Genomic DNA, 142,360 nt, shown 5'->3' with positions numbered 1-142,360 from the left:
CTTGATATTGACTAGGAATATCACTTGACATCTTTTCACTATCTGAAATGGGTGTGGCATATATAGCAATAGATGACCCCTCTTTGACTGCATGCATGAAAGCTCTTGCCTCTACTAGTAAGGACTTAGATGCACTAGACTTATGTATTTTCTCTTGATTAATAGAATTTTGAAATAAACTACTAGGAAAGTTAAGGTTACGGGAAATTCAATCTATCTGAGGGTTGTACTTTTTTAACTAGGATAGTCCTAAAATGATTGGATTCAAAGGAGATCATATCACATTAAATATTACTACACTATTATGATCTTTAATTACTACATCTAAAGGAATAGCCTCATAGATAACATCACTAGAAGACAACGAACGACCATCTATGACTTCCTCATGTACAGGTTTGATTTTCTTGACTAATGATATTTCTTGTTTTTTCACAAAGTCTTTGTCTATGAAACAAGCAGAGGCTCCTGAATCTAATAATGTAAAGACTTTATGATTTTTGGATCCTAAACACACATCTATTGTAAAACAAGGTGAGGGATCTGAGGAGAGAATAGGTCCTTGACTAGGTGTTGCATATGGTTCCAGCTGCACGGTCCCTATTGTAGCTGAAAGAACTCATTTTCTGACACATTGTCTTCTTTTGCAATTGTACTTCTCATTTTGTGATTGTGTTGCTTCTTTAGACAATGTTGTGTAGGGTGTTTAGCTTCTCCGTAATATAGACATAAGCCCTCTTAACATCATCGAGTCTTTTCTTGTTCGGTGAGGGGTTTTAAATGTACCGTATCAATTTGCATTGGCTCTGGCCTTGATGGAAAGGTTTCCAAAAACTTAGAAGGTGTTGCCATGACTTGACTTGTTCCTCTCCAGCCATATCTTTGTTCTTGACGTCTTTCAAATAAACAATTATCACATGCAATAGCTTGAGCAATGAATTATTCTAAAGAATCTATTTTTGGCATTATCAATAACAAATCTTTGAAATTATCCTTTAATCCATAGCAAAATTGATTGATAAGGGCTTTATCATTCTAGTCCACATCACAAGCAAGACTTTGGAATTCACCAGCATACGTGGTGGCTGAACGTGATCTTTCTCATAGTGATACAAGCTTGTTCTTTGCTACCCTTTCTCGATCACTTTCTCCAAATGTAGCCGTAAATACTTCCAAGAATGAGTTCAAATCATAGAATAGTCGTGAATCTTTTTCTATCGAAGATGCGAACCAAGAGAGAGCACTTCCAAATAGAAGTGCGCCTATGAATCCAACTTGAGTAAATCCATCAAGACATTGGAAAGGATACAACCTTAAGTAGAGTTTACCTTGTTGCAAAAATCCTCAAAATATTGATCTTGTTCCGTCAAACTTTTCAGGCATAGTAATCCTTGCCTCCCTCGAGCTTGTAGAAGCAAAACTCCTGGAATTTGATTGCAAGGCTAATCTACTTGTTTCCTTCAATTGCACAACTTCTTGGCGTAGACTCTGAACTTTTTCTATAGTAGTAGGAATAGTGCTTCCATGGTTGGTGTTGGTGATGCGTGAAATTTTGGTCCTAAGAGTGTTGACAAGCTCATGAAGATCTGCAATAGTTGCAAATCTATTTTCACTTCCACCAAGTGTAGCATCCATGATTTTTCCTTCTATAGACAATTCAAACGAATTCAAAAGTTAAATAAAAGGAGGGTAATCCGCAACTTCTAAAAACAAATTCCACAAAGAGTGGTAATCCACTCTTTTTAAGAAAAAGATCAATGTTAGAAAACAATACTTTTTGTTTAAAGGTGGATAGTCCGCAACCTTCAAAACAAAATAATAGAAGTGGGATAATCCACTCACTTCTAGAACAAGACAGAAACAATATGTTAGCATTCTTGTCAAACTATCAAGGACATGAACTCCAAAGAAAGATAATCTCAATACACTCTTGTGTCACTCGAAAATACTTAGAAATCACTCAAATGTGATAATATATTGAATTAGAATGGCTATTGCCAAAGACTAGAAAACATGATGACTCTTGAAACTAGACTGGAAATAAAAAAGGAGTTGACAAGAGTGAAGAAGGCTTCACTCTTGTCTTTATATATACTATCTAACTAAGGGCTACGTGGCGACATTCTAGAGGACCTCCAATATAAGTTGACTTTGTAAGACACATGCCTTGACTTACAAGGCAATTTTTTCTACGTGTGGGCCACATAGTTAGCTTGGTCTTCAAGCTAACATGTATGGCACATGGCCAACTTGTTGACCACGTTTTTAAGCCAAAAAGTCAATTAAAGACACCTATGAAGTCAAAGCAACGTCTATGAAGCTTCTAGGAAGCTTTCATATCAAATACTGTAGAATTAACTTACTTTTATCTACTTTTATTTACTTCTACTTATTTATATATGTAATTACTAGCTTACATGAGTATGTCCGTGACAATTTGTTGATATTGACCTAACTAAAAATCTACATTTGACAAAATAAACAATTACACTATATTAACATCTTTTATATATATGGTACTTAAGAATAGAACTTTTGTATTCTTACACTTTAAATAATTTTGCTTGTGAGCACTTAATGAATTGATAATTTTAGTACTAAAAAGGTCACCTATTATTGGTTTTAAGTGTAAATCAATCATCGAGGATGTATTACAATATTCATCGGCACGTAGACAAATAGTTATAAATCTACATGAGAGAAACTTGCTCTCAAGGATGTTAAGATACATGACAATATTCATTATAGTAATAATGTCAAAAATTTCACCAAGAGCTAGGAATAATAATAATAAAAAAAAAAAAAAAAAATGAAATTATTGTCTAATAAGTGTCATACAATGTAATAGTTCATCTTTTGTTTACAACCAAAAACTAAGACAAAACTCTTGATAGTAATACTACTGCAACTTCTACTCATAACTATATATTGAATACTAATAGATGAGTATTTATAAATCTATTAAATATAAAATACAAATTTTCAAAAAAAAATTGATTAGTTTGAGTTTTTTTTACGATTCTAGATTGTTTATCACTTAAGTCAAGCTCAATTTTGTATTTCTTGTCATTCAAATCAAAATTTTGGTAGACAAATTTATTTAATATGTCTATTGTAATAGAGTGAAAGTTATCTAAATGTGTGGTGTGATTAAAATCAGCAAAATAATCTTCATGTCATATAAATAAAGGTTGTTACAAACAACACATTGAGTGTTACATATCAATTACAAAGTATGTAATCTAAACCAAATACAAATACACAATCAACTTACCGTTAAGAAAAAGATTAGAAATCTACACCAAATTGGATCAAACTATTTTTTACACCGTAAAGAGGGAATTTTAGAATGCAAGTGTGAAGAAAAAAAAAAAAACCTAAAAACTTTACTAAATAACTAAATCACCATAAAAAGAAAATCCTTACAATAAGTTTTCTTTATCAAAAATCACTTACAAGACTTGACTTGATAAGAATGTTAAATCAAAAGTTTTTTTTTACTTAAATATTCAAATCCTAGTTGACATGAACAAAGTCAACTAACCAAAAAACTATCAATGGATGAATAATCACTAATCAAACTAAATTACATATATTTGACAAGATTTAGCACCTAATGCCATATTACATGACAGTTGGTATATGGCGTGCCTCTTTATTTTAATATCTAAATTCTTAAGTTTAACATGATAAGAAATTATTCTATGCCTATAAAGTATAAAAATTTAATTTAAAGATTTTTTTTCCTTTATCTTATTTAAATCTAAACCTATCATTGATTTTTTTATTATATTCTAGTTGTTTGACATATCTACTTTAATGTACTTGTTGAAATTATCCTACCTCTATTTATCTTTTATATATATTTTTTATAAATTTATTCAAATATCTAAATATTAATAATCTACAAAAACAACTTAAAAATCTAATATTTTATTAGTAATATATTAAACTATGTATTTTTAAATTTAATTAAAAAATATTATTTACTTTAAAAAATATTTTTTTGTTAAAAAATAAGCCTCATGTATTGCTTTAGATCAATTAAAAAGTTTTTTATACCCTTGCTTTTTTACTGAGTCCATGGTATGTTGAATACATGTAATCTCTAACAAATCCTCAAAAAAAAAAAAAAAAAAAAAAAAAAGACTATAATTTGTGAAAAAAAAAACAGAAAAAAATAAAAATAGTAACAATATATTCCCGAATTCTACTAGGATGCATTGCTTTTGCCTTAGAATCTTGGACTAGAGAAAATTTTGTAGGGAATGTAGCCCAATCCTTCATGGGACGAGCTTGAGTGCAGTTCTCACGAACCCAATCAGTGTTTTCGTCGTCATTCTGCATCAGTCGATAGAAAAGATTTCTCCCCCCGTGTCGCGCTTTGATGCCGATTTCGCACATGCGAGCAATCGCAGCAGTTGTTGCAAAGATTGCTTGAGCTGCTAGAGCTTCAAGATCGTGCTTCTGTGGGTGCTACGAAGTGGTTCAGGAACTCCGTGACGGCACCGGCGACCAAGGTCCGAGAGCAAGAGCCTGCTCGTCACCCACATCTAATCGTGGATTCTCGCCCCGTTTCGCTGCAACACACTTTAGATAGTGTTGTGAAGATCTTTGTGATGGAGTTGGAACCTTCGTGACGAGTTCGGATTTCATGCGAGCAGTTGATGGACGGATGAGGCCCTCGTGGCGTACCATGAAAAGTCTGCGGATTTGAGGCCAGGTAATTCGATCAAGCGCGGCGGCCCATGTTGCGTCGAGTCTGATTCAGCGTGCAGAATGGCCGACTGGGGAAGGTTGGGGGCGGTCTCGTCATGAAACGGGACGCTGGCCCCACTGTGCGTGAATTGCATCTGGACTTTGTAAACGGATATGTAGTGGCAGCACATTTGTAGCATATCTCGCCATGGCTCCTCGTGGATCGTGATTTTCTAGCTTGTTCAGGATAGAGGCTTCTTTGTAGATGCTCACCAATCGAAGTCTCTTGGGGTGGACTTGACGTTGCTAATTTTATTTTTTCAAATCATTTATTGAAAATTTAAAATAATTTATGAAATCTAGAACTTCTCATGAATTTCTTACATCTTAACAAGATTAGAATTTATTGAATAAGAAAGTAAATTTTTTTTAGATGCATTAAATTAAAAGATAAAGCTAAAACTTATATAAGATAATTATTAAAAAGAATTGCTAGATAAACACCCCATGCTACACACCTCCTATACAAACAATAAAACATATGTCAAAAATACAAAAAAAAAAAAAAAAAAAATTATATATATATATATAGAGAGAGAGAGTAAATTTATAATAAAATAATTCTTGAATAAAACTAATAAGTTTTTTGAAGTGAATAAAAGAATCATCAAATACATTTTGAGATTCCGTTAAATATATCATTTTTTTAAAAAGAAGTGCAATAAACCATTGCATACAAATGTTTGGTGTAAATGTACTTTGTAACTTTTTAGTGTAAATAAGAGATTTATTTTGTATATTCAAGTGGGCATCGGGTGTCCAGGCAATGTAAGAGAGATATCCATTAGTGATCAAATGAGTGCAAATTTTCAGATTCACCAATTCCCAGCACAAGTAACAAACCTTTGAATCAAAGACCTGAACTCTTAAGAATGTTTGAATCAATCGATTTTAACCTAAACACAGCCTTCACCAACTATGTGTTTGAAACACACTAGGGTAATTCGAACAAAAAACCTGACCTCCGATCAGTGTGCAGATGAATGCAGTTCTTTTAAAGCACAGCTCCGAACTTTCATCGGAATGATCCAAAGACCTCAGCGCCCTCTGGAGCAGCAGCAGAATGAGCTCCCATAAGTCCAAAACCCGGATCCAAAAACAAACCAAAAGCTGGATCCCCACGTCAACGGTGTCGGAGATGCGGATATACGCATTCCTGGTCACATACGTTGCCGCCGGTGTGTGTGCACTGCAGCTGAGAACCTCATTTTCTATCTCGTCAACAATCCGTAGCTAGTACTTGACCCGTAGTAGTGGCCTCCGATCTCGATGCGGAATCAGCACGACATGTCGGTAGCGTCGCTGGGAGTGAAAAAAAACATACATCTTGGAAATCCCACTGTGATCCGATCGCAGCGCGTTGATGTGACAGATGGCCTTCCCTCAACTTGCAATCCAGTTTGAGTTTCTTCCGCTGCAATTTCCTGGCGGATCGTGCTCTGTGGTGATGCGTCTAGTCTGTCACCAACGCTCATCAAGATGAGCACCAGCAAAGTTCAACGACGGGGTTTGCATTGCTGGGATAAGTTCAACTACAGGAATTGTTACAGCTGGTGGTCAATAGCTCCCACAAGGAATGTGCACTCGAATAACTGGAGTTCAAGAACACCGAACCCCTCCTCGGAAACTGTGATTAAAATAATAATCATGTTATGTTTATTTATTTTTAAAAATAAAATACTAATGAAAAAAAAAATTGTAATATAATTATTTGAGATATTGTTAATTTTACATCTTTATTTTCTAATAGACTTATTGTTAAATTCAATAAAAAATCAAGATTATATATATATATATATATATATATATATAGTGAATTTTTTGATAGTTATTGTTTTATGTTTTTAATCTTAAAATATAAGTTTATTAATAGTATTTTAATTTCACAGCTCATTTTCATTCCAATCACTTATTGAAATATTTTCTTATTCAAAACATATTTATGGTAAGAACTAACATATCAATTCTCACATTATGCAAAATCATAATTATTTTTCCATATCTTTCACTTCTATATACTTATGACCACCTTGCCCCCCTTATACCATACCCTTGATTCCAACACAAGACTTCAAACTAGAGTGTAAGCTAAAAAAAAAACATATTTCTAATCATTATCTATTGCTCCCTTAATCAAAAGGATTATTATATCCTTCTTAGCCTTTGAATCTTTATTCTATTTATATTTTTATAATCCAATAGTTGTTCCTACACTTTCACATAAAAAAAACTTTTCTAGTCCATCGACTTCCTCATCTATTATTTTTGTGTCTATTGCAATTCAAATTATCATCTTCTATCAAATTATGTTTGATCTATGTTAAAATCATAACTTCACTTTAAATTTCTTCATAATTATTCAAATGATTGTTTCAAGTTAAAATCAAACATACAATTTTATATATAACATATACATAAAACTTAGAAAGATAAAAAGAAAGAAAAAGGGAGAATAAGATGCATAATTAATCTAGCAATCAAAATTGGAAGTTTCTAAGAGAAAGTGATAACCTCCCAAGCACAAGTAGTATGCATAGATTGATTAACAAATCATTAATTGTAAAATGTTATGAGAACTTACAATAGTTTTAAAATAAAATAAAATAAAATTAATGATTATAAGAAATAAGGATAAGAATTGCAACCATTCCTATCTTTAAAGATATAAAAAATTAAGATCCAAAAATATTTATAAATATATTAAGAGTGCTTAATCCAAATTTTATCCTAATAATTTAAAGATATATTTTAATTTGAAACTCAATTATAAAATTATTATACAATTATATGTGATATATATATATAGTAATAATAAATATATTTATGATTTAGAGATTCAAAAAAAATATTTTGGTTACATAATTTTGTATACTTATATGCATATACATTTGTATATATATATATAAACCAGAATAATAAATCAATGTTTAGATGTTTTATTTGAATATATATACAATATCTCCTCTCTTCCTCCCTACCCCAATAATTAACATGATTAATTGCAAGAAAAAATATTATTTATCAAAAATTGCATATTAAAAGTAAGATGGAAATCAACCTTTCCAAGATCCTACAATCTATTGTTTATTTCTATCCTAGCAACCACATGGCCTTGACTCACCCACCCAATCATGTATAGTTATGTGGCCCCATCAACCACATGGCATCTATTAATTACCTCTTAATTAATAAAAAGCAATGAAAACCAATTAATTATTAGAAATTAAAGATTATTAATTATATACCATAGAATGAAAATAGTTCTTAAAATTTTGATTGATTATTGGAGTTATTAGCTTTTGAAGGATTAATTATTGGAAGGAACACTATCTATATATACATAATATGTAATATCTACAACAACAACAACAAACAAACAAACAAATAAATAAATAAATAAATAACATGTACACATGAAGTCTATATATATATACACATTATTAAACCATTGTGGCTGAAATAAAGTTTTAGCAAGATTGGAATCAAAACAACATTAATACAGAAACAAAGTAATCCCATGATAATCCCAATGTTCCTGATGTGTTGGGTACCTACATTTCGCTTGGTTTTCGCATACGAAGGCTCTGTTGTATTAGAAACTGATTGAAATAAACGGATAGAGCAATCGATTACCTCAAAGCTGAAACTGCAACTATAGCAATGTGTTGCACCCCTGGACAATAGCTTGAACAAGGAAATCGAACCTTTTGAACAGCAAAATAAATGAAGTAAAGCCTGGACGGTGATGATGTCTTCTCACAAGGAGACATGATGATCGGTGTAAGATATATTCCTCTAATTGTGACGATTTAACCAATTCTGTTGACTCATTGTTCAATGACCCCAAATATAACTAGGTTGGACATGTTAGTGTACGAAAATTAGTCAATTGATCGCCTCAACTCAAAAGCTGGGAAAGATGCATCATCAGCACACGAGGGCTAGAAACTCATGTCCCCTCATGGTGATTATTACTTGAAGAACGAAAATACAGAAAATGGTCACAATTCCTAAAACAGATTATAGTTGTTGCATTGATTTGCTCGATCAGCAATTCACCGTCCCTGCATTGTGTTTCAAGCTAAAGCAGGTGTGGGAATACCACCTAGATTTGTATCAGCGCTAGTGTGGTTTACCTTTTTCGAAGGAGTGGCTTTAAGTTTCTGAGATACTGATGGGAAAGGCTCGTCCAGGTTGATGCCTTTGACCTCCAAAATTCGAAGTCGCGTCAATTCCTGCAAAAATTTGCACAGAAGCCCCCAGTGAAAAAAAAACCACTTACCGTTTGATCTTTTGGCGTACAAAATCGTAAGAAGTAGCGTTTTGGTATACCCAGCAAGCCACTACACACATCTAAGACAAGCAAACACCGATAAGGTTCAGTCCCCACTTGGCGATGACCAGTAGTCCTTCGATAGTTCTTTCGTCTCTTTTTCTTGAAAATGATCACCTTCTCATCCAACGCCTGCATCAAGCCATGTGCACATGCCACATATCAACAGTCTCTCTACTTAAAATTAAAATCCATACCAGAGTAATGCAGTTATCCAGAAAATGAGTTCTAAGACTTTGAACATAAAGATTACGAGTTCTTCCTTACATGTTCTTCAACAACAGCAAAGACTGCAGCGTCGGGTACAGTAGGTCGACCAACGATGGTCTGGTCTTTTGATCCGAGCAGAAGGACCTTATTCAGCATCAACTGCAGAAAGACCGAATTGGATCAAGCCCAGCATTTATGATAAAATAATTTCATTAACGGTTGGAAAATGAATAAATACATAAAAATGTAAAATGGAATAATTATCACTACGATGATATACATACCTTGTCATTGATGTCACAGTACTTAAGTTTCTCAGTGTAAATGAGATCATTTGGAGATACCTTGAACTGATGGCTACCAACCTATACAGCACAAACATCAGAATGGAGAATGCATTGCACTAGTGATAACTACATCATCCAGCTACGCAAGAGCCGCGAAACTTGCGGAATTGAACCTTAGTTCCTAGATGTTGCATCAATGTAGAACCCCATTGCTACAATATCTTAACAGCATAACACCATTCATAAAGATGTATCCATAAAACCATGCCTTAGCCTACACTGGAGCCTAGGAGGGCTGAAAAAATAACAGGACATATTTCGAAGTTGTTAAGCCAATAATCGTAATGTCTACAACTCAGGAGGTGTACTGTTCAGTAACTCTAACTTTCAAAGATCTGCATGCTTAGAGTGTAGAAAGCATGAAATCTTTCCCAAAACTCTCCAAATAATCTGGATATTTGAACATATAAATTATTACAGACAACAATCATAGATTCAACTCAGGCTTTGTCTTCATAAATGGAGTGAGGGAAACATACTTGAACGACTGCAAATGCCTTCGGCTTTTTGTTTTTCCCAAAATTATCTTCGGTGTAGCGATCAACAACTTTGTAGCCGATCACTTCTGCCAGTTTCCGCTGCTCATTATTCAGTTTAAAGGGTCTGGGTGGAGCCACAGTTGGTGCCTTTGGGGCTTCCACAATCGTCTGTGACAAATCATCTATCTTCTCACTTGAGAACCCTTCGGTTGCATCAGTGCTGAAAACCCGACCAAATGGCACCAACTGTGTCAGGCTCCGCAGCCTCACATCCTCTTTCCCACACTGAAAACCCTTATTTGCAACAGGAGAAATGGAAAGGTATCTTGACGACACCAGCGTTTCATCGGTGGGCGACACAACAGGGGAAGATGCCAGAGAGATGCCAGAGTTTGAGAAAGAGGGGAGAACACTTCTACAAACCCTACGAGAGAGCAAACGCGCTGCCGCCATAGCCATCGTAAATAAATCCCCCACAGCAGCACTGCTAAAGTTTACATCCAACAACTCGTGGCCATGCTGTCAAATGCCAACCTCTCTCACCAGAAAGTGACTCCCATAACAATCCCAGACCGCAACACTAGACCAGGCTCGCAAACCACACCTAGCTTCAATCTGCGCAAGCCACCAAGAAGAGAAAAGGAACAGTCAGAATAAACGTCACAGCTCAAGTTAATTAAAAATCTACCCCCCAACACCAAACCCTGCAAACCCAAGAGCTTCCACACACGAGAAACCCTAAAATCCTTCGATCTCTCAGAGCTTTACCATCACATTGCACAAATTCGGCGAACCTGGGCACGGGGAATCAACCAAGAGGATGCAAGAAACCGCAAATGAGCACCGAACTGAGTGCGGCAGGTAGAAGAAATCACCAGGGTGCACACGAGGAGGGTGTCGAGGACTTACCGGAGGGTTTAGGGTTTAGTCAAGAGCTCCGCGAAGGCTTTTCCACATGGAGAGAGACGATGTTCCCATTTTGGGAACGATGCGGGAACGCAGCGGCAAATGCTTTGTGGAACGATTGGCGAGGCCACTGCCTGATGATCAGGGGGATGCCCTGTAGAATGATATGGATCCATGCAACTGCCGCGATCTCCACGCCCCTTTGCAAAGTAACGAACTCCCAACCCACTATGCCCTTCCCACACCATCTCGTACTTCGATTTCGAATTGCCCAGCTCCTCAAATTCAGGTTTTGAGCGTTACTTTCATCGTCACCCGTTTGATTTAAGGCTGATTCCATCTCGATTTCTGCTGCAGCTCTTGACGCAACGGAGCTGCTGCATGTATGTTACTCTGCACTGCTGGTGCAGAAACTCGTGTTCAACAGACGTGGGTCGATTCTGCTTGTGCCCATCTTGTTGCGCTTGGTATATCAGCTTTTAAGCAGTATGGATGTGCATGTGGTTGCGAAACGTGGAGACACGGAAGGTTGTGAAAGGATTGTCTAGGGGTTGTGGACTCGTGGTTTGTGGTGTGGGTTGACGGGATTCGGGAGCCATGTCTCAATTGCGGGTGAATGGGTGATGGCATAAGTGTCGGACTGTTTTGGATCAGCTGGTTGATGATTCATTCTGGTTCTGGTAAGAGATGCGTGCACTTGGATATGTAACTTGAATTTGTATACTTGTTCAATTTTCAGTCAACTAGGAGTAGAACTTCAAATTATGGTCTGCACCCAGGCTCATGGGATACCTAATTCTAGCAGAAGTGTGCATGGTAACCTAATTGGAAAATATGCTTGCGAGTAAAAAGTGTTTTTCAGTTTTGTTCCGAACTGTTTAGGTGGGGAACAAGAGTGTGTCACAGGAGTTATGGATTGGTCCCATGTCTGATTTCAGGTACAAAATTGTGGTGATCAAAAACGATGAAGCTGCCAGAGTTAGACTCTGTCGAACTGGAAAATCGTGTGAAGGAAAAGAGGAAATCGATGATAGAAAAATCCGAGAGTCTCAGCGCTCCCAGCAGAAGTGAGGCTTTCTAAACTACTCTTTACTTTGCACGTCCTCTTCGCAACCAGTCCTCTGGAATTAACCAAAACCCAAGGTTTACGGCCATCATCTTATACTCACTCACCGCAACTCTCTGCAAGTTTACACTCACCCTACTTTGATCTTGGTGAGTAGCTAAACCTAATTTTAGACACTTCGCGAGTTCTGTTCTCGCTTTGCTATCCAATGCTCAGAGGATCTTGATGCATAAATTATCAGACATTTGATATTACATTTATCAGAGAATTCAAGTCTGAGTGACGAATGCCAAGCAATCCTTGAGGACTATAATCTGACAAGTCCATTCTTGGACATGAGTGCAGAAAATTGTGATTACGAAGCCATGGGTCTTCAATCTCTGCGAACACCATCTCCGAAGCAACAGTCGAGGCCGATTACACCAAAGAATAGTTCTAAACAGACGAAAATCAGAAATATAAAGGGGAAAGTACAGAGAGTAGCCTATCACAAGCTGTTCTCGTTTGCAGATAAGGTAGACTACGTTCTAATGGTGGTTGGAGGAACCGCGGCAGTTCTTCACGGGGCGGCTGTCCCCGTTTTCTTCATTTACTTCTCCAGGCTCATCAATGACCTGGGTCATTCCATGGGTGATCCCATGAAGCAGACTGCAGAAGTTTCTCGGGTTCCTTATCTGAACCTAAATGCCCTTGTCTCATTTGCTTTGTGTCTATAGTGGCTCTCTGTTAGCATTCTTAAAAACCACAATGAATTCCTCTTTCATCAAACTTGAGGATGTCGTTGCTTATAGTGAGGACCCTAAACTCTCTGATTGCGATAATCATGCCCTGTCTTACCATGCACGTACCGTGGCATGTGCAGTATTCTATGAACTTTTTTTACTTGGGAATCCATTGCTTGGTAACAGCATGGTTAGGTGAACAATCCGTCATATCCAACTCGTCTTAGATCCATTAGTAGTTAACTGTTGGGGCACCATACTCTCAGTACAGCTAGTCGTTGTATTCAAGTTATGTCTGACAAGATGAACAAGCACCGATACTCATTCATATGCTTTAAGGATCGCTACCTAGGTAGAGTAGAATTGGAAATTTAATTGCAATGAAACAATCGAAGAGCAGCACCCTCAGTAGTTTGTCTCATGGTGTGCAGAGGTTTCGTGTTGGATGATTACTGGTGAGCGTCAGTCGGCTCGTATACGGACAAAATACTTGCACGCAATTCTATCTGAGGTATGAACATAAGAACTGAAAGAAGACCTTCATTAGGGCTTTCTGCAAGTCTTTGCTTATGCTGTTCATACATAAGTCCCGGACACGTCAAGGGGTTCACTGACATCTAAACCTTTTTGAAGTCACCTTTTCATATTGCATAGCTCCATCCAAATTGTTGATGTATGTCGTGGCGGTTTCTTGTTATGAAGATCGTTGCCATATCTAGGCATGTATGATTGCGATTGAGTTTTGCCATGTAATACCAACATGACTAGAAGGTGTAGGTACTGACTGGGTGGAGTATGATCTTACGGACTTGTGCATACAGGAAGTTGGCTTCTTTGACACGGATTCTTGCACTTCTGAGCTCGTTAGTCGAATTTCAAGTGACACCCTGCTAGTTCAAGAGGCTATTGGCGACAAAGTAATTTCCTCACCACAATAACATTCATTTGTGTATAAAAGATGATTCGGAGGAATCGATTATAAATCTACCCTTAAGTTAAGAAAGTCTTGCTTTACTTTGGAATTTTTTGTGGTTATATCATGCTGTACCCGTAGAATGAGATTGGGATAAGCTTTGTGCAGGCAGGGAACTTTTTGCACTATGCTGCCGTTTTTGTGTCTGGAATCTGTGTGAGTTTCGGAACCGTCTGGCAGCTGACAGCCGTGACACTGTCAGTGCTGCCTTTGCTTGCTGCAGCGGGAGGGGCATACTTAGCCATACGAGTCGGCCAAACCAAGTGGAGCCAGGAAGCTTATTCCAAAGCTGGTAGCATAGCAGAAGAGGTACTGTTATTTCCAATACTAACTGAAGCCAACTGCATTTTACTGTGAGAGTGTTGCTTTAGATTTTATAAACTTGAGAGCTTTCAGCTACTTCCTGACACATATCGCTAGAATTTCATGTCACTTCCTTCATAGTCTCGATCCCTCGAAATATATTTCAAAACACTGTTGAAGGTAGGAGAGAGATTATTTAAGATTGTGACCAGAAATACATAGCGAGGCAGTCTTTTACCAGTTATCGGAAGGGCATGTTCACTTGCCAAGTGTACAATTATTCTTTACAATTCCTTTCGAATATGTGGTTCAACACTGAGATGTTGGTTACAACATCAATCCCATCATTATCATACCTAGAACGTGGATGTGGCATGTGGATTGGACAGGCGATCGCTCAAGTGCGGACAGTGTACTCGTTTGTGGGTGAGGTGAAAACGCAAAAAGCTTACAGCAAAGCTCTCCACAGAACACTAGATATGGCCAAGCGAGCAGGGATTGCTAAGGGTTTAAGCGTTGGCTTAACTCATGGTCTCCTCATTGCTGTGTGGGGTTTATTATTTTGGTATGCCAGTCTGTTGGTGTTGCGTAAGAGCGCGAATGGTGGGCAAGCCTTTACCACTATCATCAACGCTGTTATCAGTGGCCTGTAGGAATACATCCAACTCCTCTGGACTGCACTAGAATTCCACTATGTATACACTATCATTTTAAATAATTTTAAACATGATTATGAACCGTAATTCAACTTCTCGATGTTGAACTTGCAGTTCACTTGGCCAGATAGCTCCAAATATACACATCTTTGCCAAGGGAACAGCTGCCGGGTTCAATGTTATGCAAGTCATTGAGAGGAAGCGGCTGCGAGATTGTAGACGTAGTACAGACGGAAAAATCCTACCTCAATTAGCAGGTCACATTGAGCTTCGAGATATAAGCTTCAGCTACCCGTCTCGTCCCAATGTGAAGATTTTTGACAAATTTAATATTACCATTCCAGCAGGCACGACAGTTGCCATTGTTGGTAATAGTGGGTCGGGGAAATCGACCATCATCTCTTTGATTGAACGATTTTATGATCCCACCGCAGGTACATCAACCCTGATAAGACATGTCTAAGACTTGTGTGTTTCCCACTGGGAACTAGGCTATTGAGTACCTATTCGAGTTTAATGAGAGGAAAATGATGTAGATTATTTGAAACAACTGTTGATCTAAGTCCTCATTAAATGGCCTCGTACTGTGCGTAGGTGAGGTTCTTGTCGACGGTCACGACATCAAAACTTTGCGGCTTAGCTGGCTGCGAGGGAAGATCGGGTTGGTAAATCAGGAGCCGGTTTTATTTGCGACGAGCATACTAGAAAACATCCTGTACGGCAAAGAAGGAGCGTCGGCAGCAGAAGTGACAGCTATGGCAAAAGCTTCCAACGCACATTCCTTCATCGACAAATTACCGCAAAGGTACGATACGCAAGTGGGGGAGAGAGGGGTGCAGCTCTCTGGGGGTCAGAAGCAGAGAGTTGCAATTGCCAGGGCCATGTTGAAGAATCCAACCATTCTTCTCCTGGACGAAGCCACCAGTGCCTTGGATGCGGGTTCGGAGCAGCTGGTGCAGGAAGCGTTGGATAGGTTAATGATCGGCCGAACGACTGTGGTAATCGCCCATCGTCTTTCGACTATTCGCAACGCCAACGCCATCTTTGTGGTGCAGAATGGAAGGGTGGTGGAATCAGGAACCCACAATGAGCTCCTTGGTATTAGTCTCTCTTCACATGTACATCGTCTCAGAAAGATTCTTAATTTCACCTTTTAAGCGGAGATCCATTCCGACAGCATAAAGCAAGAGTTACGTATGTTAGCGATCATTACTTTCTTCTGAAAATTAGAGAAGTCTTACGTTGTCTTTCTTATTTGCTATCTATCTCTGTGTACTTCCGCTTGTGATATCCTCTTTTCAAACTTTTTTCAAACAATTTACAGCCTGCAGCTATTAATTGACGGTAAATTCCTGATGTGCATGAATTATAATACCCTTTCCAAAGGTGAGGGGAACGAAGGGGCTTATGCGAAATTAGTGCGATTGCAACAGACGGACCCTTTCAAGGAGACTGTTAGGGAAAAGTCTCCATGGTTTGACAATTGTATCCGAAGCGGTACTCCAGGCATCACAACTAGACATTCTAGGTACATAATTCGCATCCAGTAACTGAGGTGTGATATATGATCTCTGGACGTTCTTGCCCTTAGGCAGATGTGTTCAACTCGTTTTGATGTTTGAGGCTGTCACCGTGAGGGATTTCCAACTTAGAAGGCTCAAATGTTGGAGATTCCCTGACTGTTCATCGTTCACGAAGTTGCGTCTGTACAGCCGCAGAGTTTGTTGACTTGAACTTCCATCTGCATTATACGACAGGTGCACCCGCAGGAATGTAGGAATGTGCGAATTTTGAGAACTAGGATAATGATAAATAACCACATCTATATTCTTTAATTTTGAATTATTGAACTATTGTTGCAGTCCTGGCAGCGAGAGAGGGGATCTGTATGAAGTGAGTTTGTCGCCAGAACCTCTTTTCACGTATGTGTGCTCTGCATTTTATGTAATGCCCCTTTTATCTGCTGGATGTTTGCTATGTACAATGCATACACCTCTTATCTTTTGTTTCATCTCTTTTACAAGAGTGGTTAGTAGGTTACCCTTTCGTTGCGATTGGCTGAATCGGTTCTTGAGAGGATCTATGTGCAGGCATCCTCAGGATATGCATCTGCCTGGGTCGATTTTGCCGAACGTTAGGGAAAGCAAGTCTTCTGATTGCAGCCCCACCCTGACAATGCACAACTCCAAGTATGCCTGATTCTGGGCTCTTATCGGTTTCTCACTGTCCTTCATTCCTAAGTGCTTGTGATTCATGCCAATGCAGTTCGCAAATTTGGATGGTTCCTAACAAAGTATGGAGGATTATTATGGGAGTTTTTAGGCTGGTTTTGGTCCAAAGTTGAAATTGTCTTGTCGGGAGGAATGAAAAGATCTTGTCAACACATTAATCATCCTTGATTACATATGCATGGACTCTAGTTTGAACTCCATGCATGTGTAATTAAGGATGACTGACCATGGGTGACTACCACCCTATGTACTGATGATGACGAGCATATTTATGATGCAGGCCGTCAAGATTATCATCTTTAATTGAACAGTTAAACGAACGGCACAGCGCAAGACCACATCACGACACTTCAGATTCTGATATATCTGCAGCCTCAACCTCAGGATCCACCCCGAAAACTGTGCTGATTTCTTGTGAACCATCCTTCAGACGCTTATTAATGCTTAACGCCCCTGAATGGCCTTATGCAATCCTGGGATCAATTGGTGCATCATTGGCAGGCTGGAAAACCCCCCTTGCTGCCCTTGGTATGAGTGACATCTTGGTGTCGTTTTACACTTTCGATGACTGGTATATCAAGCATCAGGTCCGTAAGATATGCTTGTTGTTCACTGGAGCTATTCCTGTCACGGTACTTGCATTTGTAATGCAGAATTACTTTTTCGAGGTAATGGGGGAGCGTCTAACAATTCGTGTCCGTGAAAAGATGCTTACATGTAAGCTTCTCTCGTGTTGTCCTACGCTGTTTCTTTTACTTTGCTTGCTTCCTCTCGTTAGAAAGCTGCTTGTCTAGTGTCTCAAATGCAGTCAGGGATAGATGGCATCATAAATTTGTTGGGAATGGATTAGTCCAGTTTGCCATCATGTCAGTAATCAAATCATGATATAAATCCGTGAGTTCCCGAAGCATCATTTTTGAGGTTTGTTAGATCCCCTAATACCAGTTGCAGGGTCTGGGATTGACAGCAATTCTTCGGCAAGAGGTGGGCTGGTTTGATCAAGACGAGAACAATAGCAGTTTGGTGGCATCCCGACTTTCAATGGATGCAACACTTGTGAGAGCCTTCGTTGGTGATCGTGCCTCTGTGATCCTAATGACACTGGCACTCATGTTGCTGGCCTTTGGTATTGCATTCTACTTGGACTGGAAAGTTGCTTTCGTGGTGTTGGCGACTTATCCATTCATGGTTGGTGCTTTTATCGGTGAGGTAATGTGTCGCTGTCCTGTTCTGGTGACAAAAGTATTTCTTAGACCTGTAAATTAATTTTCCACTTTTAGGATCATGAATATCTTATGATTGTTATTTTTAGGATTAGAACGACTGGTTCTATGCAGGGCGTTCTTACTCTTGTGAATAATGTTACCTGGACATGGCAAGTGTTTTTCCTCCATCATCGCTTGACTCACCAGATGTCTGACTCAGATGCACTAGTGAGGGTTCATAAGATTACACACATGACCTCCAAATGTCGGGCTCTCTCCAATGTTGTTGTCCAACTTTGGAGAACTAGTTTAATTTCTGATCCGAAGATTATATGAGACTTGGATATTTTTCCACAAAGCTGTGTTTGTTTATAACATTAAATATATTTTGGACAGAATTTTTGGGCATGTGAACTTTTCGAATGTTTAGTAGTCGTGCCTTTTTTTTTTTTTTTTTTATCATAAACATTTTTCATTCCAGAGCTTCAAGAATTTAAGAGAAGCTCTGACATTCTTTTGAGTAGTGGTATTTCGCCACGTGCAATCAAAAAACTAATAAAACATATGAAAGAGAGGTATTAGCAGGCATTATTCAGCTAACGGCAAGAGGAAAGTTGATGGTGAATGCAGCATCATTTTCTGAAAGGTTTTGGGGGGGACGTAGCTAAGGCATACGCAAGGGCTAGTATGGTGGCTACAGAAGCAGTGAGCAACATCCGCACTGTGGCAGCCTTCTGTGCAGAAGATAAAGTCTTGGACCTCTTCATCCGTGAGCTCGCTTTACCTAAGCGCCGCGCATTTGTTCGTGGACAGGTTGCTGGAATAGGTTATGGGCTGTCGCAATTCTTCGTTTTCAGCTCCTACGGATTGGCCATGTGGTACTCCTCGACATTGGTTACCCATGGGGGATTTAATGATTTTTCCAACATTATCCGAACTTTTATCGTGCTGGTCGTCACTGCAGTCATGCTCGCCGAATCTCTCACAATGGCTCCGGATATATTGAAAGGATCCCAGGTATTGATCAACAACTTAAGCTGTGAAAATCCCTCTCTCACCAGGTTGTTGTCCTGATACTGCTGGTGCTGATTGGTGTACTTTATATGCTTCACACTCCACGTATCCCTTCTTACTTAAATTTCAATGATCAGTCATCTTTTCTAGAAGAACTGGCTGACATTTTGGTTTTCAACTATTCCACGTCACACAGTATCACTACAGAGTATGAAAAAATTCTGGTATATCACGTTTGAAATACATCCTAATCAAGAGCTACTCCGACGGATTACAGGCTTTGAAATCTATTTTTTGTATTCTGGACCGAGAGACTGAAATCGACCCTGAAAATTCAACTGCTGAAGATGTGCTGGAGGTGCGAGGTGACATTAGCTTAAAGCATGTCCACTTCACGTACCCCTCCAGATCTGACACAATCATATTCAAAGATTTCAGCCTGAAGGTTCATGCTGGGAGGAGTCTTGCATTGGTCGGTGCCAGTGGCTCAGGTTTCTGTCTCTGCCTTCACTCCCTGCTATCCAACTGCTTCTCCAGGTACTTATTGATCTAGCTAGTCAGCATAGTTTTCTACTTGCAAGAAACATGTAATACACTAGCGCACCTATTGATTCATACCGCAAGCGACGTCATTGTGTGAAGGTCATACCCCTTGTTTGTAAGTGCAGCGATGGAGTTCATACCACTTAAATAGATGCATTTGGCTACCTTCTAGTCCAGTATCGGCATCGTATCTTAGAAATGTATAGATCATTAAACTCGGAATTGCAGGTGGCCAATATTCCATGTTATAACTCCCTCTGTGCTTGTGGTCTCTCAGTAATACTAACTTTAGAAAGAACGTAAATTTGCAACATCTCAAAGGAAAAATTTAATAATAATTGATTTTCATTTGTATGTAGGAAAGAGCTCAGTCATTGCTCTTATTGCAAGATTCTATGATCCCACATCAGGAAAGGTGAAGATTGATGGGCATGACATCAAGAAGCTTAGGTTGCGCTCACTGCGCCGTCATATTGCACTTGTTCAACAAGAACCTGCGTTGTTTGCGACAACAATTCACGAGAACATTTTGTACGGCCGAGACGGTGCATCTGACGCAGAGATTGTGGAGGCAGCCCAGGCTGCTAATGCCCACAATTTTATTTGTTGTTTACCAGAGGGGTACAATACAGAGGTTGGGGAAAGGGGTGTGCAGCTGTCAGGTGGCCAGAAACAGAGAGTGGCGATTGCCCGGGCAGTGCTCAAGGATCCGGCTATCTTGCTTCTGGACGAGGCAACGAGCGCATTGGACTCACACTCAGAGGGGATTGTTCAGGAGGCTCTGGACAAGCTCATGCATGGCCGCACTACAGTCCTCATTGCGCACAGGTACTGCACATCCTCCGCTATTCTCTTCAAGTGTGGCTTTTCAATATCATTTACAGAATAGCACTATCATATCGTTGCAAATCACACGAACGAAAAAATCTTCCATATGTAGAACGTGGCTCTTTCAATGTGTTTCAAGATAAGGTTAGGTATGAATTTGATGTCTTGGGTAGATTGAATACCAATTACTGCCTTGCTGTGTGTACAGGTTGTCCACAGTGAGGAATGCCGATACTATAGCTGTGGTACGGGATGGACAGATAGTGGAGAAAGGAACGCATAAACAGTTGATGGCTAGGACGGATGGTGCATACACTAACCTCATCAATCTTGTTAAATCACGTGAATAGGTGATTTTGAAATTAGTACACCAATTGTTTGTGACATTAATACGACCTTCTCATTCGAGATCTGGGGTCCAACATTGAATTTCTGTGAACTCGCTTGATGCATCTGTCTCAATGCTTTACTAGATAAAGTTCTGCTTTTTGTTTTCTTTTCTCTATGGGTAGTGCGTGATTATCTACTCATTCTCTTGCTCTCTTCAAAACCTTGACCCATCACTTCACCAGGATGGCTTTCCAGTACAGACAGTATTGTGCAGGTTGATAGCAGCCATACTTCAGATCTCTTATAACAGGGTGAGCGATTTTGATATGTTCATCTAGTACAAACCTGAGAGTTTTCAACAGTGAGCTACAGTCAGAAGCTTCTATTGAGCAGGCTCCTATTGTTAGCGAACAGTCAGAAGCCCCTATTGTTAGCGAACTGATAGTTGGAACAAGGCAGTTTCTGTAGAGATTGATGCTGAGCGGTGCGCTTCGTCACTCAAATGAAAATCAAAAATGCAGATTGAAAGGACATATTGACCCAAGGTTGTTTAATTCAGAGCAGACTATTTGTTTGTCTGCTTGATGCTTAACTGTAAGCCTTTGACAATGAAGACTTTATGGTTGTAAGGGAGACAAGATCTAGTAGTTGTCATGAGTGTATAAATGTTATAGGCACTTGACGGTATATTTCGCTTGAGCATTGGTACAATCCAATATAAGAAAAGAATGTAAAGGAAAAAGAGAAAAAAAAAAAACAAACAAACAAACAAACAAACAAACAAACAAAAGAAAGGTTTTTACTCTTTTTGGAAAGATGTGAAAGAAAGAGTTATTTTTGTAGGTGTGCATCACCACTTTTATGTAGCAATTTGGATTTTTCTTGTAAATAAATTGTGTATTGCAATAAAAAAAAAAAAAAAAAAATTGTTCATTTTTGTGGTTTATTAAGGGTGTTGTTAATGTCATCACAATTTTTTGCTACAGCAAAAACTTCAATTTTTTATTTATTTATTACAAATATCAACAAAAAAATTGATTAAAATCAAAAACAGAAAAAAAAAATATATATATATATATATATATATATATTGAGTAGGTAGTGAGTCTTGGTGGGAGTATCAAAAATTGTGGTATCATGTTGTGGTGGAAGTAGCAAAAACATTTGTAGCATCAACAATATCCTACATTAAGATATTATTAAGAAAAATGCATGTTAAGAAATTTCTAAAGTACATACATATAATTAAATTTAGAATAAAATATTAGCATTTGAAAAGCATGTAATGCTAGTTCTGTAGATAAATTATTTATTTAATTGACACATTTGCACTATTTATATCCTATTATAAATATAATAATATATATAATGGTTAATACACATTCTATTTAGTATCTTTTAATAAAATAATAAAATAATAAAATAAATAAACAAAATAAGTTCTATATTTTTGTGATTATAGTATAAAATTTTAAATTAAAAATATTAATAAAAATATAAAATAAATTAAACTAAATATAAATTATAAACCATAATCACAAATTATATAACCAATAGATAGTGTGTGTAAATATATATATATATATATATATATATATTAGATGAACTTGTGTCGTCATGGAAAGTGTGATTCAAATGAAGCTATTTTTTAAAGATATTTTTTATTTTTGAAAGATATATTTATATTTTTCAAATATAAATATAATATGATACAAATAGAAAGAAATAAAATACACAATAGAACTTTTAGCTATAAAGTAGAATAGGTAAATCTGTGCCATTGTTATGGATAATATGAAAAATATATATATATATATATATATATATATATATATATATATATATATATATATGCTAATTTTGCTTAAGGAATTACTTGTGAAAATATTAAAAAAATATTAAATTACATTGAAAAATCATAAAGCATGTTAAAATATTCAAAGATGTACTAAATTCAATAAATTAATTTATCAAAATATAAAATATAAAAAATAAATTACTAATATTTATCTAATTAAAACTTTTGGAAAAATAATATTTAGTGTGGAATTTAAATTATTGTTTCTAAGAAGAAGAATCTTGATAGAACAAAAAAAAATGTATTGAGAGACCACTACATAAAGTTGACCATAGAAAAAAATAGATTGTTATGGATCCAAACCAATGTGCTTCACCAATTGTCCTTAGGATTTGTTTATTGTTATTGCAAATGCAAGACGGATTATAAATTATTTTCTATTTAGAATGAACAAAATTTCATTTATTATGGAAGTTAATATATTCCATAGGATGAACATCAAGTTTCCAACAAATTTCCTTTTAATAATTCTTACTTCAAGAATTTGATCCATTAGTTATATAATTACCAATTGGATTCTATTACAAAGTCTTTAGTGAGGAGCAATATTTCTTAGTAGCATCACTAGAGTTTCAATCTTAAGACAAAGCTTCATCTAGGTATTCCAAATGGATTAAGCAACTTGAATTTGACTTGATAAAAATTATTATTCTTGATAACATCTTCAACAACAACCTCATTGATGCTTACATATTCTTATTCTTCCTTAAGAAATATAGCCATAATTTTCTCATTAATATCTTCTACATCATCATTCCATGCAAAAAAAATGATTCTATTTCTTAAGAAGGCATTATTCACTAGATCGTCTTTTATCAACCTTGAATAAACAATATCAACTAATGATATTAATTGTTGATTAACAATCACGTGATCAAGGAGCATAACTATCTTATCAAACAATAAGTGATATGGATATATTGTCATGGATATACATACTTATTCTAATAATTACCTATATGATTAGGTAGAAATAAATAAAAATAGATTAATTTTATAATATCTTTTATATAATCTTCTTGGAAGCTTCATAGAAATGGTTTTTACTTTACACATGTTTATAGTTGATTTTTAGGTTAAAAACTTGGTTAATAAGTTAGCCACATGTGACACGTGTGAGTAGCTTATAGAACAAGTTAATCATATGGCACACATATGAAAAACTTGCTTTGTAAGTTAAGACATGTGACTTGCAAAGTTAATACATGTTGAAGGTCCCATAGAATGTTGTTACATAGCTTTTAGGTAGATAGTATATATAGAGACAAGAGTGAAGCTTTCTTCACTCTTGTCAATTCTTTTCTTGCTGTAGTGTAGATTCAAGAGTCTTTAGTTTTCTTATCTTTTGGCAATAGCCATTCCAATTTTCTTGTGATGTATATGTTTCTTTATTTTTATTATGTAATATTTCTTTGAAAAATGTCTCACTTGATTATTTTCTTTCATTGAGTTCTTATCTTTGACAAATTGACAAGAATATATTTATAATATTACAACTTTATCTTTTCTTGATTAAGAATAAATTATCCCTTTCTGTTGATAAGACATAAGTATATTAGAAATTTTAGATTACCCTCTTCTAAATTAATATTGTCCTTATTATTTTCTTTAATTTCAAGTCCTCTTTTCTAATTTTTTTAAGTAATATTAGACACCTTCTCTTCTCTAAGTATTATCATGAAAAATCTTCTTAAAATAAAAAGTGCAATGGCACAATGCAAGAATAATTGAGGAAGTTAATGCTTGGAATACATCAACTCAATTTACCACCACAAGGAGCAATAAGATATAGATATAATTGGAGCTGCTTCAACATGAACATCAAATCATGTTCCTTCTCCTATAGAGGAACATCCTTCTAATATTAAAAAATCAAGGGTTGCACTACTTAAGAAGTTTGATGATACAAGATCCAAGTTTTGAGGATTTATTAATCAAATATAACTTGTGATAAAACTTCAATTCTAAAGCTATCCAATTCTAGGATCGCAAGTTAAATTCATTGGTACACTTCTTTTAAGTTCAATATTATCATGATTTTCATCTTTCTTTGAATGATGAGATCAAATATTCAATAATCTAAAAGTTTTTTTTGTGGAATTTTGATCCATATATGGAAAACATGATGCAATTTATGTTGCAACCAATAAAATTTATATTTTGTGACATTTCAATTGATCAATAATATTATATGCTTCATAGTTTTGACAATTAACAACTAATATTAAGTAGAATGAGATAATCCTTTTTAGCCTATTTCTCCATGGATTATAATATGAGGTAAAAAAAATTGATACTCAACTTACTTGATCCTCAAACATTGAGTCAAATAATGGACTTTGCTGTGAAGTAAGATAATTGACTTTTTGAATTTTAATTTGAGAGTCGCATAAGTGTACATCAACATTACTATAATTCAATAGAAACACCAATATCTCTTCAATACATACATTTAAAAGTAGAGGATACGCAAATTGATGCAATATATTTCAACTCTCTTATTGATCAAGAAAAGATTCATCATCATTAGGAAGGATTGTGCTTATATTGTGAAAAACCTAAATATACTCAATATTATCCAAAGAATCAATATAACCATAAAATGAAGAGTATGGCTATCAAAAAAGATAGTATGTCAAAAAAAAAATATTCAGCTATAATAGAAAATGTAATTAGAACCTTGCACAACATTTAGTGAATATGCTATTATTTCTTCAGAACCCTCTCTTTATTTTACAATAAATTTTATTTTAGAACCTAAATATCACAAAGCCTCTAGCTTATTAGATTCAAGAGCCTCAATGTGTTTCTTGAATAAAGAATTTGCTAAAAAACATAGCATACTTTTAGTGAAATAAACTAAATTTGTTTACATAGGAATCATAGATAGTTATCCATTGTCTTTAAGAAATTTTAATCATGAAATCTTTCCTATAGAAATCACAATTAATGGTCATAGTAGCTTTATAATATTTAATATCATTAGATCTTCCTCTAATCTATTTATTTTTAGATTTATCATGGCTAGAAAAATATAATCCTAAAATAAATTGGATTTCTTGTAGTCTTCACTTTTTTGAAAGTATAACTAAGAATATAGTTAATCAAATAAAAAGTCATAAGTCTAGTATAACTAAACTTGTATTTGTAGATTTAAGAATTTTTTTGCATGTTGAAAAAGAAGGACTATCTATGTCATTTATATTACATCTTTTTCTAATGGTAAAAATATCTTAAATAGCATTCTAAGCCAATATCAAGATTTTTAAGATTTATTTGAAAATAAAAATGCAAGTACTTTTTCAAAACATTGTTCTTATGACTACTCAATTAACCTTCAAGAAGAAGCTTAACTGCAATTTGAACCAATCTATAGCTTATTACAAAATGAGTTGGCTAAACTCAAGGAGTATATTAAAAAAAAATCTAACTTAGAACTTTATATGTTATTCCAAATCTTTAGCAAGAATTCTAATTTTATTTATGAAAAAAAAAGATGGTTCATTGAAGATGTGTGTTGATTATTAAAGATTCAATAAAATCACCATCAAAAAATACATACCTGCTACTTTTGATATTGGAACTTTTTGATCAATTGAATCAAGCTAAGATCTATATAAAAATAGATCTATGAAGAGCATATAATCTGGTATGCATCACAGAAAGAGATGAATGAAAGACTATATTTCAAACTAGGTATGGACATTTTGAAAACAGCATCATGCTTTTTGGATCTACAAATGCATTAGCAACTTTTCAACATCTAATGAATGATATCTTTTTGAGAGTTTTTAGATGACTTTATTGTTTATTGCCTAGATAATATTTTAATCTATTCTAAAAATATAGAAAAATATGAACTTTATATTTGCCATATATAATAAAAACTAAGAGATGCAAGACTCTATGTTAAGATAGAAAAGTGTGTATTTTACACTATTCAAGTTGACTTCTTAAGATATATCATTTCAAATGATAGACTTATGATAGATCCTTTAAAAGTTCAAATTATTATAATTGAAGAGATTCCAAAAATGGTAAAAGATATTCAATGCTTTTTGGGATTTATCAAGTACTATTAGATCTTCATCAAGAATTTTTTACAAATTATAGCTCCACTTATATATTTGACTTCTAAAGATAAATTTTAATAAAATTAAGAAACAAAAGTAGCATTTGAAGTTTTAAAAATAACTTTTATTTTTACATTAATTTTATATTACATCGACTTTTTGAAGCCATTTTTTATGAAAATAGATAGATTGGACTTTGCTTTGAGTATTATACTGTCATAAATGAGAACAAATAATAAACTTCACTCAATAGCTTTTTATTCAAGAAAATTTTCAATAGTCAAGATTAATCATAAGATTCACAACAAAGAACTTTTTACAATTGTAGATTCATTTCAAGAATGGTACTATTATCTAGCAAGTACTTCTAATCAAATCACTATTTATATGAACCACAAGAATCTTCAATATTTTATGTGAGTATATATTTTAAATTATCGCTAAGATTGTTGGAGTATGTCTTTGTTAAGATTTTATTTCAAGTTCACTTATTGACTTGGAAAACAATAAATTTCATTAAATACCCTTTTTAGACGTTTTTATCTTGTACTAAAAGAAAGAGATATATTTTTTGATTAACAAAGAATAATTCTCTTGAAACTAGAGCATTTTCATTTTCAAGTAACAAAATCAATATTGATTGTTGATTCAACCTTTATCAAAAAAATTCAATGAAGTATGTCTTTTAATCTTCTTGTTCATGATATCAAAAATCCTTCTTATAAGTTTCATGATACTTCCAAGTTCGAATTAAAGAACAATCTACTCTATTTTGAAGGACGCCTATATATTCTAGAAGGAAAAGCACATTGTCATATTACGTGAAGTCTTGCTTGAGAATGCATCAGGCACCTGGATGTGGAAGGTAAAAAAAAATTACAACAAAAAGTCCTAACAATCCAATAGGATTATAGAGAAATTACAATTAAACGTTAACAATCATAATCAAACATTAAGCAAACTCAATTAAATTTTATTGAAATTATAAAAGAAACACAAAGAAATCCTAAAGAAATATAAAAGAATATTAAAGAAAACTTAGTAAAATCCTAACAAAAATCTAGATAAACCTTAAATTCTAACCAAAATCCAATCTTAATCCAACCTTAATCAAACCTTAGACAAACCCTAAATCCTAAACATACTATAGTCAAATCTTAGACAAATCCTAACCCTAATAAATCCTAATCAATTCCAAACCCTAAACAAACCCTAGTCAAACCCTAAAAAATCCTAATCAAATCCTAGTCAAACCCTAACTCTAAACCCTAACCAAACCCTAATCCTAAATCCTAATCAAATCATAATCCAAACCAAACGCTAATCATAGACTTGAAAATTAAATAACTAAAGATTGAACCGTCGACTCTAATTCAAAATTTGCACACTTCTTGGAGTTTAAGTTAGCAACCAGCACACAAACTTTGAAGAAAATCGCACATACCAATTAGTTGATGACCTCAAAATTCCGCTCGGATGTTGGCCGGCCTCTCCTTCTCCAATCTGATGCCAAACTTCCAGTGCCAATAACTCCTTTGTTCACCGTTCGATTGCTTTCAAATTTTACTTGCATGTAGGAAATCAAGTCTTCTACTGATAAAACCAAAAATCTCTCCAATCCAACTGGCAGATAGCTAGATATCTAAGAAAACTTACTGGTCCTCAAAACCCTAAATCCTAAGACCTTAGCCTTCAAAAACCTTCATATCTATCGATCTAGCCATTCGATTGACCTCAAATCTCTTATACACATTTATAACAAGCATACCAATAAGTCTCTAAATTTTCATCTGTAAAAATGCTACAAAAGACACGAAATCCAAACATTTGTAAACCGGTTTTATTTCTCAAAGATCTGAATTCATAGAGAACATCACTCGCTTTGAAAATCCCTCAAAAATCCAATACTGATCCAAATGATACAAAATCACCTCTCAAAAATCCTTCCACAAGTCTTCTCTCTAATTTGGCTCTTCGATCTCCCAAAGAACCCTTGAGTAGCCGTCAAAACGCAGTTTTGTGCCTCAGGGTCTGATTTCGACCCAAGTTCATAACCGGTCCTCTTCGGTATCAACTTTCGTCTTCTTGAGGTAAATTTTACTAATTTGCACTCTTAACTTCTCCCTACATATGCTTATATCCTTTATTTTTCTAATCTACCTTGTTTTGCCTTATTTATGACCTTACAAAGTAAATAGAAGCATAATTTGTAAATAGGCAGCATTAGTACCTTTAATTTTTCTATCCTTTGTCTAATATCTATTTTTCCAAGATAATTTGCTACAATATTTTTGAAGTGAGATCCACAAAACATGATATTTTCTTCACCCTTTCACTTGTTATCCGTGTTACATCACAACAACATTTACGTATTTTTTAAGCATGTTATGACTTTTGAATTGTTGAATATTTTAGATACAATAAGAATTTGGAGCTTATTTTCAAATATCTTTGGTGGCTACGAATGTAAAAGGCAATGAAAGTCTTTATTAAGCCATGTGACATTTATTTAATGTCAAAAATTTCTCATCATTAATCTTATAGACTTCTTCAACCATTGTCCACATCCAAACAATTAGTCTTTTATTTCTATAGATTTTATCATAGATCTTCAAATCTCAAGTTTATATAATTCTATATTCATAATAGCAGACCAATTTACTAAGATGGTATATTTTGTATCGTATACAAAATCTATTATAGGCAAAAAAAAAAAAAAAAAAAAAAAAAATTCTTATAAACATCTATTGCTATCATGAATTATTTAAGAATATCATATTAGATAAGATAACTCAATTTGTATCAAGATTTTGAAAAATCCTTTTTAGATTCTAAAGGTACGTATAAAATTTTCTTTGGTCTCAAATTAATGGATAAATGGAGCATGTTAATAAATTTTTGGAGGAATATTTGAGGTGTATCATCAACTATCAATAAGATGATTGCATGACTCTTTTGTCATTGACAAAGTTTATCTATAATAACATAATACACTCTTCGATTTACTAAACACCTTTTTTTTTAATTATGGTTATCATCCACAATTTGATATTTTTGACTTTTCAAGAGTTAATAATCTTGCATCAAAAGATTTGGCAAATTATTTATTAGAGACACATGCAAAAATGAAGGGAAAATTAAAAGAAATTCAAGAATAACAAAAAACATACTCAAATGCCTATTATAAGGAACAACTAAAATTCAATGTAAGTGACAAGATATAATTACTTCATCGTAATATCAAGACTACTTGTCCTTGTGATAACTTGGACTATCATAAGCTTAGACATTTTTTCTATTTGTCAATAAATCAATCTAGTTGCTTATCAATTATACCTATCAAAGTCAATGAAGATCCATTTTATATTCTATATATCTGTTTTTGAACCATACAAGCCAATGAACATACTAGGAAAAAAACAGGTGACATCTCTTTATATAGAATTGGAGAATAATGAAAAATTTGAGATGGAAGAAGTCTTAAACTAAAAACAATATTGAAATAGGTTATAATATTTATTCATTAATATGGATATAATATTAATAAATGTACATAAAAATTAACAAAGAATCTTACAAATATAGTAAAGAAAGTGGAAGCTTTTGATCAATAATATCCATAAAAACCTAAATAAAGAATAATAAATCTTTGCTATAAAAAAAACAAGATCAAGAAAAGATAATATTCTACTTTCGATCTTTGTTTGTAGCTTTTGTATATATTATGGCATTAAAGAGATGGAGAATTAACAACCAGCAAATTCAATTTAAGAGATATCATTTGCTAACTTGTTGAATGAGACATTGTGATTGTCTTAACCTTCAAGATGATGTAATCAAAATGAAGATCTTCAAGAACAACATATTCTTCCTTGAATAGATTGCAAAATATAATGTGTTTGGTATCACAAACTTGATGTTTGGTGATTTTACTAGAGGAAGGAACAATTCCTAAAAATCATTTAAATATTTTATTTGAAAGAAGTTATGAAGGCCTCAACAACAATCAAATAATATGATGGTCTTCAATCTTGATATGAGACATTATCATTGGCTAAGAGGATCTATCAACCATCTTCATAGAAAATAAATATCAAAATATGTATCAAATATAATTTGTTACATCTTAGATTATTTCAATATATGATGATTTTACCCTATAAAACTCATTTCTAGAAGGTGAAATAATATCATCAATATACTATTATAAAGATACATAATTACTCTAGTAAATACCTATTTCATTAAGATGAAATAAATAAAAGTAAATAAAAATAGATTAATTTTATAATAACTTCTAGATAAAATTAAAAGAAGATGAACCATCTATTTTATATTCAAGATTCTATTAGATTATAATAAAGACTTTTTTGTTCAATTACTAAGAATTTTGACCATGCTAAGTTTATTCACCAAACTTTGCTTATTATTTGGAATGACCTCCTAATGTAACATTGTTATTGTCCTAAGGTAGTTGATTTTTCTTTTAGAGATATTCAAAATATTGACTAACCATTTGGAGGAAGTACAATAATTTTTGGTAGAAATTTTTATCAAATATTGCGAGTAATAATAAAAAGAACTCAAGAAGAAATTGTAATAGCATCTTTTTGACATTCAACACTTTGGCTTGAAATAAAAATCCATACATTAAAAGAAAACACAAGGTTAAATTTAAGATCACTTCAAGAAAATATTGAGTTTACTAATTGGATTCTTCTTCTTTTAAGTTTATCTAGAAGATATTATAATATCTTCTAGATAAACTTAAAAAATAATACAACACATATGATAATCTTTTATATCAATTAAACTTTAGTGACCAAAGTATTGTAGATAAATGTCTTACCAGTTCTTATAGGTCAATTTGGAAAAAAACATGCATCTATATTCTTCCATTGCAGAGGCTACAATATCATCGTATACCTTTTTTGTTCAAGATTCAATTATAGAGCATATTACTTCAAATTTTCTTTTAATTATTAAATTTTTATTTTTTTTAGTAATAAATTAATTTTTATTAACTATTGCATTCTAATTATTTTGTAAAAATGGCATTGAAAAAAACTATGCAAGTATTTTGTCCAAGTCTTGCAAAAACTTATCTAGCAAGAAAAGTCCAAAATCCTTAATTTATTTTTTTGTTGGATTTCTAATTCCATATTTTCTTTTCAAACAAGCATTAAAATCATCTCAGATGCTTTTCCAAAATCTTTTCTATATGTTTAATGGATTTAGCAATTTATTTTCTAATAGCAAAATAGGAAAGAATATCTTCAATTGAAATCCAATTTGTATTCTTGATGCTTTCTTCAAACATTGTTGCCACTTTCTATCATCTTCAAGTAATATTAAAATTGCACATGTATTTTAAACTATTAAATAGAAAATTCTATGAATAGTCTTCAAATACTCAAATGATTTTGGACCTTTAATAAGAATCAACAAAAACCTCAAATAATATCTTTCTTCTATTATTGGATTTTCTAAATATAAACTTTTAATAGAAAATCTATATTTGCTTAATATTTATGCTCTTCTTGTCTTATGCCAAATAAAATGTTGTAGAAATTATTAGTATGTATGTTGTTTCTTTCACAAACATCTTTAGATACCTCTTTGTATAACAACTATCTTCCATACAAGGCACTTGAGGATTTTGCATTTGACATGGACTATATATCATGCATTATAGAATGACTTTAAATAGCTCTCAATTATTTTTTTATTTAAAAAAATTACAAAAACCATACAATCTACGTTTCCAACACATCTAATCTTGCTCTTTCTATCCAAAAAATTCAAGATATGCATATGAAATAGACCTCTCTTTTGAAACTCAATGGTATAAAGATGTGCAACAATATAACCAAAGACAACTTTCTTCTTCATATCATTTCTAGTTATATGTTTCTTAAACTCAAATACATGGGCAATCAAATTTGGCCAATTATTTGTTTGTTGTCCTTGAAGTAATTCATTATGGATTTTGGACCATATTGGATTTAATGTCATTATCATAAAAATATTAGGATGCTGATAAAATCTTATCATTGCCATAGAATCTTGAAATATTTCTATCATATGTCTTATACTTCTAATATGTGATGATAGATGTACGATCCTACATTCTAAATTATTTAATTCATATTATCCTTCTTCAAATCCAATAATTTGATAAATTACAACAACATCTACCAATCCTTGGTATGAATTAGCTTGTAGATTTTCTTAATTGTAACATAGATATCACAAACATAATTACTCAATTACTGCTTATCCATCAACCATAAATTCTTATAATAACTTTTATTCATGTAAAATTATAGAATATTTGGTAGGCATTAAAAAAAATGATAAACAAAATAATCCATTTGTATAAGGCTATTGTGTCTCCAATCCTCTCATCTAACACCTTCTTTTTCTTCAATAATATCATCACTATATTTTGCACCCTAAGACCATGATGCCATCCAAGGATTCTATATGGAAAAAATAGAATATAATGAAAGAAAAAATAAGCAAGATGAACCTCATGAATCCTTTTTGATAGTTTATTACTACATAGGCAAATAATAATGTCACAAAGTGCATTATATTCCAATCCATTTTCAAGCAATATAATAGAAATTTCTTCAAAAGTGATAGAATGATTATATTAATGTCTAATGCTTTCATTCATGAAGTGCAAAGAAACAACAAGATCTACTTCTACTACTCCTTCATTCTGTACTTGAGATAATGTTTCATGTGCTTGTCTATATAATTCAATAAGAAAATTATTTTTCTTCAAAACTTTTCTAATTTTTCACATAATTTGACTCAATAAACCACAATTACATCTCATTCTTCTATTTTATATAAATGATGCATTGTAGATATAGAATTGTATATAAGTTGGATCAATACCTTTTCCTAGTAACAACACTCCTACTAAATGATGCAACTCTCTATTTATTCTAAAACTATATAGAACATTTTTTTAAAGTACAAATTATTCAATATTTGCACCTATAGATATAAACACATATAAAGCATTTTATTGAATTTTTTTTTTTTTGAAACTCCCTTACTCTTGCATCTTAGTCTTCAAATAAATATCTCAAAAGTAAAGGTGGAGAAAGTTGAGATGATAAAAAAAAAAACTTTTCTTTGACAAAAATATTGTCCAAATAATGGCAATTCCTTTAGCAATCGGCTAAATATTCATCAAATCAATGCAGTGCATTACAACAAGGATATAAAACATTCATCTTCCCGAGATTATGTATGGCTTCAAGACTTGTAACTATTTCAGCTTTTCTTTGAGCTCTCTCATGTTTCTTATGCTATTATTGAGCAATTGCTCTCCAATGCATTTTTAAAGTTGGACCATTCACAATGGCAGAAGTTCTACTAGAAAATTAATATAAGCTAGTAAGCCTTGAAATTACACCTCCATAAAATTTTAATAAAATCTTGTTACTTAAGTATTATAGCAAAATTACATAGTACCTCTAAAATAAAAATGAATGCATACAACTTAATTAGTCAAATTATAATACTATAGTGCTTTAACAAACATATTCTACATCTATGCATTCATATTGATCATGATTATACATATTTTTACAACAACTTGCTACAACAAACAACTCAATTTTTTCAAAATGTTACATTTTATAAATCAAAATGAATAAATAAAATTTATAAATATTTAATTCTTTATTTATTAAATAAAATTGACATATATATATATATATATATTTATATATTTATATATATATGAAGTTGAATATAAAAATTATCATATAAAAGCAAGAAATAAAATTTCTACAATTAAATTTTTATTTAGCAATTCTTATTGTAGTTGACAATACTTCTAAAATTCCAATCAAACTTTGTTGCTTAAGAATTTTATTTACAATGAAGATATAATATGAAATATAATATAATAAAAGTAATATAAAAACTATTGAAACTATGAATATAATTACATAGATAAAAAAACATTAATATAAAATTATAAAATAATAAAATGACTTTATTTCTTATAAAATCTCTATATAAATCCATATTTAACAATGATATCCTAGCTTCTGTTATAGTGGAGTGAAAGATGTAAAATGCATGTGATGTAGAATCAAAAAAATTAAGTACAAAATTCTTCTACTTATGCTTCTTTTATAGAAGGCTTGAAAAAAGTTATCATTCTTCCTTTTTAATCTTCATGCCTACATTCCAAAGTACTAAAAAACAATAATTGATCAAATTTCTCTCTCAATTAGCTATGTAATTAAATTAATATTTCCATTTGACTTCTAAACAATGTTTATTTCATAGGGCTTTTGAGTAAGTTCTGGACCTACTCTCAACACTTACTTCACCATAACTCCTTGGTGCAATTTCAGATACTTAATTATTCCATTGCCCATCAATAATGGCTTCCAATAATAAATAAAAAAAAAAAAAAAAAAAAAAAATGACTTTTGTCATCATAGTCACAATGTCAAGATTGACAAAATATATATATATATACAAAGTTTGTAACAATGGAGATGATGTAGCAACAAATATTGATTCTCTATCCTTATTGTAAATCAAGTGAATTTTCAACATGCAACATGCTTGAGTTTGAAAAATAATCTTCTTAGAATAGATTAGAATAAAATTTTATTCTTATTACACAACACACGCATCATCTCTCCTTTCATAGCTTGTAACTTACATTCAATTATACATTCACCTTCAATTGTATTTAATTATATATATATATATATATATCAATGATATCATATTATTGTGGCAATCAACAACAAAAGAAGTTCATAATTTGATCTACAATGATTGAATCAAAGTTTGATTCAAACCAAAATAGTTTCAAAATGAAATTTTGCATGATTCAAGATAGTGTTTCTATTTGTATCACATGGAAGAATGTATAGTTAACAGTTGCAACAAACAACCTTCACACTTACATCAAGCTCCTTTACTTCTAGCTATATTATACTTGTTTCAAAAGTAACTGTAGACAATAGATCTTTTAGCAATTTTGATGACCTATACATTTTTTATATTATGTAAATCAAATTTAGTGATCTTCTATCCATTTGATATATGTATCTGCTAGATAACATTGTGTTGAACAAAAAACAGACAAATAAGCATGGAATTAATTGATGTAATATAATAGCTTGACATTGATGCTGTACTTCTAGAGCCTCACAAAGAGCTTCATTCAATGTAACAATACTAAGCTCGAAGGACTCCAAAAGGCAACTTAGATCAACCCCACTTGTCCAATTCTTTGGCTCTTAGTTATGAAGTTTTAGACGACCTTATTAAATGATGCTACTTCAAACAACTCCAACCACTCTTGGCTTTTCTCCAGACTCCCCTTTTAACAAAATCAAGCTCCCACTGTTGCTCCCTAATTCAACAATATGGATTTCAAATAGTTTTAGATCTTTTGAAAATCTAAAAATCTAAAAATCTACACAAATCCTTAAAAATGTATGAAAAGTAATCAACATTGGAATTTGGAGAATGTGCTCATTTACCTTACTTCAAAATCTTCAATTTGTGGCAACGATTGTTAGAGGTAGTTGTACAAGTCTGTGAAAGGATTTAAGATACATAGGTAATCATGATAAACTTTGAATCATCATTCTACTTCCTTTAAGGAAATAATATTGAAATTAATAAGTTTTAAATCTATTGATCAAAAACTAAGGCAATCAACATCCAATCATAGAAAATCTAAGCAACCAAAATCTTTGTTCTACGTAACAGATATAACAATAACTTCTTACAGACATCAAAGCTTGGTATACAAACTACAAATCTATTTGTATGTATGTATGTATAGACTATTTGGTCTTCCTTATACTCACTCAAAATTGATAAGCTTTAAATTTGCTGATCAAAAACTAAAGCAACCAAAAAAAAATGTTGAATTTGAATTCTTCAACAGCACATGCCAAGGCTTGCAACCATACTAATAATCACCCTTACAAGACCATAGTCGATTCAATAAAGATTAAGAAACTAATCCTTGTTACCTACTAAAAAAATAGACTCTCCTTTCAACTCTATTTTCAATCAACAAACTGATAATCAAATCCAATAGCAATATATTGACATAAATTATTAGGTAAACTATAACCATCACCATTTCTAAAAAAAGAGAAAAAAAAAAACTTGTACTATGGCAAGACAATTTCCAACTCTCACCTTTGATGTTGCCAAAAAAATAATAAATCAACTCATGTACACTCTTGCAAGTATATTTATGAGTTTGCAACAATTCAAAAATAATTAATAAACTCTTAGTGATCTAGGCTTTTTGCTTGATTTTTTATTGATAAAAAATTGAATTAACTCTGCACTTTTGCTTTACTTTTGACAAAATCAATAAGGCATGCAATCAATTGGAGAGTATTTGATGAAAACCAAGAGGGATGCATGTAATGAATGAAAGCTACTACTTATCTCCTTAAGTGATCTTAATATATATATATATAATGGTTAATGCATATTTTGTTTAGTTTAATTTAATACTATTATAATTAGTATTATAATAATTATAATAGTAACAATAATACCATATATACATCTACATATATTTATATACATATATATATATATATATATATATATTTATGTCACAATTCAAACTATTTGATTGAAAAAAATTGATTGAAATACAAGTAAATAAATAAATAAAATTAAAAAAAAATTAAAATATATGTCAAATGGGTGGTAAATTGTGGTGACAAAAATAAAATCTATGGTGGTATTTGTAGTACCATATATATAAATATATATATATATATATATACATCAACCTACTTTAACATATATAATTTTTTTTGCAAACCATTATCAAGATCACAACAATCATCTTCATATATATTTACAATTTGATTTGACATATATTTTGTGAAATCTCCAAGGCTATCATATATTAAAAATAAATCTCAATTTTCTCAAATATCAGCTAACATTTCACAACTTGCACTCTTAAGGTCTATTGTCCACTTGCAAAATTACCGATATTTCAAATGAAAATGGTAAAGAAAAACGTAACCTAAACAGGCTACTACAATTGAAAATGTTATTGACAAACACAAGTCAAACCATTAAATCTACTCCAATCCGAAGCTTACCTCAATTTTCCACCAAAAATTCATGTACACTGAAATGACAAATCTTCATTATAACATGACGTAATTTAGATTCATATACGAGACTAAACACGCAAGGGACAAAAATTGAATCTTACGTCGCAAAAGTAAATAACACTCATATTGACAATGCAATTGGTACAAACCGGTAGCATCATAAAATACATCCTTATGGATCCGCTGACAAATCCCCAATATTGCCTAGTCTTGCTGCAGTGTTGAATCATAAAATATCTCTAGTCCTTCACCTTTCTGCGACCCTCTTCCAGTCCAAGACCCATGGATTTCCTCGCAATTTCAATTCCTTTGGAATCTGCACATTAATGTGAACAAACGAACACACTTGTTATGCCAACTCCAGATACATTCTACTCACGAAATTGAATTGACATTGACATATTTCAAGGCCTTGCGACATATTGTAAAAGGATAACGAGAGAGGATCATTGATTGCATGTATCCTTGGACATCTTTCACTATTTGGCACAATCTAGAGGGCTCTCACCAGAATGAGCTCAAAGAGGTAAGACCGAAAGTCTCATCACTCTCATAAAAACTGGCGAGGCAACACAAAGAAACTACCGGATCTACGGCACGGCTCTGCCTGACAAGCACTGACAGTCACCACTGTCCATCTTCGGTGAGAAACACTTACCAAAGAACTGCGTGAAGATGCGTGTGAAGAAGCCGACATTTCGTGCGATATTGCCAGCTATATGAGGTGGTAAAGGCTGAAGAAGAGTGTCGAGACTCAAAGCCCTCCTCACGAACTGCAATGTCATCAAAAACAAAATTGCTTCATTTAGACACGAATAATTTATGTCCATGCTTCTAGCGAGAACCCCATACCTCTTGTTCATCTACCTCAAATTTACGGTTCTACTAAATGGGACGTGCGTAAAAGATTTAAAGCAACAAAAAAACATTGAACCTAAAAGCCGCAAATGAACAGCAATTTTGTGAGTGGAAGCAACAGACAGTCTGATACCTGAAAGTTTCTCCGAAAAGCAAGTGTGAGGTCTTCATCAAATTCAAACATGTTTGGTTTCGGCTCGTCGAGCGTGGGTAAACCACCCCGCTTACCCGCCGGTGGCGCATACATAGTCGACCCCTTACCAGGCTCCCTCACGGCCTTCATTTTCAGGTCGTCGAACTTCTCTTTCTTTGGTGCAGGCTGCCTCCACGGTGGAACATAGCCATCCTTCTCCTTGGTTACGCTACCACGTGCCATCCTCTGTAATCCAATACTACTATTAATCTCAACACTCTCATGCAAACAGGCTTGGACCAATTGCCCTATCTCTTAACAGAGAGCTGTCAAACTCAAGTCGAATCAGCACAGCAGGCTACAATCCTTCACTCAAACCTAATTCTATCGAACAAGTAGCGAATTCTCATCAGAAGTTCCGGGATCCACAATTTCCAAAATATTTGGGCTCGTTCCAATAATAAAAATCGTTGTTACCCGTGCTCTTCATGCAGGATTTTGACCAATTTCTATGATATAGATAAGAAAAATGGAGAGAATACTCACTCCCAACAAGGAATCTGGAACCGAGCAAACGAATTCCAGACCAGCGAAGTCACGATCTCTCAAGGAGTTTGTCTATCGACAAGAACCTCAACTAGTGAAATCTCTACGCTTCAATGAAAACCGAAAACCCCAAAACCCCAAAGCATAGACAAAAACCCTTTGTTCCCATCACCACAAGCGACGCCCTAATGACAATGCATCAAACCAATCCCAAGGACTCCAGAATCAACAGAAAACCCTCAAATAAAAACCCATTGCACCCATTCCCCTCGCGTTGGCGAACGTCTCATCACAATCCTCCAATCTCACCTAGTCCGCAGGCTTGATTTCGGGCAGTTCCAGAGTCCTAATTCCTCAAATCACGAGAGAAAAATGTTGCTCAGTGAGCTCAGGCGAGGAGAGACCAGTCTGCGCACAGATAGAGAGCTAGAGGATAAGCAATCCCTGGGAACGTGCGTATTGAACACGGTTACCGAGATTGTAACAAGACTCTTTAAACCTCGGGAACGTCGCGTTCTAATCGGAATGTGCAGCCCTAGAAATGAGCGAAGGCAGATTCTGCAGTCATTCATTTACATTGAATATATATATATATATATATATATATACATATACATATATTAGTAGAAACCCTAAAGAAAAAAACACATTGAGTCAAAAATTGAAAAAGAAATTAACTACTCAAGAAATGTTGACAAAGAAGGATAAAAAGAAATATATATATATATATATATATATATAGATATGTATGCATAACAATATAACCATTTATGTTTCTTTAATATTATTGGCAAATCCAATTCTTATTTATTATAACAACTCAAATAGTTAAGTGAAAAGAATTTCAAAACAAACTATATTTGCAGTGGTGTTTTCATCTTCATTATCTTCAAGATATAGGATCTTAATCATAATAGACTTATCTTTATAACTTGATCAATTAGTTTCATAATGATTAAGTGTGATTTATTACAAAGTTCTTGACGTGGAGCAATGCTTCGCAAAAATATCATTGGACACCAAACCTTTAGATCCATGTTAAATAGTGGCAATTGAGATAAATTAAGCTATTCAAATATTCACATAGATAACAATTGCCATCATTGGCACTATCTTCCATAATTGCTATATCTATGCTAAGATAAGCATACAAAATTCTAAGTAATTTCTCTATATTATGCATATTTAGATCATTAATATTATAATTTTATGCAAATAAGATTGATTTTTCAATAAAATATTCATCTTTAAGTGTTCTATTCTCATTCAATTTCAAAACAATAACTTGAATCAAATCATTTGATATTGGACCTACTTTCATATGTTTTGGAAGAATCATTATACTTCTCAATGAATCTATAAATTTTTTTTTATCTATTCCCAATTTATAAATAGAAACTACTCTTAGATGTATTAACATAATCATTGTATTATGAAAAAACTCTCAAAAATAACAAACATGTATAATACATACCTTCAAGAGCTCTTCAACAAATAATTGATTTTCATTAGATTTATCTTCCAAATGTATATTTTTGGTCAACTTATATACTTTAATATAAGACTTAAACTTTTATCATTACAAAGAAGCATCAACAATCTCTTTTCTTGAGCCTTTAATAACAACATAAAGCATTTGTCAAAAATCTCTGATAAAAAGAATAATAATTTTTCCAAATAACTTGTTAATGTCATTTATGTCTTAGAGAGTTCTATCAATTATCTCTGCTCAATGACAATGCTACATTGGTACTTCATCTTTGATAATAAGAACCATTCTTTTACCACATTTATATATGATACGTCCTTTGTAATATTGCAAAATAAATCCTTATTGTAATCGAGCAAAATTTTAAATATAATCTATACATCCCATCCATTACTTAGAAGTTGTGCAACAATTCTAGAAGAAGCAATGCACAAAAGAATATTTCTATCACTTTGGAATTTTATTAATTCGATATTAGAAACAAATATTTTTTTACTTCTTGTCAATCCTTCTATAAAATATTGCTTTCAAAGATTGTTATCTATTAAAGCAAGGATGTCCAAATATATGGTTCATCATTCAATTTAGCACATATTATTCTATTATTTGTTTAGTTAATTAGAATTTCATGCCATATGCTTTGTAAGTATTAAATTTGTACCATTCTCAATCCAATTCATTTTCTACTGCAACATTGTTAAAAAATCAACAAATGTTTTGCTTTCTTGAAGAATTTTATTAAAAAACAAAAGTAGCCTATAATCTAATATCTATCTTTTTTTGGCCTCTTGATTCCATAATCTTATCTCAATTGGTAATCCACATCATCACAAAAACTTTCTTTAAACTTGTTTCATAACTTTTCTAAATGTAAAGGTGAATATTTTAGAAAAATGGCAGTAAAAAATATTCCTAACTGATTTTTTATTTTTATTAGAGAAGCTTCTTCCAAATATTAATTTTATTATTTAATATTTATATTTTTAAACATAAAATTTTAAATTTTAATTAAATAATTCTATTTAAATTCATAAATCTCCAAATAATAGTGGTCTATGCACAATTGTTAAAAGAAGCCAAAGATAGAATCTATTTCTTGTAGTAGAATCAAAAAAATATAACCTTTCAATTAAAGATCAATATTATCTTATTGTCTACTTTTTTGAGGTCTTATTCCATACAAAATATTCTAGGAACTCTTTATACTTATATTATATGACAATCTCTATAAATTCATACATTTCAAAAAATACCATCAAAGTTTTTTTTTTTTTTTTTTTTTTTTTTTGCTCTCCATGATCCAACTTTAGTTGCATCATTATTTAGATCAAAAATTACTTGAAGTACTTCAAGAAGATGCAATGCCAATTGAACCTTATTTAGAACTTCTTCATGCATTTTCATTTGAAACAAATATCATGTTATTTCTAAAGTTCTAATATATTATGCATTAACATATATTGCTTGACCTTACCCTCGTCATTTTTAATTTCCATGTTTTATAATCATGCCTTTTATATATGAACTTGTGAATATATTTTAAAATAAAATAGAATCACAAATCACAATATTGTTGTGGCATTTATACTTTCTACTAAAAATAAGATTGTGAGAAACATCTCAATTGTCTAAATTATCATTGTCAAAGTTGAAAGTTCTTCTATCATTCTTTCTATATTATTAAGAGTTGTCTATAAACTAAAATAACAAAAAAACTTTATATGTCTTCATTAGCCACAAAATGCATAAACATTATAAATTAAATGCATTCTTATTATCTAAAACTTATTTGTAATTGAGCATCATATAACCTTGTGGTGAAATATTTAATTGACCAATCTACTATAGCTTCTAAAATAATATAAAACTCTTAGATAATCACATATATAGCAAAATAAATCAAGGTTAAAAACTACACACATTGCACAAGCTTACTTCATGCAAGATAGGAAGAATTTAAAGAAAGAAGAGAAGTCTATAAAGACCTACCTATACTTGATAATCTACAAGTTTGATATGAATAGTTGTTACCTTGTCCCTTACAACTATGATATTGTTCACATTTTATTTACAATCAACAAATAAAGACTATTAGAAGATGTATTCTTAATTATTCATATCATCTTCAAACTAAATACATTAATAGAATTGTAAAAATTTGTAAAAAATTAAGTCAATGTATGTTGATAAGATGAAAAGAAGAATTCACATGCTTTTGCCAAATTATAAAAAATTTTAGCTTTTTCTAGCAAATTTGTAGCATCTTTACACTTGCTATCAAAATTTACTCAACTCTTTGGTTTTTTTTTTCCACTATTTCCTTGCCACCAAGTTCTCTCTCATTCTAAGAAGTACTTTCTCTATTTAGTACTAATACATATCTTCAACACACCTATTAGCTAATCATGAAATCAAAATATATATATATATATATATATATATATATATATATATTTATTATCTTATAATTTGAAATAACAAAATATATGTAAATCCTCATACGCCTCTCTGCTCTACAACATGAAACATAACACCAACAACCCCATTATCAATAGTTGCAAGCATTCAAATATCAAACTCTTCTTCCATCTTATTGTCCATGAAATGAGTGAGAGTCAATGTATTGTGGCATGAAAGTCAATGTATTGTGGCATGAAAGGAGCAAAATAATAAATAAGATTAAAATAAGTAAGATTCCCTCCAAAAGTAACTAGAATCTTCTTCAAACATTTGACCATGAAGCATAATATATTAAAATAAAAGAAAAAAATTAAAGTATCTTCTCTATAGAAATTTTTTAGTTATAATAAATTGCTAAAATGTAAATTCAAGACTGCCAAAAATATAAATTAGTTATTTTTTCTAAAAAAAATATGGCTAAAGTAGGATAATATGTATTGCCTTATTTAACTTTGATACTTGATTATATGCCAAGATTTTGAAAATGTAATAATTAAAAAAATTAATAAAAAAAAATAAAAAAACACAAATTAAGTTCATTGTTGATTATTCAAATATTAGCAAGACATCTATCAAGTTAATCAGTTCAAGTAGAAAATTGAAACAAAAAATTCCATAAAAATTTTGAATAAATAACCTTGGAACAAATAGAGTGATGTTGTAGGCCTATATTTTATAGAATCTATGCTAAATACTTAAGTACTTAAATTTTTTATTAAACTTATAGTAATCCTAGCAATGTTTTTATCTAAAGAGACCTATTCAATATCTCTTATAATTTTTTTTCACTCACTTATAAAAGCAATAGATATTATTTGATCTATAACAATTGTTTTTTTATCAAACATCATAAAAGAATGATGAAATATAAGATAAATTTCATCAAGAGTTGATTTAATCATTACTTAGATCTAACAAATCAAAACAACCAATTTTCTAAAATATTGGTAATTATAAATTATTAGAATCTTTAAAAATTTACAAAAAAATACAAAAGTTATTCTTAAAGTTTTAGCCTCTTTTAACATAACAAATGCAATGTATAATAACTTTTTATTTTTACAAAACCATAGATAAATAATTATTATAATGAAAAACTACTACTAAATTCTCTTAATATTCTAAGACTTGAATTTTTATCTTTAAAGGTGCAAAATAGTTAGATAATTTCATGCAGATTTATTTTTTGATGGATTGCATAAGATTAATTTTATATCTAAAATTCTATGTGACTTGCTAAATTGTCATTTTTCTATCAGAAAATTCTTAAATCCAAATGATTTTTGTAATGATCATCTACAATTAAAGATTAAGTACCAACAAATAATGAGAAAAATTCTATGCATGGCTGTAATTGTGAAGTCATAATTTTTGGACATCCCAAGAATTATGTCTTAAGACACATGGTCCATCTAACCAAATGCACATACATCAATATTTTAAAGAAAAAAAACACATTAGGTACATTCTTCAATAGTGTATTAATGAAGAAGTATGAGAGCTACTAATGACATAGAACATAACAACTATAGTTTCAAGATTTGATTACCAAATTCTTAGAAAAGTTGATAAAGTAAAGATCCACTAGTCTAGAAGAATTACAATAATCACAATAATTATGACAAACATTCTTATTTTTAATCTTAAGCTTAGATGATGTAATTCTTGGACAATATTAGAACTTATTAGATAAAAGGCAACTCTCTCAATTAGTTTGGATGAAATAAAAGTGTAAAATTTTCTAAAAAATTCCACAATACTATAGCTTTTAAGAATTTAGAGTTCACATCTAAAAAAAATGCATTTCATTATGTAGTAGTAGCAATTTTCTTATGTAGGTCCACACTTATATTTTTAATATGAATCCTTACAATAAGCAAACTTCATAATAAGAAGTATTGAGTCCATTGAAAAGATTATATATAGAACAAGACCCATCAATAATATTGTAAAAATATTAAAAAATCCAAAAAAAATGCAACCGAAAATAATTTTTCTCATTTAAATAAATTTTAAAAAAATAAAAATAAAAATAAAAATAAATGTTCCATAGAAACCACAAATCAAGAAAAATAAATTATTGAACTAATTAAGGTAGATTGCACTTCCATAGAACTTTGTTGTGTACAAAAGGATTCTCTTCCAAATGTTGTATTACTAAATTAACAAATAACAAGAAAAATAATATAGAACTTTATATATCTTCATTAGACAAAAAATACATAGATATAATAGAGCACTACAAAATTGAACTATATTACAAATCTATTTTATAAGTGCATTCATCTGCTTACTTGTAGTTTCTAATTCTTATACATCCTCGACATTTGAACTCTTGGTGCACTACATATCACTGTAACAAAAAGAAGATTTCAATATGATCACAATCAGCAAATACAATTGTGATTATTTGACTTGAACATAATACACTTGGATCTAAAATTAATCTTACTTTGATTTTACCTAAAAAATATGGTGTCTAGCACTAAAAAAGTAAGACATGATTCTTTGCAAGGTGCAAGTAGTAAATTTTGAAATAATCTGTAAGCCAACCTTAATTGCGTCTAATTTGAGTTTCTTCCTAAGTTTCATTAGAAGTAGGAAAACTCAACCAATTCAACACACACACACACAGATTCAAGAGAAAGTGACATTGAATGTGCTTTATGCAACCAATAGTTCTAAGGCATAGAAGCAGTTAGTAGAAGTCATCAGGGTCCCAACCACTTTGCATTTTTGTGCTCTTCGCATTTTTGTGCCCTTCAGTTTTCTACATTTCTCACTTTTTCTTTTTTTTTTTTTTTTTTTAAATATACGGCAAATCAAAATGCTTCATTGTCTCATTTTGTTATATCCAAACTATCATATATAATAGATACATTGCAATGAAATTATTTCAAACCAAATAACCATATAAAATTGTCAATTTGTTTCAAAATAGTGTAAAATCAAGAACAGGAACAGATGAGACTATGAAATTGGATAGGTCATTGAAAATTGATTTAGATCAAGTAGAATATGTGAATGAGTGCACACAGTTCAAGTATATTTGTGTTCAATGGCTTCCGGTAACCACATAGCAACTCCCGTATTGTTAAGTGATTATTTTTGTAAATGACAGATTCCTGTTTAGCTGTCAGTTGTGTCCACAATCAACCAAAAAAATACTGCCATTCCTACAAGCATACTGTAAAACTCTTCCTCTCACACGTCGGAATCCGTTGATAGTAGTTCAAGATTGTGACAAAGAAACGTTTGACGAATAAAATAATCTTTCTATAGATCCGACGATCTTACCGTGCACATGCTGCTTACATTCACCTGCCTGGCTAACTGATCACGTGGTATACGATGTTAGTCATAAACGGAGAGCTGCATCAACATACATTCTGCAGATAATAAGACGCAGCTCGAACGTCTGGGGAATAGGATAAATTTGCAGGTATTATAGGTGTAAATTATCATCAACGTACTGAGGGGTGCAACAATATTCATTTTCTTCGACATAGCTAGTACAATTAAGTCCTTCAACACACTATTCCCTTCATTAGTGAAAAAACTATGTCCGAAATGTGTAATAGGATTCTTCGTTAAGATGGCCACCCACAGAACAAAGACAGTCAGTCAGAGGTGTGAGTGGAAGAGTTTTATGGCACCGAAGACCTCGACGCCATAGAGAATAAGACCATGTCGGGACGCATCCCACACAGGGGGACGACGTCGATTGGTACTAAACGACATGCCCAGGTAGAGGAGAGATGATCGACCATGGAGTGTGAGAGATACGCCGGTGACTCACAACGGACGAGGCATCAACCAAGCGGACGAAGTTCAGCAGAACGAGTTGGAATACACTTGCAAATAGATTACATTCATTAGGCAGCTATACAATATCGGGTCTACGTCGTCTACAAGTCGTAAGCTTGCTTTTGCGCAAACTTGAGCTCTGCAGGGTTGGCATTCTTTCCAATGCTCCTATTGTTCACCCCGACGGGGGATCGTCCAGCATTCACCTTCTCCGGGTAGACACCGTCCTTGGGGTGCAGATACTGGACCTCACCGTTAGGGAACACACGGTAGAATTGGTACTGGATTTTGAACTTGGTGCGCAGCCTAGCCCCGAGTGCGAGACACTGCTCCTTCCTGGCCAGCTTCAGTAGGTTGGGTCCCGACCTCATGATGGCTGCGCCACCGGTGGGCATCTCGAAGATTTGCTCCTTGGGTGATTCCCAGGTAATGACGTAGAACTCTTCAACTTGGGCCTTGCGCAACAGACCACCAGTGCTTCCACCGAAGATGGGCGCCGGGGTGTCGGCGTTCAGAGTTGGTGGAGTGAACCCCTTGGGAGCCTCCTTCGCGTCGGGCTTCTGATCGGCGACGCCGTCTGGGGCAGCTCCTGCTTGGGCCATGACCAGGCGGGAACCATTGCAGGCGGCAGCGAACTTTTGACCCTGCATGGACGGACATTTCATGGTTCATCAGCTGCAATTCCGATGGTGGTGCATAAAAGCTGACGGCACCTTCTTCAACAAATTTTACAGAAATATCCGAGGCATCGGAACGAACTGTAACCAAACGAAATGTGAATGACACACAAATCCCGTTGGTTTCAAAATCCGTAGAATATCGTTCGATTGGTGCTGATGGAGAGCGCTATTCGGACTACAAATGCAAATTTGCTCACAATCTAGGGAACATTATGATCTATTCAGCTGGTTCAGTCTCCAAGTCTTAATAGAACTAACTCCATCGCTTGCTTGCGACGAATCTCAGCGGCGACCCTAAACGGCGACCCGCTTCAAAGTGTAAGCCATAATTTCGGTGCCCTGCCGTGAGAAAAAAGAAGGACAGAGTAAGTTTGTACATGCGAGGGAATAGGGGATTGTACCTGAAAAGCAGACACCTTAAGGGAGCCATTGACACGGAGCTGAGAGGCAGCCACCGAGGAAGGGGCAGCGATGGCCAAAGTAGTAGCTGCGGTGGAGGCGAAGGCCGCCATAGCTGCGAAGCTCGGTACTCACAACCCGCAGAACACCGAGGGAAAGTAGAGAGGGGCTGTTGTAGAATTTCCAAACACACAATTGATTGCTGCAACCCAGATGGATATGAACCCTCGAGAGAGAAGATCAACTTGTCAATATTGCCAATCTGCCTGCGGGAACGGCAACTGAGAGATTTCGGCAAGGGCTGATTGAATGTGGGGAGCTCGTGGGGATAGGATGGGCGAGGATAAGGCAGATATCTCCAGAGCCACCAGGCGAGACTGCGGCCCCTCATTGGCCCTCTTCCACGACCCGGGCTCTATTGGTTTATTTTTGCTTCCGTTCCAGCGGGGATGGGTCCTTTCCACCGTGACAACCGAGTAACTGGGTGTGGCGGGGAATTTATGTCGGATTTGCCGAGAGATCAAGTGAAGAAGCATTTTTCCAGTGACCCATAAATTGCTGTGAGCATTGAGCGAATCGGACGCCACGGTGCGAGTGTGCGGCAGCGGCGGCTTCCCCATTCGAAAATTTTGTTGGCCCGCCTCGGAAATGTCGACCCAGCCACTTTTCATCCGTTCGTAGCCATCCATTGCAACATTCATCTTCACTCATTCCCACCTTCAATTCATTCGTCTTCTCACATTTTCATCCGCTCCCTTGTGAGCATTTGATGCATGTTTGGCATATTCTTTGCTGCGTTTCTTCCCTTTTTTTATTTTCCTTTCTTTTCTTTTTGAAACTTTAAATATTTTAAATCATTAACTTAAGGTTTTTCAGCTATCCCGGGGGGGGAGAGTTCTTTATTTTTTCCTTTATTTATTTATTTTTTTTTTTTTTGGAGATGGAGAAATAAAGTTCTGATGTGTTTCAAAAAAAAAATCAAAAAAAAATCAAATCAAATCAAATTAAATGAATTGCCATAGCAGTTGAATTGATATAAATTAACAAAGCAATTGTTTGTATTTGATCACTAAACCAAGACATAGACTTGAGCAAAACCGTCCATTTCCATCACAAAAAACCACACTGTTCATCTTTGTAAAGTTTGCTAATCATTGGTGGGCTTAGAATAGACTTGGCATCTTTCTACATGAAGAATAGTTGATTTGTGGTTTGTGCAAGGATGGTTGAGATAAGGTCTATGGGTTGGTTCACAAGTATAACATGGTGTAAGGTATTTCAACATTAAGACTAATTTAAATCATAAATGATTAGTATCTCTCCTTAGAATTGGATTTCTTAGGTTCATGGAGAGTGGTTATATTTTCTTAGGTCGTGAATTTGTGTGTTACTATATGTTTTTTGGATTAGAAATTTTATGAAAAACATGAAGTAATATGTAACAAGTTCTCAAACAAATATTTCTTTCACAATACTTATTACTCTACCTACAAGTTACTTTTGCAAGGAGTCCACATATGGTTGTGGAAAAATAGTTATCCAATCAATACTTTGTTATTAGATAGATAGAAAAATTAAATTGCTCTTTGTACCTATGCATTATAATAAATCCTATTTTCTTAATTTTATCTAATTGTTTATAAATGATTTGGTATTTTAATTTTGATTTTCTTTTGAAAACAAATCTCTAGTTTTTTTAAAATATACTCTCCCTACCATTATTTTAGAAACTTCGATCAATCAATTGGCTATCATTGAGTCGTTTACAAAATCCAAAGCAGCTACCAAATATCCATGTATATATAAATACACGTATGGATGATGCACAAGTGAAATAAAAAAAATAGAGGGTGACTTGGGTACCTATTTTACAAAATTATCCAAATAATTTATATATAAAGTTTTATTTATTAGTTGTAACATTTATTTTTATTTTATTTGTAAAAAATAAATTTAGTAACAATGATGGATTCTTTAAAACTAGTTTATATCAATGTTTATTGCAAGAAGAAAAGAAAAAGAAGAAGATAAATAAATAAATAAATAAATAAATAAATAACCAATCAGATTGACTGCCACAGTTACAAACAATACCAACAAAGTGATCATCCAATTTTAATAAACATTCATTATCATCATGCATCAATCAAACATTTAATTTTGACCAATTTGGTTTTTTCAAATTAAAAAAGAGAGTTTTACTACTAAAGATACATTTGAATAAAAACTGAAAAGTGTTGAAGTATTTAAACTTATAATGCATTATAATTTCCAAATTGTAAAAAACGTATGAAGATGATTTAATAAATATATATATATATATATATATATATATATAAATCTGTTGTGTATAATAAATTAATATAATTATTTTTGTAAACTTAAATTATATATATATAGATATATATATATATATATATATGTGTGTGTGTGTGTGTGTGTATGTATGTATATTAGTACAATTGTATTAATGTATTCATAAACATACTATACCGACATTGATTTTATAATTTATCACCATATACTAAGATAGAAATTACATATCAAATTTGTATTCCATATGGTAAGTATACATATATTTATTTAATTTCTAAGAAAATATAAAGATATTAAATTATACACACAAAAAATAGTATTATAATTATGGTCACATTAATCATATGTAATTTGTATTCAATACATCAAAATCAAAGAGCATTGTTCAGTGAGATTGGAATATATTTTTAATATAAGTTTATCATTTATACTTCAAAGCATAAAAATTATAAATATGAATTTATATGTTTTTTTTCTTAAAGCAATTTTTTATTTTCAAGATTAATATTTTAAAATAATATCTAGTTGTAATAGGTAGCCATATTCACTAATATATTTACTTAGAAAAGTAAAACTTAATGGAAGTAAATATAAGTAGCTTAAATTGCTGATGTATTTTTAGGAAGCTTTTTAGAAGTTATATAGACTTTACATGTGTTCATAAGTGATTAATAAGTAGACAATTTGCAAATAAATTAGTCTCATTTTACACATTTGGCTACTTATATAACTAATTGGTCATGTGATGCACATATTTAAAACTTCTCTTAAATATTAGATACATGTCTTGCAAGTTAAATACATGTCATATGGCCTATAGTATATTGATACATAGTTCTTTAGTAAATATTGTATGTGGAGGTAAGAGTGAGACCTTCCTCACTCTTAGCAATGCTTGTATTTTATCTTGTTTCAAGACTTTTTTATACTTTTGCATTTGAGAAAAACATTCTCATTTCAATCTTATATTATTTTTTTAATTTTATTATTATTATTTTTTTAAGTGATAAAAAAGTTTCTTGTCATTTATTTATTTATTTATTTATTTTGTGGATCATGCCTTTGATGTTAGAAATATATTTTTTTAAATGAATAAATAAAAAATAGTATTATAATATTATATATTAATTCTTAGAGTTATTTGTAATTATCAAATCTTTATTAATTTTTAGGAATTATAACAACAAGACAAAGATTATTCTAAAAACATTAATATATCATAATAGTATTTAAAATTTTTGTGAAGTGTTAAAGCTTGAGGTTGGATTAAAGTAGTGAATGTTTATTTGTGTTGTACATTAGAAATACAAATATATATTATTTTAAATCATAAATTTTATATTTGTGCAGTTTATTTATATATAAATTAATTAAATTTTATTTCGCTTATTTTAGAATTATAAAAAAGAATATTTATAATTCTATAAAAAAAGAAATATTTCCAATATTCACCTTAAATTGTTTGAGTAACAACTTCTAAACATTTTAATATTACAATGGTGTATCATTAATTTTTTATTATTTTTATTTTTTTATATTAACACATGCATGTGAGTTCTTTCATTTGAATACAATAAATACTTTATTGTTGCATATTTAATATAATCTTAAAACTGAATTATATTAGGCATCTTCTAGATCAACAATTTATCCATTATTAATTTTGTTGTTTAACTTCATTATGTGTGTCTTCACTTGATATTATTTCTAACATAAATCTAAAACAAGTTTTGTACATATCTATGCATAAGATTAAAATTATATATATATATATATATATATATATAACTACTGTTTTTTCAAATCTTGAATTTAAAAAATATCATTTTTATTCAGTATTACTTTACAAGCCATTTTTATCTTACTTACAAGAGAATATTATTGAGTATTATTTTTTGTTAAAATTTATTGCTATTCATTGCACAATAGACCAATTCAATCAAGATGCATGTTAAACTAGACAAACTTGCATTCTTTAGTCTCAAATCAAAAGCATGGTTGTTAACAGATATTAAAATTTTGTTATTCTTATTCTAAATTAATTTAAAATAGTAGAAAAACTAATATTTACATTATTTAATCCTCTAATTCTCTATAAAGTATTACATTTACTTCAAATAATTGAAAATTAATTTTTATATATATATATATATATCAAAAACTTATGAATTTATTTTTTTTCTAATTGCACAAGCTCTTATTAATATGCATCTATGCAAAATAACACTTAATTTGTTCTTTTGTATTCAAATATATATATATATATATATATATTTTTTTTCTATCTAAGCATCTACCTTAGATTTTGTTTATAACTTTGTACAACATAAAATAGTTGAATATATGTTATTTCCTAAAAAATATAAACATGCCTTAAAAATAATTTTTATCACTAGATATATATATATATATTATTGATGTTTGATGAGAATATTATTTATTGAATGAGTCATCTTATTTTGTCATTTTCTAACAAATTCCTTTGTAATTTGGATGTCAATTTAACAATTTTCATCATTATCTTTTCTTCTATTTAAAAACATTATATGTATTACTTAAAAATTGTCTTTTGTTTAAAGAACTTGAATTGGAAATTTATGTGATATAAGAAGATTAAAATATTATCTGTCATAACTTTGTAAAAAAATAAAAAAAAAATGAAAACAACAAGAACAACAACAACACCAATTACAAAAACAAAAACAGAATATTATATAAACTTTTTTTACTTTCTTGTCCTTGTCTTGCTTTTAGTTGTATATAAAAAATTTGACTACAAAAGTAAAAAGAAATATGATTTTCTTGCAAAAATTGGGTATAAATTTCTTGCAAAACTTTTTTACTTATGTGCAGTATATACACACATACACACACACACACACACACACATATATATATATATATATATATTTATTTTATTCTAATAATCAAAATATATCAACTTTACATTTTTTTTCTTGTTGTTTGGATAAAATTTAGATCATTTTTATGACATGTATTGTTGTCAAATTTGATTCTTTAAGAAATAAAAGCATATAATTTATTATTTTGTATAATTTGTTATTATTTTTTATTTATTTTTTTTATATTTTTAAAAAATTTATGGTGTTTATTTGTTTTATTATATTTTAATTTTTGAATATCCATCTATATCAAGGATTGAAATTTATCTATTTTATTCAATTCATTAAAACAATATTTATGTTCTATAAATTAAGAAAATGTTAAAATGATTTATCTATTGAATAAATCAACCCTCCTTGTTGTAACCATCATTAGAAAAATGGATCATCTCTAGAAACCATCATTACAATCATATCTCTTATCCCAACCTCCCTTGTTTTAAGCCTTTACTCACTCTCCTCCAACCTTCTTCATCTTGACTTCCTTATTCCTCTTTCTTTGTTCTCATCTCTCATTCTTATTCCTTCATTCTCCTCTATTTCCTATGATAGGATGGATTAATTTAGTAAATAGGTCGATTGTTTTTTAAAATTTCTAAATTTTTTATTTAATTTTAAAAAATGGTATTATAATTTTAAAATTATTTGTTGTATAAAATACAAATCCAAAGCATGTAGAGGATAATTACTGTTATCAAAGAGATTACTCAAAACTAATAGTGCTTAACAAAAATATTACCAAACATTGTGTTTCAAAAATTTATATTAATATAGAATTTTATAATTATCTTTAAAATGATATCTCTAAATTACACAATATAAAAAGTACACACACTTGGAATTATGTTGTTGGATTCAATTGATGTATGAATGGCCTTCAATATGTTTTCATTAGTGCCACATGTCAGACTAAGAAGAAATATTTGTCCTTTAAAAAGAAATAAGGTTTTACGAAATGGTCATTAGAAAATAATTATTATTATTGTTAAAATAAAATCGTTTAAAATTTATTAATAATATTTGAAATCATATTTGATTATGTTATATAAACCCACCAAATGTTAATTTTTAGTTAAATAACTTCATTTAATCTTCTTGTAGACATATACAATCACTACATATACAAACACTACATTGTTTTTTTCTAGGAATAAGTTGAGCTAACAACATAATAAGAAACAAAGTAGAATCATATAAAATAACTTCACCAATACAAACACCCTATGCCAAGCACTAGAGCTTGGCAAAGTATGATATGTCATAGCTTTGAGTTGTAAAGCCAACAAAGTTTTCTGTAAGGATTATTTTTAACAAACTTACAACTTCTATTTTTCATTATCCATTTTATGTAGCTTGTAATTTGTATTTGAAGTCCAAATTTAGCAAATACATGACAATCTTTGCATTTATATGGTACTCAAAAAGGATTACCATTGTCAAGCAATGTAAAAATGTTGTGATAAAGTTTTGTAAAGGGAACATGTTAGATTTACGTGTTCTAGCAATAGTTTTCTTATATTCATTTATAAGACCCTCTTTTGCAAGTACATTAATACACTTTGTGACAATGATTGGTTTTTTTAATAGTACAAGGCAAGTGTTATGAAAAAAACTAGTTTGACCTTTGACCATGAGATGGCAAGTCTTGTTTTGTATTTTCTTAATGGAAATTGCTAAATACATGATGTGGGTGCCATTGCTCTTGCTTTTTCTATACATCTAGTCTCATTGCCCAAAATTAACTTCAAGTTCAAGCAAAAAAATCATGGAGTAAAGAAAGGGACATTTAGAATTTTAAAAAAAAAAAAAAATGAAAATGAAAATTTATAAGAATGAAAGTGAATTTTCCCTTGTGCTTGTAAGGAAATGCATTGACTGTTCAGTTTTAATAATATAATATAAAAAAATGGATGGTCTTTGACTCAAAAACCCAAAAATTTATTATACTTTCTTTGGATTAATATAGGCTGGCACCAAAGCTGTAAGCACACAAAAACTGTGTAATTTAGGGAACTAATTTGCAACACAACATTTTTCAAACCAATTGCAATTGGCAAGAGAACCTAAAAGCATATAAATGGCAAAATTTACATCAATTTGCTATGCCAATATAGTTATCAATGTCATGCAACCTAAAAATATTGTAATCAAATTTTGTTGTAGCATGAAAGTAATACTTTATCTTCTCTTGCAATAACCTTCCAACTTTATTTCATGAGATCTTATTTTGTTAGAATGTTGATATAAGTTGTGAGTTTAGCAGATTTTTTAAGTGCATGGCATATAATATGTATATTATTACTTAAACATGAGATGTAAATTAAAGATGTCATAATTTGTTATTCATGAGTAATGACAATTTATTATAAAACTACATTTTATTTACTGATGCAAAAAAAAAAGAAAGAAAAAAAGGCATATTCTGATTGCATTTAATTTTCTGATTTTCTAACTATCCTAGATATTTACAAAACAAATACATTACTTAAGAAAATTAATATATGAATAAAATAGTAAATAATTTATGTTGTGATATTTATTTGAAATCAAATCATGTTTTATAAAAAATCAAAACATTAAAACGTTTTTTCATTTTAATCTCTACTTCAAGTATAAATTGGTTAATACATAGGTTTACTGATTTCAAGTTCAACATGTAAATTGAGAAGCTTTATTATACAAAAATAATCAAGTTCAAAAAAAACATTATTTTTGAAATAATAATAGATATTATGAGTTAATTAAAGTTAAAAATAGTAAACGTATCTTACCATTAAATATAACTCTGAATGTTTAGATTTCATTTTTTGTAATTGCCTTTAATTATTGAAGAGGAATTTTGGTGCATAATATTAATCATAATAATAACAGTGAAGACTCCACTATTGGAAAATTTCATACCCAACTTATGAAGTTCGATCATTATATTTAATAACAATAAAATTGATCCCATCAAAAGCAAGCCAAAAGTCTGAATGTAAAACTGATCAACGAATGACTCCCATCCATTACCCATTTTCATCCAATATGTTAAGAACCAGGGCAGGGTGTGGGACTCCGAGATCCCTCTGGGGTTCTCATCCAAAATAGACACGCAACGAATGAACAAATGTGACGAACACAAAACGTCATTCATTGGTCGGCACGTTGTCTCTCTCGCGCCCTCTGTGATGCAATAACCCTTTGTTTTCGAACGCGCCTCCGTCTTGTGGCACGGCGCTGCATTAGTCTTGTTCCTGCTGTTGCTTCCACGAACGCCATCGCCGTGCCCGATCGGGTGTCGATATTGTTGCATTCTTTTGCATTTTTGCTTCTGAGTGCTGTACTTATTATGAATCACAAATTTTCACGTTATTCCGTGCGCAATTGCGTCCAGTGTACGTCCATCGGTGACTTACTTAATGATCTTGTTTGCCGCGATCTGCTTGCCGTGGAGTTCGCGAGTGAATTGAAAAGCTTCGTCGTGCTTACACGCTTTCATCTGGACATTTTGGTTTAGTTTTTTCTGGTGATCTTCTTAGGGCGTGAAGCTGGCGGTGTGTGCACACTCTTTTGCGTGCATCTACCGCTTGTTATTTGGTCTTTCGATCCCATTGATTGATCTGGGGTTGAGTTTCTTGTATACTTTAGATGTTAGAGATAGCCATTCGTCAGTTTTTTTTTTTTTTTTTTTTTTTTTTTTTTTCCTCCTTTCTTTCTTCTTTTCTATCTGTTCATTTCGACAGGTACAGGATTTTTTAAGGTAGTTCATTTGGTTTGATCGGAAAAAAGGACAGCGTGAACTGCAGAGTTAAAATTCAAGCACACCTCTAGTTTTTAAGGTTTCAACCAGATCGGAATTAGATAAAATTCTTAAAATCTGGAGCTGAAGTAGTCGGAGAGCCTGTTGGATCGGCTTGTAGTCGACCTGCAAAGGGGCATGAGAAGAGTGTTCTCTATTTGAGGTGCAATATGGGATCCGACGGAGGTGTGAGCGATGGCGGTGTGGATAAAGAAACCACACAGCGGCAAGCGATACCCGCGTTTAACTCCTCTTCTCCCATGTTACTCGTGCTCACATTCTGGAGAGGTGAGGTTCGAAACTTTTTGTTGAAATGTGATTTTGCTGCGTTGCAATTAAATTTTATTTATTTTTTTCAGTTGGCTGAACTGGAAACTGATTACAGTAGAGTAAAATAGATTAGGGCTGGGAATCGGAATAAAGATGGCAACACTACCTAAAATTTGAAAGAAATGCCATTGAGAATCACAATACGTCACCAGTCAGACCGAAGCGGATGTTCTCACTAGAAATGCTTTGGATTTGATGTCTAACTTTTTCCGGTTCAGTGAACCAATTTTCCAACTTGGTGAAGGCTTCCTGATCTAGTGGTTTGGACGAAGTTTCTTTTTTTCCTCCTTTCTATTTCGTTTAACTTATTCATTAATCTCATTCTAGAAATCGGTTTTATGTTCAGATTGAAATCTAGACCAGACGGACCCCACTGCGTTCGTTTTCCTCTCGAATTTCATTGTGTATCATGTCTGACTTTTTTATCGAGTGTTTATAACCTTCAGAGATTATGGTATTGCCACTCTGATTTAGTACAATGATCTGTTGCATGCAATGATGATCAAGTACACTCTAGTGTGATTAGGAACATACTCTGCATGGAATATCAATTGATCAATTTCTTTTTAAAATAATTTCCGAATCTTTCAGCATTGATTGATCAAGAAGCGAAATCGACAATTACTGGGAAACAAATCCTCGTCCTCTGATCCCACCGTATTCCTGACTTTAGGCTTCAGTGTTTTGGTCTAAGAAGATTAATTAACTAAGTTTTTCTTCGAATCAATGTTTCAGATTTGGATTTAGAGAAATGGAGGGCAGAGTTGGATGACCAAGGACTGAGGATCGGTGATAACCAAGAGAACAGCCTCAAAAATCGCCGCAAGCTTGCCGAGAGTACTCGGGGTAAACTGTTTTTTTACTTTTCCAGTGCCAGCTGCTTTAGCTTTGCCATTTGTCCAGGTTTTTTTGTTAAACAGTCTTCACAGTATTTTTCTGTTTGAACAAGATTTCAAGAAGGCGTCCAATGAAGAGAAGGCCAAGGCTTTTCCAGCTTTATTAAAGGGATATCAGGAGGAGGTGGACAATCTTACAAAAAGAGCAAAATTTGGAGAAAATGCTTTCCTCAACGTGTATCAGAAGCTCTATGAGGCTCCTGATCCTGTTCCCGCCCTTTCTTCTGGCGCTGTAAGCAGCCATTCCTCTTTCCTTTCACGTTGTTGGCTCCTCAGACTGACAAGTAACTCAATGCTCGAATTTCGAGTTTATGAGTAACCAACCTATAGGATTTGTAAAAAGTGTATTAGCTTTTGCACTCACAAATGAATGCACAAGCAGCATTTTGGACTAGGAGTAGTTATTTTTGTTCAAAATATTTCCAATTTTATGCCTAAGTGGTTGCTATCGAGATTGTTTCTATTACTAATGTTATGGAGAAGTGATAAGAACAGGACCTACACCCCAAAAGTTGGTATCGCAGCAAGTGTTGTGTGATATGTTGAGCACTTCAAGTTATGAACTTCGATCCGTGTTGACAATTTCTAATTGTAAGGGCTGGTGGTTTAGGAACTAGCAACGAGATTGGCGGAGCTTGACTCAGATTACCGAAAGATGAAGCAAGAGCTTGAGGAGTATCGCTCTGAAGCAGCCCACCTCAGGAACCAACAAGCTACAGTGCGACGTCTGGAAGAGCGAAATCGTTTGCTGGAACAACAGGTTAATTTATGGCTTCTTGAATGCCAATCATCTTTTCATTGTTGACTTCTTTTCCAATCTTTTTGAAATCGCATGCTTTATGCCTAACCCTTTTTGACAGAACGGATTTGTGCGACATTTCTTGATTTTTTCAGGATATAAATTTTGATAGAAGATATTTCTTAAACCGTAACACTGATTTGCATCTTTTCAATCGTAGATGGAGGAGAAAGTTAAGGAGATAGTTGAGATGAAGCAGCGTAGTCTCGCAGAAGAAAATCAGAAGAACATTGAAATTATCAGAGAGAGGTAAAACAATGAGCTTTGTGCCTTGTCGCAAGCACCACATTCTGTTTTTATCAAACGCACAATAATACTTGTGGTATTTGATAGCTTCTCCAGTACATTGGAATCAGCCATAGCATTCAAACTTGATGATATCCATGGTTCAGGGAGGCTTTTCTACAAAATCAGCTACGGGCAGCCAAAGAGAGTGTGCAAAATATGCAAAGACTTCACGAGTATGGGCAGACCCAGCTGTTTAATCTACATGCCCAATCCGGTAAAGTCACAAGCTAGTCTTCATTTTCAGTCCACCTTGACGTTTTAATGAGATTTCTCTCTATGGTGTCATTCTGGAATGTTTTGCCAATAGTTTGGGAATTGTATCTTTTGCAGAGGAGGTAAGTGCAGCCAAACAGTCGGAGCTGAATCTTCTGACAGATGAAGTGGATCGTTCTCAGGCTCGGCTCTTGAGTCTAGAGAGAGAAAAGGTACATTCTCAATTTCCATTACAGCTATTACTTAAGAATGTGAATTTTAAAGTAAGTTAATTATAGCAGTGCTGTAATCTCAATCTTTACTGAAGAGTTTCAATAAATATGTGTAGTGTTCTGGCATCCTTTTGTTGAAATGGCAGGAACAATTGCGATCAGAACTGCAAGCAGTAAACAATCAAGAGGTCCATCTTCAGGAGCGGTAAATTTTCAAGTAGCATTTTTTACATCTTCCCATGTTATTTATTCAATTAAATTTTGTTTCTCTTTCACAAGTGCTTCTCAATCATGTCACAAATACCACTTCTGTACGCAAAGTGTTCGCGTCTAGTTCTTCAATTTTCGATGTCACAACTACAAGTTGGGAAATGTTGCTTCGTGATTGTTTCCTTCGACCGTTATTTCCCGGTTCCTTTCTCAAATGTTGACAGAAATTGCTTTTTCTTGATTCCTATTCCCTTATTCACAGGCTGAACGAGGAGGCTAGTAGCAATCTAGAGGTTTCTTTGAAAGCGAAGGAAAAGATAATCTCTGAGCTACATTATGAGTTGCACACGATTGAAAGCACTCTGAGCAACGAACGTGAACAGCATCTTGTTGAAGTGAAAAGACTAAATGCTCTTCTTAACGAGAAGGTAAGGGAAGCTTCACTATTCGTCTTCACGCTTGATCTGGTCTTCATCCATAGCGTACTTTGTGAAATTGTGATACCTGTAATTGTCAAGCATTTGATTGAAAAAATACGTTGAGAGACGTCCTGTATTTGAACTTGATAAATTGACAATTTTGTGAGACAGGACTTGGTTCTTCAAGTTCTGCAGAAAGAACTCAGTGAACGGCCCACCCCTAAACAAGTAGAGGACTTGCGCAAACAAGTTAAAATTCTGCAGGTGCCAACCTAGTCCTCGCATGTGATTTCCCGTAATTTTGTAGTTTATTCTTTGGTTTTTTGTGTTATGAACCGGTCATTTTCGATAATTCTATTATTGCGATTGTAAGCATGATTGTCATCACGTCGAACGCTAAGTTTCTGATAGTGTACGTGAACCCCACCTTTGTACTGTTTTTGTCCAAATGTGTTTTGGGGGGAACACAACGCATCCTCAGCAGCAGTTTTGAATCATACGCTACTGTTATTTTAATGTGGTAGGTGATGCATTTTGTTGATGCAGGCGGTAGGTTACAACTCTGTGGAAGCTGAAGACTGGGAAATCGCTACACGTGGGGAGGATATTGGAAAACTCGAGACATTGCTACTTGATAAAAATCGCAAAATGGAACATGAACTTACCCAATTTAAGGTGAGTCTAAGTGTAAGAATGCTTAGGCGTCTTCAGTTTCTAGTGTTTTTCAAATCTGGTAGGTTGGGTGAACCCCAATCTTCCTTCACTAGACGGTTTGATGTGTTTTGATTTGCCTACTGTTAACCCTTGTAGCAAATAATGTTCTGTCTCCGTAAGTGATCCAAATGTTCTGAGTCTTTTTCGCGTCGATTTTATTTGATTAACTGCACATTTTCTGAATCCTAATCATCATTTCTGTGTTGGATAATCTGATAGGTTCAATTGTCAGAGAGGACAGAGGCAGCATTAGCTGCTGTTGAAAAAGTCAGAGAATTGGAGGCTCAAGTGACAAAACATAAGGCGTTAATTGTGAAATTGGAGGAGGATATCGTGAAGGTTGCATTCCCGTGATTATGCCTTCAGAATGGTTCAAATATCTTATTTCTCTAGGTGCTTGTATCAATAAATTAAGTGGTCCTACACGGGATTGGATTAAGTGCATGAGAGTGAGTGTTGTTTGATGTGGTGGTTACTGGATGTAGGGCTATGGACCTTCACACGACCGTCGGCCTACCAAACATTCAGATGACTGGGACTTACCGGACTCGGGTATTAATGACTCATCAGAGGTACCTGATCTCGATTGGTATTAAGTTTTAAGCTTGTACATGCTTTTTTAGCAACGAGGCTTGGTATTCTCTGTGTTGAATTTACAGCTAGATTGTTGTCGAACACTGCACGAGACTTTTCCAAAATGCGTTTGCCTAAATGAATTCTCAACATTAGCATTCTAATATTTCTATCACTTATGTTGACCTGGAGTGTTTTTTTTTTCTCCTAATACATATTTGGTGCCTGATGGGGACATGCAGCAACATGAAAGTTCTAAGGGAGTAGGTGGTGAAGACCGGAATTCTATGTTGCAAGTCATTTGTAGCCAGCGTGATCGATTTAGGCAACGCCTGCGAGTTACTGAAGAAGTGAGCTTATGTTATAATTTCCCTCCCTGTCTAAGCACGATAGTAGACTGTCTCAATTAATTTATATTGAATATTTTTACATGATAAAGAGCTGAATCGACGATTTGTTCTCATATCTTATGGATCCAATCTTTTAGAATGCCACCTTTTCTCTATAATCGTCAGTTTTACAGGGCATTGAAAATGGGTGCATAATTTTGCAGGAGCTACGGGCATCAAGGGATAGGTGCCAACTATTGACAGCAGACGTTGAGCGGAGTAAAGCTGATAATGTGAAGCTTTATGAGAAGATGCGTTTTGTTCAGGATTATACTAAAGAAGGACCTGTTTCCCGAAATAAGAAGGTATTCCCCATGCTGATTTCCTGTATTTACTCCATTACAAATGGTGGGTAAAGGTACAAAAATTCTTTAGGCAATGCAAACTTGTGAGTAGATTTATTCTCTGTTCGTTCATTATTGTGTGTTATGCACAAAATTTTCTTTACAACATTGAGAAATAGCCTTTTGGTTCCATAACTGTTACTAAGCACCGAATGGCAACAGTTTATTAATTTCTTAAGTCATCAACTTTGTGTCTGATCACCAGCGCGGGGAGGATTTGGAATCAGGAATGGGGGGTGATGTAGAGAGCAGATACAAGAAGATGTATGAAGATGATATTAATCCGTTTACTGCTTTTTCAAAGAAGGTTGTTATTCTTTTCGCAATGCGCAGAATCAGACCGTCTATCAGCATTGGTTTTGTTTACAGCACATTTCTTACTCCTCTTTGCGTCTCATTTTTTTAATGGTCTTGGTCGTATAAAATTTGTTAGTTGTGTTCGTACATTGTTGAGTGTACTGTTAGTCAGCTTTACTTGGTCTTATAAAGTGTAGTTGTTCTGGCATTTAACAAGCAGCAGATTCGACCATGCAACCATAGACACTGATTCCATGTTTCCATTTCCATGATCATGCAGGAAAAAGATCGAAGGTACAGGGAGCTTGGTCTTCGAGACAAAATCACACTCACTAGTGGTCGATTTCTTCTTGGCAACAAGTAAATATCTACCCCTTCCCCTGCTTTGTTCCTGTGAACTTCAAGCTAGGCCGCTTCTTTGAATCTTGTACATGTGTTTAATGCTAGTTTAACTTGTTTCACAGGTATGCTCGAACGTTTATCTTTTTCTACTCCATTGCTCTTCATTTGCTTGTGTTTGCGAGTATGTACAGGTTCTCGAGTTTAAGTCACAGGTATGTTTCAAAGTCCTGTCTGCTACACCTTGTATGTAACCACTTCTAAGAGGTATTATGTGCTGAGATAATTTGTTTTTTCGCTTAATTCAAGCTGATTGTAGACTGCAGTTACAGTAGACTACATTAATGAGAGTATCTTCTGAGGTCAAATGTTTCAACACAACGCGATGATTTTGTGGTCTTTCCTCAACAGTGCCATCAGAGACCGGGAGATGGGATACAATGAAGGCAGTTGAGGACATCAAAGATTACTCAGTAGCTAACGCGACTTTAGGATCAACATTGTAACTTGCCGTGAGATAACCTTGTCCACAAATTTAAACTCTTAGGATACTGTGTGCAGGCGGAAATAACACCTTCTCCTTCGCTTTCAAAGCCAGAGCAAATTTTTTTGTACAGTCACAGAATGAATTGTGGATATCCGTTGGTTTAGCCACTAAAATTGTGTTCGGTGAAACACACTATACAATTTGAAAAAAATACACAATTTTGCAGAAATTTAGAAAAACCTTGCAATTTCTGGTGCAACTTGAGCACACAAGTTTGAGCCCATCAATGCTGCATTGATATCTGTAATAGACAGGCTTCACTTCCCCACCGGTTCACAATTAGAAATGCGTTTATCAACAATGCCATTTTTAACAATAAATTAACTTTGTATGACTTTTTTAGGAATTGAAGACTTTGCTGATTGGTTAAAACCATGGTGAACTGGGAAGCAATTGCTCACAACATTCTATTTAGCTCCTGCCATGCAACACATGAAAAAGCCAAGATTGTGGTCCTTGAAATTATTATATGTAAACCCTGATGCGTAATTGGTGACATACATAATGTGAGCAATGTTCCATGGTGTTATTAACGAAGTGGGGATTAAAATGTGTGTTGTCACCAATAAAATTTCCACTTGCGACTTCAGTTACACTGTAATATCTATAATTATGTTGACATAATTATATTTAAATTATATCTAATCTAAATGAATATTTTGTATGACGTAATATTTTGAAGTAGTTTATAGAGTCAAGATCGGCATTGTAGTAGACTGGTATTCTTCTAAACTTGTTTATTGATATGTTACATAAAATCAAATACTTCAAATAACGGTAGCCAACAAAATTAATACAATTGTTGAGGATTAATCCTCAAATTCTTTTACCAAATTCAAACTTGATAATTATACAAGTAAAATGATTATTCATTCAGCAAAATAGAACAATGAAAACTCTTTAGTGTTGTGATTTTTGTTTTTGTTTTCTTGCAAAGCTATGGTTTTATACTGGCAACAATTAAAACACAGTTTAACTAAAAGTTTTTTTGAGTGATAACTTTCATCTCTACAATGATTTATTTATAATATCTTCAAGTTGACATAATAAATAGCCATAATTTCATAAATTTTTACTCTATAGAAAAAAAATTAAAATAATCTTCAATAAAAATAAAAATAAAGTATTGTAATAAATTCTTTTAATAAGCAAACTGTTAAAAAATATCTCCCTTGATTTTAAATGCCTATATAAGATTTGGTCTTGCTAAGAGGACTTTGTCTATGGACCATTTCAAACCAAAGAAATAAATGTATCCTTGAAAAGAAAAAATAGAATGACTTTCATATAAGAATTACAATTTTAAGGGGGTTGATAGAATACAACCAAATTTGTTGAGGAAATTAGAAAAGCATCCCAAATACAAAACTATTATCTTTATGAGGTGAGACAAGTTCAAGATGGCTAAATTCCTAATCAAAATATATAACTTAATTAAGTGAAATTTTAGAATATTACAAAGTGGCTTGATATTACACAAAAATGAATACACTCACAAAGCATTAGCACTTATCTCACTTAGTTCTCTTAACTATACCTCATTTGTATCACAAGTTCAGAAGTAATTTTTGTACTACATTTCATTCTATCAATGCATTGGATATACCCTATTTTTCTGTAAACAAAAGAAGAAACTATATGGAAATTCAATAAATTTTGGACAATGTTAAATAGACCCAAGTTTTCATGAAAATGATCTACCTATTTAACTATCATGAAAGTAAAAATGACCTCTAGATTCAACCAACTATTATCCTAACTATCATGAAAGTAAAAATGACCTCTAGATTCAACCAACTATTAGATATGCAACCAATAAAAACCAATTACATTCCTCTAACATTTAGTGTTTAACATTTCCCTAAATTTTATTAAACTCCAAAAGCAACGTTATCACTTACTCCACCTGCATACAAGAAGGGAGCAACCTTCCATTTGGAATTGAAGGCCAGCTAAAGCCTCGGTACAGGTTAACAAAACCTCGTCGTCTCCATCTCACTCTGCTCGAGTGTGTCGCGTTATGTCGTCTCTCGCACCAAATTGAGCTCCTCCTCGCCATAGCTGGTTGTCAGTAGCGAGGCTCGCAAACGTGAACAACCCCGGAGACTGCACTCACGCTACCCGGGAGCAGCGTCCCGTGAGGGTGCCCATTCCCGGCAAGCGTAACGTCCCGGTCACAAGCGCGCTGCCTTACGTGAACAATGTGCCGCACCTGTGAAACATCATCGGATGTGAGTGTTCCATCTCGGTTTGTATAGCGTTTTCTCGTCTGTTGCTGTGGTTTGGACGTAATTTTACATCCAGGGGGGTGCTTTGGAGGTATTGGGAGGTATTGTGAAGGTTGTGAGTTTGATGGCAGTAGAGTAATTAGCTTCGTTGTGTTTTTTTTGTGGTCGATTGAGATGATGAATTCGCAGGTGTGTTGAGTGCCGACGTTTACGCCCGGTACTGTCGGAGGCAGGGTTACAATGTCGTCTACATGTGTGGTACTGATGAGTTTGGGACTGCTACCAAGACCAAGGCAATGGAGGAAGGCCTTACTCCGCGGGAGATCTGTGACAAGTAGGCTCAACGCTATTCTGTGGAGGTGTTCATAATTTGATAAGTCAAAAGCATTTTGAGCTGATTTGGGACCTTAGTGCTCGCATCTTCGCCGAATCAATGCGGACTGAGTTTTCCTGAGTATTGTACTGAGGCGTCAGGATTTTTATGGTTGTCAGGTCTACTCTCTGAGTCTGTGTGCTCCTGCTGCAGATATCACGCTATTCATGAAGACATTTACGAATGGTTTGATATTGACTTTGATAAGTTTGGGCGAACGGCCACTCCTCAGCAGACTGAAATTGCGCAATCTATCTTCATGTCCTTGTATGAGAAGAAACGATTGAACGAGAATACAATGATTCAGGTGCGATCGACTGATATTTAAGTTCTGCCATGAAGTTAGCTTTAAATGTCGCAAAGAGATTGGCGAAGGCATGAAGTTTTATGTACCCAGCAGTGGTTCCTTTGTTTGAAAGAGCGTGAATGCCATGTCACTTAATATTGTGCTACGTTATCTCGATGATATAATCTGTAAGAGTCTGATAAATCCTCACTTTCATCCGAAGGAATCTTGGGAATCGTCAATTAATTGCTTTGAGCTAGAGTCGACAGACGATCCAAAAAAAGAGTCAGCTCTGCAAGAAGTGGTCGATTATTCCTTGAGTAAGGAATTATGATTGTAGCGTGGTTAATTTGCTCTAGTTTTGATGCCAACTTCACTAACGTTTCCTTTGGATTGATACAGCCATACTGCACTACCTGTAGCCGGTTTTTGGCTGATAGGCTGGTAGAGGGTACATGTCCAACACCTGGCTGTGGTTACGAAGATGCTCGTGGGGATCAATGTGATCTGTGTGGGAAGCTCCTCAATGCCGATGACTTAATTAGTCCTAGGTGCAAGGTGAGTTTCTTGCATTGCATTAGTAAGTGATAATGTCTGGAAAATGATACGTGGTGTACTGACATCCTTTTTTTTTTCCTTTTTTTTTTTTTGTTTTTTTTTTTTTTTGGCATCATGTTATTGCTACGCACATAAATTCATAATGCCTAGTGTCTATTTTATGGTAGGTGGGTGGCAACACTCCAGAGAAGCGTCCGACGGATCATCTGTTTCTTGATCTTCCTGGTCTTAATGATCAATTACAGCAATATATTACTAATACGTTGAAAACAGGTGGCTGGAGTTCTAACTCTATCCAACAAACGAATGCTTGGATCCGTGATGGGTTGAAAGAGCGGTGTATCACGCGAGATCTGAAATGGGGTGTCCCAGTTCCACTGGAGAAGTATAAGCAGAAGGTTGTCTTTCATAACACTCAGCAGTCTCACAAATTTCAGTTGCATTGCCTCCCGAATACCAAACTAGTGTAGGGCACCCAACTTCTTAATTGGTTTAATGAAATTGTCCTTTTGGACTTGGGAGAAAAGTTTACCCTTACTGTGAAGTAGAAATAGCGTCTAATTGACCCCTCAAATCAGAGCGAAGAGTACAATCTCTAAAAAAGTTTTTTTAACAATTTTTTGCAATACCTACTTGTTGTCATTAGCTGTTGTGAATTGTGAATCACACTCCTAATTTTTTGTGGAATTTGCCAGGTATTTTATGTGTGGTTTGATGCTCTTATTGGCTACATATCAATCACAGCTAATTATTCTAATGAATGGGAGAAATGTTGAAAGTCCCCCGAGGATGTTGAACTGGTGCAATTCATGGGGAATGATAACGTGCCATTCCATACAGTAAGGCACATGTTTCTTGCAAGATTTCTCGGTTTCAGTACGTATTTACATCAATTTTTCATTGTAATTGCGATATTTGCTTCAATAGTTATTAAGGCCTCGACTGAGATTTCAGGACTTTATTATTGCCACCTGTGGCTTGGAATACTAATGGCTGCGCGACTTTTTTTCAGGTTATCTTTCCGTGCACGCTTTTGGGCACAGAGGACTCATGGACCCTGATGAAGGCTATAAGTGTCACGGAGTATCTTAATTATGAGTCAGGTAAGCATTCTTCTCGAACTTTCTCCAATCTCGTGCAACTCAATCATAACATTGCAAATGTATCTGTTATTGAACTGCTGTTGTTGTAATCCGTACATGCCACATCGCTATGGCCATTTTTTCATGAAATAGAGGCTGCAGCTTGATTTTTAGTAGCGACAGATGGGTTTTACAATGCATGCTTTGCGTTAATGCTGTGTTAGAGACTGATGTTAGTGTTGAAGAACTGAGAATGTTTCAGTTATTTATTCTGCTGATAGTATCTTCTGTAGTGCAGTAGCTGCCATGCACTAAAATACATTCGTGGATCCTGTTGTTTTGCAGGCAAGTTCTCTAAAAGTCGCGGGGTTGGTGTGTTTGGCAATGATGTGAAGAGCACTAATATACCCGTCGAAGTCTGGAGATACTATCTTCTTATAAATCGGCCAGAGGTGCCCTCTTCTTTACTATGTAATAGAACTCTGGTGCATTCTGAAAAGTTCCTTGAGAGTTTTATATTTTGCCTATTTCTATTGTTCATGGCCACAAATGTACCGTTACAGGTGTCCGACACACTATTCACATGGGTGGATCTGCAAGCCAAACAAAACAACGAGTTACTTAAGAATTTAGGCAACTTTGTTCACCGGACGCTTTCTTTTCTGGCGAAGCCATCAGGTTTGAATCTCCAACTTCTTGACTATACACGTGTCTCTCTCTCTCGTGGTGTGTGTATGTGTATGTGTATGTGCGTCTGAAAGTATTTGTGGCTTGGTATATTGCCATTTGTTTAAAATTTCATCAGTCTTCGTCAGTTATAAGATTGTTTCTGGCATTAGCATCCGTAGTGGTGGTTTTGCGTCTTTAACTACTTATATTTCAAAGGTAATTTACGCTGTGTGTGTGTGTGTGTATATATATATGCAAATTCTCAAATATCTCCCAACAATATTGGAGCAACATGCATTCGTCTGTATGTTCTGAACCCTGAGCTAGATCGTGAGTAATCAGATGACCGTTGAATATGTGTGCAGGGAAGGCGGCTACAGGAAAGTTATTCCAGAAGTTGGCAACCCTGAGGAGTACGAACTCACCAAAAAACTTGCTTTGAAGGTCAAAGGTACAATTGATGAATATATTAAATGCATGGAGGCGGTAAAGCTGAAGACTGGTCTAAAAGCTGCTATGGAAGTATCCAGTCATGGCAACTTGTACTTGCAGATATGTCATTCGACTCATAAGATCGTTTCAGTGCCTCCTGGCATTCTTTGATGGTGTGCTAACAATTTACTTCGCTATTTCGTGTATGGAGTTTTGTGTACAAATATATGTTTGCCAATGCATAAGCTTCAGTGAAGTAGTATCGTTTTGCTAGCGTATACACCATTGGTCTACAACAGGAAAGTCAATTTTGGAAGCTTTACAAGAAAGATAAACCTGCATGCTCAATATTGTTGAAGACGTCAATTGGTTTGGTCCATCTTTTGGCCATACTGCTCGAGCCTTTTATGCCCTCATTCTCTCATAAGGTATGAATGTAGTAGGGAATATTATATTTTACGACTTCATGTCAATCCTTTTCAGCCGCATGTTGGACTTTAAAGTCTCTCATATCATTTTTGTGTTTTCTGTTTTCAAATGGGCTTTTCAGATAGTCGCTGAGAAAATTAGAAGGTCTGAACAAGGAGACTCGTATCATTAACGATAACTTGTAGTTCCTGTATGTTCAGGTTCATGTACTAGTCTTCAGGTTTAACCGTAGTGATGCCTTTGCAGGTTCTTCTTCAATTGAATCTTCCTGCATCAACATTGTCTCTTGTGGATGAGGATGGTGATCTGGAACGAGCTTGTAAGCCCTGGATGTTGGTCGAATCAGGGCACACTATCGGCAATCCAGAGCCTATATTTGCTGAAATGGTATGTGTTGCCCTACCATCATACTTGTGTTCAGGTCATGACAAACTTCGACGGTCGTAACGATGAAAAACTTCAAACCTCATTCACGTTTGACTTTACTATAATCACTCTTACTTAGGTTTGCCGCTCTTCTCAAAATATTCGCGGTTAACATGTGCTGCTATGTTGAGGTTGCTTCTTGTTGGTGGAAAAGCTAACTAAAGCTGGGCGTATTGTGTAATTTCAGAAAGACGATGAAATGGAAGGTTACAGAGCGAAGTTTTCTGGCAGTCAAGCCGATCGAGCTGCAGCATTGCAGTCTGCAACAGAGGCTCTGTCTATATCCGCACCAGAGAAAGAAGTTAAGGGAAAGAAGGGCAGTAAAGGTGCTGGTACAGGAAAGAAGACGCCAGCTGTGGTTAAAGAGCTGCCCCTGGATGTCTCGAGACTTGATATACGGGTTGGTCTCATCACAGACGTGAAGAAACATCCAGATGCCGACTCTCTGTATGTGGAGCAAATCGATGTTGGAGAACCCACTCCCAGGACAGTTGTCAGTGGTCTCGTTAAATTTATCCCTCTTGAACAGATGCAGGTATGTATTTTACCTATATGGATTCAAGATATCAATCGTATTTACACATGAGGTAATCAGCTTGAATAAAGTGCCTAATCCATTTGTGGGGTAACTCAATAGATTTTTTTTAGCCTTTATTGTTTTATATGGTCTGCACTTAGTTGGAAGGTGCTGTAACCAACACTTTTGTAAACCAAATTTCGCGAATGTTTCTGATTACTTCCGCAGGTAACCTAAAAAATGGAAGGTTTTGTGCAGAATCGGGAAGTGTGTGTCCTCTGCAACTTGAAGCCAGCAGCTATGAGAGGAATTAAGTCTCAAGCAATGGTCTTGGCTGCTTCTAATGCTGACCATACGGAGGTTGAGCTAGTCACCCCTCCTGAAGGTGCTGCCGTTGGTGAGAGAGTCACATTTCCAGGCTATCCTGGTGAACCCGACGATGTTAACCCCAAGAAGAAGATATGGGAGAGCGTGCAGCCTGACCTTCAAACCGGAAGTGATCTGGTTGCTCAGTACAAGAATGTACCTTTCACTACGTCTTCGGTCATTTGTAAAGTCCAGACAATTGCCAATGGTGGGATCAAGTAGTGCTTCTTTCAATGTCTTATAGTGTACCGCGCTGAGTTGTCCCTTTCTAACTATGGATGTAGTAGTGCGAGCGTTCTACTTTTGCACCGATCTGATCTCGGTCCCAAGTTCCTCCAGCCACCCAGAATATGCGAGAACACGTAATTTGAATTGGGCATCTGAAAGTTTTGAAGAGAGACTCGTAGTGCAACAAAACTTTCGTTGGAGACAGATTAATTGTACGACGTGGGAGGCACAGGAGAAGATAAACACATTTTCTACAATACATAGTAGTGTGTTACCTGTACCATTTCAAGCACCCAACGACAATCGTATTAGTAACTTTCAAATAAAGAATTCAATCATAAATGAGGGGGTTTCATGTCTAACCAGCTGCCAGCAGCATATGAATCAGGGTACAAGGAGGAATTATGAAAGGTCACGTACATGAATGCATCATGAAATCAGAGATGTAACAAAAATACATCCCCCCGTCTCATGAATTACTGCTATTCTGTTTTGGTCATTCACTCTTGAGTTTCATTGCAGCACAAGTTTAGTCACCCTTAGGTAACTTTTACAAATCATAGAACTACACTGAAATTACTGACAGTTTTAGTTAGAGTGGTCTTCCATTAAATGTAAGTGTGGACGGTGATTCTGTTGGGGTAGATTGAAGTCCAAACTTCTGTCAATGTGTATATTAAATCTCTTTTAGGTTTGTATTCGCTCTTGTTTAAGCGGCTTTACTCTCTATCCTTGGAGATTTGAGAGTAGAGTCTGTATCTTTGCCCATGAATACGTAGAAATTGTGAAGCAATTACGTAATGGCGTAAGTATTAGCACATTCGAGATCTGCTTATAAAACCGACGAATTTGTTAGTGCCTTGCACATGACAACTGAAATAATTACTTTCTGAAAAGTGATAAATTTATACTATTATTGTCGGTAACTTTATTGTTCTGTTCCACAATCTATCCTTCTGCCACAATTCAAACATCTGTTCCGGAAATTTTCTTAGATTGGTATTGTTGGACCTGCGGGCATAGGCTCCTCAAATGGTTAGCAGTGACTGTGCACAGCATCAGTCGCCCGTTTCTGTTACCACGGAGCAATTTCCGATGCAGCGTGGCGTGTGCTCTTCCTCTATTCAGTTTCCCCTCTAGTTTTGCGCTCTCTGTCCAGGTTATCTAATTTCTTGTCTCTATCCGAGCCCACACGTTTGCAGTCAGTGTCCCAGTGTCTCCAAGCCATTCTCAGAAGACTCCGCAGCAGTTGAGCAGTCGTGAATCGGAGGTTGCGTCTCCCGTGTGTCGTGCTCCTTAGACTGAGATCGATTGGGAGTGGTCTGAGCCATTTCGCAGTCTGTGGGCTAGGGTTTGTGAGTCGTTGGATACTGGGTCTGGAAAGGGTCTTTGGTGCGAGTGATGAGGAGTGAGGGCAATTTCGGACGCGTTTGAGCAGAAAAGTGCATTTTCGTATTGAAAATTGAGAATCATGCAGCAAATGGCGCCGTATGCGGGGACATCTATCACTACTGAGCTCATCCAGAAGGTCTGTCGCATGTTTGGGTTTCTCGGTTATGTGGGTACATATTTCTGAGATCTTTTTCTCAAATCATTTGAATGTGCATTTCTCAAAGAAAGCAATGACTCATGTTTTAGTGATTTTCAATAGCAGTACTTACTTTAGCATGCATCGTATGCACGCTTATGAAATAGGAGGGAGTTTGGTTCATTCTTTGCGGAATAGGCACGTCTGTGTAGGAAAAACCTCTATCACAAGTCGGTGGTGTCTTCTCACAGGGGAAGGAAATCAAGTGATTGTCTAAGTTAACAACCATTTTTAGTTGCATTGGTGGTTGATCTTCTGTGAACCCAAACTGCCTCCTATACCACCCTGAATCACCATTGGGGTGGAATTCGTGTGGAATTGTGAGACATTTACTGATGAGTAACTTGAAACATAGGGCTTAGGGTTTTAGAGTTTCGATTGTATGCACTTTGGGGGCCCTCATAGCTGTCTGTGATGTCTCTGAAGGATTCAAACACATCATGGGTCTGGATGAACAGTGAAATATATGGAAGCTGTGGTTTTTGCTGTATTGCCTACTACCAGTTAGTATCGTCGGTAGTCTGCTGAATTGATTTCAGTTTTCTGACTTGACGACTTCAGGATTCTTTGATTTTTGGTTTCGTACTTTGACCCTTGTTGAGATTGCCTTTCTGTTCATTGACGTGCAGTACCTGGACGAGAACAAGCAGCTGATTCTCGCAATTCTCGATAATCAAAACCTTGGAAAGCTGAACGAATGTGCTACGTACGTTTCTAATTTTCGTCACATTTTAAAGTTGGTAGAATAGTTGCAAACCTGCATTACGATGCTACGATGCGGGGACTATTCATCCATCGCTTGGTAAATTTTTCTGAAAGTCTGAGTCTATATTTCTTGTTAACTATGTCAAATGAACCAACTTTCGGGCATTTCCGTTGGTAGTCACCATGATCGTCGATGCAGTACTTGTAGTCGTTGTCAACATGTATCTGCTTGCCCTGCATAATCCTGTATAGGGTATTAAATTTGTGTTGACTTGTAGTGGAGTCCGGATATCAGTTCTTAACACGTTCTACGTGCAGGTATCAAGCAAAGTTGCAGCAGAATCTTATGTACCTCGCAGCTATTGCAGACGCACAACCCCAAGTGAGCCAAAATTCTACTGAGGTGGCCTGTTCGGTTTCACATCAGTCGTTGGGAATAGTTTGAGTATGGTCTGTCGCACTTGTGCGCACGCATTAGATAGTAGTGTTGTCCAAAAATCACATTCAAATCCTATTGATCTACTATTCGGCGACTTAAACCTAGACATCCTCGAGTTGAAGTTCTCGGCAAGCCTTCAAATTAGATTCTAACTTTCGATATCACTAAACAATGCAATGGGCATTTGCAGGTTCCAGCAGCACAACCAATGCAACCATCACAGCAATATATTCAGCAGCAGCAGCAGCAGATGATGATGAATCAACGAAATCAGTACTTGCAGCAAAATCAACAAGGAGTACAAAACGCACCATCACCGCAGTCGCAGCAGTCGTATCACAACCAGCAGCCAGGCATGGTCTCCCAGGGAAACTCGGGGATGCACATGGTGAATAGTTCCATGGGTGGTAATGGCAACCAGACAGGAGGAAATGTTTCCGAGTATGGGAAACCAGAAGATTCCCGGGAGGGGACTCCAACAAGCTTGAATACAAGGAATGAAGGTCCACAAGCGGGGGCTTCCCCACTGGGACAAGCAAGAGAAGGGAATGGTGCGCCAGGAGAGGATTCAGAGGCTTCATACTTAAAAAGCTCCGAGTGAGCATGCAGCGTATTTTTCACCACCACAATGTTCTCTTACATCCTTTTTCCGGCCTCAGTAGCATTTTAAACTATGCATTTTAGGTCGGACTGAGTTGGATTTGAGATGCCGTGCCTTTTGCATATGCATGAGCACCTCAGATTTGACCTTTGGTATAAGTGATCTTTTTGAAATTTTGTGCAAAACTTTCAACACTACGAAATTTCTTTATATGGAAAGATGCCTTGTTCATAGGTGGGGCTCGGTCATGGGTGACTAACTCCCTGTTGAAATCTTCACATTCGAATATTGTGTGTTTCCATTCCGTGGATTTCTTAACATTTGAATATTCATAGTTTTATTTTGTAGTAAAAGTTTTATCCGTTCCTTCAATTTCAAAACGTTCTTATGGGTTTCATTAACTAGCCATATGTGTAGGATATTGTTAATGCTATCACAGTTCTCGCTATTGTCACCATAACTCATCATTGATTTAATATACATTTTTTGTGATTTAATTTCAATAAAAAATTATATATTTCTTTTTCTTTTTCTTTTTCTTTTTTCTTTTTCTTTTTTCTTTTTCTTTTTTCTTTTTTCTTTTTCTTTTTCTTTTTTCTTTTTTCTTTTTTCAAATTGTAGAGAAAGTAAGTTTAATTTTAACAAAAAAATAATAATAATAATTTTTTATAATACAAGTATTTTTTTACAATAAAAAATCATTAAAAATCAACAAGAACTGCTGGCATGAGCAATACCCATTATAAAATTTTCTTTTTATAAATAAAAGAACACTTATTTTGTTTGTATAGTGTAATAAAAAAAATATTGTGTTTTTGGGTAAAATTATTTTTTTCCCTTGTTGGTTAGTATCTTTAAGAAACTATAATTTAAAGGATGATTGTAAAAAATTGGTTTTTTTTTTTTTTTGGGTAAGAAAATGGTTATATACTAAAAAGCTAATTTATATGAATTGAATAAGCAACAGTTTCAAACATAAGGTTACTGATCGATTGACTTCCAGTATCTAAGTTATTGTTTGGTATAACTTTTCCAAAATGATCCCAATTTATTAGATAATTTTGAAGTGTTGAAAAGACATAAAAAGAAATCACAGTGAATATGTTTGATTTTTTTTAAAACAAGAAACCCTGTCACATATAAAAACAAATTCCAGCCTTCATGTTTTTGATGAAAACCAATTTTGAAAAATCAATCAATTCTCTTAGTATTCATTTGACCTCAATGTAATGTTAAACTAGATTATTATTCCATCCGATATTAATAAAATATGAGAAGAAAAATTAGGTCTACAACAAAATAACTGTGTGAATCAGTTGCTATCATATATGCTATTGAAAATTATTAACTGTTTAATTGTTTGATTTGTTGAAATTTTTCTAAATTTATTTCTTTATTTTGTGAAGCTTACAACATTATATAAAACACAAGGATAAGCATAAGCTACTTGCAATTGAGAAAACAAAAACCAATAATTATATACAAGGTTGTTAATAAACCCTTACACAAAAATAGAAGTTAATCAAAAAAATAGAATGATGAACCTAAGTGATGTATTTCTAGAATACTTACTTAGCTACATCCACGAAGACTCAATGCTTGGTGGAACCTAGGTTTGTGAAAGTAATTAAGAGCTGAAAGTTGAAATTTTTCGTCTTCTTTACTACTATTGTTTATATTTTTGTTTTGTTTTGCTTTTTTGCAAATACTATTTGGTTTTGCACACCTAATGTCCATGATTAATACCAGAACAACAAAATAAATAAGTCTCAATAAAAAATAATAATAATAATAATAATAAGAACATAGTTAACAAATGAATATAAATAAAAAAATAACAAAAAAATAGATATCTTAGAAAAATAAAATAAAATAAAATATTATGTATTATAATTTACCAATAGAAAAAATAGGTTTACATATATATATATATATATATATAGGAAAATATTAAAATGATCCATCCATGTTCTAAATTATTCCATCCTATCATACCCATCACTAGAAAAATTAATTGTGTCTAGAAACCATCATTACAATCATGGCCCACAACTTGACTCTTCTTATTCCCAACCTATGCTCCCTCCATTTCCAGTTGTCATCTTGACACCCTTGTTTCCAACTCTCATCTTGACCCCCCTCATTTGCCACAATGAAGTGGATTGATTTAGTAAATGGGTGGGTCATTTTAACATTTTTATTTATATATATATATATATATATATATATATATTCAAGGATTAATAATAGAGTATTTATTGTAGTCTAATATACCTTACTAAATAATGTTTTCTTTTCTATTTCTATAAATTATGGTGATCTAAACTTCCATGTAGTGAGTTTTTGCAAATTTAAGAATCGTCAAGATGTTAAATCAATGTATAGGACAAATATGATAATAACATATTAATCACAGATCTAAAGATATTATAATTTATACAAGAAAACATATTTTTTTATCATTTTCAAGTACATGTAGTGATTAATATAGTATTGTCAAAATATGGTCTTTGCATAAGTTGGAATATAATTTAATGGCAAAAAATGTTGATTATTGTCTAATAGAAAAGATTCAAGATTAGTTTTCTAAATGTAAAATGTAAAATTTAAATATTTATATATACACATATTTTAATTTTAATTTTGATTTTCTTTCATGGAATATTCCCAAAAATATCCAAAAATAAAGAATGCTTTAAATAAGAATGAAAAATGGTATCAATCCCACATCTATTTGCACTTTAATTTGAAAGGCTACAAATTGGATGCATATATATTAAATATCTAGGTACTTTAGTTCATATAATAACAAAATAATAAAATAATAAAGTATATACCATGAAAGGAAAAAAAGTTAAATAAAGAATTAAAAGGTGATATCTAGAATAACAATCATAGGAGACCAAATGACATTGATAATCACCTCAAGAATTATAAAAAAAATTACAATTCTGAAATAAAAAAACTCCTGGAAGGAACTTGAGAATGCATACCATATATATATATATACATATATATACACACACACACAAAAACAAAGGGGCATGCAATGTGGGGATGAGTTCTCTCTGAAAGGGGGGGGGGTGAGTGCATGGTCCTTGACCATAATGTCCAGCTCTCTCTCTCTCTCTCTCAGTCAAGCATGAACTAACCAACTGTTCCACAGTGGAATACACACACACATTCATATACATTACATTATACATAATTCTTTATTCCAAAGGCACTCAGCCAAACCAGCCAGCCATATATTGTTGCAGCTGCTGCCGGCTGTTGTTTATTTCCTTTCTGACATGTAGGGTAGGGTGGGGGGGGGGTATGCCATGGTGGAGTATGTGTTGTGTTTGAAAAAGGAGGCTGAATTGGAGGGAAGAAGACCAGAAGCAACTGAGTGATGAGTGCATATTTATAATAATAATAATAATAATAATAACAATGAGTGGACGGGAAGGGAAGAGAAGGGAAAAGGAAGGAGTAGAGTAGAGAGAAGAGAAAGGGAGGGAGTGGAGGGAAGTGGGGAGGGAGGCTCAGCAACGGAAGGAAAGCTTTATTACTGCTGCCTGCCAGGCGCACAATGAGTTTGGGCCTCAGCTTTGCGAGCCCCACGCTTTTCATTGCTGCGCCAAAGGTAAGGAAGGGGCAAACAAAAAAAACATAAAGTGCGGGCAGGGATTGAGAGCTCTCAAAGTACAAGGACAAGGAGAAGAAGGGGGGCGACGTAGTAGCAGAATCAGCAGCAGCAGCAGATGAAGCAGCAACGACAACAACAACCAAGTTACTATTACGGTGGAGGAGGAGTGTAGAAGAAGATTGCGGCGAAGAAGCGATGGCAAATATTGCATGAACGAATAAATGAATGAATGCCAGAGCCATCATCTGGGGATGAGAGCCCTGCCTGCCCCCCCCCCCCCCCCCCGATCCTTTTTTTTCTCTTTCTTTCTTTCCCTGGTCCCAAAAGGGGGGGGGGTGGCTTGTCATTTGCGGCTCCTCCCTCGTCCTCGTCCTCCTCACGTACTCTATGAGGCCCTATTCTAACTCTCGAGGCCCGTGCTGCTCGCATCTTCTAGGCTCTGCGCAATGATTGCCCACCATTCATATGCAAAAGCCCCCCGTCTGCTACAGTACACACGTCCTTTGATATTCCCCCCCTGTCTCCAATTTTCCTCGCCACCAACTTCCCTTCTTGTTTGTTGTTGTTATTATTATTATTATTATTATTATGATTTGGGCCTGCCTTTTTCTCCCCCTGCCAAGAAAGATATTTGTGCGGAATTACAGTTCCTGGAAGTCGCAACGCACTAAACAGGGTGCATGCGACCTTTTGCAGGAATTCTCCTCAAAAGCTGACCAGCAGACTGCGATTTTTTTCTAATTTTAGTTCCTAGCTTGCGAATTTGTGTGGTGTTTGTTGGATGCTTGCATGGAGGAGGTTTGGGCTGTTGATTGTACAAGTTTCATGTGTGTGACATGATTTTTTGTGACCTCAGATGGGGATGGTGACCATGACTCGTCGGGCGTCCAAATACTCAGGCACTACGAAGTTATTTGAACTAATTTCGTTTTGATGTTTCGAAAATACGCTGTCTGTTTGAAAAAACGAGAAAACCTGTATGTAGGGTCCTTAGTTCAAGGTCCGAAGGTCTTGAGGAGTCACTCAGTGTACGTGGAATGCTACCTCAAGTTGTTGCGTGGAGATACTCTCGACTACACCTGGAACAACTTCTGCAAGACAAGGCGACTCCATGTGCGTAGATACTGTGGCGGAGTTTTCGGCGCTGTCTCCTCTGGAGAGCTACTAGCATTGTGGCATGAGTCTTGGTCGCTGGCAAAAGCGCACTGAATTATATTTGAAGTCTAGGACTATTTCGTTGGTCGCCGCGAAAATTTTAATTTGAAGCAGGGGAGCGTCCTTTTAGACTGGGGATGGACGCTTACATTTGCCCGCATAATTATTAGTCCCAGCTGTGTTTCTCTGTGGCGATTTGTAGGATTGGAGCTGGCAAATTACGAAACTAATTTCTGACTAAGTTTGCATGGTTGCGGAGCATTGTTCGCGCTAGATGCCTCTTTGCAAATGGTGGAGTAAAGTTGACTCATCACAAACTTTCACATGTTCGACTTGATGGAGAAGTAAAATCCCGGTTTAAGTGGCTTCCATCAGGTTTCGGCTCTGTGTGTTAACAACATTGGATTTCATTGTGGAAAGGGAACTTGCATTACGTTCTGCAATCGCAAGTGGACGACCTCTTAGGTGGGTATGTGATAGACGTTGATTTCTGCGCAGCAATATTTCTGTTGAACTCAGTAATTGCACTTCATTCCACAATGATCTCCGCTAGTCCACTGAATTTTTGCAGTATGCCAAGGTTGATTGACGGAAATGGCCACATTGTTTAGGGAAGCTGTGAACATAACGGTGCAGTGTCATCATGCTCTTCTGATTTTGTAGAAGTCCTAAGCATTTAGAGTATTTTTATTTTTTCGTCATACGTGCACGATGAGCAGAAATAACCGAGACGCTTGGGTATTGTAGATTTTGGGTCAAGCTCAGGCGACGGCAGCAAACACTGATTACTCTCTGATGTTGCCAATCCACTTCCGATGATAACTTTGGGGTTCATAGACCTAAGATGGTTGTTGAAGCTTCTCGACAGTTGTGGTGCATGGTTGATATTTTTCAGAAAGAACGCTGGTTGGAGTTAGGGTTGTATCGGGAAAGGACAATTTGATGCCTGCTACTACTCTGAGAGAGGGAGATGAATCGTTGTGCATCTCCGATGTGATCTCAATTGGCTGCCGAGGAATCGGGTCTATTTTGAAGTTTGTAGTGGATAACACAGTTCTATATGGCCACCACACCGTCTACATGCAAACAAATAAGCTTAACAGGAATGGCGCTTGTATTTGGTGGTCAATCAACGAGAGGGCTTCTGTACCTTCATGCTCGGATTCCTCCTCACATGGTGATCCGAGGCGCTACAATCGTCCACCTGCCTTTCTATGGACCTGAATCTGATATAATTGAATAAACCGAATCATAGTGCTGCCTTCTGTGGCACAGTTTCTTCGATTTTCTTCTCAGGCATACTTGTCGCGGATTTATTTCTATTGTTGGTGCGCTAGTGACTGGCCCCAGAATCATTTGTGGCCTCAGTTTCACAGTTTCCGGCAATTTTTAAGGAAAGCAAACCCTAACACTCGTCAGACTTTTTGAAAGGGAACAAGGAAACAGGAACAATGACAGGTGGAGAGAGCAGCAGTACTGGCCATGTTCTGAGACGGCAGAGTAGCGCAACTGTTTGCGCCGAATTCAATTATCGTTTGGGGAAAACCATGGGATTTGGTGCCTTCAGCAAAGTCAAGTCTGCAACTCATGTTCTCACTGGTCAGAAGGTTGCCATCAAGATCATCAATAAAGAGAAGATGAAAGACATGGAAGATAAAGGTGTGCCTCCTTCTCACATCCTGAGTTAATCTTTTCTTTTCTGTTCTTGGTCGACGTACTCCTACGTTCGCGTACTTGTTAGACTGCATCCGCTGGATTTGTCCTCATTGTGCACTGTATTGCAGTAAGGAGAGAGCTGAAGATTATGCAGATGGTTACGCACCCCCACATTGTGCGCTTGTACGAGATTATTGAAACCCGTTCAGACATATACGTGGTCATGGAATATGTTGAATCTGGAGATTTGTTTGACTTCATCGTTCTTCATGGCCGTCTGCATGAAGATGATGCTCGTCATTTTTTCCAGCAGGTACGATTGAAGCTCGTACTAATGACCTTCTGTTATTTGTTCGATCAATCTGGTTGATGGACATTAGGCGTATGATTTCCAATCCGGGTACATTATGGTCCTGCATGTAGGAGATAATGACTGTACGTTTATAATTCAGAATATTCCATTTATTCTTATGCAAAACCAATAGCGTCTAATTTGAACATCCTTGATCTGGTTCCTTGTTTCTACAACCAGATTTTCAATTCCGACATCAAAAATGGCATTCTCTGTGGAGTATCTTGCAGATAATAGCAGGTGTGGAGTATTGTCACAAGAACAAGGTTGTACATAGAGACTTAAAGCCTGAAAATCTGCTACTGCATGCGAAGAGGCGAAGTGTGAAGATTGCGGATTTTGGGTTAAGTAATATTATGCGTGATGGTCATTTTCTGAGAACAAGCTGTGGAAGCCCCAATTACGCTGCTCCAGAAGTAATTCAACGCAAGTATTATGCAGGCCCTGAAGTTGACGTCTGGAGTTGCGGTGTGATATTGTACGCTATGTTGTGTGGAATTTTGCCATTCGATGACGAAAATATCACTAGTTTGTATCAGAAAATTACGGTATGAATTCATTCCGTCTTGTCAGTCTGGTTGGTTACGCCTATCAACAGACTGTTACTAAAAGCATTAGGGTATTTACAACGGTGATAATTTACCCTTTTTGATGCAAGGCCTCAAGCTGCAGGAGCGCTCTTGCTCGATTTCTGAGTAAACTCGCAAATAGTGGATCCCTAGTTTGTATCAGTGATTCGGATCATGTTTTTGCTGTTAAGGAACATGTACAAGTAGTTGTTTTGAACTTTGCACATTTCAATGTCGCAGGATGGTATTTATACGCTACCAAGCCATTTATCCTCCCAAGCAAGGGATCTCATCACTAAGATCTTGAACACAGATCCTCTTACTCGAATCACCATACCAGAAATACGGTGTCATCCCTGGTTTCAGTTGCATCTTCCTCGCTATCTTGCTTTGGGGACTCCACATTATATTCAAAACTTGAAATTCGTGTGTACATCTTTCTCTCACTATCTTCTATTTAAATGAGCCCCCTTCTTTGTTGTGTGCACATGGCAGTTGCAGACACGATAGAGCCATTGAAGGGTTTCTGCACAAATCTTGTAGATGGACAGATGTTTGTTCATGTTTGTTAAACGTTGAGAGTTGAATGTGTTGACGCAGATTGATGAAGATGTCTCGTCCTTAGTAGAAAAAATTGGCTTCGACAAGAAATGGCTGGTAGATTGTCTTCAGAGGCAAGAACAAACCAAGGTGGTTTTAGCATCTTCTACTTGGTTGATGGGTGTACACATGTCATTCGAGATATTTTGTGGTTTGAGACAATGCTTTCTGGTCGACTGGTTCAAGCCAATGATGTACAAGTGGGGAGGGGTGGGTTTGATGATGAATTGTGCAGGCAACGGTGACTTACTACCTAATACTGGACAGTCAGCGATCCCACAACCCAGATGACTACCTTGAGACTGAATATGAAGATCTGGTGAGCTCCAGATCTTAATATCTAGGCAGTGAGAAAACACGGTTTATTTCTGGTGAAGAAATTCAAACGCTCTTGTATTCCTAGCATTATTTTGTGCTCAGTTATTGCTGGAAGTTGAAAAGAGGACATGCTTGGTTAATTCTTTCATTTCGAGGTACTACCAAATGTTGGTAACGGAGTTATTTCACCTCAATGTTGTAAATTTAGGGTTGTGGCGCATGACGTTCTAGCACTATATGATTTTGAGCTTCTAGGTGGATGTGCTAGAAGAGTTAATAGTTTGTTGATTTCTGTGGTTTGAACTGAGTCTCGTTTCAATGTAAGGGTTCAATTTGATCTACTTGTGCTCAAGTGACTAAACTGCACATCTCTAGAATGTTATGTTGCCCTGAATTGGTAGTTGGTAACAGCTGTGTATCTATTTTTATATATTTTTTCAAAGCTTTGGTGTTAAGGAGCCAGATCATTTTCCCCTTAAATGAATTCGAGCATCTCTTCTACAAGGCTTCCTTTATTCCCTCCCATTGACAAATTATTTATTCTAATCCAAAAGCAGCCTTGATTGGTCTTGATGTTTTCACTCTGGTCGTACAATAGTAGAAACCATCCCTTCAACTCGGGAAAGGAGGTTAACCTAATTGGGTCGGTGTGGTTACAAAAAGTCCTCGTGACCAAAGTTACCCACTTTGGACAGCCTTCTTGCCTCGTTCGGGACGTGATATCTGCCCGCGGTGTTGGAATATAAGTTTTTATTATGCGCCGGGTTTAAATCGGTTTCTGGTTTACGTTGTAGTTTGGAGGCGGCTCCAATTATAGTGACATAGTTGTCTATCACATTCTTTCCTCCTGATTTTCCTGGTTCCTTTTTGATACTTGTGGTATTCGAGTTAGTTGAGGATTGTAATATTTCTACATTTTAGAATTACCTGGTATTCTTTACTCAAGGTAAAAGTACCCGATGTGAGTATAGATGTTCTGATAGAAAATGTGGTTCCGCTGTATAATGAATGCTTCTTATGTTCTTGAAATGGATGACGTTATTTTAGTGTGTATACTTGTCAAAGTTATTTCGAACAAGTTTTACATCCACTAAAAATGTGTCTAGAAAGAACTACTTCACACCAGAACTCTATTTTCAGTAAAAATAACAAGAAGATTGGGTTGATTGCAGGATGAGTCTGGTGAGGGAAGTGAAAGTGCGTCCAAGTCTGATGCATCCACCATTGTGGAACCAGCTCAAGATGTAGTTCACCTCAGTAGCAGCCTGATGACACCAATCGCGGCGTATGCAGCGAGACCCTTGATAAGCGTCTTGCAAAACGGGAGTTGGGCTGTTGGTCTCCAGGTTAGTGAAGTTCTGTACAGAATCGAAGCTCCTGTGGTTGATATCTGTTAGGAAACATCTTACTCAAAAAAGAGGACTAATTTATAACATCTTTATACGTATGTCTCATTCATTCCACTGCAATATTCGGCTGGTGACGTCAGGTCAATCCAATGTGTGCGTAGTTCTTACAAAGCTATGGCTAATATGACTGTGTTTGTGAGTAAGTTGCCTGGTTGTTGATTTTCTTTCTGTGCTTTTTGTTTACTCTCTTGCCCTAATGCAGTCTCAGGCCCATCCCAGTGAGATTATGATGGAAATATTGAAAACTTTGCAAGACTTGGATATAAACTGGAAAACCGTAGCGCCCTACTGCATCAGGTACAACCTAGTAATGATATTTGAATAAACCTTTCGCCTCCTTGTGTGTTATTCATTCTTTTCTCCCTCAATTGGATGTGTACTATGCTTGTCAGCAAGAATTGTAGAAGCAGTGTGTACGCTGCAACATTACGATATACGTTATGCTTCTATGCTTTCGTCTTATTATTAACTTTTTCGAGTATATTTGCACTAGTGATACTGATGAATAATATCTACATATTCCGAGACATATTGTCATGATCAAATCATTAATAACCTTGGGATGTGGAATCTCTGTTCTTAAATTATTATAATTATGTTGTGATGAGGCTGATGAATAATTATTGAGACTGTAGGTGCAGATGGGTGTCTCATATTTCCTCGCTTATGGTTAATAAAAGTCACGGGTCATCAGTTAGTACCAGCCTGAGTGAGTCGCCAATGACCCTGGGGTCGTTACCAACCAGTGAGATCAGCCCAGTGACAGATTCCAGTCCATTGGAAGATGCGGAATTAGAGGAGCATTTTGTAGTAAAATTTCAGCTCCAGGTACAGCATTTGCAAAAGTCGCATGTTGCAATATTTCTTGGTTCAGACGCTCCTTTCTTTCCAATCACTTAGTGATAAATGAGAGTGGAACAACATTCTCACACTCTAAACCTTTTGTGCACTGATTGAGCAATCTATATAGTGACTCTTCTCAAATGAAGTGGAATCTCGTTCAGGGACGTCCAACTTTGGCGTTCAACTTTGGTGTTCTTAAACAGCGTAATTGTCGTGGTGCTGTGAGGTAAGCCTGCCGAGATATGAGCATGACGAAGGTCTCACTCATTCATGGAAAACAGGAAGGTTGTACTGATAATAATGTGCGTGGTGACTGCAGCTTTACAAGACGAGAGAGAGGAAGTACTTGCTGGATATACAACGAATAGATGGCCCCACCTTTTTGTTTATGGATCTTTGCACTGCATTTTTGGCAGAAATTGGGGCAGTTTGATTGTGCTATCGGTCAGCACATTCACTCAAGTCTTCATTGCGGTTATATGGTCTTTCTGTTTCAGAATTGGATCTGACTGGTTTGTCCTACGCTTTGCCGCTCATTCTTATTTGTGTGTATACCACCATTGTAGCTCATTGTCATGTTATTTGACCTGATTCTTACATCCAATAATTTTTTGCTGAACAGATCTATTTCCTGTTCAGTTTAGTTCGATACTACTTAGTTCCAGTTTATTTTTATGCTGTGATCAGAATTGTGGCGCTTTCTGCCATGAGCTGCGAGTAGGAAAGGATCGTAGAGGTTGTGCAGTAGTGCATTCTTAAAGTTATGCCTTGAGGAGATCGTGGGTCCTCATTCATCTAGACAGTATCAACACTTTTTTTTCACATGTAAAGCAATGCTACGAGAGTGAGCACTCGTCTGCTAGACACCTTTGATGAACTAATCTTTTATTTCTTGTAAAGCTAGAGCATATTTTGTATTTGGAGTACGGAGTCTGTACACTATTCTGTACCACTTTGAGTAGATTACTAACACCAAATCCGGTGTTTTCCTGCATCACCTCAGCTGCTTCAGTTCCTCCGGTTTAGAAAATTTCTGATTTTTTTCGCGTCAGCCGGACAAGGGTCACTCTGAAACAATCATATGTGCAATCTCTGAGACTTCCGACGCTTTCGAGAAAGCCATGAAGGCCTAACGTAGGGTGTAGAATGGCTATGCAGTACGTGACATTACTGTCTTCATCTATCGGTTGCTGCGTCTGCCTATGGTATATGAAGGACTAACTAATAAGAAGTTTGCAATGATGTCCAAGTCTTGTTAACGCTGCTGATTGTGTGAACTCTTTGATGAAAGAACTACCAACTTGAGGAAGTAAGGGCCTGAGCTTTCACTGAAAATATCATGTGCATGTGGAGTAGAGTACCAGAAGAAGGTGCGAGTCGAACAGGTGGTGCAGAATATATGACTACTTTTAACTGAAGATGTTATGGTAGAGGTTTCGAAAGAATTATTGGTGTTGCTGATAAGAGATAGTTTTAAGCACAAGGATGTGTTGAAGCGATGATGAACCTTACATTTTTCGGAAGAACTGAATTGTTCACAACCACTTAAATATCTATGTCAATGCCATATTTCATACTTGGTAATTACATGACTTCCTTTCATGATAAAAAGAGCTAACATTCGTGCTACAAATGACACAAAATACTAGTTTTCTACATTTTTATATAATTTATTATTATTTTACAGATAGAAATTATACGTATTCAGTGCATTTATTTTATTTTGTTTTTTTGTTTTTTTGAATCCTAATAGCCTGAAACAAACACTTTTCATAACTTAATTTAGTGATGAAACGGTCTTAGAACTTCCACAATCTAGTTGTGTGCTTTTCGATAGAGCACATGCATTAATCCTTTTACAAATTGCATATTATCACAGTACTTGAGGATTAAATTTCAAGATTAAATTTCAATATTCTTCACTATTTTGTAGATCTTGAGGTAATTCTAAACTTGTCAAACTTTGTATTTCTCCTAAAAAAGGAAGAATTAATCTTCACAAACAAACATTATATTTGATGTTGAGAAACAATACTTGAGCATTTATTTCATACATGTTCTATCCTCAGCAAAAGTATTTTCTACTTTGTACATTTTATTAGAAAGTGTAGACCAAGAACTTGAATAAGTCCATCCTTAGTGTTATTCAACTATTTACAGATGGAAAGGGATTCAACAGAGAAAATGGATTATTTATTTATTTATTTATTTATTTTTTGGAATACTAGAACCCTCTCTCACATTTGAATCACAAGAATCCTAATGCAGCAACGACTGTTGAAAGAGTTTTCCCCTGTCTCTTCCTCGTCACAATCGTGCTCTACTGTAACTGAATTGAATCGGATCGCAATCGCATCTCGTTGCGAATTCGCATTGACAGACCCAGCCTTCGAAACAGCTTCGTGTTGAGAAATAGCGCTCGTGAAATAATTGTCATCGGGGTTTTTACGAAAAAATTAGGGTTTGTTTTTGCGTGTCCACAAGATGGTTGTTTCGTGGCGAAAGGTTTGCGGTGTGGAACAAAGATGAGAGGATGAATAGAGAAGTCGAGGTGTGTTTTAATATTGAGGAGAGTTAGTTTTGAGAGCTTGAAATGGCGGAATCAACTGGACATGCAGAATTCGACCTGCGAGAATTTGTGGCGACGTCGCTAGGATCCAGGATTGATGACTCTGCGCCTTTGTCTGCCTCTGACCTGCGCTTACTCTTGTCCAAGCTGCACGGGAGGTCGGACCAGCTCAAAATCCGTTTGCGGAAGATTGTTGCGGAGAATCACGATCAATTTAACTCCATTGTGAAGGATGCGCATGGCGCTGCGGCAGGCGTAGAGGCTCTAGCGGAGGATGTGGAGAAGGTTGTCGATGCTTTAGAGGAGGATCGTAAGGGAGAACCTCCTTTTGACGTTGGGATTTGTCGATTGGCAGCCACGGCAGAGGAATTGTGGGAAGAGCAGGAAGAACGGAAGGAGTACATTGGTGCTTTGGAATTTATTGCAAGTGTGCGGGAAGGATTGAAATCTGCAGAGAGGGATTTTCACCTAGGAGCTCTTGCTGAGTCGGGGACTAAATTATGCAGAATACGGGAGCAGCTTGAACTCCCTGCAGATTGGACTGGAGACAGAGATGATAAGAAGGAGAGGCAAATGAAGGAGGATGAAGTCCAGGCGTTTGTTCTCTTGCAGGATGAGTGGGCAACTTGTTATTCCAAGGTACGAACAGTTCCATTCTGATTTTATTTACAACAAGTTTGCGTTTTATGGACGAGATTCGCCCTGGTTATCCGTAAGTTGTCAATGAACGCTGTGATGTTCATCGTGACGAAGTCAGATGACATATACATGTGAGCTGATTCTCTTGGTGCTTGTTTGTGCAGCTTCGAAATTTCCTGGAGGAATTGTTCGCCAAAGCAGTTGTGTTAAATTTGCATGGCTCTGAACTGTGCATATATTCCCGTGTCTCTTGCAGCGATATGATGGCAGGGGTGAATGCTGATGAAGTGGAATTAGCTACTATTCTTTCTACAATGGATGTACGCAGGACTTCTCTACTTTCCTATTTACATCCTTTTGTGTTTCTAGCTTCAGGGCATTTTAACAATTGAACAGCAAACTCTACATCATTCGTTGCCACGCACTTTGACGAGTGAACGTGATCCTTCTATTTGTCAACTGTTAGCCTCTTTCCCAGAATGTCTCCTCTCAGCTCTTTGTTACTTCCGCCTCATTATACAACCAATTAACTTTACAGATCATCTGTATCAAACCCTCTCATATTTTGAGAAGTTTCTGAAGTCTTACATTCTCAATGATATCATATTGTAGAAATAAATTGCACGACCATAATCTCATACAGGCGGCAAACCAAGTGTAACCTGGTATATTATGGGTAATACCTCTGACTAAGACCTGAATTTCTTGCGAGCAGAAAGTAGGAGTATTGGAAACTAGGCTGGCTAAAACAGCTGATTTACTCCTCAAGCATATCATTGATCCGATAGTTCGAAGTCCTAGATTTGCGGTACATGTCAACGACATGGATCAAGAAGGGAGAGCGATTCTCAACTGGATGCAAAGTTGTAGTAAGGTAACTATGGGTTTGCCATCTATCTATTTGATATTCAAGTGTTGTAAACTAATTGAAAATGTTGAGTAATAGAATAATCTGTTATCACTAAGTCAAGGATAGTGTTCAATATTATTTCCTCAATCTTAAATTTGAACACTTTTGTGTGTTTGCTCTTGCATGTCACAATAACAACACCCTGGTGTTTTTATCAGCGTACTCGATTTCTTTGACCTCTTGATATTATATTGATTGATGTTCTTCGTGTTTAGTTTGCTGCACCAAGAAATTTAACACTTAGAATTGGTATACCTAATACATGAGTATTCTTTGTCCAGACAAATGGGGGTGGATACGTAGAGATGTTTGCTAAGCTCCTCGAAGTGTTCAAATATCTTCGAACCAACTTGCTGGTTGATAACGATGGATGGATGGTGCTCCTTGGTCGTGTAATTTGGCCTGAGTTAGCAGAGGCCATCACAGCGAACTGTCTTCGCAAGGTAATTTTTGTATTTATTTGCCAGAATGCATTTCATCAGTGTAAGTACTACCGAATGGACATTTTATACAGTTTATGGACTTCATTCCTCGTTTGATTCTCTCTTCTGTGTTATTCGAATTTCCTATAAACGCGCCATGTTCTTAAATATCTGAAGATGTAACTGATTTGATATTATAGAGAATTAATTTGACCATGATCCAGATCGTAACCTGACGATACATTTTTGGCTCCATCTCGAAACTATGCTATCGTCAAGGAAAATGTAGTTTTTTCATTAATCTTGGGGCCATCTAATGAGGACCTTGTTCGCTTTGTTTGTAGGCTGTTCCAAATGAAATATCCGAGCTTGCTAGCTTTCAGGAGTTAGCCCAGGCCAGTGCTGAGTTCGAGACATGCTTGGGGAAAGCCTGTCTGATTCCAGACTGGAATGAAACTCGTGGGGACAAGCTTCGTAGCTTCTCAGCTGACGTGGAACATCATTTTGGTGCTAAGAAGAGGAATTCTGTCATGGCGAAAGCACGTGACCTACTTATAAAATTTGACTATAGATCTAATTTGGTGTGTATAATCTTCACACCTTGTTTTCTGAGGGAACTGAAACTATTGCTTGATATATCTGTTTGCAGTCTTTACCGTTTAGGGCACGTGTTTGCTCTTTTCTACTCAGGTTTATCCTGTAAGTCTTTATAATCAGGTGTCAGATAATTCCTGTTGTATGTGACTGTCCATTGTTTGCAGCGTGCTTCTGAAGTGTATAACACGTGCCTGAATCATTTTCTTATAATTAATGGTTTTGTTGAAGCTCAGATCAATCGAGAGGAGAAAACCATACAGGGCGTGGATGACAGTGACAACATATCCTTACTGCAGACAGAGACATGTACCATTACCCTGGCGGCAAAGCAGCTCCTAGAGCTGGTACATGATACATTGCAGGTTCATCGATCACAAGACACTCATATGTATCTTCCTATTTACTATTTCGTTCGTTTCAAGTGACCTCGTAGTGTGTACTTGGTTAGCACAAGCAAAACCAGTATAAGTTCTATGTGTCTGTGTATAGAGCGGTGTTCTGAACTATTTGTGGGTTTCAATTTGTAAGGATTGAACTATGTAATTGTTGTGCATAGCTTACTAGTTCTCGCGGCACCTTCTTTGGTATGAAATCAGGACTGCGTCGATGTGTTCTAGTTTAACGAATTCTTTTCCATGTGGTTGCAGGATGCTTGTAAGTCCAGTCCCAGTATAGCAATGGAGCTCTACCTTGGTGCTAGAGATGCCTTACATCTCCACCGAGCCATTATTCCTGTCAAGGTCAGTTATCGTGCTTATTGAGAGTTGTTTACAGATATCCTCTCTACTCCATAACCTCGTGTTGGTCCTTACACATCAATCTCATTGTTTATGTGAGGATTTTGAAGGCTTTTCTTAACTGTAGTATGTCTTTCATTGGACCCTACACTTCCGTTAATCCCTTCAGTGTTGTATCTGTCATTGTGTAGGCGATGGAATACTTGAATAGTATACATAAAGCTGCTTCGCTGTGCTACAACGATTGTTTTTATATTGCACATCACGTGCTCTTTCTTCACTTTCAGGTCTCACCTCTTAACTTAGCTATAATCCAGGGAGATGCAGATGTTTAAAATTATTTAATTCTTTTCTTAAGTTCTGCACATGGATTCTTTTTAAAGGGCGGACTATTTGGACCTCTAGTCGTGGTGTTGAGTTTGTGTCTTAGGAATATCTAAGGCTTGCAAGTTGGAGTCCAAACTGTTGGTGCCTTAAACCTGTGACGTGGTGATTCTTGAGCACATGTTGATGCCCTAAACCAGGAGATTCTATCACGTTTCACTTCAGCTGGATCAAATGGATTACTTAAGTCGATTGGGGCGGTACTGCTGTGGTCATAATGTACAGAAGCATGCGTAAGCGTATCGTAAAGTGTAGTAGTTCACTTTTGTGTATCAGACTTTGTGAATTAGTGGGCTTTTATGACCAAGAAGTATTTGATTTTTACATGTTGCTGCCTGGTACAGTACTATCCAGCTCTTCCTCGAAATGTCCAGAAAATCATGTCGTTTGTGGATTTTGCTCCTTTGTTTCGGCGGTTTGGCTGTCAAATCCTTGAGAAGCAAATGCACTTGATTACTGTGAAGCTTATGGAGGTAAGTCTTTTCACGAAAAAATCATTTCTGATGTTTGCCTGTTGCATTTATGCTGCTACTGCACTTCATCAGTGATGTGCCATTGACTTGGTGGAATCTTTGCGTTTGTGAACGTCTGTGTCCTTACTTCACTTTCACTTATGGAAAGAACTATTCGTGTAGGATCTAGACCAGGCAAACGGTTTCCAGTATCTCGAGCAGAGAAAAAGATATGATACATGCACCAATGCAATTGGCAAGGTCCGTGCCTTACCTAGAATTATGTTTTGTTATTGGACTTGCTGCATACAATTGTTACATACAAGCTGGCTATACAATATTGTTAGATGAGCTTTTGTTGGTAGACTTATTTCGTATGAGCTGAAAGAGCTGAAATGAATGTCTTTTTTCATTACAACCTGTTTTAGATGGACATCCAAGCTATGGTTGTTGTCGTCAATCATGTTCCAAAAACATCAAAGTGAAAAAGACGTATGTTTCTACTCCCAACGGTCATAGGTTAACTCACAGAGGAACACTGGTTCTTACACCAGGTAATAATTGAATTAGAGGCTATTCGGACGGTGTGGCAACCCATTCTTGCGGAGAGTGTGTATAATCTAGCGTTTGGCAAGCTTGTGAATGCGGTGGTCACTCGTCTTATAAATGAAGTGCTTGCTTTTGACGACATTTCTGTTGAAGAAGGTGAACAGGTAATGCCTGCTATGGTATTAGAGAATCAGAACCATTGTTTACCACTTGGCTTCAACTCGTTACTTCTATTTGATTCGAAAAACATGCAACTATGTGGAGAGGAAGGGCTAGGGTGGAGTTAAGAGAGGCATGTGTTGGTTGCAGGCTCCAATTGTACTTAGTTCGATGGTTTAGGCTCCTGTGATTTCGGGATTGCGCCTGCGAGCCTTTTTTTTTCTGTTATCGATGTGCTGGATACGTCAACAGGGTTTTTGATGAAGGCTTCTGTGCATGCAGCTACGGAAGCTGATGCTGGATGCGATGGCCGGCTTATCAACATTATTTGCTTCAGCAAACGAAGACTCAGATGAGGCTGGTGGCGATTGTGCAAAGGATTCTGTCCAGAGAAGAGTTCCGTTGTGGCGTAAACTTTTGCGGTTGACTGGCAAGAATCAGTCCCTAGATTACCTTGCAGTCTTCTGTTGTTTCTAAGGATCTTGATAGTCAAGTGCTTATTGCGATTATGGTGATGACTGAGGTTGCTAGACCAATTGGGACCCCGTGAACTCGAAGTCCTGTTTTGTTTTGCATATGACGGCACCATCAGCCGTCAAAGCTTCGAGAAGTGCAATATGGAATGGGAGTGGCTGATTTGCTTTTATGACATAGGCCAATCTATGATCTAACAGGAGTTGCTGTTGAACATGAACAGATTTGCTGGACATGTCGTTGAGGCCAATTACACAATCGTGGGAAAATGGAGATTTGCCTTCATCTGGGTTCTCGGCTGATGAGGTGAGAATCTGAATAGGGTCCCTTTCGAGGCAAGGAGGAGTTGGGAATGAGCTCCCGGTACTGATATGATGTCTCTGCTCAGCACCAGGAGCTGATCAGGAACCTACGGAAAATGCTTGGAGGATTGCACCTTTGGCTTGACATGGTCGACCCAATTAGTATCCCAGCATGGTCGAGTTAGTTCAACTTGTGGAGATGAGACGACTTCCAAGTGAACAAAACGAAAAGGTGACTTCTTTGAAGCATGAACTCACCCTGCGTTGTGTTTGATGTGCAGGTACAACATCTGATCAAGGCCATATTTTCAGAGACAGATCTGAGGTCGGAGTGTCTCAAAGTGATTGTCGACAGCCGTTCAAAGTGAGGGGACAAGTTTCAAGGAGCCAGGGTGCTTCATAGTTTTAGCACTTATCTTGCAGGCCTGTATCCTTGAATGCCTGGTTTGCAATGGTCTACCTCCTGGGCATTATGGCAGGAAGCAAAATCTCAGTTGAAGGCCAGGTTGGCCCATTTGAAAGGTAAAATAGTTTGAATATGCTGTAGGAAGCCCATTTGTTGTCAGACGCTCAGTTTTTTCACTTCACTACATCTCGTGGACACCAAGTTCTTTTCATCTGTTCAAATGCCCTCTGATTCTTGGTCTACTTTTTGTAAATTTATTGTAATTCCTGTAATCCTTTTACCATATACCCGAAGCAAATTATTGATCAGGAGTACGTTTGGTTTAAGACAATTAGTTTTTGTTTGAGCATAAGTAATGGTTGTTTCTAACCATAAAGTTTATTTCAACAAAAGTTTTTGTTTGAGCAAAAGTTATTTCTAACTTGACAATCACTTAGATATTTTGCATCAAGGTGTAACAACAAATATACAATCTATTTGTCATTTGAGTTTTTCATATAGTAAATATTTTCCAATCAACAATTGTATATTTTTCAATTAAATCTATTTGAGTTTTCTTTTGACACAATACATTTAAATTTAGTAGTTGCTTCTGATCTTCAAGTAGAAAAAAATAGTTTGAATATTTTTTTCTTGTATATCTTGATGCCACTTGGATCTATATTTTTAGGTTTCAAAACCACTTCTAAGTCCAAAGTTGGTTTGTAGTTATTAACAACAATCTTTGTTATTATATTTATCTATTTATTCTTTAATTATATCTTTCTAGGATTAAAATTATGGTTATCTACATTTTGTACTTGATATATTATTGAGAAAATTTCATATAGATTCCTTAAATATCTTAAAATATCAAGAATACCTCTACATTCTTGATAATAGCAAATATATCATTCACATTTTTTATAATAGCAAATATATTCCTCGTGGTGATATTCTATCACATCCAAGGAATATATTTGCTATTATCAAGAATGCAAGGATATTCTTGATATTTTAAGATACTTGAAAAATATATATGAATTTGTTTTTATTTATAAATAGGAAATGATGTACTAAATCACAACTTTTACATCGTTGTATTGGATGAAATCAAGAAATCTTATTTAGTTAGCTTTATACTAAAGAAAATCACTCTAGAAATTTTAAGAAGAAAAGATGATATGAAACATATTTTATATTATATATGACATAAATATCATTGTCCATTGAAATTTGTGGCAAATTTTTCTTAAAAGATGGTTTATGTAGAACTTTAAGAAGATATATTAAAAAGTGGTTTGAAATAATCTATATATATATATATATATATATATATATGTTAAAATATAGATATGAACTAATACATATAATAAAACAATAATTTAGTCTATTTCATATCATTTTTTTATTTTATACTATATCCAAAATTTTGTAATGAAAATTCTTATTTATCAAATATAAGACTTTTGTACCATGACTTTTCAAAATGAATTACTAGATGTAAATACCTCTTACTAGATGTGAATTACTAGAAAATTTGAATATAATAAATAGTGACTTATTTATTTGTTCAATTACTCATTTTCTTAAATATCAATTATTTTTTATTCCCAATAGTTCTTTGGTGCACTATTTAGAATCCATGTGGTCCATTTCTTAAGCTTTGCATTCAAGAAATCTATGTTATTATTTAGAACCACCTCACCATCCAAATTCAATTGATTGTATTAGCAATAGAATTGCATGTTTGTTTTGAATTAAAACATTAGATTTTTATAGACTTGCATTATACAAAAAAGTATTTTTATACTCCAAGTCTATAATTTCCACAAGAAGAAAAACAATCATTAAACAAAAACCATGATTTAAATATAGTAGGTACTTTTTCAAGTTGTAAAAACATAGTATTTGAAATATGATGATTTTTAGTACCTTTTGTTTAAATTGATTTATTATATATGTAAATTTTATTTATTTATTTATTTTCTTTTAGATGGTAGAAATTAAATAATATTTTGATACAAATTTCAATTTACATGTTAAGTTACAACCAATAAAATCAAATTCAAAGAAATAGATTAGTCAAATAGTAAATTTGAGAATTACTTTTTTTAATTGGTACTAATATATATATATATATATATATATATATATGCGTCTGCAATAAACTCATGAAATTTATTACAAATAAAATTTATATAAAAAAAATCCAAAAATCATCAAAAATAATGTGATTGTCTAATTATAGTTGATATTATAAATCTTATAACTTTATTATCCTTCAAACTTTTAAGATATTATTTGAAAAGATTTCCAATCTTTTTATAATACATATAAATCTTAAGTGATGATCTTATTATTAATAATCCTATAATAGATCATTTAAGATCTAAAGTATATTTTGATATTTTGATTATATTATGAAAAAATTTCAACATTAATGTGATATCATGTGAGATTTGAAAACCTATAATAAAAGGTTTTTAGGTAGGACCAAAAGGAAGGTGCAATGGACTCCACAAATCCTAATTAAGAAGATTGAGCAGAATAGTCCATATTAGTCACTAGTAATTTCATGCACATTGTATGTGTAATAGCCATTGCCCCAATTTGCTTGACAAGAGCTCATAAGATTCAATCATCCATTGCAGTATAATAATATTATTGCAAAGTTCCTTCAAGCTATATATCATGTTAAAATTTGAAGAAATCAAAGGATGGTAGAATTAGGGTTGTGGACATGCGGCCGTACAATTAGTATTTTTTGTTTTTTTATTAGTTTTTATTTTTAATAAGTACTTATGTGGTTGCATTAGCATCATACATTGATCTTGTTAGGGAGGAATCTTAGACGAAAATATGACCATATGCTACAAGAGCCTCAATAGATAAGCTCGATGGAGTCAAATGATAAAGTTGTGAGATTAGAAGAAGCATTCTCTAGCATCTTTATATAACAACCAAGTTCAACAAGGATGCTTTGCCCAATTAAGGCTGAGCCATATAAAGATTTACTCAAGATATATTCATGCAGATATGCATGGTTTTTGCTACAAAATACTAATTATATTATTCATGTGGATTAATTGATGGTTAAATAAGAAATGGATTTTTTTCCAACTATGTTGCCATTGCTTGCTTTATGGAGGATAAGCTCTTAAATTTCCAACTTTCATAGTAATTAATACAGATGCAAAACAAGGTCCAATGCACATTCATATTGAATTACAATCTAGGCAAAGGGTTCTTTTTGATTAAAATTGACAATACAAATACTTTAAAGAATCTATTACTAGCAATTCTATACAAATTGATACAATGGCTTTATATCTTTCAAAAATAAATCCCAAGCTTTGACCTCTTTTTGAAGTGAGATCATTCAATTGACAGAAAGCTAATTAGTATAAAAATTCCTACTTAGATTACAATGAAACAAGTTCCAAATAAACTCCAATGAATAATTCAACAAATTACTGAAGAGATAAGATAATTATTTGGTATGGATACTATTAATTTATACGTAGTTGATCTAAGATTCTATCTAATTTTCAACTTTGCACTAAGATAAGAGTCTTTAATTATAATATATAACAAACAAATTCAAACTAAAGCTACAATTTTGATTGATTACAATTACTTACTCATTTCATGTTGTTATTATTTTAATATCTAATATCATATCCATGATTGCCTAATATACCTAAACATCAAGAAACTATGTAAAGCCACCTTGACAATACAAATCTTTTCATAGAGAAAATACAATAAAATAAAATAAAATAATATTGTCCAAATTTCAAACAATTTATGAAGGTCCTTGTTGCAACTCCAAGTCTGCCTACTAACAACAAATTTTAAATGTACATATTGAAATACAAACAAAAAAGGCATAGATATTCTATCTCAAGCTTAGATGGGATTCAAGGCTCTTAAAATATCCTAAATCCTAAACCCTAAAATCTAAACCTGGATACTTCATCTCAAGCTTAAGATCGATGTCACATCCACTATAACCATTTAGCATAATTGTTTAGATTGTAAGTTGCATCCGTTAAGCCAATATATAACACCTTGTAGTCTTTAAGCGAGTTAAATTATTTAGCCAAAGATATCACCTTTTAACAATCAAGTGAGTCCCTTCTTAACAATCTTGTAATAATGCAGTGGTCTTTATACAAGTTATCAAGACAAAATGCACTTTCAAGCCCACTTTCACCAATTTTTCCTTTGCCTTGTATGGATTAGAGGCTTCTACTTAGTATAGTATCTATCTCCTTACACTTAAGTGACAAGACTTAAGTTCCATGCTACCAAAAGATGACCTACATAGTAAGTAAGTATAAGGTGAATCATGACCTATAGTATGTATTAAAAAGTCATTATAAAAAAGAAAGCAAGTACTAAAACTTCTATCAAGTAAGTATAGACCTAGTTATGAGCTCCAATATATCGTTGTTGCTACTATTAACCTAAACCTCTTATTATCCTAAGATCCCTTTAAGATCTATTAGGTACCTAAGTAAGCATTAACATACATGCTCTGCATGGCTTCTATCATTCTTGTAGAGCCACATCAAAATGTCACTTCATGTTTATTAAGTAGCAAATAAGATCTTCAAAAGGCAATTAAGTATAATTTATCTTTATGCACATTGACAAAACAAGACTTAAAAGGCTATTGAGGGCCTCAATTTGCTCCCCATTTGATTGATAGAGAAGGTGAAACAAGACTAAACAAACTGAAAAATCCAAGATTCTTTCCAATCCATAAGAATATAAGGCCTCTTCATAAAATATGAAAAAATAGACTTGAACAAAATTAAACAAAACTAAACAAAATAAGACATGAAAGATAAAATTGAGCAAATAGAAATAGAATAGAACAGATCTAAATAGAAAGATGCAGAACCAAAATTTTCTAAGAGAAAGGGTCCGAAGCCATACTTGAACAAATGCCTCAAAAAGCCCTAGACAATCCTATTTATATCTTATCCTACCACCTTGGACTTTCTACAATATTCTTAGGTAGTGGACTCCATCTAGATAACTACTTTAAATTCTTTTTTTTAGAAGGTTCTATGGTAGATTCCACTTGGATAACGGTGTCGTGATGCAATACGACTATATAATGAAATTATAATCAAAATTAAATTTCTAATTAATATCTAATTATCTTAGTTCAATCATAATTTGAGGTCTCTAAACATGGCTTTTATAAAAGCCTCTTAGGTTATTTTCTTATCTTAATAGTTAATAAGTTGAAAGTTAGTTAGTAATTTTACCTTCTAGATTGTAGAGACTCTTCTACTACCTTAGAAAGACCATAAATTGATAAAATCAGATTAGAAGAGATAAATAATTAGTATAGTTGATACTAGGATTAAGTTGAGAAAAAAGTTGGGCTAAAAAATCCTTAGGATAGGTTAGATTGATATTCGGGGGTCGGCCATTTGTGAGACAAGGTCAAAATCCGACCACTGGCCACTAAAACGATGGCTTAGGACAAAATAGGGATTCAATTGAAGATCGAAGGATAGAGTTTGAGAGCTAGCTTAAAGTTCTTTCCAAAGGCATAAGAATTGTTTTTGGAAGGTTTTTGAAGACTTAGAAATTGTTGTTCAAAGTCAAGGTTTGTATTGGTGATTTGGATTTTATATAATATAATTAGGGCTAGCAATTTTAGCTAGTTTGTACAATTGGTGTAACATCTATAGTTAAAAATTTGAAACTATTTGGATTATTGGGTATGCTAAGTGTATACAAAATTTTGTGATAATCTAATAGCGTGGTTTAGAGATATCTAGTTTTTTGCACAAGAAGGTATCAGAAGTTGGCAGTTTGAGGTTGGATAGGATTTCTGTGATATCTAGAGATCTATTAGTCGGATCAAGGTGAAATTTGGCATATTATTGAAGGACTTGAAGATTAAGTTGCACACCAATTTTGAGTCAAAGTTAATGGTTTGAAAGGGAGAAATCACTGCTAGGATTTTTGCTTCACTTTTCAAGTTGGCGGCTAACTGACATTAGTGCAATTTTTGGAGGTTTTTTTACAATTTGTAAGTTGGATTGGGCTAAAAATTCTTAAACACATAGAAGACTTACATTGACAATTTTATACATAATTTTACATCAAGTGGATGGTCGGATTGGATGTTACAGCTAGTTAAAGCTCACTGATTAGGATTGGGGCTTACAAGAAAAATCTAAATTGCTTAAATATGAAAATAACAAGGTAATTGGGATTTATGTATGATTAAGGCTACTAAGAAGAGTATTTTTAGTACTTTTGAATTGAAATTCGGAATATATTCTTCTTGTATGAGTGAAACCTATTAGGATTCTTGGATGCTTGTGAAAGACAACCTCACCTTCCATAGTTAGGTGCCTAGTGCATTCTCGAGCAAGACAATATGTAATACGACAATGGTCCTAAGCTTTCTTCTAGAAGATTCTATCATAGAGTCTACCTAAATAACTGCCTTAAATCCTTACTAGAATATTCTACTGTAGATCTTACTTAGTCCACTATCTTAAGTACAATTCAAAAAACTTCTATGGTTTTAATTATCTATATAATTATCTTATTTATATCCTGTTACAATTAGTCTTCATCTACTAATGTGAAACGTCCTCATATTGCTCTCGATGGCATCTTCAAATTATATGTTGGTAATAGGTGAGGTTTTGTGTAGGTTTCCATGTTGCATCATGAATGGGATAACCTTTCCAAAGAACTTTGTACTAAAGTTGTAGATGTCCACTACCACAATAAAGGTAGCAATGCTCTAAAACATTTTTTACTTCATATTTTTATTGGACATCAACTACTAGTGGTTATAGTGGTTGGTGTTGATCCGAAAAGCACTTTGGCTCGATATGAAATTCCTTCACTTATAAAACATGGAAGATTGGATGGACCCAAATATGTGGTGGAAGCTTGAGGCAGTATGCGACATCATATATCACTAGAGCAATGCGGAAAGTTCCAAGCCACCAAGGTGCTAGTTTATGGATTTGAATTGATGTAATAAGTGACAAATTGTTATTGGAGAATAACACCTAATCACCATGCCAAAAAAACTTATGTTACCGATAGTTATCCGCATACTGCTTTTGTTAATTTTGTGCAGTAAAGAGGTAATGTTGTGCCTCTTATAAGGTCATTGTATAAAGTCGTTGTATAAATTCCTCTATTTTTGGATTGTTGATGTCAATAGGACAATGGAAAGTTGTTGGCATAATCAGATGTTGATCAATGTTAAGAAAAAATGGTGAATGATTGATACTTACTTGAATACTATCATTATAAGCAAACTCCAAGGGTGTCAATATTCATCCTAATCAATATGATAAACCACTATAAATGCCAATAGCATATCCTCCAAGGTCCATTTTTTATGCATTTGTTTGAGGATGGAAGGCTATAGACATGACAAGTTGTGTGCCTAGTAGCTTGAACAAAGCTTTTCAAAAACTTCCTGTGAAGCATGGATGTCAATTTGAAATGATGGCTTGAATTTCATGAGCCAAATCTATCCAAAACCATGTCCTTGAGATCCATTCTAAGGTCTTTTTTTATTCCAGATATTCAAATATTGGCATGTCATGTCCTTCCTGAAGTATGCGTGTCTAGAATTTAGCATTGTCATGTACATAAATTTGCTTCTTGAAATAGAACAAATCTTTATTAAGAGTATAAACTTGATATTATATATCACCAATCTTCATTGATTATTAACCATCTTGAAATAAGCATCCCATTACGTAGCTTCCTTCCATTCTATTTCTTTGATTAAATCCGAAATGATACTACTAATGGTAGTGACTTCTCCCCTGTCTTCTAATTTATTCTTTAAGTTTGGTCTCCGTAATAAACTATCTAGCACAATATGTTGTCGCCCTTGTTTGTACTCAAGTTGGATATCAAAAAGCTATAATTATCCTTTCCAAAGATGATGCCACAATTACATATTTTTGAGATACAAATCATGTAGTAAGGATCAATGGTCATTCCGAACAATTATTGGCTTCCCCAATAAATAGTTTCGTCACATCTTTGTGGCATGTACACTTGCTAAATGCTCCGAATCATGTACAGAGTAATTATGCTTTGCCCTTCTAAGCTTGTATGATTCATACGCCACAGGTTGAAGGCTCCTACTAAAGACTTATTGAAGGACTGCTTTAATAGCAAAGTCAAAATTATTAATGTCAAGCATATAAAGAAAATTAGAATCATACAATTGTAATATTGGAGTAGTAATGAATACTTCCTTCAAGTTATCAAAGGCATTTTGCTGCTCTAGTTTTCATTCAAATGGAGCACCTTTCTCTATTAGATTTGTCAATGAGGCAACAATGTAAGCAAATCGCCAAACGAAATAGCGATAGTATCTAGCAAGGCCTAAAATGAATGAACTTCAAAAGCATCCTTGGAAGTTGGCCAATCCTCCACTACTTTTATCTTATCTTGTTCCATATGCATGCCTTTGGAGGACACCATATGCTCCAAAAAGGTAACTTCTGACTTCCAAAGTTCACATTTTGATTGTTTGTAATAAAAACAATTATCTTGTAGTTAGCACAATACCTCTCATAGGTATTGTTCATGCTCTTGAGGGATTTTACTATAATCAAGAATATCATCAATGAAAATAACTACATACTTGTCCAAAAGGTCTGAAAATAATTTATTCATGTGACCTATGAAAGAGGCTAGAGCATTAATAAGGCCGAAAGATAAAACCACCTATTTGAAATGTTCATAGCATGTACAAAATATCATCTTTTTCACATCCTCTTTTGCAATAGGTATTTGCCAATAGCCGCTCCAAAGATTCAATTTACTAAAGATGGTCACACCTTGAAGTTGATCAAGAAGATCATCCACGTATGGAAGTGGATATATATTTTTAATAGTATACTTATTAGGACCTCGATAGTTGATGCAAAGGCAAAATCTACCATCTTTCTTAGATCCAAAGAATACACGTGCTCCCTATGGTAATATGCTTTTTCAAATGAAGCCTTTCTCTAAGAGTTCGTCTAATGACTTTTGTAACTCTTCAAGTTCTTTTGGTGCTAGGCAATAAATTGGTCAATTTGTTAGTTTGGCTCTAAGTAATAGTTCTATTTGAAAGAGGGCACCTTGATCAAGAAATACGCTACTAGGTATGTCGATTAGAAAGACATCTTAATATTTTCATATGAATTGTTCTATCCATTCTATCCCTTTGGTTGTCTTTTTTTCTACTGACGCAAGTTTTGGAACCACCATATATACTGATTTCTCATGTTGTAGTTGCTTCTTCATAAAGGTCATCCCTACAAATAAATCTTTGATTGCAGATTGTCTTTTCTCTTCACTTGATATGGAGGTGCAAAAAGTCACCTTGCATCTTGCATCTTTAAAAGAGATTATCTTTGCTATCTAATAAACTTACTTATTTTCCATCTCTAGCCATAGCATATGAAAGATAATATCGTATCTTAGTTTTATTACCTTGAATCTCTCTCTTAAGATGTTGGTGTTTATCAATCTTAAGATTTTTTCTTTACATGTCTCACTTATTATGTTCTCTTGGTCATCTACAAGGTTTATACTTTCTCCTTTGATTTCCTTGGTTTTAATTCCAAGACGATTGACAATTTCAATTGAGATGCAATTTTTTGTAGAATCACAATCTAAAAGTACTTGACATGGTTGTTTTGTTAGTAGTCTCATTAGAAACACCAATCAATTTTTTTTATAGTTATTCGAAGCTATATTATTTGTCTCTGGGAAACAATAGCTATCTCCAATATCAGCCCCCGACATCTTTACTAAGAAGCTCCATTTTCCTACTCTGAGTCATTATTAGCTTGGTGAATTTTTAAACTGTGAATCTGCCTTGTCTTGTTGGTATTTATACTTTGGAATTTAAAATAACCTTCAATCTGATGGCCTACCTCTCGACAATACAAACACAATCCTTTTTGCATCAATATTTGTCATCTTTTTTTTGTCAATGATCCTTGTAAGACAACAATCTCTATTAGTATTGGTTGTTGTGCCATAATATTAGATAATAGCATAGGACTTCGTACTATAGGTCGTGCTCTACAATTTTTGAAAACTATAGTATCAACCCTCTTTGCAATCCAAATTACCTCTTCAAATATTTGTAGATTCCTTAGCTTCACGTCTTGCTAGATTCTAGGTTTCAAACCTTATAGGAATCAATCCATCATGTTTGCCTCTCAAACATTGTCAATTTGGAGATATAGGAACTTGAATCAAGAGACATAATCATACATCAATCTAGCTTGTGTAAGATTTTTCAATTGATTGTATGCTATCTTTTCAGCATTGATGGACCAAAATTGATTCCTCAGCTAGATCTCAAACTCCTCTCAGTCACAAAATCTACCTTAAGCTCCATAGCTTTGAACTCGATGTCACCACCAAATGGCTACTACATCTTTCAAATAATTGGCTCCATATATAATTTCTTTAGTTTTATTTGTTCAGATAGTTGGAGGTATTGTTAAGAGCCATTGATATATATCTTCTTGTTTAGAATTTTCATAGTATGTACTAAACTTATTTAATTTCAATCTAGCAAATGTCAACTCTCTTATCCTCGAGGCTTCTATTTGATCTTGGAAAGTAGCTATGTGGCCTAAGAGGTGTTATATTTGAGCCTCCATCTGGGATTGCTCTGCCATATCTTCCATACTGTAATTTTTTTGCTGCACTCTACTATTGTAATGTCTTTTCACCTTCCAATTGACTTTTTAAGAGTAGCTTGTGATGGCATCAATACAGTATCTAGTGTGACCATAATAATTGACTTTAAATTAAATGATGACTATTGACATGCTATCAAAAATAAATAGTCTAACACTTCCTTTGATACAAATGAAACAAAATTAGACTAACTCAAAAATCTAAGATTCTTTCCAATCCACAAGAACATAAGGCCTCCTCATAAAATGAGACAAAATAAACCAAAACAAAATTATATAGAACTAAAAAAAATAAGACATAAAAGACAAAATTGAGCAAACAAAAAAAAAATAGAACAGATTTGAATAGAAAGATGCAGAATAGATTTTACTTAAATAACTATGCTAAGCTTTCTTTTATTGTCGAGCCCACCTAAATAATTACCTTAAATCCTTACTAGAATGTTCTATGATGGATCTTATCTAGTCCATTATCTTAACCTCAATTCTAAAAACTTCCATGGTTCTATTTATCTAAGTAATTATCTTATCTATATTCTATTACAGAAGGTAGTTGTTGGCTCAAAAAACATAGAGCTAAGGCTATATTCTATGCAAAAAGTATATTTTTATTTAAATAAATAAATAAACTTGAAAATTTTATAATACAATAATAGCTTTAGGTCTATCATCCAAGTTTTTTGCTTATCCAAGCCAATACTAGCCCTTACTTAATTCCTTCCATGGTCATGAAATTACAAATCATATCACACAATGCTTAAGGACTAAACAATATGGTAGCCCCATAGAAGGTACATAATTTCTTTTATAATCACTTTTAGCACCTTCACATCTTGTGTCTATAAAAAAAATTAACTTGTAGTAAACTCTAAAAACATGTTAAATTCTTAGGTTGTAAAGCATTTCTTGGCTATAATCACAACAATAGTTAGGCATGAGTAAGCAAAGATGGGATGTATATATTCATTTCTACAAGTATCTAGTACATGGTCTAAAATCACAAAGTAATAGATGTTAACTTAGCATAATGGATACTACTAAGTGGGTACCAAAGTAGAGACATGACAATGTTAAATGTGTATGCTTTTCATATTCTACAAAAAAACATTCATCAAAGGTAAAAAATAAATACTTTCTATTGTAAAGGTATCAATGAATGGTGTGCAGTGATTAAAACATAGTAGAGGTTACCATAGATAAGTCATTCATATATAGATAATTATTATTAAGGCATAAAAAAATTTAATTTAATTTACTCAAGTTGAATCTCTAGATTACGGACTTCTTCAATAATATCATCTTTTTCATCTATGCATGGAACAATTGATGCAACAATGTATCATGAGTCTTGACTTATCTAGACCAAACTAATTCATTTCAGAATCCACAGAGGTACTTCAGCAAACATATAAGTGAATACAATATTATTGAAATTGTAGTCTCTTAGATCACTTGTTGTTTAAGTTCACTATAGAATGTCAAGCAAAAAAAATAATACATAGCAAATATAAGATGAATATTGTACACCTAGACAACCAAGTAACTTTCAACCAAATACTTATATTGTCGTAAAGATATCCAAGCCATCTATAATTCTTTAAAAAATTATAATATTTCATAAAGTAATATAATGAACTTTGCTTACGAAAAGCTCAAAAGTTTCAAGTCCATGAAATTGAGTTCAAAGTGCATCTCTAACATAAGAATACCTCTAGCAAAGTCCAAACTATTCTAATACATATGCCCAAATTTTTGAGATCTTTGTGACATTATCTAAATTTGAGATCTAGGAAGTAGAAGGCAAATAACTATGGTTGTGGACTTGCTAGAGGACCAAGAGAGACTTAGGTACAAAAGAATTTTACTATGCAATCAAGCACCATGTCTCTCTTTTCTTTTCTTCATCTATCAACTCGGTAAAAACTTAAATACCACATTTGAGTGGCATATTAGAACTAAGAGCAACTAAATGATATTTGCCATTTGTTTCATTTAGAATTATATTTGAACTAGATTCACAAGCCAAATATGGTTGTTGCTTAGAATGAGGTTCTTGACAATACTCAACCTATAATAATACTATTTATAAAGATAATGCTTTGTTAACTACTCACAATGGCAATATTGACCTATTTTCTAAAAAAATAGAAAAATATATATTTTTTAAATTAGATGGTATAGTGATAGAAATTTTCTAATAAATGTGACCAACTATTGGTACTAAGTATTTGTCAATGTTCCAAGAAGCCACTATATGCAAGGCCTTATTACTTGGAATTACATTAAGGTTGATTATTTTATTCCATCAAAGAAGTGGGCATAATTTTTTCAATAATTGAGGTTCAATCAGTATCTTTAACATATCTTACAAGTTATTTGCTAAAGCTCTTTAAATTTGATTGTAGCCTATGTTTATGGTTTTAGTAAGCTCAGATCAATCAATATTTATATCAATAAGGTTTATTTTAGATAACATATTTTTTAAGTATGAAATTATTTTTTATGCTAAATATATAAGTCAATAATTATTATTTTTAAAGCTTGACTTTTCTAAAGCTAATAATAAATTTTATTTATAATTCTTCTTTTGTGCTTTTAAAGGCTTAAATTCTTTCAAGAATTCATCCTTATGATTAAAATTTTCTACTAGGACATAAAAGTTGGGATATATATAAATGATTGGCTAATCAAATCCTTTTAAATATATTAAGAGATTTGTCAAGTATGCTCATTGGCATCCTATTTTTTTTTGGTGGTTGGCAAGATAATAAATTAGTGTATGAAGAAAGATGTAGCATTTGAGCAAATCAAAAGAACTGATCTACGTAGAGCCATCAAGTTTCAAATACTCCATGAGCATGTTGATAATAGATCAATAAACCTATATAGAGAAGAAGCAAGGATTATATAAGCAATTTTGATACATAAAATATTTAATTCCGCAGCCAACTTTCTCATAAACTAAGCAAAATTTGTAGCTTACTAATAGAGTTCAAGGATAGGATCTCATTTCAATGGATTGGAATCAATAGATTAGAAATAGACGTATAAAAAAGAAATATTGAAGTTTTTGGATACTTTCATTGGCCTCTTCTTTAAGGTGATCTAGGTGGATTAGTTGTTCTTTGATTACATCAAAAAATAATTTTAATATTAGATTAATATTACATATAAAGTAAATATTATAAATAAAAAATTATTTTTAGCCACTTTGTATTTTATATTCATATGAAGTGGTAAAAAGATGGATATCATGAAAATAATCTATAAGGCATAGAATTATCATTGGATTGACACCAATCAATTGACTTCTATTATAGTCGTAAGGAAGACATGTTATTTAAAAAAAGTGAAGGTAGACTAGACCTCATTGACTCTGAGGAAGCTATAATAGCCTTTATATGCAAGTAGGTGATCACAAATACAAGCTTGAGTTATCCACTTTAAAGCAATGATTAAGTTCCATTTGACAAATAAACAACCATGTGCAATAGAAAAATGGAGTGAATCTATGAACTGATTCTTGATAAATGAACATAAAGCATCCATGAAATATAAAATTTAGAGTAGAATAGTTAAAGAATAGAAGCTTTTGGTTAAAGAGATAGTTTTCATTCCACCTAATTTTTTTGAAGAATAGCTTAGCTCTCCTTCTTAGTGGTACCTAAGAACACAAAACATAGGACTAACATTTTCTAAGGCCCAAATAGCAAAATTATTTGCAACATGCCTACAATCAATGTGCCATGTATGATACAAAATTGATATGTTGTTCTTCACATGCCTAAAGGCCAAGGCTTGTTTTGGTCCTCAATCAAAGGAATTTAATAATTGAAATTGTATAGATGCAGATATGAGCATTGAAGATAGGTGATTGCTCATTTTAAAGTCCATCCAATGACAATCAAGAAAATGATATGGTATATATACTAATATAGATGCTAAGCTATTGTTTATGGTGTGTTAAGGTAATGAGCTCAAAAAATACTTCCACAACTCTTTGAAGCAAGAAGTTATCTTTATTCTTCATCAATGTGTATTCAAAGTAATATTATTGAACTTTAATAGCAATGTTTTTTACAACTTATTCATATTGAAATATGATTCAAAAAGTTCAAGTGTAGAATATCATCAAGGTCTATATAAACAAACTATCTTCATCTTCTACAGACACATTAGTAAACTGTAATAGAACTCGGGCTATATATGGTAGTATGACTAAAAAGAATTTATGCATTATACTACCTAATAAGTTTAAGATTTGTTTTATAAGTACCACCTCTCACATATGTTAGCCTAAGATAAATAGTAGCTTCTTCTCTCATTAAACTTCAAATTTAAATAGAATAATATTTAAAATTATGAGTGGCCAAAAAAAAAGTTTTTTTTTTTTTTTTAAATTATAGTATACATTAGTTGTAGTAAATTTATAGAGGAGACAAACCTTAGACCAAATTGATATTTTTTGTGCTATGTATCTAGAAGGTGTAATAGAAAACATTTCTTTATTGATTCTATGAATGTTGGTTATCTCAATAAGCTTGGAACTTTGTTAGCTTCCTACTAGAGAAATTAATTCAACCTTGTGGTTCAATGTTGTAGCCTTCCAAGGACTATAATCAATCATTGTTTGTCTATAGAATACTCCAATGCTATTGTAAAGTTGGTAAATTTTGGCTACTTTTTAGAGGCATCATATTCAAAATGACAAAGTCTTCAATCAAGAGATGTAGAGCCAAGAGAAAACAACACAATTGATTTGGCAAGGCCTAAGAGACTATGGTAGAATTACTTGGTCTAATATTGAGGTGCAATGTAAAACAAATCTAGACTTGGTGCAAGAAGCCTTAGCAGATTTTGATTAGAAGTGGAGTAATTAAGTGATTTTATATACTAGGAATGATAACCAAGTAACTTGGGTAAAGAATAGTCTGCTTAAGTAGACGTAGATGGTAGTCATTAAATATAGATAAGGTAGGTCGTTTATTTCTCTAGCCTCTATTGTAAATGATATAAGTTACATGTATTTCACTTATTTCAACTTGAACAAAATTTAATTTGTGCTCAAAAAATAAAAATAAAAATAAAAATAAAAAATAATAATAATAATAATAATAATAATAATAATAATAATAATAATAATAATAAAACAAATTATTACTAGCAATAGCAATACAATACAAATGTGTAAGTTGCAATTAGAGAACATTTATAATTTAATCATACTTATGAGAAAAGAGTATTGTGAATGAATATGAATCAAATTTGTAGCATTTTATTACTTCATATACTTATACTTAAGTTATATTTAATATTTTTTCATGAATACAATTATTACATACTTAAATAGTTTTGTCATATGATATTTATTAATATTCATCTATTCTATAAAACTATATAAGATAATATATTATATCTTCTTTATGTATAAATAAAATTATAAAATATTACGTCATTTTATTTACCTATTTATATAATGAATTTAAGTTGAATTTAAAAGACAAATAATATTTAAATATATTTTTTATAAAAAAATTAAATGATTTCATTAAAACAAATCGTTTTAACTATTTAAATTTTACATAAGACAAAATTAACCATCTTATAGCTCTTGATATTTTAATAACTATCTTTTCTAAATATAAATATATACCACTTTAAATTGTGTATTTTTTTAACCACAATAATAAAATATTTTCTATTATTCTTTCAATTTTGTATTCATTTAGTATGCATTTTAGCATCAACTTTGAGGTATAATAAGTTAATTATTTCTATTTTGGATATTTTCAAAAATAGTGATACATTTATTTTTTGACAAATTTTATTTTATTATTATATTAATCACTTAAAATTCCCTATAAAAATATATATTTTAATAAGAAATAAACACATAGAAACATAAATTTATAATTACATATACATACTTATATACAAACATATACATAGGAATAAAAAGGATATAAATATTATTGTATATTTGATTAAAAAAGAATTTTATAATCTATAATTATATATTTTTGTTAGTTATTTTTTTAATATCATAAGTTTTGAAGGCCAATGATAATCTTTTAAAGCCATAAAGTTGATAGTTTTTCAAATTAAATTATCTATTAACCAAATGCACCTAATTGTATTATGAACCATTTTTATTTAGAATATCAAATATTTGATTTAAAAATGCATATATATACATACTACGCACACCTATTTTATAAATATTCATAATTTCATGCATCAAAATAGATATAAATATACATATTAGGAATTCAAAATACATGCAATATTAAATTGAATTCAATAAAATAACTAGATTTCATAAATGCCTTTATAAATGAATGAATATATATATAATTATATATATATGATCTGTATACAGATAAATGTATAGTTTAAAGAATAATAATGTGAGCTGCAAAATTTAGTGAAAAATATGAGTAAATATTTAAAATTTAAAATTAGAGAATTTTTTAATCACTATATTCTTTGTTGTTTTTTCTTCTTTTCTTTTTTGGTAAATAATGTAAAACAAAAGAAAAAAGAAACAGTTAAATTTTATAAATCCAATCAAAAGTTTGGAAAAGGATTTTCAGTATACTGGAGTTATCGTTACAAATATTTCAAGTTATCAGTTAGTTTACAGAATAAAATAATTATAATATATTACAAAACTGAATTAGTTAAATACAAAAACTTAGACACGTACTTTTAATTGATACTAGAAATTTAGGATATATAAAATTTATATTATCATTTTTTAATAAAAAAAAGATATGGTGTCATTCTAATTTTTAATTATCTACACATACATATACATAAATTTCTATTGTAATGAATGTACTCATACATGAGAAAATAAACAATAGTACATTTTCATCTTGAAATTAAGTGTGGGTGTATACATTTTCGCACTTGAATTGGAGAAGAAAACCAAATCTCCCTCAGCAGTTTGAAATTTATTTTATTTTTTAAAAAAGTTTGAAATAGTTGCACTATTACACTAATGCGCCGAGGACGCTGAATTACCGAACCAAAACTCACCAGGCCTGCGAGCCCGCCAAGCCAAGCAGGCCTGGTTCATACCCTTGGCCTGGCACGAGGCTCGGTAAAGTCCAAACCTAAATGGCAGTCCAGGCCTAAAAGGCAGATTTAGGGTTTAAGGGTGAAGGGCGACATTTGAAGCCTTTCTCTCTCACACTCGACCTTCTCGTGTTGTGAGAGCAGGGGTTTGTAGCAACTCTCAGGGCAGCGACAATGCCGGCTGGTCATGGGCTTCGATCTCGCACTAGAGACTTGTTCTCTCGACCTTTCAGGCACAAAGGTTACATCCCCTTGACGACCTACCTGCGTACCTTCAAGGTTGGCCAGTATGTGGACATCAAGGTGAACGGAGCCGTCCACAAGGGTATGCCTCACAAGTTCTACCACGGGCGCACCGGCATCGTCTGGAACGTCACCAAGCGTGCCGTCGGTGTCGTGATGAACAAGCAGGTATGATTGACCTTCTCCCTCCCTCCCCCGAAGCCGAAGCCGCCTGGTCGTGGGAGCTCCCCCTTCCTGCTTCGTTCTAGGGTTTTTCCTTCTTTGGCTGGGGCTGTTTTCGCATCACATTATTCCAACTATCGTGGATTATTTTCCTTGATTATCTGGTGTTGAGATTTTTTTTTCTCGTAAAGATGAATCGTATGGTGCAATTGCGTCTTTGGGGCTTAGGGCATTGTTTTTATGCCCCCGTGGATTTTCATAAGTGTAGATTTAAACTCTTCAGTCGAAGTCGATTTTGTTCTTATCAATTGACCCTTTTAGCATTAGCCTCTTCTTGGTGCTCTGGGAGTTTCAATGTTCCGTGTAGTCTTGTGATGTAGACTGCACCAATTGAAATGCACGCCCTAGTTTTCTTCGTGTAGTGGTGCTTTGGGTATTTGTACTTCCGCATTACCATGTATACTTGCGTTCAACGAGCTCTGTAAAGTTTTTCCAGTAGGGTTGTAGTAGCTGGTCGTATGTTGGTAGCTTTCTCTGCACATGCGGACACGTGCGTAGAACTTTCGAATGTTCAATATCATTTATTCATTTTCTTCTCGTTCTAGTGCCGAGGAGGCATATCATCCCGGAAATGAACTGTGTAATCTTTTAATATGATTATCTTTCGACGCTCCAAGGATCTGTGAATTACTCTTATTGTAAGAAGTATTAGATAAAAACGCCCATCACAGTAGCAATTTGGAACATGCAGTTCTCAATTTATGGTGTTTAAGGAGTATTGAAATTGTACAGGTCGGAAACAGGATCATCCAGAAGCGTCTTCATGTGCGTATTGAGCACGTGCAGCCTTCACGCTGCCGGGAAGAATTTCTTGAGCGTCGCAAGAGCAATGACGTCAAGAAGGCTGAGGCCAAGGCTAGGGGCGAAACGGTGAACCTTAAGCGTCAGCCTGCTGGTCCTAGGGCTGGATTCGTTCTCGATTCCTCAACCCTAGAGACTGTGACTCCCATTCCGTACGATGTCGTCAACGATCTCAAGGGAGGTTATTAATTTAAGTCTCGTAGTGATACTGTGGACAAACTTAGTTGTATCTGTACCCTTTGAATGCATGGTTTGGACTAAGTTGAACTTCTTGGATTTGATATCGAACCGTGTTGTTTCCCTATTAACGATTCCGGAGTACTCTAAAGCTGTAAATTTCGTTTGAGGTTTTCTGAACTGCAATGTTATTGTGGCGGCCACCACCTTTTAATGAGGTTGAGCTTTGTTACCGCTGAAGATGGTCTAGTGTAGTTCCTGGACATGTCTATTATAGACGAATCAACTCTGAAATGCCGGGGGACGCCTTGCGGGGGCCCAGTTTAGATTTGATGCCTCTTTTAGCTCATTACCAACCTACACCAAAACCTCAAACTGCGCTTTACTACGACATACTGTGCCTTCTTGTTGGGTGCAGTTTGGAACCTCAATATACTGTAATGAAGGAATTGCTTGAATCTTGATACACAATGTCTTCACTACATTAATGAAAAGGTAATGAAGGTTTAAATATCTTGAATGTAGAAGTTTTGGCAGTGACGAAGCTTTTGAAATTATACTTATGAAACCATTTTATACTGGGAAAATTATTGAAATTGCTTCCATTGGGTGAGTCTCGTCACAAGCCAATAATACCGACTGCCCTAGTCTGATTCTGGTAAATCTTCGAATGGAATTGAAGTGGCTATCGTTTGGGAATCGGATCTGCATTAGCTGATGCGGCCACTGCGACGATGAGCCAAATAGAGAACTCCAAACTTGAACTTCTCAAAGCGAAGTTATATGTTCGGAAATGAGAGTCGAAGGGTGTGCAATACAGGAGTCATACTCACACCATGTTGCACCTTTCTCTCACAAGAACGCAGAGAAAAGCATATCATCCTGCCCAACTCATTTAGTACAGAAGGTAGTTTGTCCTTCAAATAAACTCACGTAGAGGTCCTCCCAAATTTATTCTGCCACGTGTTCATAGAACATCGAATAGTTACCTTTTAAATGCTGAAGGTGTATTACTGGGACAGAATTTCGGAGCAACTAGAACCAAATGTGGGTTCTGATTCCCAGCATCGCAATGAGAAGTTGCTCTAAGGGACGAAACTTGCGAAGAGTAACATGCGGTGCCATTTACTCTCCCCTAAACTAAGGACCCATTCTAGCCTTTCTCACAATGCCTGTGTCAGCAAATGATAGCCACTTCGTTTGGCTATCGTTTGGATACTTTTAGCAATTTACGGAAACACATTCGTTAAAATACTAATACAAATTTTTATATGTATTGTACGTGTATGTGCGTTCATATGTGGGTACACATTTTATCATAGGTTTAACCATTTCAATCTAAATAGGTTTCATTTTAAAAAAAAATTATTTGGAATTTTTTTTGTTATTTTTCTATTAGGGATGATAATTCAGAAATAATAATAACTAAAGAATAAAAAAAAAATGTAAAATGATATATGCATATAAAAAAGAGTTTCATAAGAAAATACATCAATTTTTACGAACATATAAAGTTGTAATATTTGATTTTAAGTCTATTGTATGTCAAGACTATTAAAAGTAGATAGTAATACTTGGATTTTTAAGTACTGGGAGTAATTCTTCAAATGCAATTCAAATCTATCGAGACACAGACATATAAATTATTATTATTATTTCTAAATTATAAAGATTACTATTACCATTTTCTGTTGGCAAATATGCTGTTAATTGTCCTAGCAAACAAATCACATTCTTGGCATACAGGTTTAGGGCTAAGGGTTTAATTCAAGCAAACAAACATTGATGGTTATAGTCTTGCTAATCATTTGTGGACTACTTACAAAGTATTTTGAACCAATTACAACTGCTTAGCAATATTATTGACGTCACAGACAATTTACTTCCAAAGTTTGTTGCAATCTGTTAATTTGATAATTTGTTGCAATCTGAAATGACATAGCCGTTTGGAAAATTGAGATACGAACATTTCAAATCTTGTAGCATTCTTCATCAAATCAACCTTCAATCTAAGATTCTACACCTGCAAAATTTCAAATCTCACTACCTACCTAACTTTTGCAGCTTAACCACAGAAATCACACGCTTTCTCAATCTTGTCAATTTTCAGGTCAATCCAAACTCTAATATCAAATCACAGCTCCCTGTGAAAGCTCCTTCAATGTGAACAGAATGAAATACTCTACAGATTCTTATTTTGACCTCGTTCACCTGGAAGTTGCACATCACTGATGACCTTGTTCCAAGTGATTGACTATCCTTACTAAGAAGGAACTTTACAGTCATCAAATTTTCGTGCACAGTAGGCGCTGTCAAGGAGTATCACCCACTAATGTACAATTTACAACTCTCAAGCTTAGCTCTCCGAGAGAACTTCGCGGATCAATGTGCTTGATTTCGTTTCAGGAAGGTCTCTGAGCTTATGGTTCTGGGATTACATGTTTCGGACTAAATACTCGCCACTATGAGCTGATTTCTCCCATAAAAATTCTCGCCAGTATGAAAATTTCTGGAATAATCTGTCGAGCTTCATGCTCGGCAAACAAAGCAAATCATATCCAAACAACGGGAGCAGTAGCTCAGAATGCGTCCGAGAAAAAATGAAAAAAAGTTGAGATAAAAAAGCATCCCGTTCTCTAGGTTTTCAACTTTTTCTTAGTTGCTACTTTTACGAGAAAGTCATCATCGTTGTCACTATCAGAATCGTCCCTCTTTTTCTTGCCCTTCATTGATGAACCAGCCTCTCTACTTTTGCCATTGGAAACAGGAGTAGTTTTCTTTACTCCAGAAGATCCATTAGATACTCGTGAGGGAGTTGAGGGCTTGCTTATTGTACCGTGCTTTGAAGATTGTCCTCTTTTCTGCTTGCGCTCAAAGGCCTTCTGTGCCTCAGCGTGTGAAAGCAATCCATGCTCCATCAACCTACATTCCAAGTGCTTTTGTATGAGAGAAAACTACAACCTAACTCCGACGACACGTTGGGGCAAACAGAAGGACTAGAACCCAAAACCATCGAAAACTGGCGACAAATGGCATTCAGCAACCAAGTACAACTAGGGTCATATACATGGAAAACTTGAGTAACTATTGCAAGGAAGAGCTTAAACATTCAGTATTTTATTGCACATTTATTGTTAGAAAGGCAGAGAAAAGCACAACAAACATCACGTCACCTAGTAACCTCAAAGGAATGCTAACCATAAGAACTACGGATATTGCTAAAACCTTTACATATTAGAGGCAAGAAAACCCACCAGATTTCAGCCATCTCGCTTTCAGGGATCTGTTCTCGAAGGGTCGAGTAAAAGATCCTTAGGGCATCTCTCTGCAAACAGCCAGCATCACTACCATAAATAACAAAGCCTCACGGTCAACTTCGCACAAGCTCCGCAATACTAGAATGGAAAAGCACAAGGTAAAAGCAACATCATTGAGTAAAATCTCAATATACGCGTACATATGACTTTGTGAAATCATAATTTCTACGAATATCTTGAAGAGAAAAGTAAAGCACACACCTCTTCAGGAGGATCATGTTTCTGTCCTGGCAAGTCGTACACTTTCTTTTCCTTCTTCTGCTCCGTCACAGTCTTTGTGCTCGTCACCGTCGTGGTTATAGTCTTCTTCTTCACTATACTTGATGATGCAACTACCTGCAACATACATGAACCCATACCCCAATCAACTCGTAAGCGACGCTTTATACAGGGTTTTAAAAGCATCGACGTGCTTCACTAACAGAAATGTGAGTTATATAAGAAAGGTTCTGCACATTGCTTGGCAACAACGGAGCCTCTGGCCTTCCAGTATACAAAAACTGCAAATGGAAAAAATTCAGTAGACTTACTTTGGTAGATTTTGGTGTCCCTTTGGTTTCACTTTCCGATCTCACTGGTGTTTTAACGGGAGTTTTCACGTTGGAGCTCCTCCCTTTCTCTTTCTCGTTTTCTAGATCCTTGGTCTCTCCAGAGATCTTTTCTTTCACCTTACCCAACTCTTTTTTAACTGGTACCTTCCCATTCAAATTCCCTGCATCCTTGCCAACGCTTTTCCCCTGTGCTTTTCCATTATCATTCTTTTCATCCTTGGGCATCATTTTCTTCTCCTTATTAGACGCATTGGCGGGAGACTTCGGTTCGGTCTTCATCGACGCCCTGTCCTCCTGCTTCATTGAGGCCTTCACATCCTTGCTTGCCATCTTTCCATCCTGATCTCTGCCATTGTCCTTGGCAAATTCTTTCCCAACCTTCACTAGATTTTTTCCTATGCTACTCTTTACTTGGTCTTTCCGATCCGGTGTGCCCTTCTCTCTCCTATCTGTTATTTCTGGAGAGGGCTTTTTCAGAGCGGACTTCAAGAAATCCGACTTTCCAGTATCTCCCGATTCCTTCTTCAGTTTCAATGACTTCACCTTGGGTTTCTCTTCCGCCATTGTGAAACTACTATCTCTCGATCACCTTTTACTTTGATAGTTGTTAAGAAAGCATCATGTATGCCTCCTACTTCTCCATCTGAAAAACCCACAGATAACAACGTTAACCTAAAAGCTAAATACGCATGTTTTATTCCTCTCGCCATTAACCATGACGTCTAGGAAAACAATAATAGTAATGATTATCGTAATTATAACTAACATTATAGTAGAATAATAATTCAATGAGCTTAGAAACACCTGGAACATCAAAGAATCCTCAAGCTCAATGATATCCTGAGTAAGTTCTCATTAAACAAGAAAACAAAAATTCATCCGAGAAAAATTGCCACGGATAACAACAAAATCTAGACCACAAAAAAGATCTAAATCTTCCACTCTGCTCAGTCCTAATCATATGCCAAACCCTCAAGCCAGCTGGGGATTGCTAGCAACGGGGGAAAGCACTAGAAAAAGGGGCTAAATCGACACGAAGAAGTACTGGAAGGAAGGATCTAATCTCAGAATGTTCGTGAAAAGAAAAAAAAATGATACGTAGCCCTAATCTCCCAAGAAAATTACCCGAAACCAAAAGAAGTGTCAATACGTAGTGCGCAAGAGTTGATGGAAATGTGTCACAAGCAAGCCAGATGTGCTAATATATGTGATTTCCAAAGCAGGCACCAAAGGTAGAGACGACCCACAGAGATGACCAAAAGGGTTCATATCTAAATCGCAACAGATTCTGGCCGGAAAAATAAACCAGCTGCCGAGAGAACGCACTTAGTATTCTCTCTCGAAGCTCAGGAAGAAGAAGAAGAAAATAAATAAATAAATAAATAAATGGTCGGTCTGGCCGCACTCCACATAAACGCAGTCTACGAAAGCAGTGTTCTCTCCACCACCTCCAGACTTCCATCCACTCGAAGCTACACATTAAAAGTAAAAACCAGCCATTAAAAAAATCAAGCCCAAAAATACATTCTAAAAAGAGTTCAGAACCCTACCTTCTCACAGATGCGCTTCCAAAACGGACGTCCGCGCCGAGCCTGAGCTCAAAAACTTCTGCATCAAGACTCCATCGGAAAAAGCAGCAAGAAATTCCCAACCCTAGCTAACTCCCGCACTCTCTCTTCTCTTCTCGAGAGGTCTTTCCTTAAACCCTGCTATTCGCAACACGAAGAGCCGGTGGTGCAGTGAAAAAGCTGAGGAGGAGAAAGAGAGAGTTCATTCGAATGACAGAATGTGAGCGTCCGCGCGGCGAAGGATGGAAATGGAGCGCGGCAGCCAATGCAAGCTTCGTCGATTCCTGCTCTCTCGCCTCGCCTCGCTTCGCTCGTCTCTCGGCGTCGGTGAGTGTGTAAGACTGTGAGTGTGTGAGACTGAGAGTCTGTCTGTGTTGCCTATCTCTCCCGCGAGGGGCTCTAATCCAAGCCAAGAATGCTCCAGAGAAGCCATCGAACGAACGTTTTCATCCACTTGTTACCCTTGTCGAATTCTCCACCACGTTCATCGTTTTCTGTTCGTCGTCTCGCTTTTCGAGTTCTAGCCCTAATCCTGCTTTGAGTAATAAAGTAATTAGTGGAAATCTGTGTCGTTGGGTATTGCAAAACTATTTATAGATAGGAAATTGGACGTCTTTCTGCAAGTTGTGCAGTGTTTTCTGCTAGTTAATCATTTCTTTCTTCAGTCAATAAGAAGGCTTCTTTATCTCTTTGTTTTATACCTAAGCTTTGTTATTGTATAGATTAGGTTAGTGGATAGAAAGCTCATGTTTTTTTGCAGTCATATGCCTATACACATTCTTTAAGATGTGAAAGAAATATATATATATATATATATATATATATATATATATATATATTAAATTTTTTTACAAATATTTGGTGCTTAGAATGTATTTTAAAAATAGAAACCAAAATGATGTTGGTTTCTGTCTGTTCACACATAGTACTCAAGACACTTTAGTCGATAGATTATTTTGGCCAAAAATGAAGTTTTCAAGTACAATTACAAGAAGTCACATGAATGAATTTATTGAACTTCTGTGTCTTCCAAACTAGTTCGCTAATGAGAGTTCAGGTCTTGGTAATTATTTTTGATTTTATTTTGGTTTATTTTTACCTTTCTGTACAGATTTTACACACAGGTTACAAAATATATTTTTTCTCTCTTTTCTTACTAATGTCAAACAAATGTTGAATTTTAAGTAGTGGTTAAATTTTTAAACGAATTGTTGATAATGATGTGTGAAAAAAATTAAACAAATTTTTTTTATACAAAATCTGTGAAGACACACAAGTAGCAGCAACAAAGGCCATGTATCTTGAAATATGGTGATATTATTGCAATTGTGATTACTTATCAACCCTCTTTCTCATACTCAGTTGTACCTGCATACACTTTCTTATTTCATGGCTCCACAACTTATTCACATCATCATTTATCCTTCACTATGTCCTCGTTTGTTTGTTCATTCATACATACAAATTATATATTTTCTACACATACATACAACTCATTCAAAAACAAAGTGATGTATTTGATCAACAACCAGATGATAATTTCAGAAGTCCTTTCTGAGGATTTAAAGAGAGGCTTTTCACTAACCTTTTAGTATCATACAAAAGAACTACCTCATACCAGCTGTACACCTGGCATTTCTCTTCTGACAAAGGTCAAAGAAAGAAAGAAATGGCTACATACCACAAAATTGTATGAAGGGCCTGCAGTGTGCTGACAATACTATTGAAGTTTACACAATTCACCTTAAGTAGCCATACAGCTCCAAGTAACACAAAGAAAGGTTCCATGGAGTTGAAACACTTGTAGTGGGGCCTAGTAAAATCACCCTGAAAAATCTGAAAGGCAGGAGAGCATTTGCACCAAAGACGGGCCATGAGGCATATTGCCCACCGTGACCGATGGTTTGATCGTTGTGATGGGTTCGTAGTTGCGTCCAACGTTGCCCATCCACAGAACCCTGTCAAATCATATTGCATGAAATGGGTCAAATCTCCTTGCTTGTTAGCAAGCAAAAAGCTATTTTGGAATCAATACCTTGATTTAATCCTCCAAGTCTATGAGCAAGAATCACAAGATGGGATAAATTAAAAATCGTGCTTACAAAAGAGGAATGGAGATTTTACCTGAAGGCTCCAATTCCGCATAAAACTAGAGGAGCTATCCTGTCTCACAGTGTAATAGTTGCACAGAAGCTGCGCAAGTAAACAATCTGACGTCAAGCACTAGAACAAATGGAGAGAGGGTCACGTTAAGCTTAGGACAGGATTTGCAAGATAAGAAACAACTAAACATAATCGTGAGAAAACAAACACCTGCTGATCTGCTCCAAGATCCACTTTCCACCAGGCTGACATTTGTCCACCAACGTTACAAGGTCCAGCGAATGATGTTCCCTGAAAACAAGAAAATCATAACGACTTAGTTTTACCTATCCATCGACGCAGTGTATCTGTAATACTAGTTACGAAAAAAATAAGGTACCCTTACTAATCATACGAAACGTTGGCTAAGTACTAGTAGAAGATTATACTGAAGGTATTCAGAGAAAATATTGAATTGGATAACTGGAGCATAAACATGGCATAAATAGTGAGATATAAAAAGTACTTCAATGAAGCTCTTATACCTGATAGTTTCGAGAAACAAGAGCTTTAGCATCTGTAAAACGCGATGGAGGACTGCTTGCTGAAACCACCAGCTTCTGCAACAGGAAATAAATGCTAACAGGTTTGAGCCGATTCCTAAAAGCTTGAAAGAACTAAGCAGGTCTCACCAAAACTTTCTAAATGCTAACGTAAATCCATACCTAAATCTCACTCGTCACGTTCATTGCACAAATAAGTACGTGATCTTCACGATCTGCAGTGAAGCTCCTTTCATACTGTGACCCTGCTAAATTATCCGTGAAAAAAATGACAAGATCAGGTGTGATTTAGATACCTTGGTAAGGGCGGGATTCATCCATGGATGAGAGCCATATGATGTCCCAAGATAGTAGAACACCCCATTGCAGTCTCCATCACTTATGTATAACAATTCCTTGAATGTTGAAAGACGCTGGCTGAACCTGGCGGTACTGCGAGGAAACTTGACCAACCTGCCTTGAGTCCGCATATCCAGTGACTGAAATATCTCTCTGAAAAACATACCAAAGTATAGTGTGGATAATTAGTAGATATTTCAATCTAAGAAGCAATAAAGCTAGGCCAGAAGTAAATTCAAATCCAAAAGAAAGGAGCATGATACCCATCACTAATGCTCTGGAAATTATGTAAGATATAACAAGCTAGCAAACTGGGTGGTATCAGAACCATTAAAATTAATTACAAAAAAACCACATATCTTGCATGATTTGCATATGTGATGAGATTATTTACTGTTGTAAAGTAGACGATGTTAAATCTTGACATAGATATTCAATTGCTTCTCCTGCCTGACATAGACATGCTCACTGATAAGCATGAAGATTTGTAATTGTCAAAACTGCCTCAAATACCAGACATTTTCAGTCTCTTGATAATAAAAGTGTCAAACCAGCACTAGGAATTAATAAGGCAAGATCAGAGCATCTACAGGCTGTGGCACATGCTGAAGAGCTAAGATTCAAATACTTCCGACATGAAAACCACCATTCAGGTTAGATACTTACAAGCTCCTCTATTGCTGGGATTAATCTGCAGAGCTCTGAGACTTGCAACTGTGGAATACAACAGTCAACCTATCAGCTCCACTACTAGGGTTGTTAAACTGCACAAAAAAGTTAAATCTTGCTAAATCCAAATAACTGAGTCAATCTCATGCCCTTTCACCTCCAAGGAACACGGAACACGCCTGCGAGAAAGTACTTGACAAGTCCCGCAAATAATAAAACAGGCCATCTCCTCATACAAAGGAATAGATTGATCGCTGGCTCACCATCTGCAAAACTGGGAGAGACATAAGAGGAAACCGCACAAGAGGTATCAAGAGTTTGACGTCTTCTAGCCGATCTTGGAATAATTCTGCCCCCTCAGCCATTGCTCGTTGATTAGCATCCTCCCAACCGTGGATGTCGTCCTTATTCGCACCCCACATCATTATAGCGTCGAGGACTTTCTCTTCAGAGATAACACTCAAAGCTGAATGCTGATAAAACACATAGCAATACACAACTCACTCGCTTAGCTTCAGTTGTTTCGTTTGGAGTTGAGCAAAGATCCTGGAGAGAGAAGATTTATTGCCAATAAAACCATGCGTTCTTCTTGAAGGAGGGATGCCAAAACTAGACTTCATGACCTATAAATCCCCAAATCGGCTTGAAATAGCAATCACATAAAGAGACAGTGCAAGGTCTATTGAAATATGCAATCAGAACATTATAACATTAACGAGACCACACTCCAAGTCCAATATTAAAACTTATGCTTCGTAATATAAGCGAACCAAGATGCCATGGTTGCAGAATGTAATAAACTCTTCTGCAGTGAGAATAATTTTAAAACCTGTAGGATTTGTGATATGCAAGATGCTTCAAGCGCCTGGAAAACCGCAGCTGGAGGAATAATACAGTAATCAAAGTGGCGAGCGCAGCAGTCCTGGCATGCGTCTCTTAATGCCTTGCAATTAGGCATAGAAGCAGCCACTTGTAATATAGCGCATGCAGAATCCTATAGCAAAGGCCAAAGCCTTTATCAGCATCGAAAAAATCACGCTTTCGCCAACTGAGGATGCAAGATGGGCTACAACGTAAACATACAACTTAACCCGTGTAATACCAACTTAGGGATAATTTTTTTGATTTGCTTTATACATCGTGCTTGATCCCAATAAAGAAGGGTATATTCTGTTCTGGTTCCATTGAGTTCGTCGTAAGCAGATGATTGGCCAAGTACAAACGATGACTCTTCAAGGATGCAGTAAGGACGATTTCACATATTACACCAGCAGACATCGCACAAGGGACAGAAAATACCTCGGCCAAGCAATCAAGAAGACGCAAACAACACTCCTGCTGCAGAGGTTGAATCGCAAACTGGTCGGCTAGCACTAAAAGAGGAAGTAGTAATGCCCAGTAGTCACTCCTCTCCTCCAGGTCAAGGTGACCACGATACATGAACCAAAGCATGGCCATGAAAACCTGAGGTTCTGTATCTCTGATAAGAACCTGACCAACACTGCTCTCACTCATCCCATTGGTGAACATCTGTCAACATGCAGTCACACATTAGACGTGGTGCAGACAGTCGCATGAGCATCAAACGCTCCAAACTTATCAAATGCTCCAGCTCTGAGTGCATAAATTTTGGGGCCTTTGCATACTTACGAAGGCCCTGAACTTCATTTTAGCTCTACATGGTCAATATTAGCTACACCCTCTTATGCAAGCGCTAACAACGACAAGGCTACATGATTGATTAAAAAAATAAACAATTCTAACGGACTTAATTTCAAATCGGACATGTTAAATCCGAACATTTAAAGATAATTGTCTAAGAGGAATGTGGTACAGATGTACAATGCTTGATGAAGGAAAAGATATAGATAATATGCCTGCTTACTTATGAAACTCATGAAACTGTACCAGGAGGGGTCCTGACCTTTGCAAACGGTTCGCTCCAAGCACTTAAAATTAGCCTGTGAGCTCGTGCCACCGTGCCATAGTCCTCAATTGATATCTCAACATCACTGAACTCTCCACTGTCTAGGTGTTGAACCATCACTGCTGCATTCACAGGAATATTAAGAGCGTGTGTAGATCGTTCCTCGAAAATAGCAACCGGGCTCTGATACACCAGCTCAAATTTGGTATTTTCTTGGGATACATTGGCTCCTTCATAATTTACCTCCTCAGAAGCTACTATTTTGAGCTGTCGACATTGGAGTGCAAGGCAATCAAGTCCAAACTTCTCCGACAAGTCCTGAAGCCCGCTGAGTTCGCTTCTGGTCACCTATCACATATTTTAACAAACACAATATCAGCCATCGCGAAATTGACAATTTTGCTCGCAATCCCTTGATATTATTCCCGTACCACAAATAATGGACGGCACAGTAAAAAGTTTGTACCGAGTGAAACAATTACAAAACTTGAATCGATTACTTAAAAACATGTGATGATTCTCATTGCGGCTATTAAAAATATCTCAGCTGATAATTGAACCTCAAAAATTGGTTGCATTTTAATTCGGTGAGACAGGCCTTAAGCCGAAGTCCTACTACACAGCAATTAACACCTTCAAAGTCAACGGCACTGCCGTAGGAAACAGTCCAACGACAATGCAATATTCTGCTCCTTCATATTCTTTTTGGGAAAGATTTACAACAAGAATTGGATTCCCACCACTGTGCGCCCAGTGTAGATATACTGAAGGAATGCATGGAGAGTCGAATAATTGACAGATGCAAGTCGACACACGTCGCCAGAAAAATGTGAAAATCCAGTACAGGATGAAGCAAGAAGAACGCGATGAGCCCGCACCACCCTCCTATTAGGCCCGATCACAAACTGAAGGTCAGAGAATTCCGAAGACTCCAAATACTGAGCCAAACCCCCTCCAATACCTTGCAGATCTCGCAAATTGGGCATGTATTTTCCACTAATTGGCGCAGGCGGAAGCACCCTTACATTCCTGTAGCCGACGTGCTTGTCCCAACTACTAAGGCCCACATATTTTATTTTAAAATTAGGGCTTGGATCTGACCACTCATGCACAATACTCTGTCCAGGCTCCCCTTTCCCAACTATGATCCTCCCGTCCAGTACACTGATCCAGTAACGCTCAAACGTGGAGGGGCAGAGGACTATGTCAGCTACATCCACCACTGTCTTGCCATCCACCAGCATCTTCAACCTCCGATTACCATGGCTTCCCAAAATAATGGTGTAATTGGGACCCAGATCTGTTCTGTAATGCTTGCATCCTGCGCACGAGACAATTTCACATCAACAGATTCAGTCAGAGAAAAAAAAAAAAAAAAAAAAAAAAAAAAAAAAAAACGACAACAAAGAGAGTTCAATGATGAGAATATCGGAGAAAAAGTGGGAATTCCAGTGTGCGAAGACCTGGGTGCTCTTTAAAGACGATGGTGACATCATTAGCAGCACGAGCCTCAAAAGCGACGCAGCCCCGACCCGGGGTGAGGAAGCTTTGTTCGTCGCCCATCAACCAAGCGCAATCGAAGGGGGGAACGACCAGGACGGAAGTGCCGGCCATCAGGGGAGACAAGGGAGAGCCCACGCAGAGGGATGGGTGGCATTTGGTTAATCAGACTCTTGTTACCACAGAGTGGCTCACTCCTGTCAACAATTCTTCACTTAGCTACAACGAGACTGCTGAGCGAGAGAGAGAGAGAGAGAAAGAAGGAGAGAGACAAAGAAGGTGAGGAAACAGGCTGTGAAGGAAATGCATATGCGCTACCAGACGCGCTTATCGAGGTAGCAGCCGGGTACAAGGTGTCACGCTCCTCATTTATGAAAGAGCTACCCCGTTCGCTGCTCACTCTGATTTTTATTCCCTGGCCATCCATATCCCCCTCCACCTTTTGATATTCCCGGCTCCATTCTCGCTTATCTTCCACTCCACCCCATTTGTCGTGTAGGGTGCCCATAGGCACGTCCTCTTGAAGACTCTCTCATCCTCGAAGGCAACCTGGCCTGGTCCTCATCCACTCAGAGGACGCCGATGACGTCAACAGTGCAGTTCACTACCGTCAATGAGGAAAGAATGACGGGGCCAACGGGTTTTATTGGCCGTTTTTGGCAATTTTTGCGAGCTGTATCAGACTGCGATACTTTCGATGTGATGATATCTTTTTATAGTTTCCTTGTTGGATTCTGTCTTTTTAGCTGTAGCAGGGTCTCGCTCCGTGACTTTACCAAGTTCCTGATTTCCACCACCGACATCTCTGTTCACTTTGTTTCACATTTTGGGTTGCATTTCTCCTTTCCATGCTTTTCTTTCGCCTTCACCTCACACGTGCTCCGCTGCCCGCTGTTCGTCTCTCGCGGTTCTTGCTGCTTTTGCTGGTCTTGTCCACCTCTTGTTTTGACGAATTCTTTTCTGTTGCCTAGCTGGTAGTCTTTATGGTGGGTTCGAGATTAATGATCGAAGAAGGCTCTCTCGCCCATGACTGAACGCACCCTCTGTGTACTTCAATATTCACGACTTTAGCAACAATCCCTCTTACCATGTGTATGATAACAGGAGACATTCTCAAGCAATTCACAATTCGGATAGGTAGATTCGCTTTTCTTGGGTTGTGTCGAAGCGGAAACAGAATTTCAAACACAGTTAGGTGGTAAGTCTCGCAATTGCACTTAGAAAGCAGCAGCCACCTCTTCGATTCTCGACGGTGTTTTCGTCGAATGATTTTTATAAGTCTCTGGGGTTACCGCTCTACACACGGGAGCTAAATGAACAGGTTATGGCTCTCGGAATCTAAAACTGTGTTACATCGCAGATGTAGTTGACGAGTATTGAATTCCCTCCACAGCTTCTACCACTCCATAACTCTGACGACTACCCACAGGTCTTCATGAATCATGAAAAATACAAATAACTGGAAACTCGTTGAAAAGCCTAAGAACCTGAGAACAAATGCTGGCAGTCATGCATACCCTCTACTGTTCACAGAAGTACAAAATCAACACAAGAAATTTTCCTGAAAATGTTCGATCCCAAGTGGGTTTTCCAATCAACACCTCGACAAGCAGCGGAAAGCACGCAAAAAAAGGGAATTGCGGTGCGTGGAGGTGATGGAGTGTGAGTGATACTCTCCTTGCAACGGACAAAAGAACGGTCGCTGCTCTCGCTGCGGGTTTAACTCAGGACCTCCCACTTACTGAACGGGCGTTTCAGTCACATGAGCCTTAGTTTGCACCGCGGTTAAACGTACAAAGTGTCGTACAACTCACGCGTATGTCACGCATGTTTCGGGTTCTACACCGTTGGTGGGGCCTCGAGGGCCTGGAGTGCAACAATGCCACATGTCTGTTTGAGTTGTGTGAAGTGATTTTGGCCTTCTGACTATTCACTATATTCCATTGCAGTTGTTGGGCTGCGATCCTTTGTTCACTTGGTAGTTTGTTGCCTTGACGATGCTGTTCCATTTGTATGCTTCTCTGGATGCTAAAGCGACTGACTCTCTAATGAAACCCTAAGACATTATGATAAGGATATTATAGAGAACTTGGCCGATATGAAACGGTTCCCGGTCTCTGTCAAAATAGGAACCATGGAGTTTCATTTTTAGACGCGGATGGTTGCGGTGAGTGATTTCTCATTTGCTAAGGTTGTGGGACCCAGTTTATCGTAGAGCGTCTCCATCCAGTCTTGTAGTGCTTCAAGAGGCCTTTTGGCGTAGTGTATTGTATTGTGACCAAGTAAGGTGAATGACCGGACAGTCTCAGAAGGCATGCTGAATGGTTTTGCTTTCTCCTAGGTTGCACAGTTTACAAGAGGGATCTAGTTGCATTATCCTTCATCAGTGGCCCATTGAGAGACCTTCCACGAGATTGAGCCAATACATGGCTGCAAATTTTCTGGAGAGCCAAGGATGCCAAAGCTTCTTGTAGAATTGTTGGCATTGTGTATCATCAAAGTTGTGTTGTCTAAGTATGCGCTCGCCTTTGAGAGGAGCCATCCTTCCGGTGATGCCAAGTTGGTAGCCTTGTTGCAATGTGTAGTTGTATTTAAAGCTTGTTTTGTAGTGATTTTGCCGCTGCCATTTCCATTCTGCTGGGTCGAACATGAGGGGTTGTATTGGGCACTTTCCAGCTAGCTAAGGTGTTTGGAGCCAGCAGACTGGGCTGATGAGTTTGAATCCAATGACTTCTTGATGTTTATTTTTGATAGCTATGCAAATCCTTTGGAGTGGTGCCAATCTATAGTTGCCCTTAGTATACCTGTTCTAGTTTTTCTGAAAGAAGGACAATATATTTGATTACTAGAAGTATACCTTCTTCTATTTCAAGAATTTGAAATAATTCTATTATAGAGTTTCTGATGTAGGGCATCTATCAATTCCATGAAGAGTAGAGAAGTGTTGAGTTTGGATTTTAGGGGATGCAGCCCTAGAATTGATAATGTTGGAGATGCTTACATTGGCTTTCCATTCTCTGTTGAAGCCAAGTAGTTGTGTATCAATCATGTCTATAATCATTCCATATGTCCAAAAGCAAGTATATATCTTTTCTTGACCATTGAATAAATTGATTAGTTGTATCTTGACCTAACATTTTTAGCTCAACATCTACTATTCTAAGGTTTTACATATCAATTCACAAAGGATTTCATCTTTGTGCTTTTACTATTGAGTCAAGCCATCAAATCAGAGATTGTCCAAAATGTCAAAATTCAAGCACCAACAAATCATGATGAGCTCACAATCATGAAGGTCACTAGGTTGATGAAGAAAAAGAGCAAGAAAACAGGGCTCCCCGATAAAGGCATCAAAGGCCAGTATTAGGAATAGTTGATATTTCTCACAGACAAATGGCATAGCCTCGAACAACTATCAAAAAGGTTGACTAGTGTGTCTAAGAAGTCGACTAAGAAGATAGCCATGTTGAGCTTGTGGATTGCGGTTCTACAAATAATTACATCTTGATGACAATTGCCAACCGACTTGGGATTGAAACAAAGGTGATCAAAGGAGAGAATGTATATTAAGCAAATGACCAAAAAAACATATTAAATAAGAGAAGTGAAGAAGAAGCCCTAAGGTTGAGTGATACTTATGCCTTGGTGGAGAAGTTCAGAGTATCAAAGCTTAGATATGATATTATTTTTGATATGCCATGGCTAAAAATAAAAAATAAATAAGTTGATTAACTAGGAAGGACAATTTCTTTCAAAGATGGAGGACACATGGTGATTCTTTATGCCTATGTATTGTCTGGGATAGCAAAACAATTTGTAGCTAAGGCTTATTTGTAAGAATGACCTTTATAAAGAAGCAAATATGACATAAGCAACTTGTATATATAATGGTTTTGAATCTTGCTTCAATGGTGGAAAAGATAGCCAAAAGATAGAACAACTCATACATAAATATTAAAATGTCTTTCCAATTGATTTATCTAGTGGCATGCAACCTGATCAAGGTGCCCTTTTTGAAATGGAATTAATGCTTGGGGCCAAACCAACAAGTCGGCCAATTTATTGCTTAGCACCAATTAAACTTAAAGAGTTACAAAAGTCATTAGATGAATTCTTAGAGAAGGGCCTCATTTGAAAAAGTTCGTCGCTATGGAGAGCATGTGTACTCTTTACACCTAAAAAAGATGGTGGATTTTGACTTTGTATTGATTATCAAGGCCTTAATAAGTAGATTGTCAAGAATGCATATCCACTTCCAAGTGTGGATAATCTTTTTGATCAACTTCAAGGTACAACTATCTTTAGTAAATTGGACCTTCAAAGTGATTATTAGCAGATCCCTATTATCAAAGAGGATATAAAAAGATGGCATTTTGTATATGGTATGGATATTTTAAGTGGCTTGTATTACTTTTTGGCCTCACTAATGCTTCAACATCTTTTAAGGATCACATGAATAGATTATTTTAGAACCTTTTGGATGAATATGTGGTTGTTTTAATTGATGATATCATGGTCTATAGTAAAACCTCCTAAGGAGCATGAGTAACATCTATAGACAGTGTTGTGCTAGCTATTAATAGTCACTTTTATTGTAAGGAATCAAAGTGTGAACTTTAGAAGTTAGAGGTCACCTTTTTGGTGCATGTAGTGTCCTTTGAAGGTATGCATATAGAGCAAGACAAGGTGAAAGGAATGAAAGATTGGCCAACTTCCAAAGATGTTTTGAAGTCCGCTCATTCTTAAGCCTTGCTGAATATTATTGTCATTTTGTTTGGTAATTTGCATACATTGCTGCCTTATTGATAAGTTTATTAAAAAAAGGTGCTCCATTTTACTAGAAATTGGAACAAAAAAGGGCCTTTGAGGAGTTGATGGAGGCATTGATTATTGTTCTAATATTGCAACTATATGATCCCAATCTTCTATGTACACTTAATATTGATGCTTCTAACTTTGCTAATGACACGGTTCTTCAATAAGGCTTTGATAGGAGCCTTCAACTTGTGGCATATGAATTATCCAAGCTCAGAAGGACAGAGTGCAATTATTTTGCATGTAATGGAGAGCAACTAGCAATTGTATATGGAACAAAGATGTGGTGATACTATTTATTGAGGAAGCCAATGACTATTTGAATTGACTACCAATTCTTGCTATACAAATTTTATTTAGAGAATATGAAATCAAATAAAATATGAAATACGACATCATTGTTGAAAAGAGTAATTGCAATTATAAGTGGTTTTTTTTTCCCCTTTAGTTAAGTTCAATTTGATTCAATTATAACTTAGATCAAAATTCAATATTAACCAATGTGGTCACATAAACCATAAAATAAAATAAAAAATAGTATAATAATCACAATTAATCCAACCAAATATAATATATAAAGTATATAATTTTTATGATTTCTTAAACATTATGATCTAATTAATTAATTACCTTCTAAGAATTATTTAATCAAGCTTAAATTCTGAAAATTATGAATATAAATTAAAAAAAAAATTAAGTTAGAATTAATAACTAAAAATTGAGTGAAGAATTTAAAATAAACATAATAAAAATTTAAAGGTAAAAAGTAAATTTATAAATTAAGTTTAAAAATAAAAGATGAAAATAAAAATATAAGATTAATTTTTATTTTTTTTTATCATTTAAAGATAAAGATGGATGAAGAGATAAAACTTTACCATTAATTATTGGAATAAGAGAAAATTTCTTAAAAATTATTAAATAATATTAATTAATGATAATAAAAAAATAAGAACTAATATAGCAGATTAGGTGCTAAAAAGAGTTATTAGCTAGAAAAATATGAGTGCCAAATATTGCTCAAAAGAATAAAAGAATGAGTGATTGAAGAAAAAAATATCGAGGCAATGACAAGGTAGGAGAAAATTCCTTCAATTAAAAGCCTAAAAACTATTTGGCAGAGCTTTGCCTTATAAAAGGGAGAAGAGAGAGAGGGAGCTTGGCCACCCAAGCCCTCTTAATTAGGTAGAAGCAAGTCCAAGGGTGGTGGCTACATCTATACCATCCAAATTAGATTTATTAATTTTGAATCATTCTAACCAAGATCAAGGGTCTTTAATCATTCTAAACCTAAACCCGATCTTAAGGTTGGAAATACCTATAATTCAAAAAATAATATCTTTTTGGCAAAACTAGCACCACCATTGTTTCTAAAGCATATTTATATTCTGAAGTTGACTATTCTTAAGCCCAAATCCAAATTCTAAATCATAAAAATCAATTAATTTATTAATTTAGTTGTAAGTTTTAATTATAATTCTAATTTTAATCAGTATTTTTGGAGATCAGTAAGGATTTTTAGCATCAAAGCCATTGTGATTACTATTCTTCAATTTAAACTTCTTTAAATATAAACTCTTAGTAAATCTAAGATCCAATTGTAATTTTGCCTTGAATCAATACACTTGTGATTTTTTTTTTTTTTTTTTTTTGTTTTTTTTTTTTTTCAACTCCAAATAGTGATTATAATCACTAAAAGAGGAATTCCACTAAAATAATTAGTTCACCTCTATTCTCTAGAAATCATCATTAATTTAACAATTAAACTTTATATTTTTAATTCATTTTAAATTATGGCATGAAATTTAAGCTTAAAAAAAATCTTAGAATTAAATACGAAGATATCATGGACAAATACATGTAAACCAATAATTATCTATATGATTAAATAAAAATAGATAACAATAGGTTAATTCCATAATATCTTCTATAGAAACTTTCTAGAAGCTTTATAGACTTTATAGGTGTCTATAATTGACTTTTTAGATTAAAAACGTGGTCAACAAGTTTGCCATGTACTACACATGTTGGTGTCTTGATGAACAAGCTAATTATGTAGCCCATACATAGAAAACTTGCCTTGTAAGCTAAAGCATGTGTCCTGCAAAGTCAACACATATTAGAGGTCATATAGAACATTACCACATAGCTTCTAGTTAGATAGTATATATTGAGGCAAGAGTGAAGCCTTCTTCTTTCTTGTCAATTCTTTTCTTGCTTCTTGTCTAGATTTAAGAGCTTCTAATTTTCTTGTCTTTTGGTAATAGCAATTCTAGTTTATTTTTAATATACATACTACTTTAATGCTATTTTGTCATTTTTTTTTGACTTAGATTTCTCAAGTTTATGCATCTTCTTTCACTTCATGTTCTTGACAGAAGATAGAGCAATTAGACTTAAGAGATTTTCTAACCATAGTCAAATTAGGAATTAGCCTTGAGGTTGAAAACTAAGATTGTGGATTAATTCAAGATATAATTTCTAAAAATTTGTAGAGAAATTCTAATAAAATTTTAATTTTAATACTAAAAGAGAATTTTAAAAAAAAATCATAGATCTTCTAAAGTTACTATTTTTAGAATTTTAAACAATCACTCAATCTAATAATTAGAAGTATCTATCTAAAAATAAAATAAAATCATAATTAACTAAAAAAACTAATTTGGATCTATAAGTTAATCGTATTAGCATTAAAATTAATAAAAATATGTTAAAAATCACAAAAGTGATTATAACCAATCATTGGAGCTATTAATTGTGCTTACAATAATTCTTTGACATACAACTTAAATACAAAGAAGGAAAATAATATATTATGTTGAACACTTTATCATGTAAATTTGACTTAAAATTTAAATCAAATGATAAGACAGAAGTCGCTACTATTAGTAGTGTCATTTTAGACTTAACAAGGACAGTAAAATAGAAGAAAGTTATGTATAGCAATACTTATTTTAAGATGGTTATCAATCAATTGAAGGTACGTAATGTCTAATATCGAGATTATTGTCTCAATGATGGCTTGCTCTATTTCAAGAAGTGGATTTATGTACTTGACGATGTTATACTTCAAACATGCATACTTCAAGAAAGATACAACATTCCAATATTTAGACACATAAGATGAAAGAAGAATCTAGAATGGATCTCAAGGACATGATTTTAGATAGGTTTGGATTATAATGTTTGAACTTTTATATGTTCTTGTGAATTATGCTAACATAACATAGTATGCAACACAATATTTTTTGAGCTATTACAACCAATTCTACTACTTATTGCATGTTGGGATCAAGTAATTATGGATCTCATTACTTATTTGCTGCAAATATTTTACAATCATACTGCAGTTCCTATCTATATGTACCAACTCTTGAAGCAATTTTCCTTGATTGTAGTATGATTTGATATTGATGTCCTAGCACTTCTATGAATCTTCTTCAACATTGTCTTTTGTCACCATAGATTACATCATATCATTATTTTAGATGAAGTTCCCACTTCACGGAGAGTTTTTGGTAGACCTTATCTAAGCTACTAGGCACATGATTAGCCATGTCTATGATATTCTATCATCAAATAGATGGACAAATAGAGCATACAAATCAAATTATAGAAGATATGCTATGAGTATTTATAGCGGTTCATCATAATGTCTAGAATGAATATTTAACGCCCTTATGGTTTGCCTACAATAATAATATTCAAACAAGTACTAATCATTCACCATTCCTCTTTAATATTGATTTATATCCAATTATGCCAATAACTCTTTATTGTCCTATTAATACTAAAAAAATTTGACTATGGAGGAATTTATATATTGGCTTATAATGGCTTTATAGAAAATACAACATTATCTTTTTATTGCATTGAATTGACAAAAAGAATGTGCAGACAACCATTAGCAACATAAGACCTTCCGAGAGGGTAACCAAGTATTATTCTCCAATGCCAATCTTTCACTTGCTACATCAACTCAAGTCTATAAGCTAGCACTTCAATAGCTTAGACCTTTCCACATTTTTGCAGTAATTTTTGATATTGCATACTGCATTGAGTTTTTGCTTTAGATTTGGATTGATCCAATCTTCCATATTCTGTAGCTTAAGGAGTTTTATATTGAATTAAGGCACTTTTTGGATGGACACCAACATCCATCACCACCACTACCAATTGTGATTGATGACCAATAAGAGTATGAAGGAGGCAGTATTTTAGAACACTACTACCTTCACCGTGGCAATGGACATTTGTAACTTCATCACAAAGTTCTTTATAAAGGTGATTCTATCTATAATACAATATGAAAACATATATAAGACCTCATTCATTGTTAAGAAACCATTTAAAAATATTATTGGAAGCAAATTAAAGATGTTTCACATTAGTAGAGGGAAATTAAGTGTAACATGGTATAGATAGGATATTTGTATTATTTGCACATAGAAATATATAGTTGGAGTTATTTTTGAGAAGTTTCTAGAATTGAGGTTTGAATGGTGGTTCATGTAAGATCCACCATAAAACCTTCTAAAAAGGCTTAGGATAGTTATCATTGTAGAATCCACATCTAAAATCTTCTTAAATGATGGTTATCTTGGTAGAGTCCATTATTAGAAATATTTTAGAAAGTTCTAAGATAGTTGAACAAAGTATAAATAAGACTTACTTAGGCCATTTGGACATTTGGTCAGATATGGATTTAGATTCTTTTTTTTAGTAAAGTTTGGTTGTTTTTTTTTTGTTTCATTTTACTTGGTTCTATTTGATTATATTATTTTTAACTTAGTTTTTACTTTCGTGTTTGTATTCAGTTTAGTTACTTTCAATTTTGTTCTAGTGTGCATAGTCTTATGTTGTGTCAAAATCATTTATATTATGGAGTTGGTAAGATTTTAGATCTTAAAGAATCCAAACTTGTTTCAAGAATTAACTTGTGTTGTATGTTGCTCCATGCCACTTTCGCACTTCTTCACAAGTTGGATCCTTGTGGATGCACTTGTAAGCTCTTTTTTATCAACTAATATTAGTTAGGATATCACTATTCATTTTTTTTGAATTTAGTTGCTTTTATTCTGTGTCTCACAATAATTTTCTATGATTCTTGATTAAAAGTAAGGCCTTAAGCAATCAATTTTGCTAAGAGTGTCTTAGCTTATGTGACAAAGTCAATTATCTTAAGTCCTTCTTATGTAGTTGATTGGATTATCATATCCCATTTTACCTTAATTCTTCCTTTGCCACTTATTATCCCACTCTATAAATAATTTTTGATCATAGTATAGATCTAGGTGAAGATCTAAGTTTCTATACTAAAATATGATATTAGATATTACATGAAAGATAGTATTATCTGATTGATTGCTGGTAATTTTTTAATTAAGAATAGCTTTTTGAGTCTCTACTTCACCAATTGCTTAATAATTTATTGTACTACTTTATTTCTTTGTTCTTTGGTTGATAATCAATAACCTATAGAAAAGACAAGATACTTAGTAGGTTGACCTATTATTTTCTATATTAGGTTTAGATCTTCTTCTGAATTTCAACTTTGTTCATGTTCGAATGCCTGTATTGTATATATTTTGTGCCAAATAATCCTTGCTCTAGAGGCTTCATAGAATCATATTAGAGCTCTCATTGCTCTTGAGAGATTTTTAGCAGTTCTTTTTAGGAAGAATACAATATCATTTGCAAATATTTGATTGCTTAAAGATAAGTTATTTGATAGTGTGAGTTCTTGTACTTACTATTTGAGATTGTCTAGCATATATTCAAGGACATTTACTACAAATAAGAAGAAATATGGTGCCAAGGGGCATCTCTAGTGAATTAATCTCTTTATTTTAAATATGTGTTTATTTTGTCTATTAATTGTGATAATAGATGTAGGTCAATAAATCAGTTTATTAATTATTTTAAGACAAAAAGATGTATTTAAAGTACTTAAAATAATAATATATAGTGAGTAGTATAGAAATTGTTAGAAAAATAGAAAATTTAAATGTTAATTATAGAAATAGAATCTTAGTAAGTCTTGAAGGCCATCATCTTAGTTGATTGAGTATTTTTACTTATTATTAAGTATTAAAGATTATTTATTAAGATGAATATTTATATTGGCCTTTTATCTATATATATTTCTTATAATAAAAACTATAAATTTTAGTTAGTAATTAGAAAAAGAATGAAATAGAATCTCATGTCTTTTTATTTAGTTATATAGAAAGTAGAATTTATAATAGATTAAAATTGAATTTATTACTATAAAAAATAATAAAAGTAATAAAATATAGATTTAAATTTATATTAATATTATAAAAATATTATAAGAATTTTTATAATTTATTTAGAATTTATTTAGAAATTTTTAGAATAATTTTCAAGACTTTGATAAAAATGAATTTTACTACTTTGGAAGCCATTAAAAAGAAAAGGAATAAGATTTGAAAGCCATAAAAGTTTCTTAGGATAATTGAATATTTTTAAATACCATGGTGAATTCAAAAATGTAAAATATTAGTTTTATTAGTAGAAAACAGGAGGACCAGAAGCAAGAAGCAAGAAACAAGTGTAGTCTTTATAAGAAAGGATGTGCATAAGTTCCATATGGATTGTAGTGCCTTGAAGGTAGTTAGGAGGATAATACTAAAGCCTCGTGACCTCTCTTAGATATCCATATACACTACTTGTGAGCCTTGGTGAGGCTCAAACTCTTGATCTCTTAAATAAATTATGCTTGAGATAAAAATCATTTACTTAATATTTATTTATTTATTTATTATTTTTAAACCTTCATAATTTATTCATAGTAACTCAAATTTATATGAATCTTAAACCATTAGAAAGATAAAAATATTATCTATTAAAAAATATATTTTTTATTTTTTATTTTTATTTTTTATTAAGTAAAAATCTAATAAATAAAATATGATTAGTTTTGTAGTGTACAATTGCTTGATTGCACTTCTTTTACTTATTTTGTGTTGTGCATCTTTTGTTCTTATTCTTTCTACTTCCACTTTATACCACCAATTACAAGCTATCTTAATTGATGCCATCTTATAATTTAAATTGAGCAATAAAATTTTCTTTCACAATGGCTAGGGCTTCTCTATTAAAAGCCATGACCATACTTATTGAAGAGTTAGAGAATACGATTTTGGTGAAGGTTGCTTCTAAAAATCTCTAGTTAATCCAATCAAAAGCTTTTTTAAAATTTAGTAGTATGAGTACAAGTTCTTATTTGTTTTCTTTTGCTCATTCTATTGATTTAAGCGTTAGATATATGTTATTGAAGATACATCAATCAACTACAAATTTCATTTATAATTATTAAATCCAATGTGAAAGATATCAAAGTATTCAATTTACATACATTTTGGCTATAATCTTATAGATTGTGCTTAGAAGGGAGATAAGACATAAATTTTTTATTAATGTTAATTCTTTAAGTTTCAAAATAAGGATTATACTATTGATATTCAATTCTTGCAATAATACTCTATTGGTCATTACTTTACAAGTGAAGTTGAGCATATCTCCTTGGATTGATGGCCAACAAAGTTAAAAAAAACTCAGTTGGTATAATGTACAATCTTAAAATTTTTCTTGTTGAAATCTCCAAAGCAGCTACTGTAAACTCTAGTAGTATGATTTATTTCTCTAGTTCTTCATTACGGCTTGACTTAACTCATTTTAGAATGCTCATAAGGAAATCTTCTTGAGTTGTCTTATTATTCCTAACAATTGAATCTCTACTGTAGATCGCTTAATGGTATTATTATGCAAATGAAGCTATATTTATTTGCTGCATTAGGATTGTACTATTGTAGTTGAATTCAAAAATGTAGCCTTATTTGCTTTTCTTGTTGTAATATGTAAAGAATTTGATGTTGCATCTATCATCAAGCTAAATCTATTTTTCTATTGTTGGATCAAAAAGTTTCATTCAACATGTATAGTGGACTTCATATAATCTCAATTGTACTATGCTAAGAGTTTTGCAGATAACGTGATTGTTCCAATTGTCATAGAGGTAGAGTTTTGTAGCCTATATTTTTTTGATTTGTTGCTGATAGATGAGCTTCCATTCTTTTATTTTTTTTATTGATTCATTTGCATTACATTTACAAATTGTTAATAAAGGAGCTACAATTTTGCTTGCTTAAGTGTTAGTTGAATAATGTTGTGTGGATTTTTTCTATGTTCGGCTTAGTAAAGGCGTGTCTTCTTTGCTATTTAGCTATTTCTTATCAAAGGAAGACTATCGGAGGAAGAAAAGGCCTTTATATTTAATCTTGAGGAAAATTGGTAAGTGATCAAAGATAGACATATGGACTAGCTATATTCCAATTATTTCCCCTCTTTCTAAGATTTTTGAAGAAATATATGATTTGTCTATTCTAGTACCTATCATGTTTGAATAAGAGCATCAATTATCTTATGTATATTTTTTTTTATTTATATATCAAAATTCTTCCATGAAAAAGATATCTAATAGATCTAATTGAATCAACATATTGGTTCAAGATTTTATTATTTTTATGCCTTTGCTAGTTGTAGGATTGCCTTCAAATTTATTTGATATGTCTTTGATAGAGTTGAAGTCGTCCATTATGATCCGTTTGGCTTTTAAAAAAAAAATATTACAATTTTTTGCTATAAGTAGGATCTTACACTTATATAGTTATATCTATAAATATTTAATAGTTTTATTTTTTTAAAATTGAATTGAAAAAAATCATGAATTATATGTAGTCTTTCATAATAATTCCATGTTTGCAAATAGAATTGGTAATTCTCTCAAAAGTAATAATTGCAGTACCACTTGCATAGCTATTTTTGTAGGTTGAATAGCAGGCTTTGTTCCAAAAGATGGCGCTTTTTAAGAAGTTGAATTTTTTAGTCCTTTTTTGTATTTTTCTTATGTCAACCTAATTTTTTTGTAAGGCATTAATATCTAGCTTAGAATGTAAGTTTAGAAAGAAATCTTTTATCTTGCAGTATTTTTGTACACTATCCACTTTTCTTTTTAGGCACTTGATATTATATGAGAAGATTATAAGTGAATCATACATCAATTGATGTCTGGAATTTATAAGCTGCATTCTACATTAGTTCTAATGTAATTGTGGGACGTGAACTAGAATATTTTTGATCCACAATTTTTATATTGGTGTAAATTTATATTTTGTCTTTGTGCTCCTACTCTTCTTATATTAATATTTAAAGTTTGTATACTGTACCTAAGATTGATTCTTATCTATTTATAAAATTTGAACTAAAAATTCTTATACTTGATATCTAAGATTTCAATATGAGTTATTTTTTTTTTTAGCTATTCTCTTTATTCTATAGTTTTGATTGCTTGTATTTGATATAAGAAGGTATCTTCAAAATTTTCCTTGGTTTGTAAGGCTATTGAATTCTATTATGTATGATTGGATCTTTTGATCTTTAATATTATTGCATCAAATGGAATGATGGCAAATCAATTAAGTTTTTTTGTTATTTTATTGTCCATTTGATGTGATATTGTTTTATTAATATAATGGATTGTGACCATTGTTATAGTTAATGATTTTGTTGCATAAGGCAAGCATTATTATAGTTGTCATATAGAATTGTGTCCCTGTTGTAGACCAAAATTTTTCTTCTTCTATTTATTAGATGTTAGTAGTGCATAGGTGAATTTCATATCCTTTTTGTTTTCTCATAAGTATTTCAATATCGTGTTTGTGAATTTTATATACAAAGATTAGAATTATATGCCTCATTGTAGTTGACAAGTATTTTTCTTGGATCTTTAGGACTATCCATAAGTTTCTTTGAATTATGGATGTGTTGTAATCTATTGCTTCTTGAAACAAGGATGATCTAGTTGCAAGAATTGTAGGTCATTTTTCTTACCATATTATTTAAATTTTTCTTATTGCTTGTTTAAAAGACTTGATTTAGAGTCATAGATGAGATTTGCCAATGCATTTAGTTTCCTCTTAGGATCTCTGTTGTAAGAGTTGTAGAAGTTTCATCTTATCTAGTGGGATTATTTTGATTTTGTCCCCTGTTTGTTTGAGTGGACTAGATTGAAGTCTTGGGTGTGAGTCTCTAGTGAGGTCAGTGTCTTTTCAAGCTCTTTATTAGATGAGTCCCATGTTTTTTGGTATTGTTGTTTGTTTTTATTTTTTCTCATGTGGAACTTTGAAAATTTCATATAATATGAGGATTAATGAAAATTCAAAATTTAAGAGAGATTATATTTTTTAAAAGGTGAATTTTTTGCTTCAATTTTTATAGAGCACTATCTCTAACCAATTGACCTAATTTTATTCTACCTTTTAATTAATTGAGGTATAGAAGCTATAGAAAAGTGAGGTATCAATTCCCATACCTCTTGCATATGAGGTAACAAATATGTACTTGCTTTATAAATGAATTTACACTCTTGCAGATATGATGATTTGATACAATAATATAGTATTACATTCTTTGGTTTTCAATCTGAGTTTCTTACTATAAAACCTAGTCAAGAAAATTAAGTCTAGTCTATTTTGTTACTAAAATTGATTTTAGTTGTAAAGGCCTTATCAAATTTTATTTCTTGTAAGTGTATATCTATATCATGGTTATCCATATTTTTAAGCTTCTTCCAAAACTCTTGCCTACTTTTATAAATACTATCAATTAATTAAAATAAATCATCATCTATCATATTTATGACTTCCATTTTTGAACAAATGTGGAGCTGTAAATTTCATATTATCATGGTTTGATATCAATGTATATATTGTTAAAGGCGTTGACATAAGGTAGAGGTTTCTTTACTTTTTTGTCCATCTGTGATTATTATCCTAGTATATTCTTTTTTGATTTCTACAAAGAGTTGTTGTAAATCACATTATAGTGTCTTCTTGTTTAGTATAAAGCTATGTAGAAAGGCTTCTTCTCTAAGACTGTAATGGAGAATATCTCTAGAAGAATTTGAGGGCTATTATACATGGTATCTTATTGTATTTCAAGCAGTGGTCTAATTGCTATAGTAATATCATAATAGATCTTTAAAAATGAATAATATAAGAGGAATTAATTGCCAAGCTAATTCTTTTGTTGCTATCTTTGCAAAAACTTCATTTGTAGTCCATATGTCTGTGAATAGTTTCTTTTTTATAACATATATTTCAAAAAAATTCTTATAATATTCAAGATTACACCATACTTTTAATTTTATATAAATTATCATTTTCCATACTTTATATAGCACTAATCTTATGTATTATGGAGTTCTTTTTTTGTTATATGAACATTGATTACATCATATATTTCAAAATATAAGCCTATGTAGTAATAGTTGATGAGTATTGTATGAAACTTGAATAGAGGGTATTAACTCTAAAGTATATGGTGTATTTAAAATAAGGAATTTGTATAGAACCTCATTTCAACTACTGAGGAGAGAAAGTAGGACTGAGGTACATAATTGATTATATTTTTACAATGCGGTGGTCATAGAACACTTTAAAAATACACTTAGTATTATTTTGATAGAATCATTATTGTAGAGACAGCAGTAAAGGTCTTTTTGCATCACTTGTTGCTATGCTCCTATTAGAATTCTACATCCAAATATTAACTATTGTATAGTTGAGACTTTTTTTGAGAGCCATAAATACTGAAGGTCGTAGTAGAATTACTTTTCTTTGCTGTTATTGAAGTTGTGTTCTTATATGATTCTTTTGCTTTTAGTTAATATTGCAATGGATTTATTCTAGTATTTATATATACATTTAATA

The 142,360-nt window shown here is 34.3% G+C and overlaps 12 protein-coding genes, 1 long non-coding RNA gene and 1 pseudogene across 27 annotated transcripts; 8 read left to right on the top strand and 6 right to left on the bottom strand.

Moving 5' to 3' along the window:
• Positions 1-8,669: 8,669 nt before the first annotated feature.
• LOC112280151 (large ribosomal subunit protein bL21m) lies at positions 8,670-10,741 on the bottom strand. Its single transcript, XM_024515271.3, has 5 exons — positions 10,128-10,741; positions 9,586-9,666; positions 9,359-9,460; positions 9,149-9,223; positions 8,670-8,993 (listed from the first exon to the last, which is right to left on the bottom strand). The coding sequence occupies exons 1-5, from the start codon at positions 10,584-10,586 to the stop codon at positions 8,835-8,837; spliced, it is 876 nt and encodes a 291-aa protein (XP_024371039.1). The 5' UTR covers positions 10,587-10,741; the 3' UTR covers positions 8,670-8,834.
• Positions 10,603-11,373, bottom strand: LOC149989480 (uncharacterized). The gene is made up of 3 exons (XM_090248455.1): positions 11,168-11,373; positions 10,896-11,031; positions 10,603-10,742 (listed from the first exon to the last, which is right to left on the bottom strand). The coding sequence occupies exons 1-3, from the start codon at positions 11,371-11,373 to the stop codon at positions 10,650-10,652; spliced, it is 435 nt and encodes a 144-aa protein (XP_090104581.1). The 3' UTR covers positions 10,603-10,649.
• LOC112280150 (ABC transporter B family member 10) lies at positions 11,240-21,071 on the top strand. 5 transcript variants are annotated; one of them, XM_024515266.3, is made up of 19 exons: positions 11,240-11,713; positions 11,972-12,248; positions 12,445-12,764; positions 12,962-13,016; positions 13,253-13,332; positions 13,643-13,738; positions 13,903-14,103; positions 14,487-14,746; positions 14,868-15,187; positions 15,348-15,851; positions 16,140-16,281; positions 16,616-16,675; positions 16,844-16,942; positions 17,265-17,701; positions 17,952-18,193; positions 18,820-19,206; positions 19,481-19,694; positions 20,106-20,574; positions 20,783-21,071. In XM_024515266.3, exons 3-19 carry the CDS (start codon positions 12,465-12,467, stop codon positions 20,922-20,924), a joined length of 4,008 nt encoding a protein of 1,335 aa, XP_024371034.1. In that variant the 5' UTR covers positions 11,240-11,713; positions 11,972-12,248; positions 12,445-12,464; the 3' UTR covers positions 20,925-21,071. The 5 variants fall into 5 exon arrangements, 4 of the variants coding, with proteins under 4 accessions (XP_024371034.1, XP_024371032.1, XP_024371037.1 ...); XR_016502004.1 differs by having other exon boundaries at positions 11,576-11,713; positions 11,972-12,100; positions 19,481-19,740; XM_024515264.3 differs by having other exon boundaries at positions 11,576-11,713; positions 11,972-12,100.
• Positions 21,072-38,094: 17,023 nt separating this feature from the next.
• Positions 38,095-39,931, bottom strand: LOC112279543 (uncharacterized). 2 transcript variants are annotated; one of them, XM_024514094.3, is made up of 4 exons: positions 39,535-39,931; positions 38,989-39,234; positions 38,656-38,770; positions 38,095-38,313 (listed from the first exon to the last, which is right to left on the bottom strand). In XM_024514094.3, the coding sequence occupies exons 2-4, from the start codon at positions 39,229-39,231 to the stop codon at positions 38,237-38,239; spliced, it is 435 nt and encodes a 144-aa protein (XP_024369862.1). In that variant the 5' UTR covers positions 39,232-39,234; positions 39,535-39,931; the 3' UTR covers positions 38,095-38,236. The 2 variants fall into 2 exon arrangements, with proteins under 2 accessions (XP_024369862.1, XP_024369861.1); XM_024514093.3 differs by having other exon boundaries at positions 39,844-39,931.
• A 7,382-nt stretch (positions 39,932-47,313) lies between these two features.
• On the bottom strand, positions 47,314-48,542 carry LOC112280092 (photosystem I reaction center subunit II). The gene is made up of 2 exons (XM_024515129.3): positions 48,372-48,542; positions 47,314-47,934 (listed from the first exon to the last, which is right to left on the bottom strand). Exons 1-2 carry the CDS (start codon positions 48,480-48,482, stop codon positions 47,392-47,394), a joined length of 654 nt encoding a protein of 217 aa, XP_024370897.1. The 5' UTR covers positions 48,483-48,542; the 3' UTR covers positions 47,314-47,391.
• An 8,238-nt stretch (positions 48,543-56,780) lies between these two features.
• On the top strand, positions 56,781-64,118 carry LOC112280090 (protein CASP). Of its 4 annotated transcripts, none has more exons than XM_024515126.3 (19): positions 56,781-57,657; positions 58,435-58,545; positions 58,649-58,827; positions 59,206-59,355; positions 59,555-59,643; positions 59,787-59,896; positions 60,013-60,107; positions 60,254-60,312; positions 60,580-60,745; positions 60,908-61,000; positions 61,283-61,411; positions 61,670-61,789; positions 61,936-62,022; positions 62,266-62,373; positions 62,577-62,717; positions 62,962-63,063; positions 63,334-63,413; positions 63,587-63,607; positions 63,954-64,118. In XM_024515126.3, exons 1-19 carry the CDS (start codon positions 57,540-57,542, stop codon positions 63,961-63,963), a joined length of 1,968 nt encoding a protein of 655 aa, XP_024370894.1. In that variant the 5' UTR covers positions 56,781-57,539; the 3' UTR covers positions 63,964-64,118. The 4 variants fall into 4 exon arrangements, with proteins under 4 accessions (XP_024370894.1, XP_024370891.1, XP_024370890.1 ...); XM_024515123.3 differs by having other exon boundaries at positions 63,804-64,118; XM_024515122.3 differs by having other exon boundaries at positions 63,518-63,607.
• Positions 64,119-65,983: 1,865 nt separating this feature from the next.
• LOC112279371 (putative methionine--tRNA ligase) lies at positions 65,984-71,875 on the top strand (annotated as a pseudogene). Its single transcript, XR_012217136.2, has 14 exons — positions 65,984-66,170; positions 66,357-66,501; positions 66,694-66,847; positions 67,229-67,384; positions 67,552-67,782; positions 68,080-68,223; positions 68,397-68,487; positions 68,812-68,918; positions 69,030-69,144; positions 69,506-69,711; positions 69,867-69,995; positions 70,243-70,383; positions 70,610-70,957; positions 71,198-71,875. The product of XR_012217136.2 is annotated as a putative methionine--tRNA ligase (transcript).
• Positions 71,876-72,671: 796 nt separating this feature from the next.
• LOC112280091 (uncharacterized) lies at positions 72,672-75,144 on the top strand. 2 transcript variants are annotated; one of them, XM_024515128.3, is made up of 4 exons: positions 72,672-73,061; positions 73,751-73,827; positions 74,145-74,208; positions 74,456-75,144. In XM_024515128.3, the coding sequence occupies exons 1-4, from the start codon at positions 73,005-73,007 to the stop codon at positions 74,864-74,866; spliced, it is 609 nt and encodes a 202-aa protein (XP_024370896.1). In that variant the 5' UTR covers positions 72,672-73,004; the 3' UTR covers positions 74,867-75,144. The 2 variants fall into 2 exon arrangements, with proteins under 2 accessions (XP_024370896.1, XP_024370895.1); XM_024515127.3 differs by having other exon boundaries at positions 74,145-74,229.
• Positions 75,145-78,906: 3,762 nt separating this feature from the next.
• LOC112280089 (SNF1-related protein kinase catalytic subunit alpha KIN11) lies at positions 78,907-86,316 on the top strand. Of its 3 annotated transcripts, none has more exons than XM_024515119.3 (12): positions 78,907-80,117; positions 80,400-81,311; positions 81,437-81,621; positions 81,891-82,208; positions 82,470-82,655; positions 82,830-82,919; positions 83,065-83,148; positions 84,320-84,493; positions 84,759-84,853; positions 85,192-85,384; positions 85,561-85,625; positions 85,719-86,316. In XM_024515119.3, exons 2-12 carry the CDS (start codon positions 81,104-81,106, stop codon positions 85,765-85,767), a joined length of 1,647 nt encoding a protein of 548 aa, XP_024370887.1. In that variant the 5' UTR covers positions 78,907-80,117; positions 80,400-81,103; the 3' UTR covers positions 85,768-86,316. The 3 variants fall into 3 exon arrangements, with proteins under 3 accessions (XP_024370887.1, XP_024370886.1, XP_090104696.1); XM_090248570.1 differs by having other exon boundaries at positions 79,430-80,121; XM_024515118.3 differs by lacking the exon at positions 85,561-85,625.
• A 97-nt stretch (positions 86,317-86,413) lies between these two features.
• Positions 86,414-86,943, top strand: LOC149989479 (uncharacterized). The gene is made up of 2 exons (XR_016502003.1): positions 86,414-86,556; positions 86,756-86,943. It is a non-coding gene; the product is annotated as an uncharacterized LOC149989479 (long non-coding RNA).
• Positions 86,944-87,657: 714 nt separating this feature from the next.
• LOC112280088 (centromere/kinetochore protein zw10 homolog) lies at positions 87,658-94,310 on the top strand. 3 transcript variants are annotated; one of them, XR_016502002.1, is made up of 14 exons: positions 87,658-88,607; positions 88,772-88,927; positions 89,323-89,481; positions 89,799-89,960; positions 90,284-90,520; positions 90,770-90,898; positions 91,184-91,276; positions 91,465-91,560; positions 92,002-92,130; positions 92,293-92,370; positions 92,538-92,822; positions 93,100-93,247; positions 93,515-93,597; positions 93,875-94,310. XR_016502002.1 is itself a non-coding variant. In XM_024515114.2 (14 exons), the coding sequence occupies exons 1-14, from the start codon at positions 87,993-87,995 to the stop codon at positions 93,959-93,961; spliced, it is 2,331 nt and encodes a 776-aa protein (XP_024370882.1). In that variant the 5' UTR covers positions 87,658-87,992; the 3' UTR covers positions 93,962-94,310. The 3 variants fall into 3 exon arrangements, 2 of the variants coding, with proteins under 2 accessions (XP_024370882.1, XP_024370884.1); XM_024515114.2 differs by having other exon boundaries at positions 92,664-92,822; XM_024515116.2 differs by lacking the exon at positions 92,538-92,822.
• Positions 94,311-111,909: 17,599 nt separating this feature from the next.
• Positions 111,910-113,345, top strand: LOC112280595 (large ribosomal subunit protein eL21x/eL21w). Its single transcript, XM_024516237.3, has 2 exons — positions 111,910-112,202; positions 112,989-113,345. The coding sequence occupies exons 1-2, from the start codon at positions 111,966-111,968 to the stop codon at positions 113,244-113,246; spliced, it is 495 nt and encodes a 164-aa protein (XP_024372005.1). The 5' UTR covers positions 111,910-111,965; the 3' UTR covers positions 113,247-113,345.
• A 1,985-nt stretch (positions 113,346-115,330) lies between these two features.
• LOC112280621 (uncharacterized) lies at positions 115,331-119,033 on the bottom strand. Its single transcript, XM_024516289.3, has 5 exons — positions 118,653-119,033; positions 117,082-117,745; positions 116,753-116,887; positions 116,489-116,559; positions 115,331-116,156 (listed from the first exon to the last, which is right to left on the bottom strand). The coding sequence occupies exons 2-5, from the start codon at positions 117,664-117,666 to the stop codon at positions 115,871-115,873; spliced, it is 1,077 nt and encodes a 358-aa protein (XP_024372057.1). The 5' UTR covers positions 117,667-117,745; positions 118,653-119,033; the 3' UTR covers positions 115,331-115,870.
• Positions 119,034-120,206: 1,173 nt separating this feature from the next.
• LOC112280332 (BTB/POZ domain-containing protein At2g30600) lies at positions 120,207-127,302 on the bottom strand. Its single transcript, XM_024515713.3, has 13 exons — positions 125,714-127,302; positions 124,991-125,571; positions 124,248-124,598; positions 123,623-123,853; positions 123,153-123,317; positions 122,587-122,796; positions 122,321-122,368; positions 122,049-122,104; positions 121,612-121,807; positions 121,298-121,372; positions 120,984-121,064; positions 120,795-120,863; positions 120,207-120,628 (listed from the first exon to the last, which is right to left on the bottom strand). The coding sequence occupies exons 1-13, from the start codon at positions 125,862-125,864 to the stop codon at positions 120,410-120,412; spliced, it is 2,433 nt and encodes an 810-aa protein (XP_024371481.1). The 5' UTR covers positions 125,865-127,302; the 3' UTR covers positions 120,207-120,409.
• Between the last annotated feature and the right edge of the window lie 15,058 nt (positions 127,303-142,360).

This window comes from Physcomitrium patens, chromosome 3 (assembly GCF_059467195.1).
Source record: "Physcomitrium patens ecotype Gransden chromosome 3, ASM5946719v1, whole genome shotgun sequence".
Classification (NCBI taxonomy): Eukaryota; Viridiplantae; Streptophyta; class Bryopsida; order Funariales; family Funariaceae; genus Physcomitrium; species Physcomitrium patens.
The sequence above is the reverse complement of the archived record's forward strand: the minus strand, read 5'-3'. Positions and strand labels throughout refer to the sequence as shown.

Coding starts and splice junctions, on each gene's coding strand:
- LOC112280151 (XM_024515271.3), bottom strand. CDS start 10,586: ATGGCTATGGCGGCAGCGCGTTTGCTCTCTCGTAGGGTTTGTAGAAGT. Junction 9,667..10,127: donor AGGCATTTGCAGTCGTTCAA/GTATGTTTCCCT, acceptor TGTGCTGTATAG/GTTGGTAGCCATCAGTTCAA. Junction 8,994..9,148: donor GGACTACTGGTCATCGCCAA/GTGGGGACTGAA, acceptor AAATTTTTGCAG/GAATTGACGCGACTTCGAAT.
- LOC149989480 (XM_090248455.1), bottom strand. CDS start 11,373: ATGGAATCAGCCTTAAATCAAACGGGTGACGATGAAAGTAACGCTCAA. Junction 11,032..11,167: donor GGCATCCCCCTGATCATCAG/GCAGTGGCCTCG, acceptor CCCTCCGGTAAG/TCCTCGACACCCTCCTCGTG. Junction 10,743..10,895: donor CGAATTTGTGCAATGTGATG/GTAAAGCTCTGA, acceptor TGGCTTGCGCAG/ATTGAAGCTAGGTGTGGTTT.
- LOC112280150 (XM_024515264.3), top strand. CDS start 11,998: ATGAAGCTGCCAGAGTTAGACTCTGTCGAACTGGAAAATCGTGTGAAG. Junction 16,943..17,264: donor CTGACAATGCACAACTCCAA/GTATGCCTGATT, acceptor TTTATGATGCAG/GCCGTCAAGATTATCATCTT. Junction 17,702..17,951: donor CCGTGAAAAGATGCTTACAT/GTAAGCTTCTCT, acceptor TGGGATTGACAG/CAATTCTTCGGCAAGAGGTG.
- LOC112279543 (XM_024514094.3), bottom strand. CDS start 39,231: ATGGCACGTGGTAGCGTAACCAAGGAGAAGGATGGCTATGTTCCACCG. Junction 38,771..38,988: donor CTTTTCGGAGAAACTTTCAG/GTATCAGACTGT, acceptor ATGACATTGCAG/TTCGTGAGGAGGGCTTTGAG. Junction 38,314..38,655: donor CATCTTCACGCAGTTCTTTG/GTAAGTGTTTCT, acceptor ATTAATGTGCAG/ATTCCAAAGGAATTGAAATT.
- LOC112280092 (XM_024515129.3), bottom strand. CDS start 48,482: ATGGCGGCCTTCGCCTCCACCGCAGCTACTACTTTGGCCATCGCTGCC. Junction 47,935..48,371: donor TTAAGGTGTCTGCTTTTCAG/GTACAATCCCCT, acceptor CCGTCCATGCAG/GGTCAAAAGTTCGCTGCCGC.
- LOC112280090 (XM_024515121.3), top strand. CDS start 57,540: ATGGGATCCGACGGAGGTGTGAGCGATGGCGGTGTGGATAAAGAAACC. Junction 57,658..58,434: donor CGTGCTCACATTCTGGAGAG/GTGAGGTTCGAA, acceptor TCAATGTTTCAG/ATTTGGATTTAGAGAAATGG. Junction 62,023..62,265: donor GTATTAATGACTCATCAGAG/GTACCTGATCTC, acceptor GGGGACATGCAG/CAACATGAAAGTTCTAAGGG.
- LOC112280091 (XM_024515127.3), top strand. CDS start 73,005: ATGCAGCAAATGGCGCCGTATGCGGGGACATCTATCACTACTGAGCTC. Junction 73,062..73,750: donor CTACTGAGCTCATCCAGAAG/GTCTGTCGCATG, acceptor ATTGACGTGCAG/TACCTGGACGAGAACAAGCA. Junction 74,230..74,455: donor TGAGCCAAAATTCTACTGAG/GTGGCCTGTTCG, acceptor GGGCATTTGCAG/GTTCCAGCAGCACAACCAAT.
- LOC112280089 (XM_024515118.3), top strand. CDS start 81,104: ATGACAGGTGGAGAGAGCAGCAGTACTGGCCATGTTCTGAGACGGCAG. Junction 81,622..81,890: donor CTCGTCATTTTTTCCAGCAG/GTACGATTGAAG, acceptor AGTATCTTGCAG/ATAATAGCAGGTGTGGAGTA. Junction 84,854..85,191: donor GTAGCGCCCTACTGCATCAG/GTACAACCTAGT, acceptor TTGAGACTGTAG/GTGCAGATGGGTGTCTCATA.
- LOC112280088 (XM_024515114.2), top strand. CDS start 87,993: ATGGCGGAATCAACTGGACATGCAGAATTCGACCTGCGAGAATTTGTG. Junction 88,928..89,322: donor CTATTCTTTCTACAATGGAT/GTACGCAGGACT, acceptor TCTTGCGAGCAG/AAAGTAGGAGTATTGGAAAC. Junction 90,521..90,769: donor TTGACTATAGATCTAATTTG/GTGTGTATAATC, acceptor GTTGAAGCTCAG/ATCAATCGAGAGGAGAAAAC.
- LOC112280595 (XM_024516237.3), top strand. CDS start 111,966: ATGCCGGCTGGTCATGGGCTTCGATCTCGCACTAGAGACTTGTTCTCT. Junction 112,203..112,988: donor GTGTCGTGATGAACAAGCAG/GTATGATTGACC, acceptor GAAATTGTACAG/GTCGGAAACAGGATCATCCA.
- LOC112280621 (XM_024516289.3), bottom strand. CDS start 117,666: ATGGCGGAAGAGAAACCCAAGGTGAAGTCATTGAAACTGAAGAAGGAA. Junction 116,888..117,081: donor GGACACCAAAATCTACCAAA/GTAAGTCTACTG, acceptor TGTATGTTGCAG/GTAGTTGCATCATCAAGTAT. Junction 116,560..116,752: donor AACATGATCCTCCTGAAGAG/GTGTGTGCTTTA, acceptor GGCTGTTTGCAG/AGAGATGCCCTAAGGATCTT.
- LOC112280332 (XM_024515713.3), bottom strand. CDS start 125,864: ATGGCCGGCACTTCCGTCCTGGTCGTTCCCCCCTTCGATTGCGCTTGG. Junction 124,599..124,990: donor TCTACACTGGGCGCACAGTG/GTGGGAATCCAA, acceptor AATATGTGATAG/GTGACCAGAAGCGAACTCAG. Junction 123,318..123,622: donor TTCTTGATTGCTTGGCCGAG/GTATTTTCTGTC, acceptor CCTTTGCTATAG/GATTCTGCATGCGCTATATT.